This window comes from Chelon labrosus (assembly GCF_963514085.1).
Source record: "Chelon labrosus genome assembly, chromosome: 8".
Classification (NCBI taxonomy): Eukaryota; Metazoa; Chordata; class Actinopteri; order Mugiliformes; family Mugilidae; genus Chelon; species Chelon labrosus.
This window is the reverse complement of record NC_140358.1, coordinates 12168147-12273935: the sequence shown is the minus strand read 5'-3', so window position 1 is coordinate 12273935 and position 105789 is coordinate 12168147. Positions and strand designations below refer to the sequence as shown.

Genomic DNA, 105789 nt, shown 5'->3' with positions numbered 1-105789 from the left:
CCTCGGCATCATCCGCCGCTCTAGCAGCCCATGGGCTTCACCCCTCCACATGGTTCCCAAGCCCGCCGGTGGGTGGCGACCCTGCGGCGATTATCGCCGTCTCAACGACGCTACAACGCCAGATCGCTATCCAGTGCCTCACATCCAGGATTTTTCAGCGCACCTGGCGGGTAAGGTTGTCTTTTCTAAGATAGACCTCGTCCGTGGATACCACCAAGTTCCTGTCCACCCGCAGGATGTCCCGAAAACGGCGGTGATCACCCCTTTTGGCCTGTTCGAGTTCCTGAGGATGCCTTTCGGCCTTAAGAACGCCGCCCAATCCTTCCAGCGCCTCATGGACTCTACGCTGCGTGACCTGCCTTTCCTGTTTGTGTACCTGGACGACATCCTCGTGGCCAGTGCCTCCAAAGCCGAACACCTATCCCACCTGCGGCTCCTTTTCGGGCGTCTCAGCCTGCATGGCCTGATCATCAATCCAGCTAAGTGCCAGTTTGGATTGACCACCATAGACTTCCTGGGACATCGAGTCACCAAGGACGGGGCCATGCCACTCCCGTCTAAGGTTGAGGCTGTCTTGGATTTCCCACGGCCGGTCACAGTAAGGTCCCTGCAGGAGTTCCTGGGAATGGTGAACTTCTACCACCGATTCATTCCCACAGCTGCTGCTCTCATGCGCCCCCTGCACGGGGCCTTGAAGGGGAAAGCGGCTAAACACATAGTGGATTGGTCCTCGGAGAGAGAAGCGGCATTCACAGACGCTAAGTCTGCTTTGGCCAAAGCCACGATGCTGGCACACCCATCACCTGACTCGCCAATTGCCATCACCACAGACGCTTCGGACTTTGCGGTTGGCGCTGTGCACGAGCAGTGGGTGGACGGTGCCTGGCAACCGCTTGCTTTCTTTAGCCGCCAGCTACGCCCCAGTGAATGTAAATACAGCACCTTTGACCGTGAGTTGCTGGCACTTTACCTTGCCATTCGACACTTCCGTTCGCTGCTGGAGGGCCGACAGTTCACAGCTTTCGTCGATCACAAGCCTCTAACGTTTGCCATGGCTAAGGTGTCTGAGCCATGGTCTGCCCGCCAACAGCGACATCTCTCTTACATCTCTGAGTTTACCACGGACATACAGCACGTCGCAGGGAAAGCCAACCTCGTCGCGGACTGCCTCTCTCGCGCCATCGTGGGGGCCGCCCACCTTGGGCTTGACTACACCCACATGGCAGCTGATCAGTCCACTGACCCGGAGGTACAGTCACTCAGGACTGCTGCCACTGGACTGCAGTTAAGGGAGGTTGCTTTTGGTGACGGTGGCGCCATGCTGCTTTGCGACGTCTCCACCGGACAGCCGCGGCCCATCGTTCCCACGGCATGGAAACGACGGGTTTTTGAGGCTGTTCATGGTCTTTCTCACCCAGGTCGGAAGCCATCTCAAAGGTTGGTGGCAGCTAAGTTTGTCTGGCATGGGCTCAAGAAAGATGTGCGGGACTGGGCAGACTCTTGTGTGGAGTGTCAGCGTTCCAAAATTCATCGCCACACCAAAGCACCCCTGGCACATTTCCCTGTGCCAGAGCGGAGATTCGATCATGTCAACGTGGACCTGGTGGGCCCCCTTCCCTCTTCTCTCGGTTTCACTTACCTCCTCACCATGGTGGATAGGACCACTCGATGGCCGGAGGCGGTCCCACTGACAGCAACGACTACTGCTGAGGTGGCTCGGGCGTTCGTCGGGTCCTGGGTCGCCCGGTTTGGCACCCCATCTGACCTTTCTTCTGACCGAGGCTCACAGTTCACCTCGGAGCTCTGGAACGCCGTTGCGAACAACTTGGGTGTAAAGCTCCACCGCACCACCGCATATCACCCCCAGGCTAATGGACTGTGTGAGCGCTTTCATCGTGCTATGAAGGCCTCCCTTCGGGCCAGCCTCAAGGACAGTGGCTGGGTGGACAGGCTCCCTTGGGTGATGCTGGGCCTTAGGACTGCCCCTAAGGAGGACCTCCAGTCCTCATCAGCAGAGCTAGTGTACGGCCAGCCACTGCGGGTTCCAGGGGATTTCATTGCCGACACCACAGTTCCCTGGTCCGCTGCCCATCAGCGAACTGTGCTCCATGATACGGCTAGACTTTTTGCGCCTGTACCCACTTCGCGCCACGGCCTCCCGCAATCCTACACTCCCTCCCGTCTGCAGTCAGCGGACTACGTTTTCATCCGTCAGGACGCACACCGGGGACCGCTGCAGCCTCCCTACGACGGGCCGTTCCGCGTTTTGGAGACGGGGGAAAAACATTTTGCGGTGGACATGGGTGGTAAGGCGGAGCACATTTCTGTGGACCGCCTCAAGCCGGCTCATCTGGATTTGGACAGGCCGGTGAGGCTCGCCCAGCCTCCACTACGGGGGCGCCCTCCGGCTCGGCCCAAGTCCCGACCCCACCTCCCTCCCTCCAATCACAAGGCCTCCGGAACACCACGCCTGGGTGCCTCAACCCACATTCCGGTGCGAAGGAGCCGTAGCGGGCGGATCATTCGCCCACCTACTCATTGACCTTTGTTGTTTCTCTGTTCTGGTGAATTCTGGGGGGACGTATGTAGTGGACACTATGGACACAATTCACCTCGTTCCGTGTTTTAGGGACGCTGTCTCTTTAAGAACACGCTGCTGGTTTGTTGTTGTTATGGGCAACGCTTTGTTGGTTTGGAATTAATATAGTTAGGATGAATAAAACGACACGCCGTTGCGTTGTCAACGTGAGACTCTTTCTCCACCTCATTTATCACATCCTACAAGCTCCTCTTTAAAGAACTTTAGTGCCTAAAGTCTAGCCCCTTCTCAGAGAGAGAGGAACTGAATCAAACACGTCTTTTTTATGTTAGGTATGTTGTTTACCACTCACAGGTTAATTTCACTTTTTTTCTTAAAGTTGATAGAGTTTGTTACTGTAATGTGTCTTTATAAGTGAATGGAGCTTTTATTTATTAAAACAGAAACGAGGTTCTGTTGTCATCCAGAAACATGTCACATGATCAGAATGACAGATTTAAATGATCGGCTGACTGATTTGCTCTCTTCTTCTATACACTAGAGATTTTTTTTTTTTTTGCAAAACCGCTGTGTAGCTGGGTGTTTTCATGTATGCTAGCTGACCCTGAAAAACGTTATACAAACCCCAGTCAGCATGGCTGTGATGCTGTTGATTTGCTTTACTTACAACATCAATATTCTCACAAAATATCTATGAACACACCTAGTAACACACTGCTGCACAATATATCCTGAAAGCTTAAAGTCAAGCATGACATGATATGTGCAAAAGACAGCCGCGATTTAATCAAGTCACATTTTTTCAACCTCTTTTGTTATTTTATTTGTCTGTTTCGTTGATGAACATTTTGATTCAGGTGGTATTTTCGTAATAAGTAACAGAGACAGCATCTTTGAAATCAAGATTTTCCTTTTTATTGAAAACTTGGCCAGTATTCTGTACAGCAGAGAGGGTGTGCAATGCACAGGGGCAAGAGACAGGGGCAAGGGGCTCTAGGAACTCAGTTTCCCATGGTGCATCATACCCGGAGCCGAGAATCGTGTGTGTAAAACAGCAAGAGGCATGGTGGTTCCTCTTTGGTGTCAGGGGGATGTGGAGGGGAGTGAAGTGAGAGACTTAAAAAAAAGGGAGAAAAGGGGGAAAGCAAAGCTCAGCCCATAGGGGAGAAAGAGAAAAGTAAAGACAGAGAGGAATGGAGGGTGGTATTTGTGGTCCAGTTGGTACTTCCACTGAGGTGTTGTCTCCGATTAGGGGGCTGATATACATCCTCACCCTTCCTCTCACTGCATCAGATCATAGACCTTTTTTTAAGGTACTGAGGTAAAGGCCTCAGACATCTCTCCCCCTCTCCCTCTTCCTCCGCCCCTCTCCCTCACTTCCACTCTTTCTCTTTCTCTCCTTCCCTGAGCCTCACTTGCTGGCCATGGTGTAGCAGCCCATTTGGTGCCACTGCATGTCACGGATACGCCTCACAGACTGGAACTGAGGATGGCGGGCACCATACTCGTTGAAGTGCCTGTATTCACCCTTCTCCAGCAGGTACTGGCTGCCACGGTATCCAGGGAACTGGTATCCCACCCAGCTGGAAAACAAGAAAGAAGAAACTTTTGAATCTCCTCCTTGGCTTCTTCCTCAGGGTAAGAGCTGCTCTAATGTTTGGCACTCACGTTCCACAGCTGACCATGATGCTGCCCACTCTGTCGGTGAAGCCGTAGGAGAACATGCTGGGAACGTCGTCGTCCATGATCTCCATCTTGCGTCCCTTGAACTCTCCCACCTCATACAGGCAGATCTTGTGCTTCTCAGGGTCCTGGAAGAGAGAAAAAGGTGAGAAACACTTGTCGTACAAGAGCTTCAAGCAAAATAGGAGAGAAAACTACAGAGAGAGAGAGGAGTGAAATAAATGGTTTCAGGTGTTTTTACCATTCTGACGGGCCTGAAGGACAGCAGGTAGTCGTTCCTCTGGCAGTTGCTCCAGGAGTCCCAGCGAGGGTACTCTCCCTTCTCCAGGATGTACATCTCACCACAGAAGTTCATCTGCTCAAAGCCCACGAAGCTGCAGATGAGACGGTCTAATGAAGCATCCATGCCAAGAGTTTACATGTGAAAATGCACAGATATTTCTGCTGAGACTTACGGTCCACACTCAACGCGCAGGGAACGCACGCGGTCCATGCCCATCTCACACACATTCATGCACTCGTTGCTGATCTCGATCATGCGACCCTGGAAGTTCTCCTGGTCGAACACGTACATCTGGTGGGAGCAAATGCACACGGAAGAGTCAGTACAGCAACAGGATCATATGATGTGAATCTGAGTCCTAAGGGAGAGCCACCCACCTTGTAGGACATCATTCCCATCTCAGACTTCTTGCCCTGAGCAGCCTTCCCATCAGTCTGGGAAGAAGTCTTGGACTTATCTCCACTGGACATGATTACTGAGCAGAAAGAGAGGGGCAAACAGCGAATGAGGATATGTTCATGTGACAAATTAACTTGTCATTGAGGACATTAAACAATCAGAGACAGAGGGAAGGTTCAATAATGTGAAGTATTCAGAACAACTTGTAGATTTTACTCTGCTCTATGCTTCTTCCTGCAGTGCTGTACCCCCACATGTATACAGTATGTGTGTGCACCTTACCTGTCTGTGTGTGCGATGCCTGCGCCGAGCCTCACTCAGAGTGTGTGCGGCTCGGAGTGCGCCCCTCGCTTTTATACGCTGGCGCCCACAGGAGAGGGATTACGGGGAGAGAAACAAACCTGCTGAGGTCAGAGACGAGAGACAAAAGAAGCCCCTCATCATCAGAGAGGGACGGACGGAGGGGATGGGCGGAAGATAGAGGGCAACCGGCAGAAGCTGGGGAACAGAATGTAAAGTAGTGATTTAGGTTTTAAATTTCATATTTTTTTACTCTCTTGTCTCTGTTTCCATTCAGTTGGTTCAATGCCAACCTGGACACATCATCAGTGATGTAACTGTTATCAGTGATGTTAACTGTTCAGTTATTCTGAATATAAACACTTTATTAAATTCACACAGAACAGTGTGTTTTATAACTATGTAGCCCATGCAAGTGCTGTGACTGTAAAGCATCATCTGGCAGTCAGATGTATAGTTGATAAGTATAATTTTTACACTGATCCTTGTCAGCAAGCTTCATTCATGCCTGATAGATTAATGCATGTAAGGATCTCCAAACTTTTACATGTCACAGTTGTCCAGATATGAAGCCACAGACAGAAGAGCCTTGATTTAAAAGACGTGTTTGTTTAATCTGACGTTTTTTCTGGTAGATTGAGAAATGTGATGTGACTGCATTGTGTTTCTGTGCATCAATGTTTAATGATCATAAGGACTCCATCATTATTGATTTAGCTAAATATCACACCTGCACGGGTGCACCTGCAGCCTTGAAGGTGCGCGCGCAACAGCGTCTTATAACAATGAGATGTGAACAGGAGCTAAATAAAACGTCTGTCCCTGTCCCTATGACATTTCTATACATTCGTTCTTCCAGTGGTCTCCTTCTGTGCGCCTCTCTGCTGCGCCCTTAATCCCTACATTCTCCACCCCGATCCGGGCCTTTGTGCCGGGGCACGCGCCGTACTGCTGACCGGGGTCCGAACATACCGGAGCGCCTTTGTTTCCGAGCCTCGGCAGCTCTATGGGATCTGCTGAGCTAGCTAGCCGCTGGAGCTGGACAACAGCATCCAGCGACCACGCTGCGAGGCTGAGAGCGCGCCTCGCTTCTGCTCTTGCTGCTGCGCCAAACGGACAGGTTGCACGGCGCGAGCCGGAGCCGAGGACGCGCAACAGTAGGCGCGCCCCTAGACCGTCGGTATAAAACTGAAGCGCCAGATTCTCTCAAAGCTCTACGCGAGGCAGGCGGTAGGCGCGTACCACTCCCGAGCTCTTCCAAAAAGTGCCAATCTAGGTAAGGCTGCATCTCTGCTTTCAACTCAGCTCAGGGTCACACAGACAGGCGCACTCCAGGTGCTTTCACACAGAAACAGAAATCCAAAAGCACTTTCTGACACCTTTACAACACGTTGTTAAGTTAATGAACTGTTTTGGGGCCCCTCTAGATGTTTAAGAGTCTTATGAGAAGAACTGTAGCTGGATAGCAGAAGGGATTCACAAAGATGTGTGTTGCTCCTGTTAATAGAGATCAAACACAGGTCGAGTTTTAAATTGTTTAAATCTGAATTATTGAAAAGGACATTTTCTCTGCCACATCTTCTTGCCCTTTATGTCCTCTCCTCTGCCAATATTTGTTCAGGAGTAAAGATGTACAGAACTACAAGGTCTCCAATGATGCAGCCGCTGGTCAACTCAGGAATGGGCATGGCTCCTTTCTTCAAGGTAAACACACGCTCATATTCATTGGACTCAAAAGGTTCATTTGGTAGATATAAGGTACTTCTGCTTGACATGAACAAGGGTAAACAGTCTTACCGCCTGTAAACTCCTTTCTTCTTTGTTGGTGACTCCTCTCCTCTCAATCTCTTGTTCCACCACCTCCTCAGGTGACTGTCTTCGAGCAGGAGCATTTCCAGGGAAAGTGCCTGGAGTTCACCTCTGAGTGCTGCAACATCCAGGAGTGCGGCCTGGACAACATTCGCTCCATCAGGGTGGAGAGTGGAGCGTGAGTGTCTCAGACTTTATCTCTAGTAATAGCAAGAGAAAAATAAGACCCGTCATCAGTTGATGTTATGAAAAGTCCCGGAGGATTTTGTAAAGTGATGTCTTAAGATTTACCAAATGGAGCACTGGAAGTTAGAAAGTCACAGCTATAACCTCCAGAGTAAAGGTAGCATTGTGCAAACAGGTCTCTCTCTCTGTGTCTCTCTGTGAAGCTGGGTGGGTTTCGAGCACCATGACTTCCAGGGCCAGCAGTTCATCCTGGAGAGAGGAGAGTACCCCCACTGGGACGCTTACAGTGGTAACATCTCCTACCACGTGGAGCGCCTCATGTCCCTGCGCCCCATCTACTGCGCCGTGAGTACCTCGTGCTCTGCTCCAGCTCAGGAGCGAAGCGCCAGCTCAGACGTCAAAAACAAGCAGTAAACGTGTTTCTCTCCGTCCCCCGCTCAGTCCCACCAGAGCAGTCGCATGATCATTTTTGAGAGGGAGAACTTCATGGGCCGCAGCGTGGAGCTCTGTGACGACTACCCCTCTCTTCAGGGCATGGGATGGATGATGCCTGAGGTTGGCTCCATGCATGTGCAGTGTGGCGCGTAAGTTGCTATGAATTTCTCTAAGTAGCTCAGTGGGATGCTTATTGCTCCTTTAAATCTGTCAGCTGTCTCCAGATCTTCTTATTCTGTCCTATCTACTTGTTGGGACCATTAAACATCACCTATGTCTGTCTACACAGCTTGTCTGCAACACTGTGAATCACTGTGATCCCTCGTCAACATGCATTAATAGACATACCAGCTGGAAGCTCTAAGCTCTTACTAAATTCCAAACTTGCTAAAGCAGCTCATGCAGCGCCCAAAATAGTCCCGCTAACTGTTCCCGCCCTCTCTGTCCGTCCCACAGCTTCGTGTGCTACCAGTACCCTGGCTACAGGGGCCAGCAGTACATCATGGAGTGTGAGAGACACAGTGGAGACTACCAGCACTGGAGGAACTGGGGCTCCCACTGTCAGACCCCCCAGATCCAGTCCATCAGGCGCATCCAGCACTGAGAGGAGGAGGACAGGCTGAGACTGAGGCCACGGCCCACGGACAGCAGCTCCCTCTCTCGACCCCCGCTCCCTTTACCCACAACCCCCTCCTCCCTTTCTTTCTTGCTCTCTTCAATCCTTTCCTTCCTCCTGACTTTAGCCGCAACAGCCGCCCCGACCTGACAACACCACTACTGATTAACAGCCGCTGCCAGAGTGTGATAAGAGACAATATCGCACTGTTAAAGCACAGGGAAACTCACCCTACACACACACACACACACACACACACACACACACACACACACACACACACACACACACATTGACATAACTGACACTCGCACGTGTCTTTTAATTTGGTCAAGAGGTCCCTGCGCACTCACACACAAACACGCATCTACACTGTGCTCTCACCTGAGCAGAGGGAGTCAAACAGAGGGGAGGTGAAGCTCCAACATGGCGCCATGTTCAGGAAAACCTCTGTGTGGTGCAGCTCAGATGTGTTTTGTTGTTGTGTGTAGGAGGCTGGTCCACAGGTTGATATCGAATAAACTCATTTTCACTTCATGTATTGCTTTTTATTTTTAAGTTTGTATGTATGTTCATTGTGAGCGTGGATGGAGTTTGAAAAGCACAAATACATGAATATATAGCTGTCCCTCCCCTCCTTTCACTTTCCACTGAAACACATACTGCGTTCAGGCTTAAAAGCCATCCCTAAAGTCTGGTCTCCCGTCCGACAGTCTCTACACTGATTGTTTACATTTAGTAAAGTGGACATGTGTTAAAAATAGTTTTCAAACATAAAAAGTTCACTGCAGGACTGGGTTTGAAGCGGTCCTGCATTTAAATGTCTACCTGCCAAACTAATCTAATGGGCTGTATTTGACAGCATTAAGGAACATGATGACTAATGAGGAGAAGACAGGACAGTCAGCTATTCACAAAGACTTATAGTTTTGTAGCAGTAACTAGTGCTGCGAATAATGAAGCATCTTCACCAGTCTGGAAAAATGCAGCATGTAAAATAAATGCAAGCAAATTAAGAAGCCGTTAATGAATGTGCTGCAAATACACAATAATACAAAATGATAGTGAGACTAGCTGCATCCTTTGTACTGACTGCTACAGAGTTGCTAAGAATATTAGTGTGATAGTCCTAATGTTTTTTTTTTTTTTTTTTTGCTGCACAGCACAAGTAAATATAGGATAATTCAGAAAATATAACAACAACACGATCATAATAACTAGATGACAGATTTTGGAGATTTAAAAAAATGAAATCAGTATATTAGCAGTTGCTAACACAGCAGATATAATTGTGTTATAATTATATTGAAATTGTTTATTATTATTTAACTTTCCAGCACTGTATTTGACAAACTTATTATCTACTATGAGGCAAGGTGCTTCCTCCACTGAGCTGTGAGGAATGATCTACATGTGCTGAGTATTGTAAACAATGGGTTCACAGTGCCCTCTGCTGGGCAGACTAAGTAATGACATTATTACTAAATTAACCCAAACCCCTTTTCTTCATCATGTTCTGTATGTCAATAGTGATGACTGATATATCATTTTGACTGCTTTCAGTTACACAGTATTAGTAAGTATTAGTAAGACTGGCAGTATAAAATATAACAGTATGTAGATATAGATCTGAAGACTGCGCCGTAAAAAAGTTAATCACTGGGTTGAAAATTCTTAAAATTCCATCTACGCCTACTCCCTCAGTTAAAAATACAAAAAGCAGTCCAAGTTACCTCACAGACCAGTCATTCTTCCGGTGTATAATTCAGATTTAGGATTTAGGTGAGTTCAGAGACACTTTAAGCTATAGAGTTTGAAAGCAGTCTTCTTGTGTCAAACTGGACACAACTCTGCAAAGTGAAGCTCAAACATCCAAGAAGATAAAGAGCGACCAAACACAATTTGGGTGGAAGAGGTCTTTAAAAGATTAAGAGTATGAATTAGCATTTACTCAGCTTATACCAGTTATACTGTATGTAGCTGTAACTGACCAATGATACTGACCATGTCACTGCATATGAGTCTGAGGACATTTGTGTCTTTTGTCTCAGTTCCAGAAATATAATTTGCAAATTTTCAGTGATGTGCACGTGAAGAGGAGTCGGCATAAAACTGACACAGAACGGAGATAAGAGAGAAATCTTTATTGTAGAAATCAGATCTTATATCCAAGCGAACCACACGGAACATAACCTGAGAATAAACTGAAGATGATAAACGTTCCTGAAACATTCCGGCAGAACAGCGGCTGACAGTACCAGTCGTGTTTACAACTAGTGTAGTTGTAGTCTCCTGTAAAACAAATAAAACCAAGCTGAATGCATTTAAAACTTTAAACTGTTGTTTTTAGCAGTTAAAACCAACTGCCAAACATATCTGCATAATAAATGAGCAGTAACTCGGCATAAAAACTTTAAAGTCTGTATTCTCAGCTCAAAGAGGCGAAACTAAATATCTGCACAGTCCTGCTGATTTGTTGCTCGTTACAGTGTCTTTATGCATTATGGTGCATGTCTTGTTCTTCCTGTGCAAAGCAAAAAGTTCCCCTTTTTGTTAAACATATGTGGCCGAGTAAAACAAAAGTCCCTCACATGATTGTCAAGATGGGAACACAATAAAACCAAAAGACACTACTTGTAAACATTTCTGGTGAAACAACGTTTGCACCTAAATGCCCCCCAGGCTGGCATTATCTGTTGGCAAGCTCACCTTCACGTCACAGCAATGCAGGTCTCAAACGAAGTCAACTCGTCCTCCTCAACAATGTCCACGTTCTGGTCTTCCTCGGAAGACTCCGTCCAACTGATACTCACGGGATCAGGGATGGGACTGGAGCTTTCAGTCACATCTATGTCCTCGTCTTCTTCAGGGTTTCCTGATGATGCAACAATCAGCGCTTTTGCAGGATGTGAAGGTGTTCGATTCTTCGAGCTTTCGCGGTCCTCTTCTATGTCGGTTACATCATCAGTGCTGCTCTCCGTCAGACGTCTCTCAGTTTCCCTGAGTTTGATTTCACTCCACACTGTTTTCTGATTTAGTTTTTCTCCTCGGAGATCTTCTTCATTGGTCAGAGGGAGGCTCCCTGCATCAAATACTTCTTTTAGCTCTACGGTTGCTTGTTTAAACTCAGATTCAGAGCGTGGAAAGCACGGTTCACACGTTAGCATTTGATCAAAACAAAATGTCTTGGCAACAGCGTCGTCATCGTATGCATACTCGTTTGATTCGGCTCTCCTCTTTTTTCCCCTCCTTGCCAGAGCCTCTTCCTCCTCCTCCTCCTCCTGTCGACGAACACCTGATTCTTCTTCATGTCTCTCTTGATCTTTCTCTCTTTGTTCAAGTGTACCGCAGGGATCCACAGGTTGCAGCTGAACTGGTGGCTCTGAACTCACACTTTTAGATGAACTCAGCTGTTGTCCATTCTTTTTGGGGCTGTCTGGTGTGTGTGCTGAGGGTGGCTCTGTGTCTAGAAGTGGTGCCCCAATAACGGGCATGTTGTCCTGTACCGCAAAAAAACAAAACAACAATTAGGTGCTAATGCCAGCACAAGGTCGTATTTAACCAGTGATGCCTTGAGCCGAATCCTAGCATCACCCGGCAGCATGCTAACATTTGCTAAACACAAATTACAACTGAGGCCGATGGGAGAGCCTTTCATTTTGCAGGTTATTTGGTCATAATGGACAACGTCAATTAAAATATATCACATGAAAGGTTAAATAATTGCAAAAAATAATAACGATTCATCATCTGGTAACCTTGAATGTCCGTGTAAAGTTTTGTACCGTTATCTATTAAACATTCTTCTTTGAACAAATGTCTTTATTTAGCTGGGGCTGCACAAGGGACAAGGGATTGTCAGTGTATATCTAAAGTCAATACTGCTATCCCATCCCCAACAAAGTAAAATCTGAGGACACACATGGTCTTTCAAAAGGGTTAATGCTCACCGTGACTCGATGTGATTCGTTCAGCCTGCTCCTGATTGGGTACGTCTTTGTGCTCTGCCATGCTGGCTTGTTTCTTTTGCGGTATTTCTTTGACAATGGACCCGTCTTTGTTTTTGCAGGGCGCTGAAAAAATACACACACAGACAAACCATTTGAGAACGTCCCCCTCAGAGTAACATCTGTTCAGTCAGTGAGCTGAGTGTTTCCCTGTGGGGAGCGACACGACTGAGGCCGGAGGCTGTTAAGCAGTATGGGCAGCAGGAATGCAGCCACGCTATGAGCAAACCACAGACGGCTTAAATACTCAGTCAGGACTAGAAGGGCGTGTGAGTATGTATAGTGTAAAAGCTGACTCAAACTGGTTTGGAGGACTTGCTCCATTTTGTGTGATGTTTGTGCTCGACCGGTGACAGCAGACGAGACAGGAAATATTAGTGAAGAGTAATTAGAAAGGTCTGTCACCTTATCTTCTACACTCTGACAGCCGTTTCCCTCCAGTGTCACTGTGGCTGGCAGCAGGCCCCTCCTCTGCAGCTTCACCACAGGCATCTGCTGTAGCTGCTGGGCTTCTCGGTCGTGCATGATTTTGGCCTTTGCGTCAGCCGCTGGCTTCCTCGTCTTCGCCCTCTTCTCTAACGAGAACAGATAATGTTTCGCTCTTCTCTTTTTCCTTCGTTTATCTACAGCTTTTCCTCGTGTTTCCGCAGCATGTTCAACTGAAGCGTCACGGCGAGCAGAGTCCTTGCTTGACTGTGCGCGTCTCTTCTCTGTTTCATCGTTCTGCAGCTCAGTTGTTTCAGAGCCTCTGGCTTGATGTTGTGTATTGTGTAGGTGAGGGGCGTGAGGGGCTGTGATCTTGGTTTTTTCGTATTGGCTCAGGACAGCGTGAGGCTGGCTGGTCTTCGTGGAGGTCTCACCATCCATCTCTTTCTCTTCTCTGGCACCGGAGCTTTCAAAATGTTGATCAAACAGCTGAAGGAAGTGGTCCAGAATGTCGGCCAGCTCTCCCTCGCACTGCTGCTGCAGAACAGGCACCTCAGCATTTGTGGAACTGGCAGAAGCAGCTCTCTGTGCTACAAGGTCGACCTCTGTGGATGTCTGGTCACCGACATTGTACTGTTGTTTGTTTTGGGCCAGTGTGTTGCCATTAGAGGCAACTGTGCAGCTGCTGCTACTTCCCGGAGGGGGACGCTGAGACTGGGGTTCAGTGTTTGGAATAATGTCGAGCCCCATCATGACTTCCTCCAGAAGTCGATCGATGTGCTCGGGCTGGTCCTGCTGGGGTGGAGGATCCAGAGGAGGGAGGCAGGTGGTGTGGAGGAGGGACGGTGCTGGAGACACGTGGGAGGATGCAGGTGACTGGAGGTTAGGAGACGGACAAGGATGGAGGGACCGGCTTGAGCCAGATGACGGTTGAACATTGCGTATTTGTGCAGGTGTGAGAGATAAGGGAGCTGATAAAGTAGCTGATGTAGGTCTCGTCTTTTGAGCAGAACAAACAGGGGCAGAGACCTGTAATCAAGGAAAGAAGAATATTAATATGAATATATTTATATTTAATTATTAATATTAATACAAAATACAGCAGGAATTTAAATGGGTATTAGTCTATCCATTGTCCTTTTAGAATTAAATGAATTAACCAACTAAAGAGACTTTCAATAGGGTAAAGCCACAAATACACAACAACTCATATCATCATATGTCAAATTATCTTGTGTAATACTACTCTACCATTCAGTATTTCTGTATGGTTTGTACCATGGGTTGTAAAATTGCAGTAAATTTTGTATCAATATTGTATGGAGAAGTTTTAAGTTTTAAGACATTGGTTTACCATGGAGACTGATGCAGCATTACTGTGGAAAAGTAGTTTGAAATCCGTTCATTAGCTTCTAACCTAAAATAAAAGACCCTAAAATCCTTTCGGTTTCTCAGATGATGACATACACTCACCAGCCAGTTTATTAGGTATACCTGTTCAACTGCCCATTAGAGCAAATATCTATGAGCCAGTCAGTCACGGTCAAGACAATCTGCTGAAGTTCAAACGGGGCATGAGAATGGGGAAGAAAGGTGATTCAAGCGACTTTGAACGTGACATTTGTTGTTGATGCCAGATGGACTGATCTGAGTATTTAAGAAACTGCTGATCTACTGGGGTTTTCACACACAACCGTCTCTAGGGCTGACAGAGAATAGGTCCGAAATAGAGAAAACATCCAGTGAGCAGCAGTTCTCTGGGTAAAAATGTCTTATTGATGTCAGAGATCAGAAGAGAATGGCCAGGCTGGGTTGAGGTGACAGAAGACACCAGGTACAACTTCCTGCCAACAGTTCACAAGGGTTCTCCAACATTGGACAAATGAAGATTGGAAAAAAACGTTGCCTGGCTTGATGAGTTTCAATTTCTACTGCAACATCCGGATGGTAGGTTCAGGCTAGTGGTGGCGGTGGTGCACACTTTGGGCCCCTTAGTATCAGACTGAGTATCATTTAAATGCCACAGCCTATCGTTGCTGACCATGTCCATCCCTGTATGATCACAGTGGCCCCATCATCTGGTGGCCACTTCCAGCAGGGTAACGCACCATGCCACAAATCTAAAATCAACTCAAACTGGTTTCTTAAACATGAGTTCACCGTACTCAAATGGTCTCCACAATGACCAGATCTCAAACCAACAGAGCACCTTAGGGATGTGGTGGAAGAGGAAATTCGCATCATGGATGTGCAGCCGACAAATCTGCAGCGACTGTGTAAAGCTAAAATATCCTTATAGACCAAACTCTCTAGGGAATGTTTCCAGCACATTGCTGAATGTATGCCACAATGAATTAAGGCAGATCTGAAAACAAAGGGGGGTGGGGTCTAATCTGCTACTAGTAAGGTGTACCTAATGAACTGGCCACTGAGAGTACTTCTAATCTTAAAATGTTTGGTGAAGTTTGTGTCGTGAATCTGCCAAACGACTTCATTCTTTTTTGTGATGCTTTGTTGATGCCTGATAGATAACTCCTCCTCCTCACCTGTTTAAGCTGCTGTGTTGATCTTTTCCGTCCCCGCTGTGAGCTTCCTCCTCTTCCTTCGCTGTACAGCTGCTTATCTGCACTTTGGCTCAACTCCCACACTTTGCCGCGCCCTCTTCTCTGACGGCTCTTTTCTGTTTTCAGAAGCTCTCTGCTCTTCAGGTCCAGCCTCCTGCCGACAGCCCCTCCGCCCTGACCCGTCACGTGTGCCGTCCTCCCCCACCTGTGCAGGAACAGCTTTTGCTTCTTTCCCAGCTTCACCTCCTGCACCACCTGAGCACTCCCTCTTCGCTCCCTCCCTCTTGCTCTTTCTTGTGGTCTGCTGGCTCTCTTCTCACCTGTGCTGGCTTTCCTGGCTCTTTGCCTCCTCCCTGCTCTCCCACGGTGGTAGCCCTCCTCTTGGTCTGGGTTCAGGAAGCAGCTGATGAATCCTGGGATGTCGCCTTGAAACCGCTCAATCCGCTCGTCCTCCCAGTCTTCATCGGCTGCGACTTCTTTTTCTGCACCTTGAGGACCAGCCCACTGCCCCTGAGGGTCAACTGCACACTGGGTCATTTCGTTGGAAAAACAAGGGACGGATGTGTATGGGACAGATGTGTATGGCACTGTCACAACAGAAACACTGCTCCCTGCTGCTGTGCAATCCTGTATAGAGGCTGGAGGAGCGATGGAAGGATGTGGGGTTCGGTTTTCAACTGGAGGGTAGACGAGGGGGACAATCTGAGGGAAAATTAAATGGGAATCCATCTGTCCTAAACTCTGGAAAGAAGCCATATCAGTGATCTCCAAAGAGGTATCAAGGGGAGGAGGGTAAGCTGTGAGCTCATCAGTCAGAGTCTGAACGTCCTTTCTACTTTCATGTCTCTCTTCATTTTCCTCAGCCTCCGTTTGCACACCCACCTCTGCGTACTGGCGGACTCCCTCCCTGTTTCTGTTACTACAACTCCCCTTTGTTACCTCCACCTCCACCAGCCCGTAGATGCCCAGCTTGGCTGCAGCAGAAATAGCCTCCTGCTTTTCTCTCTCCGTCTCCCCTGCCATCTCTCCAGAGTACAGAAGTCTGACCAAGTGGAGCAGGGTGGAGGCGCGCAGAGAATGAAACTCCAAGAGGTGGCGCTGTCCTGCACGAGGCGCCGGAGTGGAGGAGAGAGCCGAGGAGATGTCGGGGCTCATGGCTGAAAGAACACAACTGTGTGCTGGCACTGAAACACCTGGGGGACAGAGGGGATGTCAGTAATGATTGTTTTCATGCATACATGCTTCCTACACAGCGTGCTAAGCCATAGAACACAGTCTGCAACAAAAGCAACAATTAATAAGTGTGTAACTTATCTTTTTTGTGTGTTATACCTTCTGCGTTGAGTACAGTGTCACAGAACTGGCTGCACTGTTGCTGTCTCTGCAGCTCGGTGAGGAGGAGGTCCTCAAACCCTGGCATCTGGTAGCACCACATTTCCCCTATTTACTATAAAACAAAGGCTTGGTATTTATTACGTATTTACATTACTAATTTGTAATGTTTAAAATTGATTTGGCTTAAGAAAAACAAATACAGTCGATCTGCACCCAGTATAGGAAATTGTGATACTTGGTCTCAGGGGTATTTTGTGCACAAAGCTAAACTCATAAAGGAAACCTGTGTGCACTGTGTTTTGATGGACAGATTAACATTATTATTACTTACATACTTAAGAACAAATATGAGAATTTTACTACAGCGTTTCAGTTTTTGCAACTTTGCACCTCTTCACCACAACTCAGAGAGAAATATTGTACCTTTTATTCCACTACATTTGTCTGACAGCATAAGTTACTAGCTACTTTTCAGATTACAGTCTACCACACCCTCCCAGTTTACCCTGATTGGTGTATAAAGTAATCAAAACTTACACAGGAGTAAAATGCATCATTCAAATGAATTTCACACTAATATCAGTACAACAACATTTAACTTTACTTAAGTACTTTTACGTAAGTAAAACAGATGATTTTTCCCCCACCACTGCTTTCAGTCAATTCTGAATTACCAGGAAACCAAAAAAATCACATGTACTCTGCCCTCATATTCATATGGGTTTGCACATCTCAGCAATGAATAATCTACTTATTATTGCCATACAGCATCCCCATATTCTAATTAATATTAATAAATGTATATTAATATTTATCTCTATCATGTCACCAGATCCTGACAACTAGTTATATTTCTGTCGAAGCTGTGTCCGTGTGTGTTTTAACAAAATAACTTTTTCTAGATAAAATAATTCATCTCTGAGCGGATTTAAACTGACTGGGGTCGTTCCTCAAACTCAGGTCGCTGAGGTGGATGCACACCTGCAGGTTAGCATCACTGCTCAAAGCTAGCTAACTATAGTTAACTAACAGTCGGTCCGACAAAGCCTCAAGTACAGAGGAGTAAACTAGTCATGACACCTGTTATTTAACTTGTCTGGAACAGTATAACATATCTAGTCTAACAGACTTTGCAGCACACGTGGTGTTGTTACAAAGAAACTCTCCATGTTGGCTAATTAAGAGTTGGAGTTCACTCACCCTCTGCCACTGTCAAATCTCCTCATGTATCCGCTCCCTCGTCCAAGAAATAAAACAGTACTTCTTAAAAATGCATTTATTTTGCTTTACAAAGTAAAATTAACTGACAGTATTTAGCTTTTTTCTTTTTTCAGTTTTCTGCCTGACTTAATGAGGTCAACCACTGGTCAGCGTGGTCATCAGCGGGAAGGGTACTCTGTAGTTTCGTCGTTTGGCCACCAGGGGCATAGCACTGAGAGGGGCATAGCACTGGACAGAGAGCCAAAGATGACAGAAACAACGTTAAAATCAAGATTGTACACTTGTAACGCTTCCTATTTCGTCTAAATCTACAGGAAGCGAACTCGACATTGACAAGTACCCACTGAGATTAGCGAAGAGGCCGACATCTGTTTACACAGAGCCACTTTAATGGGCACACCTAGCTAAAACTGATGCAGTCAAATACAGGCATTTGAGGGTGTTGCTAGACAGCATTAAATCTACTGTCTACTTTTACTGTTGAGGGCAAAATACTAAAAACATAAAAATACTGAACAGCATCATAACCTACAGACTGAGACTTTTCAAAATGTCAGAATATTAGTGTCTATCAAACTTGGAAATAATAATTTGAAAAAGAAAAAAATCTCAGAAGATTTACTTACCTGTACTTACTTTACTAACTTACCTTCCTTCACTTTTAGCTAAATGTCATTACATTACCCTCATGGATTGGTTGAGGTGCTTATATCACACGGTGCATATAGGGACTTTAAGTTTATATATATATAATAATTGTCCTGTGAAGGGTCGCGGCAGGGTGGGGGCGGGTTCCTATCCCAGGCTGTCATCGGGCGAGAAGCAGGGTACATCCTGGACAGGTTCGCCCGGCTATTGCAGGACTAACACAGAGAGACAGACAACCATTCACATTCACATGCACACCTACGGCCAATTTAGAATCACCAATGAACCTAACGAGCATGTGTTTGGACGGTAGGAGGAAGCCGGAGTACCTGGAGAGAACCCACGCAGACACAGGGACAACATGCAATCTCCACACGGAAAGGCCCAGTCAGCTAATGGATAGGTGTCTCCATTCATTTTATATCTATATACAGTACATTGACACTATAAATGGCACATTGCCATGGCTGAAGAGACTCTCCTTACAGGAACACAATAAAACATAATACGGTGTTAATAGTAACCTCCCAGCCCTGTCACGGTGTGATTTGGGGTAAACAGTTTTAATGACTGACCTTGGATAACATGTCATTGAGGAAGCTGAATAAACAATTTAACAAGATGTTTATCCACTCATAGCCTCTACCTCCCTGTTTGAGCATTAGTGAAGGAATGCGTTGGTAAAGGTGCCAATACAGTAATGTAACAAAAATATTAATGCAGAAGCACCGGTGCTTTTGAACATCTTGACAAAGACTTTCATATACACAGACAGCAGATAAATTTGAGGGGTCGCAAGATGGATAATGAGAAAAGAAAGAAGAAAACGGTCTGATCCACAATTCAGTTTTCCCCTTTTGGACTCTTCCTCCAACAGTTTTTTTTAATTTTGTTTTATTTAGATTTTTGCTGATATATTGAATCATTTGAACATTTACTGCAATAAAGTCACATGAATGTAACACAGACTATACAGTGCTATTTTTAAGATGGTGTCACCCAAAAAGGTTGAAAATCACAAGTATAATCTTTAACATGTTGCATTTTAAATGCATGTAACATTTTAAATGTTATCCACTGTGTATACTAAATATAAGAGTGGATCATAAGGTGGAAATACTCAATTAAAGTACAGGTTATGCAAATTGTACAAGCTCCAAAGAGATGCCTTTGTAAATCCTTTTCAGCTCAAGTGATGGGGACAAAATTGAACGACCTCTACAGTTAAGCTGGAGGTAATATGAGCCCTCAAGTCATGTTGTTTGTCATACAAAATTCCCTCTTTGTGATTCCCTGAACAGCATTTCATTACTGTGCCATGATGGAGGTGGAACAGTAACACGAAGCAGGACTGTAACTTTGTCCAACTCTGTTAAAAGCTCATATTAGCTTCAGGAAAAGAGTGTTTGTCCAAGCCCTAACATCAGCCGTCACTGACAGAACTGAAGTAATGACATTTCATATCATTGATGCTTTACTTTACGTAAACAGACACTTAATTTAATTAAAACATTTTGCTTAAAATTAATACTGATGTTTCTGACAAACTTTAAGGCCCTTGTAAACACACCGACTTAAAAAATACCAGGAACACACATTACCATTACAACGAAGTTTCTTGATTTGAGAAGCACCTGGAAAATCCATTTCCCCCAGTCGTACGTGTCATTTTATAACTGGGTTTGGAGTAGAGGACAGCTGGACATATGCAACAAATGTCTCCCTGTCAAATGCTAGATCAGTTGTGATCCCTGGCGGGTTCTTGTTGTGATATCCAGAGAGAAAGTAATCGTTTCTTCAGTTCACATTGTCTCATTGTCTCCTTTCATGTCAATGAGGACTTGCTCAAATGACGAGGAGGTGACAGTACTGAAACCCTCGGTAGGGGACGGAGAGTCCTCTCTTCCTGGAGTCGGTCGGGGCCAGCGCTCATTGAACTTGACAAAGAAGAGAGGGTCTTTGAATGGTCCCCCATAGATGATGGCCTGCATCAGGTAGACGAGGGCGACAACCATGAAGCTGATGAGGAAGAAGGGGATGAAGGGCCTCAGGTGTTGCCAGGCCTCCCCGAGCCCATAGCCCAGGCCGCTGAGCCCGTCCTGCTTGCCGGTGTGGGTGGTGCGGCGGGAGGAATCCGGGGCCGGGGTGCGATCAGAGGACTCGTTGTCCGAGTTCGAAGAAGACGGACTAGGGACGCCGAGTGAATCCATGAGTTACCATTCAAACCAAAGTCTTTAGTTTGCTAAACTGCTCACTTTCCTCCACAGAATAGCTTGAGGGATCATTGGGAAGGAAGCACTGAGCCACAGTGGGGTGGCTCCCCTAGCGTATCACAAACTGGTGTCTCTAATGTGGACTCACTGTGATAAATCCAGCGCTAAATTCCTCAAAGCAACAGTCATTCCTGTCCAATCACGTGCTGTATTCCTCTGGTGTTCCCAGCAGTTTTCCCCTCACATGCAGCGTGTTGCTGAACTTACACGTCGATGCTTCTATTAGAGCTTTAGAGAAAGATTGAGAGGAAATTAAGAACAGCAGAGGAGCCTTAAATAGATATGACACCAAATGACAGGACGCAGGAGGGAGGGGGGGTAGAATCTGCTGCGCTCGATGGTCTCAGGTTTAAGGAGAGCTGTATGTGTGTGTGTGTGTGTGTGTGTGTGTGCCAGCTGCACAGGTTACAAGTGTTAGACACTCAGTGACTAACACAGACATGCACACACACTTGTGAGTCAGATAGAGGAGAAAACCATAGATCTTTATTTTACAGTGTAACAGCTGCATCTAAATCATTTTCATTACCTACTTTACATCTTACATCTTAGTGCTGTAGCATGTTTGTAGATGTACTGAAGTCATGTTTGTCTAATGCACCCCTCCACACACAAGTCTTACATTGAGTCATATTTTATTTACGCAGAGAAACTTTATGCTGACCAGTTCTGCGTAGAAGTACATCCAGCTAACCATGTAATGAGACGTCATCTGTCCGAGTTATATTAAATGAATATTTTCCAAAGGGAAAGTCTTTAAAGTCTCTTTATGATCCGTAAAGCCAAGAGGGAATCTAATAGAGGTCAGCGAGGCAAGCAAATGGGTAAACTTTGTACTAAAACAGCCATTAACCATTTTTTTATTTTTTATTTTTTTATTCAGCACCAGCAAAAAATGTCCACTGCATCCGGTTTTTAATTGTGTGAAATAATGGAAGTTAATATTAAAATGCTTGATCAGATCTTAGATTTGAACAGACATTTGAACATTTAAGCCAAATAATGGTCGACATTTTGAAATCAAATTGTTCCTAAAAGAAGGCAATAAATTGTTCTGTTTGGAGTTTATCTTCCCCACATTACAGAAAAATAATAAAAGAATAAAATGTGAAAATTCCTTGTGAAAAATACCTGACTCATTATTTACCACTTTGAGAGTGAAATCTTCAGAGAAAAGATAGCAGCAGAAAACAATCCTGAAGTTAACATTTTTTGGCAAGTAATATTAACGTTGAGCCTGCCACTGCATATAAAAGTTATTAAATGAAGAATATACTCTCTGACCAGTTCATTAGATACACTAGTGAAATGAAAGCATCATAATTTAACAGTCCTGCATTAAACCTTAGCCTCACGAAGGTTATGGTATTCAGCATTTGTTTAAAATAACAGAGAGCTCTTGATTCAACTGTGTTTTCATTTTGGAGGCTGTGGTTTCCATTAATACTGAATTGTGTTGCGTTGTACCAACACATGTCTCTATTATTAACGGCATGTTAATCAGTGAGCTAGGCTAAATAACAGAAACACTTCTGTTTAATTCAATCTAGTTTAACAACACACAAACTACATCCTCCACAATGATCATATAGTCGAATTAACACCTTTCAGACACCGTTTCAATAGAAACTGAACATTTAGTGGATTTAGTGCAGGACTGTTATATTACAATACATTTATTTTCACTAATGTTCCCAATGAACTGGAAAGTTTGTGTAAATTCCCCATGTTGCTAAAACACCATGTATATGACCCTATGAGGCACAGCCTTGCATCTTATATGTTACATTTAAAGGCTCATTTTGTGTCAAAGGCTGACACATTATAGCCTGACTAATATCACACTTTCTCACTCAGTCACACACACGTAGAGACCTCGTGATCTTTCAGCTGCTTTGCAGTCCGTCTCAGATGCACTTCAGATGTGTTGCATACTGGACACGCCAAGATACCTTCATGTCCTCACACAACCCTCGTGTGTTCCTTAGACATGTCTCAAGCCTGACGGGCAAACACATACACAATACCATTCCCTGTCAGTCTGTGGCTCCGGGTGTAAGTGGACACGAGAGCAAAGCTGGACCTGACAACACATAACGGTCTTTAGTTGCGCTGCACGTTGTGTTTAAACGTTAATCAACATGAAACAAGACAGCAGCATAGTTTGCGGTCTTATCAGGAGATTAAAGTGTTCTCATTTCAAATGGGTCTGGTGACACATGACTTCATTGACAGAAAGCCTTGAAAATTAGCACATAAGAAAGAAAAAAGCTCAAGGAAGCACGCTGATGTTTAAGAGTGAATATTAAACATAGTGTCAAATGAGAGTGTTTGCCATTTGCCTTGACAAGAGCGAGGGGATGAAATTACACAGATAGGCTGCCTCTCTTTAATTAGACGTGTTTATCTACATGACACCAAAGTCCTTCCTCGCCTCAACACGCAGCCATATCAATCACAAATTGCCAAATCTCATCTAAGAAAAGACCTTTATTTATAAAAACAACAGTATTACCAGTTACATACGTCACTGAAAAAGCAACTTCTCAGAGCCAAGGCAGGTATGAATGGTACAGCATAATTTTACATGGATAGGCAACAGTACAAATATACTATGTGTGTGAAGAGTAAAAAAAAAAAAAAAAAAAACAGAAATAACGATGATTGGTCTCTTTTGCCTTTAAAAACAACTCAACTGTAAAAGTGGGATTAAAAATAAGAACAAATTGCATAATGCTCTCAACCACCTCTCCCTCACATTCAAATCCCCAAAATAAAGTACAAACAGACACAAAGGGAAGAAAGTACAACAACAAAAAATAAAAATGGTAAAAACAATTGGATCATAGACCAAAATGTGCTTTCTGTCCAGCTCCCAATTTAAACATCAGTCTATCAATACGCCGGTTTAAACTCGAGTCTCCTCTGAGTGAAGAAGCCTCTCAAATGTAAGTGTTATAATGTACAAAATGAACTTAGATGTGCATGTATGAACGCTACAAAGCTATTTTCTTTTGGAATATCTAGCCTTAAAAAGCACATAATTATTCCAAAGAGTCCCTTGCTGCAAAAGTTGTGTCTCTAGTGCGTTTCTGAAGCCCTACGTCGACACATTTTAGTGGTATAGTAGTGTTTGTTCAAAGCTTCACATCTATGTACCAGGTTTGTCGTGTAGTCCTGGTCAGAGTCGGCTAAATCCAAATGAGAAAAGTCAAAACAAAGCAGCTGAAATTGTCAGGTTAAAGTATCAAACACAAAAAGAGGCAGTCGGTACATAAAAACTAAGAAAAAAAAATGCTTTGTCACAGGAAAAGGGGCACACAATAAAAACAGGACAGGATGTCCGATGGAATAATCAACATGTGGTTTCTTATGGGTACAAACACACAAAAACACACTCACTCCATAAGGTCCATATTCGTTTTTCCGCACTCACACACACACATGTGGCCACAGGTTTACTGTTTGACAAATATACACACACCTGCCCTTTCTTGTCTACACCTGTGCTCATCCCAACCGAGAGAAAATAACTCTAGACAGGTAAATAACTCCTATATAAACAACATTCTCAATCTACAGGGCAATCTGTCGGTGTGTCTCAAACCTCCCAACGATCCCAGTTAATTTAAATTAATGAGCCAAAACTAATGCAGCCGTCCCATTTTCTTTTTATATACAGTATATACCCTACACAGAAGTCTAAATACAAATTAGGATGCGGGTGTTGGCAGCAACATGTCGACCATAACAAAATTGACCAAAACTGTTGACAAAAGCAAGAAGAACAAAAAAAAAAAAGAATATAAAACAAGCAGGATGACAACACCAGAATTAAATGATTGTCAACAAAGGTGATTGCCTTTACAGAATAATTATAATTTATAAACGGAATACAGTTCTGCTGCTACAGTTGAATGAATTTATAAAAAAGTAGGGGTGTGTGTGTGTGTGTCTGTACGTGCGTGTGCTGCATGAAACCTTCGCCTGCAACACGGCCACTTTCTTTGGATGCCAGCCCTCATCTTTTGATCCCATTAGTGTGGTGGTAGAGAGAGAGAGAGAGGGGAGAGAGGGGAGAGAGTCTGGGTCTTCTCTCTTCAGTAGCAGTGGTAGGGCAGAGACGGCCCAGTCTGGGTGATGCATACTATCAGTTTTTCTGGAGGGACAACAGCAAAACACAGATTTAAAAAAATGAATCAAAATACAAGCACAAAAATAAAATGTGGCTAATTTATACGTCAATTAAAAAGGAAACACAAAGAGTTAATATGTGGTATAAGTATGGCACTCTGTGCACTAGTGCTGTCACAATAACTAATCTGGTTATTGTTGATAAAATGAAGCGTCAACGTTCAAGAAGAAAGATTTCTTCACACACACGTCTCTATCCCTGTATGTGCAATTCGGCCCGTTTATTGTGCTCCATTCACTTCGACTTTTACACGCAGCTACAGTCACTACATGTTTTACTACTCTTATCCAACGGTCTATTTGCCTGTGTCCAATCAAAAGTTGTAAGTGCTCGTTAAAGAGAGTTGAGATAATGTCTCAACAGCGGCCAATGTGCCAACACAAATCTTTTGCCTGATAAGCTGAGACAACATGGGGAGAAATAAAGTGACGTTATTTCATGATGCGTTGAGTACAGGAAGTGAACCTCGCATCTTTAATGTGCGACTTGTCATGCGTCTGCCTATACTCTGTGCTGCTGACACCTGCGCTGGTTGTGTTGAAATTAAAGAGACGGTAGAATTACAAGAGAGATAACAAATTTATGCTTCTGTGTATGGCTTTCTAGGGGTTTAATATCATGCCAATATTTGAAACTGCAAAAAAAGTTTAATGCTGAAAATGTAACTGTTTTTTAATCAGTTTACATTCAAGTTTTCCTAAAGCGTTTGAGATTCAAAAATTGAGTTTCAACATTAGTTCTGAATAACAGCCTCATATTGGTTCCATACCTTTCTTAACATAGCTACAACCTCAATAATTTTTGTTACACATGTATTTTCTCCCCGTCTAAATCCTAATTCTTAACTGGACATAAACAAACAATAAACGCCCGTTGCCTGTTTCTCATCCGTGAATCAAATCAGTTAAATCTGAGAACAACCACAAGAGGCTGCTCTTAAACACAAATCTCACCACATTATAACGACAGAATTAAATAATCTAGTCTGGACTGCCAGTAGCTGTTCTACTTATCTACTACTTATTATATATTGGGTAACAAAGTACTGTGACAACACTAGTGCACAAATAACAGCTAGATTAAGGATTTACATCTTTATTAACAGCATGGGGTTCAAATCTACACTAACAGATTAAATGGACCACAATGTACAAGTAGCATACTTGCAGCATACTATACCAGCATGTACACAGCACAACTCGTAAGTTTAAGCGTCAGAACAATAGACGTCTGCCTGGGTTTTAGTACAACATCCACCACAGACCAGGTTTTACTGAGGGTTTAAAGTTATAAGAGACAAAGGAACACAGCTAGTAAGAGTCCATGCAGGATTAGTGGTCAGTTGGACATACCATGCTGTTACATGCAGAGGGGGGTAGAGGAGAGGGGGGAGGGCTAACCATCGTAGGAGTCCAACAGAGGCAGGGAGCCCTTTCTGCCCCCATATACCCCTCGCTGAGAGACAATCGGAGAGAAAGAAAGAAAAAGAAAGAAGGAAGGTGGACAGGAAGAGAGCGTGAGAAAAGAAACGTGTCAGTACTGGTGAGGTTTTGAAGGTTAAAGTCAGGACATATTCACAGCTGTGCAGGGCGTTAGGGATTAGTGTCAGCAATGCTACAAGTGAGTGTGCTGGACAGAAATCTAAAGTACCGGTAAAGTGTCTGTGGTCTCATCCAGAGTGTGTCTCCTCTCTCTCTGGTCCAGTGTTGAGTAGCCTTCTGAGAGAGCATAGGAATAAATTAAAATAAAGTCACATAATCTTAATCTCGAAATAACATTTTGTACACATTATTCTTGATTAAAAAACAAACAAACAGCAAAGATAAGTGTACTAACCAGGGCCAAGGTCATTTAGTGGAATCATGTCCCTCTTCTCCCCTAAAATGAAGCACAAGAAAAATAAATGTCAAATGTAAACTCTTTCAAACCTTTAGCAAGCAATTCCTCCAAGACTCACCTCTGTCCAGTAAGGGTGTGGTGCTGTCTTCGTAGGTGCCGTTAGCTCGGGTGCTCGGGCCGTTGGTGGTGCCGGTGTTGGAGCTGAGGTTGACCATGAAGTCTGTCTTCTTCCAGCCGTCTTTCTCCAGGGTTCGACGCAGTTCCTTGTGAGCCCAGATGAGCTGCAGCACCTGGCCAGCCCCTCGCACCTCACGGTCTGAACGTTTGCTGCAGGAAAACAAAAGATATGTTCTTATATTTAATAATAATAATTTCTTGAAATGTTTCTGAATGAATCTGAAGGTCCTTTACATCAGGCCAGTTTGTTCTGATTGAGGTGATTATTTTGAGTATTAGTGGAATACTGGTGTCAGTGTAAACACAGCAACACCAAAGTTGCTTCATCCGTCATATCACAACACACACTCTTGCGCGGCTTTTTTGTAGATACAAAGTGTGAGCACCTGATGGTCAGAGAACACGCTGAAAGTTTCATTTCTAAATTCAAGACACGTACCCGTCCTTGGTGATGAGCACCAGTCTCTCAATGCCTTGTGAGACTCTGAGGGCCTTTGCTGCCTCCAAATTGTTGCCAAGCACCTCAGCGAGCGTGCTCAGTACAGACACCACCGTCTCCTCTGATAGAGTGCGCCCAGACTGACTCTGGCCTCCAGGCAGGTTGGACACGAGATGAGGCACTGCATGCACACCTGCAGTACAAACAGTGAGTCAGAATATGCTGGCGTAAAGTTTAGCCCTCAATAAAGCTCATAGACATTTGCCAAGTGCATTAATCATATCAAGATAAATTAGGTATTAGTGGCATGTCGTTAAATAATGTCAAATAATGTAAGATATAATATCAAATAATGTAAAGACAACAATCTCACCAAGCAGTTCACAGTTACGGTTGTCAATAGCGAGGTTCCTCAACGCTCCAGACATTGCCTTAACCACACGGTCATTGCCATGACCAAGGAGTTCTGCTACCATAGGAAGACCGTTCTCCCGACGCACAGTGGCCCTGATGTACCGACCATACTGGGAAAAAAAAAAAAACAGCACAGACACAGTAAGACACAGACATCGGTTTGTGCACTCAAAAAGATGAAAAATGCAGATGATTCAGATTCATATCAAATCTAAGACATGACACTTACAGTCCATCGGCCAGCACACAGGTTCTGAATGGCGCCGGCAGCAGCCTCAAGAACTGAAGGGTTCTTGGTCTCTTTGAGCAATGATGTGTAAATACGGACCACCTCTGGCTGGAACAACAGCTCATAACCTGACGTCAAACAGAAAGACACAGGTGTTAGATTGGATTTGCAGAGTTTCCCACCCGTCAACATTTCTGCCTAATGCAAATAAAACCTGTATGAAACTCATTTTTCAACTCGTATTCTGGGAATTTTAAGGCTCAATATAAAACATCTTAAATAAGCATGACTAAAGAAGACAAGTGCTAGACTAGCAGTCCTAACAGTTGATTAAAGGGCAACGGAATGTGATGTGATGTATAAGGTACCTTCGAGAAATATAGTTTAGATCACATTATGAGTTTGAAACACAAAAATACTGATACAAAACATGTACAAATATTATTCCTTAAAAAGCCTGCCTTTTGGACTAGATACCTTCATTTTACAGGAAGTGATTATGTTAACATTTACAAATAAAATGACTGCCCAGTGGTGGATAATTTGAAGAGAAAAGACAAGCAAACCTTTGGCAGGTGTTGTCCTCTTTGGAATATCAATCTGATCTCCACTTCCATAATCCCCATCTTTCTTTCCTGGAGGAAAGATAATAAGAGAAAACATTGAGGAGATAAAACAAAAGATTATCAGTGAATGATGATGGCGATGAGGGTGAGATGAGCATCCAGATATCCTCAGCCGTCTGCTTTGAAATGTCAACATGCAACCACTGGAACAAGCGTGCAATGCCATACGTGTGACATCAAGTGAACATGCCTGTTACTGCAGGTGAATTCTTCTTTTTTTTTGGATGAAGTTTAATTTTGTGTTAGTTAAAAAAAAAAAAAAAAGCAGATAATAGTTTTAAAGGGAGAACACCAAGAAGAGAATCTTACCTTTGGAAAACCACTCATCTAAACACAGCAGAGACACAGGAAGAAGTGAAGGAGGGTGGGAAGAAAGGAGGAGGAGGGAGAAGAGGAAAAAGGGGGAAACAGTGGTAGAGTGTGAAAAACAGCGACAGGTGCTTCTGCCACCAACAAGCCAACACACCAGCAACTGCCCGTTTTTCAACAGCAAATCTCACAGTGCACCCCGAAGATGTAATAGCTGTCCGACACTGACCTTTGCCCTTTCGGGAGCCAAAGCAGCCACCTTTGTTAGCTGGGGCCGGGCCCTGGTTGACGGGTAGGGCCTCTGCATAGCGTTCACAGCCAGGGACTTCACGGTGAACTTGATAGGACAGATTCCTCAGGAGGCAGACACAGTTCTCCACCAACTACAGGAAGAAGGGATCAAAAGATAAAAAAAAATTAAAACCACAGAAAACACTTGCTTAAACTACTTACAAAAAAAGAAAAGTACAGAGTACACAAATATGTAGCCGTCTTACCTTATTGTCCACATCTTTACGGTTGATCTGTGACTGGACAACGTACATGAGTGAATCCACCAGTCCTGTGCATTCTCTCAGCTTTCGCCTGGCCTCGCTGCGTTCCGAACTCACATTCCTGTTGGAGAGAGGGAGAAGTTAAACACATAATTGTATGTTTTCTTCTCAAAATAAGCCTCTCTTTCTCCTTCTTTAACATTCTCTGCTTTCCAACCATTGATCCCTTCCTTACCTAAGGCAGCCAGCAGTGTTGGTCAAGGCGGTCTCCCACTCCAGATGGCGTGGTTTGCAGCTTTCTTCTCCTCCGCTGCTCCCTCGCTCCCAGCCCGAGTGTGGAACGATCACCTCGTCAGCCAGGGCATGCAGGGCGTGGTCCACAATTTCCATCTTTACCGAATCATGGGATGAGAGGTTCCACAAGGTGCCTGGGACAATATAGTAAATACAATTACTATTACGGCAATAAGAGAAACAGTTTAGCCATCAAAGGATATGATATTATATATCATGCATTACCAAACTAAAATAATCCTTTTTGAGTGTCTGAAAATAACAAATGAACAATTAAAACAGGCATCATATGAGGCTTGATACCTGTGATGGTGTCAGTGAGGTCCTGGTCACGGGTTTTCCTCAGTAACCTGACCAGAGCAGGCACTCCGTCGCAGTTCTTGATGGCGATCTTGTTGTCTTGGTCTCGTCCGTATGAAATGTTCTTCAGCGCTCCGCAGGCCGAGTGGTGCACCTCCTTGCTGGGGTGGTCCAGCAGTGACACCAAGGATGGGATGCCCTTCAGGCGACGCACTTCTGACTTAACCTAAAAACAAAATTAACACATGAAAAACTTGTAATACAAAAAAAAATATCCCAATAAAATGCTTATATTCTGTGACTGTGAGGATTGTCACACCTTATCATTTTTGAATGTGAGATGTTGGAGGAAAGCAGCGGCGTTGGTCTTGACAGGATCCAGACGGTAGCTCAACATGGCGATCACCTCCGGTAGCTCTGGTTGTCTCCATGAAGCCGGAGGAGCTTTTCTTAATGTGCTCTCCAGTGAAGCCATGCTGCCCCTCTCCATCGTCATGGGAACACCCCAAGCATAAGGGTCAACTCCACCCATGTCCCCATCCAAAGTATCCTCACAGCTCCTGCAAGTTGCAGAAGAAGATATCGTGAGTGTGCCCCAAGTAAGAGATAAGTTGTTACGAATTAACTATAGAGCAGTGCATTTGTGTTTTACCTGAGTCTTCGTCTGTCCATGCCCCCGGGGCCTGGCCCCAAGCGTGGCATGGTGCCATAACCTCCAGGGTGCATGGGTGGGGGCCCCATGCCATAGTCATCATATCCCACACTGCGCTGGTCATCCTCCAAACCGAAGTGACCGTGGCCATAACGCATCTCCAGCGCTGAGCCCAAGGCCCTCATTCCACGGCTCACCTGGGGCTGCGCCGCATACGGGTCGAGCTGCTGACGGCTGGGAGCCCGGTAGCCAGAGTCCAGAGTTCGGTAGCCATCGACTGGCCTGAGTAAAGATGGGATAGATGAAAAGATGGAAAGTGATTAGAGTCCAGTAAACATGGTGTCATCTTCTTAACTATGAATTCTGCTGAAGTCCGTCTTAGATGTACCTGATCATCTATTTTGAATCTGAAGCATAAAAGCTGGGTATAAAAGGTGGAAGATAATCTTCTTTCAGCACAATGACTGAATCTTTTTAGTGTTAAATGTGGACAGAATATCTGTATATTTTCCTTGTCAAGCAGAGTGTTTGTGTGTAATAATGGGATAAATCTGATACACTGATCATTTTAATAAAGAAAAATGGGAAATTATTTGTTTGTACACACTGATTATAATATACTTTGTGTCAATGTATTCCTTCACCATAAAGATGTTGCCCAGAACGGTCTATGCTCCTGTACCTGTAACGATCATCCATGTGCGAGCCCCTGCTCAGACTAGTGTATGCCTCTGATGGCGGACCTCCTCGGTAGTCATCGTATCCCCCTATAGGGCCGTAGTGGTAGTTTCTGGGTACTGTAGCAGTGGGGTAGTCTCCTCCTCCGACCTGCCTATAAGGACGATCCAGGGTGGCGCTGTACACGGCCATACTGGGCACCGTCATGCCCCCATCAATGGACATCGGGTCCGTAGGCAGGACTGTGCGTGAGATTGGTTTCTTCATCTGAGGGACAGTGAGATCAGGATTTTAGACTTAAGCCATGACTGATGACGATGAAAATGAAACAAGTCTCATATCAGCCTACCCCATTATCCATCCGCCGTGTTGTTCCCTCCTCAGAAAAGACTGAGTGTACTTCCTGGGAATCGTCCTCTGGTGTGTAGCTCTCATCTAGAGCACCATGTGCTGGGTCCACCATCCTGTACTGTAGCAGAAACACCACACAGTTAAATATTTAATCACCGACGTTCACTGCAAAAACACAAGAAAAGTAATTTTTTTCATATAGACCAACACACACACACCTGTGTGCCGTTTATGTATGAGTCAGTTAGTTTCAGTCGTTCTATGTCTGCATCACCTAAACGCCCGTTCTGAGAAGAAAGAGAAAAAGTGATCAATGAAACTCATTGTGAAGATTTACAAAATATAATGTTTTTATCATGTACTTTTGGTGAAACAACATATATATAAAACTGAAGTCTGAGGCAAGGTTCCCAATAGCCAGAGCTATCTAGTTTCTAACAGTCACACAGATATTACTGCTCCTGAAGCACATTCAGTGCTGACCAAACCGTCCCTGCATGTTTATCGTGTGTGAATCACTGCCAGCCGTGTAGGAGGATATTTGGAATGCAGCCACCCAGCCACACGCCCTGCTTCCTTCTGCATAAACTCTTACATAATCAATTACTGTCACACTGTATGACATGGACGTTAAGTAGCCATGTCACTGCCGATTTGGAATTTTTTTTGCAGCAACTGTTCCACCACCCAGAACTACTATCGGTTTCAACGTTACTGAGAAAAACAAGAAGAGAGCAGTCTGTGCACTTATCACACACCGACTCCCACCTCATTAGCAAATATCATACTGCATTCAGAGTTATGTCCACAAGGAGGCAGGGCTGCTATTAAAAAGCAGTGGGAAGTGGAGTCTGTACATTTTTGACAAAAAAGAGCACACTTCTCCGAAGCCAGTTCTTCTTTTAATAATACCGCCTCGTTTACGAGCAACTCTGGCATCTATTTGGAGCAGCACTTGCAGAGAGTGTGTGTTATTAGCATTGTTAATATTGACAGTTTACACAAGGTCGTAAAAATAAATTAATGTTTTCATAGCCTTCTTCGTTCCAAGGATACAAATAGACAAAACATCAGATGTAATGTCAGCAAGCCCTCAAAGGAAGCAAAACATTTAGGAGGATTTTTCTATCGCTGTGTATGTGCATAAAATCTGAATCTTTGTGTAGAGTAAAATGACAATGGATCTTGCAAGTTTACATGTATAAATGTAAAGTTTACTGATTTGTGTGTCTTTTTTGTTAGAGACAGTAAGACAACATCGTGACTTTGTTCAACCAAATAATTTGGGAGATTTAGGAAAGGGATACCTTAATACAACTCAACCCTTCAATTACTCTACTGACACAACATTATCCAGCAAACATTTCGATATTTGATTATTATTTTATAACTGCCAACATACTGCATACTGTTAGCTCAAATATGAATGTTTTCTGGTCTTCCCAGCCCTCTGTGAGAGTCATTTGAATATCTTGGGGTTTGGATTTTTGTTGGTCGGACAAAACAATATATTTGAATGAATCAGCATGGGTTGCAGGAAATTTTGACGGGGATTTCCTGGTGTTTTACCAAGCGATCAAGAAAAGGAATGGGGAAATAGTTGCAGCTCTGAAGGGCGTTTAAAAATCTGTTATGGTTGACACATTTTGCACAAACTGTCTCAACGGAAAAAGCAAATACAAGTTCTTTTCAACTACATAACTGGATACATGCATATCCAATATACAACAGAAGAAAAAAAATACAGTGCTTAATAAACGTGCCAAATGAAAATCAAAACATAAAATCCTTCCATTAAAAAAAAAAAACTTGCTCAAGATGCAGGACTATGTGACACATGTACGACAGACACAACCATATCCCATGACATGACATGCTGGAACAGAGAAGGAAATGACTGAAATTCCACGGCAGGGGCCGACAAGGTGTACATGTCAGAGTGTATCCGGTGAGTGACAAAGAAGGCATGCCGAATGAGTGTGACCATCATCTCAGGCACGTAAACAGTAGTAGCATCGAGTGCACGCTTGAAAGTGATGCATCTGCAGATGAAAGCTGAAGAATAGATGGACTTTAAAGATACAGAGTCCGTGAAGAAAGATGTGTAATCGCGAAGCACGCAGGCATGCAGAGACACAAACTTGCCGAGCGCTGGTGGAGAGGGAGCGAGGAGAGATTGGGATGAGTGATCGATGGATGAATGTCAAAGGGAGAAAATGATGGATGGGTTCACTAGATGGATTGGATGGAGGGAATAATGATCCATGGACTGGATGTGGAAGTGGAAGATGGGGGCTGAGACACGGACATGTTCGGTTTCTCCGGGGAGTGTTACCTGTGTGTGAGGGAGGGGGCGACCCAGGGCCGAGGGGCTGGTGGCGGGAAGGCCCACTCTCCTCCTCTCCTCCTCCAGCGCCCGGGTCAGCTGTTCAAACTGCACCTCCTGCTCCCTGACCGACTCCAGCAGAGCTGCTGCGCTCTCACACTGCTCCATACACACTACATGGCCCCATGGGGAGAGAGGGGGGCGTTACAGACATCCATACAGCCTCAAAACTCTCCTGCAAGCGGAGGAGGTGTCTGACAAAAACAGACACTCTGAATAAAGTTTAGCAAGATCCAGAGAATGCCAGATTTTTGTGGCTGATTGTAAGCAGGAAGAGTTACTTCACCGGATATAATTTATCTTTTGAAAGATCTTATTTGGTAACTGAAGCCGAGATGCCTTCTTGGGAACAACCGGCACTGTAAGGATTGCACAAGAGTGGATATCTTGTTTTGGCTTCAATGAAAGCACATTAGTCACGGCTGCCACCGTCATGAAATTCAAGTTGAACATTAACTGTATACAAAAAAACAGCAACTAACGATTTAATCGTTTTTGCCAAAAGATTACTTTCTGAGCGTGTCGAAGGGCTGCACTTCATACATACATCATTACACTGTTCGTTAACGTGCACCATCTGGTACTGGTACGGGAGACACTTGACAAAACGCTTCTGCAATAACTAATTACTGTGATGGAACTGCTGCTGCAGCTGTTTTCATGATTTAGGGGGAACTGGGTGGAGTAGTGAATCAGTGAAAGATTATTTTATTTATTTATTTTTGGATTAGTGGTATTAACTCCTTTGACATCCACCTTTTGGCCGCAAAATTGGACAAACCACAAGCTACTGGGCTCTCCTTTTTCACTTGGCGTAGCAGCATAATGTGCACACAGTGGTAATGTAATGTTTGGCCTCACAACTAAATCCATGACATTAATGTTAATTAACGCTCGTTGAAATGCAGTCAGTTGAAGATAAGTAGAAGTTGAGCTCCCGAAGTTTAACGGTTGTTGGTGACCAGTCTCCTCTAAAGTGCCCTTAAACCAAAAGCAGATGAAGAAGAAGCAGCAACATGACATCCCTAAGGGAGCACCAGTCAAACCCAAACTATGTAAAATAATTTGGAAGCAGCGTTGCAGATGTGACATTTATTTAGTCTATAGTTTCTTTCGGCTTCTATTATGGACATAAACGGAAACGACCACAGTAAGGATGTATTTCCAGTTAAAACTCGCAACACACCTCCACTACACTAGATTTTTGTGCGTCTGTTCCTTGGAAGGCCTCTAATTGTTGATTCACTCATTCAAGTTTTGGCACGCGTTGCTTTCAAATGAAAGTTTAACAGTCAAAACACTCCTGGGCTGTACTCAGTGAATCGAAAACGCAGCAGAACAAACAACCCAAATGGTTCCATTAAAAGTCAGATGACACAATGTTGTACAACTGAGGCGTAACAGCAGACAGACTGTGCAGGAGTTGACCGACAGAAACGCATTGATTAGCCACAATAATGTGGAGGTACTTATTGTAATATTGTATTTGTCAACATCATATTTTCCGATGCATGCAGATCAATAAACTACAATTTCATAATGCATGCATGCGTAGAGGTGTCCTCTGGACTTTTGGTGGCCTCAAGACGGCACACTAGAAAATAATGCCACAAGCAAATACATTTATATTTCATGTATCTACAATTTTGAATAAGAAAAAAAAAAAATCTCAATGCTATCATTGGCTGTTGTAGGTTTATTTAATTCAGAAACACTCAGTTCAGAGAAAATACACACCTTCACCTGTGGGCGTGGTTTGGTAGAAGAGGTGAGAGATCACGCCAAGGTCAGAGATGGCGCTCTAGATGTTCATGTGTAGAAGGTCAACGAACCACCAAGCCCCAGAAACAAGAAGGAACGGACTGCAGGGAAAGCCAGAGGAGGGGGTGGAAAGGAGGGAATAACAAGAGAGAAGTGTTTTAGAGAAGGCACCTCCATTTGAAAAACAGCAACATAGTGAGAATACCGCACAAGTGTGTCAACAGAGTTGTGTTTGCTCTGTGAGCAGAAAAGCACAGCGAGAGACAGAGGCATACAGTAGCCCCAGCCTTCAGACACACCCTGTATTTACTCAGCACTGTGTACGGCAGCTAGCTGTGGGCAGTTCACAAACCTGCAGCAGCTCTTCCTGAGCCAGAGAACACCGAGCGTCAGCATAAAAAGAAAGGAGGATTGTAGAGATACTAACAGCTTTCAAGAACCACATGTTCCCTTATCAACTTTTGTTTTTCAACTGCAGCCTTAACGGTGTCCGTTCCTCCCAGCCCCTTTTCTCTCTCTAATCAGCCTTCATCTACCACTGGCCCAACTCCATCAGTGATCTACTCTTGTTCTTTCAACTTAGCTGCCCTTTCTCCCTCCCCCTACACCTCTTTGTTATCTGGGCACAGAAAAGAAAAGACATTGTTATATCAGAGACAAACAAGTAGAAACTCAGACCCTCTTATCTGTTGATGCAGCCTGTGTTAAAGCAACCTGCCTTCTCACCAGCTCTGGCTTGAAAGGTGAATAAAGCCATGCATTGCCACACTCAGAAACACCTGCAGAACCGGTTGGACAAGGTAGAGGAGGGGCAACCAAATGTCAGTTACTGTGTGTGTGTGTGTGTCTCTCTCTTTGTCTGTCGGGCCAACATGCACAAACACACTTTTCATAGAGTCAGGAGTCCAGGGGTTTGGGCAACAAACAGGGACCTGCATTTACTCTTCAGGCAGCAGGTGTCTGTTTGTGCAAACACAGTGCAACCAGAGAGATAAGCATGCACGTATCGAGTTAAATGAACCGATGAATGACTCATAGTTTCATCTGTATCTGGTTGTGCAAAGCCAAAAAAGAAAGACAGACAGACATAATGACGTCACCACAGACGGAATATTACGACACGGTAACTGTTATTTCAACACCTTCATTTTAGCTTTTAAACTGAAGCCTACGTCTGTTCCTGTACGCCTTTAACGCCGATGACTAACGCACACACACATATATGACTTTACTTATTTAAAAAACTTCCCAGCTTGGGAAAAAAAAAGGGGGGGGTGACATGGCTTGATGAGAAAACGAGGAGTGGCCCAAGTACATTTCCCAGGACAAAGGAATCTGTAAGAACCACAACCAGGATTTGCATGCGGGACAGGGCTGACAGGAAGACATGATGTCACATACACACACACACACACACTCACCCGGAGTCATAATCTCCTACCTGAGCAAATCACAAACTGCTGCCCTGTACCATGCATGTCTATATATGGTCAAAGACAAGACAGGCCTGATATTATCCACCAGAGACAGAGACAGACAGAGCATAAGAACTACAAACACATAAAACAAATGGACGGGCAGGCAAAAAAAAGAGGCGACTAGAGGGTAAGCATGAGGAAGAGATGAGAGGGGGTGGAGATAAGGTAAAGAGTGCTGAATACAAGATAAAAAGCTAATCTTGCATTCCTTGCATTGTCTCCTGCCAATTCAGCACAGCAGCCCACCCACTCGTCCGCTGCAAAGCGACCTTAGCATGACACTGGCTAATTATCATTCATTGTTTAATTTGCCGTTGTAGCATTTCAAGGGAAGTTCACCAGTCACCGTGACCCAAACGCAGACAAACCAACTATTTATGTAAAGCTCTCCCCGGCCAGCATCCTTCCATAATTATATGTCACATGTTAACACAGTCTCATTCCCGGCTTATCTCACGCACAGTAAATTACCGTCATTCACAAGCTATCTTATTTCACTAATGAGCACAACTGTCAATTAAATGAGATGGATTATAAACTGTGATTGATATTTCTTGGCAAGTGTAATTTTGGGAAAGTGACCGTGTACTTTGTGTGTGTGTGTGTGTGTGTGTACGGTTAAACCGCAACCAGGAGGGAATTCGCAGCTGTCGGTGCGGGAGGTTGGTGAAACAATGAGAAGTTTGTGCAACAGAGAGCAAATGTGAAAGGAGCCGGACACCAAGGAGAACATCATTGGACACATTCGAGTGAGCATGGATGTGTGTCAGGGTGTGTCGGGAGGAGGGGTACATTTAGACAGCGTTGCACTTTACATACTCATGACTCCCGTCCTCCACCCATGTCCCTCTCTCACAGCTGTTAGTTTTGGCCTTGAAAGTCAGCGGTGAGTTTTGTTGAACAATGAAAACAATCAATGCCGTCCCGTCGCTGCTCCCCTCCCCTTTCCCCTCTTTTCCACTTCCTGAGAAACAGGATGTTATGGATTCGACATCAGAGATGAGTAAAAGGTTGCAATGGCTTCTTTGGCTCACCATACCAAATTTTCCTCAACAGAGCTACTTGCACACAAACCACTAACAGCCTGTGGGACGTACACTTTGATAAACCACCAACTGATGGTTGGCTTCCTCCATTAACAGCGTTTCTCTTTTGTGCTAAAAAATCCCCCACGGTCAATATGTTGATCATACGATCACAATCCACTTCCCATTTGTGCTAATCTTGTTCTTTATCTACAGTTTTCTGTTCTGCTTTCATGACCTTTGAGAGGTAGTTCTGTGAACCTGCACAGCTGAATCACATTTTTATTTCATAAGTTACTTCTTTTAGGTTTGCTCGGTTTGTTTACTTTGATTACTACACTTTGACCACTGAATCTATTTGCTCTTGTGGGGTTTTTTTTTTCTATACGTGACAAGATTAGTTGGTCAACACGAAACTAAATGGCTACAGTCCAACCATTAAGTCACTTCATCCAAAAGGCCACAAAGTCACAGATTTGTATTTCTAAAGCGTGATTTTTATTATTATCCCTACTCCTAAATGATAATGTAAATCTTTAAACATCATGTGTACATTACATTGTGTTCCATGACAGAACATTTAAGATGCCAAGATGCCAAAAAATGTCTGTAATGACAAGAAAGGTAGTAAAAGAAAAGTCTTCATTCACTATACCGCATGGACTTTGAATGTCCAAAACCTTTCGCACAAAAACCTTATCAGCACAGCTCGTTTTTTTTTTTTTTTTTTTTTAATCGTTAGAGGCAGAGGGAACAAGAGTGAACAGAGGAAGGGTCATGTTCTGCTGTCCAAAGCATGACGGGAACAAAAGTTCAAAATGTTAAGCAGCGTGCCTCGAGGTCAGCAACATCTGATCAAACCCTGACAAATCACGAGTCACACATTTTCATCTGATAGAGCAGCCGTCAGTCAGCGTGACTCACTCGACCCCGTCAGAAGACATCTGTGACCGTATGCACATGCAGCCGACAGCACAGCCTTTGTGGACTTAATGAAACCCCGCCATCACCTTTTACACCTGCCATCAGCGGCGAGAACTCCCACTGAAACAACACACTCACTGTCAAAATTCACATCTGTTCTTGCATCTCGAGGCAACCGACGCTGTAATTTAGAGACAAAGTCGGTGTGATGCCACCGGGGCTGGTTTAAGCCGAGCATGGCTTGTAATGAGATTGAAGCTTTAGCCAAGTAATCCACTTACCTTCTAACACATACACATGTGATGCTAATATGAACGCACATACGCTGACACACAAACACACACACACACACACACGTAAGGCCCTTTGTGGATTAACCTACACACCTCAGGAGAGCAGACACAACTGCGGTCAGTGCTGGGAGCATAGATCAACAATCAAACACCGACTCAGTCAGGAAAGACTGACATATGGTGTTATTAGTAGTGGCACCTGCAGCACATCAAACACACACACACCCTGATTCCTAAAGTGCACACATATATAAACTATAAGCCAGGATAAACCTAAAGCCCACCTGGGAAGGTATAAAAAAAACACACCAGGTGATATGTGCCTGTATGAAACAACTGTTTATGAGAGTAAAGCTGGTGTACTTGTCCACACTGAGGCTGACAGTTATCCCCACCCAGACATTTTCCTAACAAAACAAGTTCACACATGACCCACCCAACTGGTTCACAGGCTTACAAACTAATAGTCTCCACCTTTGGGACAGGCGACAACAGGAGACTGCAACATACTGTATATATATATATATATATATATATATATGCACATGTCTAGTCAAACAAGAGGTTTTCAATTACCTTCAGGTGCCCGGAGGTTTCCTATTATCGATAACCGTCGAGGCGATAATATAAAATCTGCTTATCTGCACCCAGCTGATAAAACTGTCTGCTACCGACAGGATGACGCTAACTTCAGCTGCAGCACGAACTAGGTCAAACCGCAGTAAATGTTTGGGAAGCAGACTGCTTCAGTGCCGTGAACCCGCCTGACCGTCACGTTGTCATGTCAATTTAAACTCCCATCCATCGCTTCTTCTTCCTCTCTCTATCTCTCCCTCTCACACAGAGACCTTGCTGTGAACCATCTGGAGCAGCTAGCTGTTAGCATACCCCCTTAAATCAAGCGACACCCCACGTACAGTAGCGGATTCATTTGCTAGCTTTAAGATAGCAATGAGCGACGCGCATAGCTAGCACACGAAAGCACACAGGGGCTGAAAGAAAGAAGAAGGAAAAAAAAAAAAAAAACACCATCGGTATAAATTGACTCTCGCGAACAAAAGACGCATTAGAGTCAGTGAGTGTCGAGGCTGTGCTAACGCTTCTACCCTGATAAATGCCAATGTTGTAGCTCAAATAAGCCCCACTTGGCTTGAATTCACTCGCCCAGCAGCCGTATGACCTGGTTTGGCTGTCTTGCTACGTTAGCATCACAATAACCCACATAGCCGAGCGAGATCGCTGCCAACAGCCGGCTAGCGCTAGCATAGCAAACACAAGATTAGCCACAAGAGCTGGAGTTAGCGTTCAGCTTAGCGGCCTTAAAAAAGCCTATTTGGACACCGCGTTGGATTTTATCAGCTGGCATCAAATGTTTGATTCCGACTGTGTAATTAGTGCACACGTTGCAGGAAACAACAAAGCGGGACACGGCTTTAACTTTCCCGTTAGCATCGCTAGCTAGCGTTAGCCGAGGGGAGTCGTGTTGCCGTTCTGTCGATGATGTGACCACTCCTTGCCAACGCTGCAGTGCACCCACTATCTGTTGAGGGGGAAAAAAAAAATCGCAACCCATGTACATATCAAACATCTGGCAGCTTTTCCGAATTTACTCACCTGCTGTTGAAAAAGCGTGCCCCGGCTACTCCCAGACTATTCCGTGTTTTTAGTGTTTTCTGCCCTCTTTTCCCCTCCTTCCCCGGGTTCTGGGTCAAGCTCGTTAAAGACGAAGCGACATCACCGAGTTTTCTATCAAAGAGAGGGCGGGCTCAGCCAGCGAGCTTTTACCGTAATCACGGCGCGCAGAGAATTCCTCTTGTCACACAGGTGTCTGCCACAGGTTTAAAGACGCTCGGTAGTCTTCCAGCGTTTAAGAAGCCGTCCCACTCAGATGAAGCAATGGCTAACATGAGTCTATAATTACAAAAAAAGGAAGTATGGGATTTAAATTCTGTTGCAGAGGTGGAATAAATACGCTACCTCCCACCGACTCCTATCTCCTCCCACTTGTTTCCGTCTCCCTCACGTATACACACACACTGATGTCATTTCATTGATTGCCCAAGAACAATAGTCTGAGAGGAAGCAGCGTTTCGTCGGGAGGCACAACAAAATTCAACACTAACTCGACAGTATACTACTGAAAGATAAAGCCACCACCATGTGCCTGATCAGATCTGGTAAACAGAGCCACTCTGTATGGATCATGCCTGGCCACAAATATTTAGGGATCAGCCTACTGCATGACTGTATATTTTATTTAAAGCACAATTTAGGCTTCAAAATCAGTGTCTTATTCTAATTCATAATTCTGATTTGACAGTGTTACTTCGGCCACTTTGTGTGGTTTAAAATATGTATGACTTTCTAGATGTCTGGGTGAAATCGGAGCTAAACAAGCACAAAGTTGATGAACAGTACTCCAGCGTGGGCAGGATGGAAAAAGGAACAATGCAAGGAATTTCCCCCCAATTTCCTTGAGAGTCCCCCCCCCTCCCCTGCAGTGACTCAAGTACACAAGATACACTGGGAACAAAACAACACTGCACTCTAGAGGAGCAAAATAAGACGTGTCAGGCATCGACGTGTGTTTTTAAAAAAATCTATATTTATTCATAACTGCATATCCAGATTACAAATCCACAGACAGAATCCACACTATTGATTATTGCCCTGTCTGAAGCTATCTGGGACGTACGAAAAAAACAAAACAGGAGAGCTGCAACAGAGACAACAGTAGAGGTAGTTGGTTTTTAAATCAAATGTACACCAAAAAAGTTAAAATTAAGGAGGCAGAAATGGCCATTGTTCACACGTTATGCAGTATACGGATAACAATCTGCACTCATTGTAATGTTCAGACTAATAAAAACTCACGTCTGAAACTGTTTAAGTAAAACTGGTCAATGGAAATGTTAAAAACACATTTATGTCTGCACAGGAGTTGGGTAATATGAAAATATATACTCAAATAAAACAGAAGTTGAATAAATAGCGATATATATATTAAGAAGTCTTGGGCCACTGAGGGCAAATAAATGACTTAGACTGCTTCATGATATTTCACTGACATCAATGAAATACAGTTTAAAACTGTAGGTGTTAAATTCATTGTAAAAGCCAAGAAAGAAATGTACAAAATCACAACATGTAATGACATCCCGTAATGTTACACTCCACAAGATTTAATCCATATCTCCCTCCAAGTGCGTTATGTTTCTTTTTCATTTCCATGCCACTCTTATTTTAATATCTGACTCCCATCCAGATGGGATCATGACACAGGTCTCCTCCTGTAACAAATAACACTTTGGGTGCTGCAACACAGTTGGAAAATGCAGAGTTGTTCATTGTCAAAATAATAAGCAAGTTCTATGAGTCTTAAAACGATGCACTCAAGTTTATGTGAGGCATCCAGCTTTTTCAGTTTTGCACATCAGCTGAAGAGTAAATATAAAAAAAGGCCTTGTATATATGAAGGTGGTTTTCCTATTGCTGGTTGTCCTAGAATTAAAACGGAAGCAAGTCCCTTCATCATGTTGCGCTTTCTTGTCTTCAGTCATTTTACTGGGAAGTTGTCAAGATATACACTTGTCAAGTAACATGCTGGAAAACCTGTGAAATCTTTCGGTCAGTCATGGTCAGAGTGTCCCGTTAGTGTGTGTGATCATGTGCCGGCGCAGGTTGCTGGGGTTGTTGAAGCTGGCGGTGCACTGATTGCAGGTGTACGGCTTCTCTCCGGAGTGAGTCCTCAGGTGGATCTTCAGGCTGCCGTTCTGCGTGAAGCGCTTTCCACACTGCGGACAAGCGTACGGCTTCTCCCCCGTGTGAATGCGCATGTGGATGCTCAGCGTGGTCTTGTTGACGAAGGATTTGCAGCACAAGGAGCAAGTGACCGGCGACTCCCCGGTGTGACTTGCGCGGTGTACGATCAGGTCTTCGCGGTTCAGGAAGCGCTTGCCACAGAAGCTGCAGTCCAGGGACTTGTTGACACTGTGGGGGAAGACGTTCTGCTGCTGGGGGAACTGGCTGACGTGGCTGGGGTGTCCCATCTGACCGTCACCTCCTACTATTGGTGATTTTAACACAGGATTTAATGCTGTTGAAGCCATTTGAGTGGGATGATTTCTTTCAAGTGAGTTGTTTCTCGCCAGTCCAACACCATTATCCTGCATCGCTCTCATCTGTGCTCTGTCATTCGCACCAGTGGTGAAGTTCAGGAGACTGTCATGCGTCACGTTGTGATCCGACAGAGAGCTAAAAGCCTGGAGTTCAGAAGCAGAGAAGAGGGTGTCGCTCTCCTCCTGCAGAGGCCCTTCTCCTCGGCCGTGAACGCTCACGATTCTTAGCTCCTCATTATTACCTGTCGAGCAGGAGGAAGCAGCTGGCTCTAAACTCTGGGTCCCTGTGGCAACACCACCCTGCATACTGTGGTTTCCAAAGTTATCCTTATCTGAAAAGACAAACATACACGTATACAACAACAGCTTCTGAAGTAATAAGCATTTTGGAATCAAAAAATGTACTGGCTATCAAAAAGCCTTCTCACCAACATCCGGCCCACATCCTCCAATATCGTCTTCATCTTTGATCAGAATGACATCTGGACTCTCCACATCTGCACACTAACAGAAGAACAGATAAGTATGAGCAGAGAAACAAACATTTTAGTAGATATCGTTATGTACTCTATGTATGTATGTATGTATGTATTTATTTACCTGCCCTTGAGTGGCAGAGGAGGAGTTGTTTTCTGACTGCAGAGTGATAGATGAAGTTTCCACAACGGCCTTTTGAGCCACTGGTGGCTTAGACAGGACTGAAGGAGACATGTAAAAGACATAGTTTTAGTAGTCAGACCCACGATTGGTGTAGAGATGGATGAGCAGCAGGGGTGTATGTGTGAAGAGGATTGTTGTATTACTGATCTAAAATACAGAACTGTGATTAAATGAACATAAATGTGATGGCAGAGAGCTCAACAAGCTGCAACTGAAGAAAACACGTACAAATAAACAAAAAACAAGCAAATTAAGAAAACGTCGTCCTCAATTTTCCTCAACACCTGCGCTCCAAATACTCAGCACAACCGAAAGTGAATACTCACAACACCAGCAAATACAAAGAAAGAAACGCAAATGTTTCCAAGGGAGCCTAAAAGAGTTGAACCTGGATGAGACACGCTTGTTGTTCAAAGCTTGATGTTTGCTAATCATCACTGGTGTTGTAAATAAGCTGAAATGTAACTAAAATGTCATTTCTATTACTATTATAACATCCGAAATCACATATTTTTACTTATTAATAACTTGCCAATTCAAATAACCTGACAACATATACAATTAATTTGCAGACTGACTATTTAACAATATAATCTTTTTAATCACTGGAAGCATTTCCTTTGTCATTTGCGCTGGACTACTTGCTGCTAGTGTTGCATTTGTATTGTGCTTCTGTATCTGGCGGTGAGTATTTGCAGCGCATGTGTCGTGAATCTGACATGACATTTTCTTTATTTGCTTGCCTTTGGCCTATTTGCATGCATTTTCCTAAGTTGCATTGTGCTGAGCTCGCTCAGCCACCATACGTAAAGACCTTCTGTTCAGACAATGGAGGAAGTTTTTTTAGCATTGCATTTGCATTGATGGTTTTGGTTGGACCAATAGCAGTAGCCATGTTATGAATGAAGAATACATTTGCTGTACCTGGCAAGTGAGTGTAAAAGGGAAAATTATTATATTAAATTATATTAATATGTGATACTCTATGACATAAGCATGTGTGGAGGAAAAACAATGATTTGAAGTGTCAATTGAATTAACAACATATCAATGAGGTTTAATCACGTAACCAAACTGTAGTTGGATAAAGGGAAAAAAAGGGCACCGCCGTATGAGCGATAGATGACTCACATGAAGCTGCACGCACAGAAAGCACCTAGTACAGGTACAGGCAGCACACAGAAGACAGGACTGAGTCTTATCAAACCATATATATGAGTAACGCTAACTCAGCGGATGGAAATATGAATAATGCTAACTCAGCAGATAAGGGAAAGAAAGGACTCTGGTCAGATCATGCATGGATGTATGGTACTGCTAGGTGTTTTTTTTTTTTTTTTTGTTTTGTTTTTTAAAAAAGCCACCAGGAAGATGAGGCCTTATATGGTATGAAAAGACACAGGTATTTCCAAGAAAGAACAATGATACGTTTTTTGGAAATGTTAATGAAGCACAAAGGTATGAAAACAGGTGTAGATTCCTGCCTGACTCATCTCACTGTAGGGAACGAAAGATATATTTAACAAAAGTATTTTTAGTCGAAACTAAAACAGAGACTTTTAAGTTCAAAGCTGAAATGTTATAATTCAATTTCATAAAAAAAATTGACTTTAAGTGATTTTATTTATATTACGGATTAACATGTAACAGCATAAAATAAAGTTATGTTGAGTTTGATTTCTTTTTACACTGGTCACAGTTAAATTAAAGATGTCCTGAGGCGAGTGACGTCATACTTGATAAACTTATCGATCACCTGGAGTGAATCTGTGACGTTGCGCCACGTGACAGCAGCTGTAATTGATGAGCAGATGTTCAGCTCGTACGGAACTCATTAAAACCGCGGTTGCAGAAAAATTTGAAATAATAATTTAAAAAAAAGCAACTGGTTTGGATTAGATCAAAGTACTTAACTTAATTTAACTGACCTGCAGGAGGGAAGAATTGTTTTTAAAGTGTCGTTACCTTGTGCTCTGGGTCGTGGTTTGGTAATATTTGCTCTGATGGGGGAAAAGCGGCTGGCCGGTCGGTTTGTCCTGGTCTGGAGCCGGAGGGAGAACAGCTCGCTCCTCATCACCTTCATCCTCATCCTCAGGGCTTCGTTTTCCTTCAGGCTCTGGGTTAGATGCAGGCGGATAGACGCCGAGCTCTCTGAGAACAGCTGAGTGATTTCCGACACCGCCGCTTTCACCAGCACGTCCATGATGGACAAAAGCTGTGACTCCAGATTCAGGCTGCTCGGAGGCATGTTTGTGGACATGCTTCACTTTGCTGAGGCCGAGATTTGTGTTGGCGAAAAAGAGCAACACAGTCGGTGTGTTAGCTTACAAAAGAGACAACACAATGGCCTTCCTGGTAGCATGACGCCGATTACCGTAATTCGTCGAAAGCGGAGGAAGTCTGGTTTTGGGTGATGTCTTCCTGGTTCACGGCTTCTCTGTCAGGAGGTCAGTGTTGATGTTTGATCAACAGTTTCTCATGTGAATCTTTATGTATTTTTTTATTTTTTATTTTTTTCTGAATCTGTTGCAAATGTTTGGTATTTAATTAATCAACTACTTTTTTGTTTGTTCATGTGTTATTCTCCGTGGTGCAGGATGTATCAGAAAAAACGGATATTAAAAATAATACCCCTGCATCAACACTCATGTTTCTTAAGTTTTAAACCAACATAAATGTTATATTATTGTATTATTGTATATTATAGGACTATCTCTCAGAAGTCATCACATTTTATAAGCTTGTCATGTTTTTTATATGAAAACTAAAGGGTAAGTAAAACTGTAAAATAAATGTTGTGCTGTAGCAAATATTTTCCTCTAAATCATAATGTAGTGGAAGTAAAGTATTCAAGTACCTAAATGTTGTATGTAAGTACAGGACATTAGATATTATTAATTCATACTTCATGGAGAATTTCATTCTCCCTGTCCATTCATACACACAATAGGGAAAACACTCGGAGCAGAGGCCGTGCATGCATGTAGCCCCTGGTGATCGGTTTTGTGGTTTAGGTGCTTGCTCAACAGTGGACATAGAGCACATTCGAACCAGTGACCTCAAGGTCCCAAGTTTGCTTCTCTTTACCACTGGGCCTCAGCTCCCCCATCAGTTATTCCTTGTATTTAGAGACCTGTCAGTTGTAGCTAATTAACCATTGCTGTTATTATTAAGATTGGGAGAGCCTTTTGTTTCTGTGCCCCCGAGGTCACTCCTTCAAAAGCATGCCACAACAAGAGCTTTATTATTAAAGGCTATACAAAAAAGGAAAAAGCGGAAAAATAGAGCAATAGATCAATATACCATACAACTATCTCCTTGTTGAGCAAACAAATTTAAAATTCACAGGTTCATAATTTATTAATGTTTCCATAAACACACAGCAAATAGAGGAACCTTCTGTTTTATGTGCTCAAGACAAACATGAAAAAACAACACAGCAGTAAATGAAGAAGAAAAAAAAACACAGTCCAAACATATAATCACATTAACAGCGTTTGAGTTGAGAGTCATCCTGGTGTACCTCTTTACTGTGACAGCCAACACCAAACTAAGACTTACTCATTGTAGTACCATCAACAATCTCTTTGGTCTGTTCAGTCTTCTTGTTCGCCGTCAGTATTTTTCTAGGACTCTGCCTCAACTAACGCTTTTCCACCTTCCTCCATCTCACAACTCTTTGGTGCATCTTCCTCCTCTCCAGTTTCCTTCGTCTCGGTACCATCTCCTTGTTTCTCCTCTTGGCCGTCCATCATCTCATTCTCAGCAGACTCTTTCTCATCCTTCTCCGGTGATCCCTCTTCGGCTGCCTCGTCTCCCTTTTCTTCTCCGTCGTTACCGGCCTTGTCTTTCTCCTCCTTTTCTTTGTCCTTCCTCTCTTTCTCTATTTTGGAGAGGCTGTGGCAGAGGGACTGGACATACGTGAACACGCACTTGGAGTCTGGCCTGTTACCCATCATGAGCATGTCTTCCACTTCCAGCAGAGGGTAGCAGTCAGCCATGGTCCTGGCAGAGGGAGGCAGTGACAGAGGAAAAGAAAGGAAAGAAGTGAGGTGTGACAGTTGCAGTTACTCCTCTTATTACTAATTTTTCTATAAATGTGCGAAACATCACAATCAACAGTGCAACCAGCCACTGTTGAGGCTGACATCAAATGTCTTGGTGAGAAGGAGCCCTCTTTGACGGATGCTTTTAATAATCAAGAACAAATTCAGGTCATCTTCTCGTTAAGACATCCTTCCATGAATCAGATTCAGGTTTGGAAAAAAACTGGGTGCATTAAGCTTATCCAGCATGCAATGCTCAAAAGTGACAGGATTCTTTTTGAAAGTTTAACAAACATCATATACAAAATGCTGCACCAGCTTGTCACTAACTGTGTTCTGTCTGCTGACTAGAGCAGCAGATGTGTTTATCACTGTCACATTGTTATTTGATGCAACATCACCGTGAATATATCCAGTTTTATTTCACATCTTAGACTTTATCTTATATATGTGTCTCTATACTTTTCCTTTTTATTTATTGGTCTTATAATGTTTTAATTGTGTTTGATATCTTTACATTGTCTGACCACATAAAAATATCTCCATGTGGGGCATTAAAGAACCGAACTGCTGGTAGAAATGAAAGGAAGAGAATTAAAAAGTTCATACTCTGCAGTTTGGAAGGCCAGGGTGAAGTTTTTCTCCCTCTCCGCTGGATTCAATGAGCTGTAGTCAAAAGCGTCTGGAAAGAAACGGTGGATCAGAGCACAGAACGCCATCCCGTCACACCAGGACGATGAGAAGTTTTCTATGTTGATGCCCTACAAAGAACAAGGGACAGAAAGTCAGCAAATCCAGAGAGATGTCATCTTTTATTAGGTCCTAAATCTAGTGAACGTATGTGGATGTTTCGTGGATCTGACACGTTAAGATTTAGTGCTGAACTCACCACATAGTTGCGGGTCTTGTTGCGACACCACTGAAGAATCTTCTCTTTGATAGACGCTCCCGTAGCCGCAGCAGAAGATGATCTCTGAATTTTGAAGTTGCGAGGTGCCCTACAAATGTCACAGTATTACACAGTTTGTCATTAAACCTGTATCGGAGCATATTTTAACGTCACTCTCTGAACTTATTTGAGGTGTCATGACAAGACTCACTCTGGTGCACCTTTCTGGAACTTGGCAATAATGTCATTTTTAGCAGCTGCTCTAATCGAGCGTGCAGAAGGTCTTGGTCTGGAGAGAGAGGCGGGAGGAGGGCCACTCTTTCTTTTGGGCTTCCCTTGTTTTTCCGCCTCTTTAGTTTTCCCGATGTCTTTCGTCTCAGCGTTAACCTCTTTGACTTGTTTTTTCTTCTCTGTCTCTTTTGCCTCTTTTTCAGTCACATCTTTCTCTTCTGCCTTTTCCCCTTCCTCACATGTACTCGTCTCTTTGTCTTTGTCCTTCACCTCCTCTCCAGTCTCGCAACTCTGGCTCTCTTCCAGCTGCCCTCCTTTCTTTTCTTCTTCTGCCTCTCCCTCCTCATTGTTTCCTCCACTTGTTGTTTCGGGATCTTTCACATCAACAACAGCAGATGATTCGTCTTTATCTTGTCCGGCCTCTTCAGTGTCGCCTTCTGCAGGCTTTGACAGGGTGGGGGACTCGTTACTATCTCCAGCACCGGCCTCCTCTTCTCCTGTCTGCTCTGTTGCTGTATCTGCCTCACCCTTCTCCCCCTCCTCCATTAACCCCTGACCTTCTGCTGTCTCATCAGGGGCTTTATTCTCCACCAGCTCCGGGCCGCCTTCCTGGACAACAAGAAAACAAGGTGTATTTTATAGCTGAGGGATTTCACAGTGCACGTCTTTGTTTAACCCTTAGATCTGCTGACAGTACTTTACACTATATACTTATAACTGGTATCTGTCACATTAACATCAATTCTTTCATGTTCTATAGTTGTATATTTTCTCCCAGATGTTGACATTAGTAACCCAGCTCACTTCTGCCTTTAAATATGTTCGCAATATTTGTGATCAGTCACATGTTTTATCATCACCGTGACTCAGAGCAGCATCTTCCTCATTTCATTCAGTCATTAATTTTGCTCATAAGTCTGGCTTGTAGAGGTTTTCAGTTTGTTTATTTCCACCAACAATCCTTGCATTTAATTGGCAACGTTGACTCGATAATAAAACAGAAACATGAGTGGTGGCCTTCTCCACTATAGAGATAATGTAAGTTTAATCTTAACTGGTTTTCAAACACAAAGAAGGTTCAATTAATTCGGTGACAATTCATTTGAATAATTATGATGAACACGGCCTCTGTTTGAACAGTAGTATTATGTAAGATGCAGGCCCTACTAATATTAGCATCCACACTTTGCTCTTAGGATATCATGGTCGTTGTAATGTGAGACCTGAAGCCCCAGTCTGGGATTTATCGAGTATCTCACACCAGGTCAGACCTTGCAGCGGTGACTCATCAGCGGCAATAGGAAACTTCACTGTGTGTGCTCTGTGTGCATTACTTTGCATAACTCGTGTGTGTGTGTGTGTGTCTGCCAGGGGTAAGAACAGGTGTTGCACAGTAAATGCATCCAAAATCACTTCTACTGTCCTGCCGTCCCAACGTAACACCTCCCTTGGCCAGAAGTATTCATAATATTTATTCCTGGTATGAAACACAATGCCAGTCACTGTGGATTTTTACAGATAGGAAAATGTCCTGTCCGTATTTTAGTATGAACATGCAAATAACACGGACCTGGCAGTTGTTGTTGTTGTTGTCGTCAGTCTGACTTGTCTCCTGGCTGGCCGGTTCTCCATCCATGTTGTGCGTTCAGGAGTTTCAAACAATCCCTTGTGCCTTTCCTAAAAAGTTTTCATTCAGTCAAAGGTGAATCCTCTTCATGGGACTACTGCTCAGTGTCTCTCTGTCTCTGCTTTTCACTACTATACTTTGCCTCCCCGTCTCCTTTCTCCCCCTCTCTGTCAGCGCTGCCCCGTGTTTGTGATGTGTATGTTGGTTTGTGGATGTCCGCCTTCGCCCCCTTCGCCCGACACCCCCACCTTTGGCTTTGTGAGGATTCCTGCGCTTCTTTATCTGACCTTTTAAACAACACAGGCTCCCAAAATAGACACAGTGACATAGGCCCGGTCCTGCGGGCCGGACAGCTGCGTCTGCTGTGGAAACCGTGCTAGTATACACACACATACCCACGTGGGTACCGGCATGGAGTCCATTATCCATGCTTGTTCTTTTACATGAAATACAGACACAATACAGATGTTTCCTTTGCTGTAAAGCGGTAATATGGATGCAGTATCATAGAGCTGGGATGTTTGGTTGAGTGCAATTACAAGGAGTAGTTCAACAGTTGTTTTTCACAAATACATTTGTTTAAATGAAAGGATCCTTAGCAGCTTTGACGTCTTTGCACTAAACATGAACATTGAGCAGTGAGTTGATTATCTTGAGTTAGCAAAAATACTGGAACAATGTGAAACAACTAGCCTGGCTTGGTTTTAAGTAACAAAATCCACCAATCAGCGCCTCTAAAATAATGATATATACCACATTTGCTACCACATTATTTCATACAATTTAGTGCCATAGTATTTCTTTATAGTGACTTCCTGGAGTCAGAAAAGTTACCGCGCCCACTAAGACATATTGTATGTTGGGTTTTTTCAATAATAAAATATTTTTATTCAAAAGAAAATGTATGTCAGACGATGCACCATCAAGTTTACTGTCTGAAGTAGTCAAATAGCATATAGCATACATACAAAATAAAGTAGAAACATGGTTAAACCGTAGTATATCACTTGTATAGCTTCTCAACTCAGCCAGTAAAACGCCAGATCAAGGTCTGCTCATTCAACACAAAACAGATGGTTTTAAAAATAAAGGTCTAACTCTGTCTGTCATTATCCCCTCCTGCCTTCTCTGCCCTTCTGTCTACGTCTTGGGGGCTATAAATATGTCAACGCGTTCTTGTGCATGTCTCTGCCTCCTTCCTTCCTGTGGCCCAATCACTAAACCACAACTTGGCATCTGTTGCACCTCGGATGTGACCAGCTTGATGCTGAAAAAAAAAAAGAAAAAAAAGAGGCAGTTATTTACATTTAGATATACATTTAGACTATAACAAAGACTGCAATAGATGACAGTCTGTCTGTGCTTACATGTGCGATTTGTGGGCGCCAAAAAAAAAAGAAAAGAAAAAGAGTGTGTGTCCGTGGGTGGGGTTAAATTGTAGCACGTGAAAGCTGCATCCCAAATCATTGTTTTTGCCTCCTGTCATTTATAATTTCATCACTTACCTAAAGATGTGTCTGTCTTTACTTGTCATATTCTGAACTTCCTTTCAGGACAAAAATGTTATACAGTATATACAATAAATGTCAAAGTTAGTGGTTATCATTGGGGTCATAGAGGTCTCTAGGAATTGAATGTATGCCAATCTATGAGTATGTAAGTGGTTTGAGAGCACATTGGGGGAAACGTTTGTAGACAAGTCAACAAGATGAAAAGAATGAAAAGCATTGTTCTTTGTGAATCATTAGTAATTATATTCTCACAGTGCATATATATTGATCACAGGGCTACAGGGTGTTTGGCATCAACATAATGTCAGGAAAAAAAAGTCAGAGGGTCTGTCACTGAGCCACAAGATCTGCAGATCTGGGCGGCAATGGTATTATAGAGGACTGATCTTGATTCAAGATCCTCATGTGAACTGGATATGTGTAGTGTTTTTTCTGTGTGAGAACCTGAAGCAGCTGCCAGTTATTTTTTATGACTTACACAGCCCTCCGTGGGAAACCATACGAGTTTGAACATAACCTTCTGATCTGAGCGAGGCATGGATTAACGCAAAAATGACTAAGCAGCACTACCTGGTTATGCAGAGCTGGTACGAAGCCCCGGACAAGTTTATAAGAACAAGACCCAACAGATTCGGCCTCCACTCTCTGAACAACAGGGTGACAGAGACTGGATTCTGTTTTAGGTTTGCAGATATATTCAACATGTTTGCACACAGCATTGTTAAGCTTAAGGCCAGGTGAGAACCATCTGGATGGTGGAGTCTGGAGACAGAAATAGCAACAGCATTTGTATAACTGCAAGGCCTACTGTATGTCAGCATTACAGACAGATAGTCACCTGAACCAGGCCTAACTAAACTTTATAAAAGATAAGTTTAAAGCCTAATCTTAAAGGTACAGTGGGTGTCTCTACTCACTACTTAAACTCGTCAGTTGTCTTAATCTGCAGCCTCGATGATGAATCATCTTCTGATTGGCTGCTGTGACGGAATAAACACAGATAGATGGGTAGATAGATGCAGAGTTTTCCAGACTGATTTCTTGTAGCTGGAAAGATTTGATGTAGCGTTCCTTTAGACAATGAAGTTGCCTGAGCCTTTTATGGAAAATTCTCCGTTGTCTGACCAGTATGTGGCGCAGACGAGGGTAAGGGTTATCCATGATTGATAACAGTTTGTCCTCCTCTCTACCACCACTTTGAAGTCTCCTGTCTGCAGCCAGTGACAGAGCCAGCCTTCCTCATCTGTTTGTTCGGTCTGTTGGTGTCACCGGCTGCAATGCTGCCCCCCTCAGAGGACCACAGTGGAGAAAGGAGAGCAGGTAACGGAAGACTATTAAAGCATTTCCAGCATCTTGGTGCACACATTGAAGGATCTCAGCTTCAGATTTAATCTTTGCTATGTGTAGTCAGTCTGAGGTAAAGAAAAAATAAGTGAGCAGTTTCTTTACTTAAGGGGAAGAACAGTAACTTTTCAGATAGAGGTCCTGTTTCAGAATACCAGCTATAAAGGTGAAAACTGAAAGAAAATAATTCTGATTATTTTAATTTTCTTGTTCTTACATTTATTTTACTACTAGTGCAATGTGTTATACAGAGATGGCATCTATATAGATGCTTCACGGTTTTTACATTAAATATTATTTAGAATATATTATTATCTTATTCTTATGTAACATACGTTTCACTAGTTTCACCGCAGGGACCTATACTGTATTTATTCATGAAAGAAATGCAATTTTATGTGTGCTCACAGGGGGGCGCCAAAAGACCAAGTGTGGTTTTATTCTCACAGCGGCTTCCTAGTGAATTAACGTTGCAATACGAATACGGTTTAAAATGAAGGTGCTTTACATTTACTTTTACATTTACAATTAATCATGCGACTCTTGGTGGTCAACTGGTTAGATGTAGTGTGTAAGGCTAATTGGTTTAGATATGTTAAATTATGAGTCCACCCCAACAGGTGCAGAGTTTTTCTTTTGTTTTGTTTGTTTGTTTTCAAATTTATTGTCCAGCCTTAAAGCACGTGTAATATTTTATTTTAATTTATTTTAGGACATTTGGACCTAGGGGAGGCACAGAGAGATCAGAGATACAGTCTATGGATGTGAGCAGCAGAGCAGCTTTGTTTTTTTTCCTTCTTCCTCTCACGTTGACGTCATCCGGACCCTCCCCTCATCCCTGGAGCTCCATACATCTGACATAAACTCAGGACGAACAATGTGTGGATTTTTATGGACAATGGGATCGCGGTAGGAGATCACAGCGCCACGTAAGTGTGTATATCCTCCCATGCAGAGACATCAAAAAGCTATAGGCTCAAATAGATCTGAAGCGTTTCTAACGTGACGCTCGGCGGCTGTGAATGTGGGACACCGTTCAGCGCACCGGCTATGACACAGGACATCAAGACTGTCAAGGCTGGCCTGTGTCTTGATGATGCTGCACCAAGCAGCAATGAATTGTCTGTAACACCAAGTCTAATCATTATCTAGCACAGTGGTTTTCAAAGTGGGGGCCGCGACCCCCTGGGGGCCGCCAGGGGGCGCTAGTGGGGCCCCAGACAATTGGAGGGAACATAAGAAAAAAAAATTGCAAAAATAAAAAAATATAATCTAATTATTTTTTAAATCATTGTCTTCATTCATTCATCTTCTGTAACCGCTTCCTGTGAAGGGTCGCGGGGTCTGCTCCTCAAGCTAGCGTGTAGCTAGCGCAAAACGGACAGGTTGTTGTTGACAAGAAAGAGACCGAAGGAACAGACCAACAGCCCTGCTGTGGAGGACACTGCTGCAAAAAAACTAAGAACTCCTGGCCAACTAAAATCAGAACATATGAGGCAGCACTTATGCTAAACAAATGTAATAGTTATTTAATAGTGAATAAAAGTAAGAAAAAAACATTCTAAAAGTTGATGTTTCTTTACATATTTTGTAGCATTGTCTGTGGGTTTGCAAATTGGGTCCTCGGCCAAGAAGCAAATGCTGTTTGGGGGGCTTTGGCATGGAAAATTTTGGCAACCCCTGATCTAGCATACAGAAATGAAAATCCTGCTCCTCGTTTACATTAACTGAAACCAGGATAATGTCTTTTACATGCAGGTTGAAATCACCTGCAACAGCTAACTAAGTCAGATGTTTGGATAGATGGATTTATTTAAATGCAAACTAAATCCCATAATCGAGAGGCCATAATTATTTTATGATGTTATTTATGTTTGCTTAAAGGATTTGGCTTTCAAAACAGTAGCAAAGAACTCATGGGAATACTGCCTCATGCTTTGCTTGCTACAATCATCCTCACTTCTCATGGCCTTGATGAGATCGGGGCTTCAGCTCTCGGTTGCAGACAAAACAAGACGATATCTTATTTAGTTTCAGCCTTATTGTTCTTCTAATGAAGATTAGCAAGTGGAAACATTTTACTATAAAAGATCATAACATGCTGAAGTCTCATGATCTTACCATCAAGGTTGATTTATAAGAAGTGTCACTGCACTCTTATGAAATCTACATTTTGAAAATGTAAAAATAATGCTAATAATGGATGAAAATAGTGACTAAAGTAAAGTGATCAACTATTCATTTGTTATATTTATGTCTTTGTTGTATTCTTTATGTTCAGGATCATTAAGGCGTTGTACACCAGATAAAGATGTGCACTCACAAACTACTATGCACCGTATGTAAGACTTGTCAATAAACCAACTCCCATTGACCCAGGTGTGGTAGTTTTCTGAGCCTCTGTGCTCCTGAACTTTCTAAACATTAACCAGTTGTGTGTTTAACCCTTGAAGGGCAGGCACACATTGATTACTTAATACCTTGAACCTCACATTCGGTTCATTTCAATGAGTCTTGTTTAGTTCACATGTTTCATCAGTTCAGTTAAAATGTTTTTGTTTTTTTTGTCTTTGAGGGATTTCAAATATCATAGCATTATTTGGGATGTTCTCACCAAATGATCCCGTAAGTCAAATGTGGCATTTCATCTTTAGCTTTCTCTTTCCCCTTAGCGTTTTCAGAAAGAAGAAGTGCTATGGAGAAAGAGAATCCCGTGGTTCGTCTCTATTTTGGCTTCATCTTTTATGAAACATGGAGATGAGGACATCTGATCATTCACTGCCCAAGAAGTTGCTGATGTTGGCACTTTCCCTGATGGTAGGAATGGTGAGTGTTTGACTGCTTGTTACGCAAATACAGAAACACATGCACATGTTTCCATCACTTCAGAGAACGTAGAGTTGATTTACATACATTTTCTGGAAACCTACTTAAACGCTCACGTTGACCTAAACCTAACCGTCTGAATCACCAAACCTTTAAGCTCCTGCATAATATTAATGCTAATTGGCGAATGTGGCGTCAAATAAAAAAAAAAAAAAAGTCTAGCACAGTCAGATGAGACAATTTCTGTACTTGAAATATTAAGCGATAGCTAGCTGGTGATTAGCTTAGTTTAGTTTAACTTAGCTTATCACAGCAAACTGGAAAGAGCCAGTCTGACTTTGCTTAAAGTTAACAACAATGAAAGATAATTGAAAGGCAACCAACAGAGAGCCATCAAGGAATAACCGGCCGCACAACCCCTGTGAAACAACCTTATTGTACATGTTCGTTTTGCACGAATTAAATTTTATTTTACATGTCAATTAATGAGCCGATTAATTAATTTTTAGCATGTCTATAGAACTAATGTTGTTGTGTCCAGTTTTCATGCTAAGGTACGCTAACTAACCGCTGGTTCTAGCTCCATACTTACTATGGTACAACCTTCTCATTTTCAGAAATCTAACAGAACCAAATTGGTGGATATGAGGGGAGGGGAATGAAATATACAAGTCTTCTCCAGGTCTACCAACATCAAGCAATATCGTACTAACGTTACCTATGAAAGTGATATTTCAGGAATACCTTGGAAGAATTTCCTCAAATTTGGCGAAAGTCCTCTTAGACTCAAGAAAGAAGTGACTATATTTTCTCAAAGGTTAAAGGTCACTAACTCCACAACAGATGTTTGGATAAAGATAGGGCAACATGATATCTCCAAAAGGTCAGCTTCACAGTGACACTATAATATTCTGTAAAAATTCTTCCAGTCTCCACACATACAGTACAATGCAGTATATTATAAGTCTGGACAGATATGGAGCAAAATTGAATAGTTGGTGGAGGAAGAAAACTTCAAGGCACTAGTTTTAATGCTTGACTTGAATCTCAAAGTAAGGCAGTTAGTGATATCAGTAAATTAGATAGCCGTCTGCTCTCCGTAGGTATCATGGCACTGATGTTTAAATCTGTCTGAGCGCGTTTAGGTCTTCTTGTCCATGTTGGTTTGAAAGCTGACATTCCCATGCTGGTCATATATCCATGTAGCCCTGTTCAACAATATGGCTGTTATACAGTATGTGTGATGTTTCCACACTGTGGCTTCAAACACATGTCAAAATGACTCAATCAATGCTGTTTTTATGAAAAGCTCAAATAACGCCATCATTGTCCTTTAACCTAGAGTTACTTATGATTAGAGAGAAGTCATGTGTTTCAAGACATATGCTGATCTTTGGGGTTGGTATCCCGGGGCTCTTGCTACACCCACATGTAAGGGAGTGATGCCTGTTAGCTGTTGATCTCTGGTTTTAGGAAGTGCGTAAAGCCTGGTTGCGTGCCACAGTGTGTATGTGTGTGTAAATAGATCTGTGTCTTGTGATGAGATGACGATATTAGTCAACTATACATCCTGAGGTTGTATAGCAGTGGTTTACAACTGCACTCAACTCCCTATTCACCCTAAGCCAGCTGCTGGATCCTCCTGGCACAAAAAGTGAACATCAAAGTGAATGAGGGCTGAACATTATGAGGAGTATCTGGGCCTACTAATGAACATTATGCAGAGTATCCAGGCCTACTAATGAACATTATGTAAGCGTATGTGCTCTGACTGCTCATCTGCCATAGCAACAGTGACACAACGTCAACCCACTAAATGCAAATGGATGCAGTATTAGTTACTGAAACAACTACAAGATTGATTCCTTTTATCGTAATGTCACTGTGGCCGTTTTACATTAAAGTCTAGAAAATTAAATCAGTGAAATCAATTTAATCAGTGAAATCAACCAATATCGCCCAACAAAGTGATAATAGTCTCCAGAGTCTAAGTGTTGTCTGCTTTAGTGGTCGTCCCTGAGGTCGTGGATAATGGCAGACTGATGCAATGATTTCAAGAATACTCAGACACTTAAAACCTATTAAAACCTAGTGCTGGAAGATACAGAGGATAAAATAAGATAAGACTAAAAAAAAAAAATGATTCACAGGCAGATGTTGGTACCTGCACGGCATTTCTGCTTGATGCACCTCCGCCAGTGCCTAAGTACCGGCTGCAGGTTCTTCAGCTGGGAGCCATCCCTCACTGATGTTTCGCCCCTTTAATCTCCAGAACATCTCAGGATGGTGACTAACTGTTTACCAAAGGGAAATTTAGTTGTTGCAGCAGCGGCTAGAGCAGCAGCAGCAGCTACAAGACAGTAAAAATACAAATTAGATACACAATAAAATAAGGTAAGAGACAAAGAAGCTATATAAGAGTAAATATATTAACAAAACCTATTTACATTCACTGTATTAAGCCTAAGTAACTAACTAACTAAACCAATCAAGGTTAAATGGGTAGAGTTAAATGGAAAAGGTGGTGGAGGCTGAATGCACATATGAACAGTAATGACACACTTCAGTAGAAATATTGGTCAAAAATGACAGTATGAAAATTACATTAGATATATGCATTGCACCAAACACCGGAACAAAATGATAAAATCATAAATAAATACATTGTGTTAAATATTAGGTGCAGTTGTTTGTTGCTGTTTTAAAGGAGAACTACTGTTTTTTACAACCTGGACCTTATTTCTAGCATAAAATACGATTGTTTACTCACCCATATAACTTTTGTGTCATTTGCACTCGTTCAGGAGATTAGATCAGCGTATATCCATATAGCGGGAGTGACAGCGCACCGAGACGCAGCCTCTGAATAACACATTACCAATACCAATATTTTGTTATGATACGCTAATGCTATTCCCCATTGAGTCCGGAGTAACATGTTATCATCATCCGGGGTCTGTAGGTCTATCTACAGACCCCGGATGATGTCTTCTGACCTGGATGATGTCATCTCTGAACTACTGCTACTGCTAGTTTTTTTCAGCATGGCTGAATATTTTTCCGATTCTGAGGTTGTGGACGAACCATATGCAAATGACACAAAAGTTACATGGGTGAGTAAACGATCTTTGCAGAAATAAGGTCCAGGTTGTAAAAAACAGTAGTTCCCCTTTAAGGGGAAACTGTTCGACACTGCAATATTTTGCCATGTAATTGTAATAACATTTGAATCTACACTTAAATAGTTTTAATGCTTGCTCACAGTTATGTTAAAAGTCTTCCTGATGTGAAGGGTAATTAGTGTTGGACTCCACTGTAGTTCATTGACCAACCTCCCCTCAGGATCTGCAATACAGTGATGTCACTCACATATGTACCATTTTTGTGAATGTCATATATCAGGAACATCTTTTGGCAGTGACAACATGTAGGCAGCCAGCGGTCAATGACCTCACATAACTCAACAAATCATATTCAAATGAGGACAAAATTTCACACAAATGTCAAATGACTAATTGATGATCAAGCTGGTCATTAAACTGAAGACTTTTACGGTAAATAGCTAAAGTTAACATGTAATTCCTGGCAGCCCTCTCATATAAATTTTTCAGTTTCAGTATTTAAAGCTTCTGTCTTGATACTGTTATGTGTCACAGTCAACCTTAACACTTAGGGTTCATGTGGGGGAAAAAAAAGTCACACTTAGAGAGAAGCCTGTTTTGACAGACAAAAGCGTTTCCTCATTTATTTTTTTTTACTTCAGCTCTCGCAATAAAATGGCTGCTCTACAGAAGTGGCTGTAACTGTCAGGTACGTTCATACTTCCAGGTTGAGTCTCGGACTTAAGCGACCTGAAACAACCAAGAGATCTCGATTTTTAAACCATCTCTTTTTCTTATTTTTATGTCACAGTGTTAAAAGTATGGATTACTCTGCAGGAGCTTACCACTAATTGCTGTTTTTTCCTCCGGGGAAGCCAGAAGCATTTGTGGAAGTCATGTGTTACTGCCGCATCCTTCTACAGGCCTGTCAACGGAGCGATAAGGCCTATCAGCGATGCTTTCTTTATACGGACCCAGTTATTACACTCAGGGCCAGTTTACACACGGTACTTGCAGAGTTTTTTTCTTTTCCTTGGGCGAGTCACATGACTTTTTGGCTAAGCGCTCCCAGCATCCACATCTGGAGTTTGTCTCATAGCTTCTGTGGCTTAGTTTTCTGGCTTGCTGGGAATGCAGGAGTGTTTATTTTCTGCAGCCAGCCGTACCCCGGGGAGAGGGATTTTCTGTGCTGCATGGCAGAGGGTGATTGAGACAGAGAAAAACATTTGGGGGAGGGAGCAGTGAGAAAGAGGAAGGAAAAGCTGCATTTAAAGCAAGAGAGTGAGGCTGGTGGAGAGCTGTGGTTTGTCAGAGCGCGTGGGGACACCCTCGGAGGCCGAACTGTGAGTGCTAGATAGCAGAACGCATGGTGTTGCAACATCGTGTTTTGCTTGCTTCAGTCTCATTCTGTTTTTCAACCTGGGGTTTTGCGGCATCGGCTTCTGAATTTGTGCTTGTCTGTTTTTGAAAGAGGAGTAACCAAATGGTCTGTATTCAGGCAGGATGTTTCGTGCCCGTTCGTTTCCATTTGTAGCTCACGTCTTGCTTGTTTAACTTTTACATTTTCCATTTAATCTGATGGCCTCTAGGACTGGTTCTTTTGGATGTAAATGAGTAGTTACTCTTACCAACTGATGTCATGACCTAATGCTCAAAGAACCCAAAACATTTCTCATGTTTATTTTCTTCTTTGATAGGCGCAGTGACCAGAGCCACTTTTGTGTATGAGTGTTGGTCTGTTCAGGTGTACGTATACTGTTGAGCGCTGGTGTGTCTGTGTGTGAGTGTGTTGGACCATGTCGGGATTTGACAAGAGCTTGCTGGTGCGACGCTACCTCACCTTTGCTACGGGTCTGGTGGAGTGTCTGTGTTTTGCCGGAGCCGTGTTTGGATGGGCTTCTCTTGTTTTTGTCCTGAAGAACGAGGGCTACTTCAGCTCTCTGTGCGTCAACGCCACTGGAGTCAATTCAACCCACACCCTAGGTAAGTCTGATGTCCTCATCTTCGTTACTTTAAATTCTAAATGTAATTTCACACTGTCCTTTTAAGCACCTGGATTTGAATAGATTTGGAATTAAATATGTATACCAATCAGGCATAACATTATGACCTTAATAAGATCTTAATATTGTGTAGGTCTCCCTTGTGCCTTCAAAACAGTTGTGACTCATCAGAGAATGGACATGGGTCTTCTGAGGGTGTCCTGTGGTGTCTGACAGCATGATGTTGTTAGTGGGGGTCTTTGGGTCCTAAGGTTTGAGGGGAGGGGCCTCTGTGGATCATCCCACAGACACAGTTTGGGATCTAGTGAATTTGGAGGCCAGGTCAACACCTTGTGCTGTTCTTCATGTTTTTTGAGTTGTTCCTAAACTGTTTTTGTGTGTGTGTCTGTGTCAGTCTGCATCCTGCTGGGGATGGCTGCTGCCATCAAGGAGTGTCATTGCTATGGGGTGGGGCTGCCTGGTCCGGTCTAGGTGGGTGGTACGTGTCTAAGTAGCATCCACATGAATGCCAGGTTCAAAGGTTTCCCAGCAGAACATTGTATTGTCACAAAGTGGTCAATGTTATTTACTTCTCCTGGTCATAATGTTATGCCTGATCTGTGTGTATATCTGTATATGTATTACATCAGACCTTTCTCATGTTTAACTTCATATTTCACTGATTCCGTCATTCTCTGATTTTATTTACCTACAGATTGCAGTGGACAAGATGAACAGTTCTCACTCATTTTCACCGTTGCCTCCTTTATGAATAACTTCATGACGCTGCCCAACGGTTTCCTCTTTGACCGCTTTGGTACTACTGTGTCTCGGCTCTTTGCAATGTGAGTCCAATGTCTTAATGAATTTGGAGCAATTAGTTAAAGGAATCATTATGTAAATGCTCAATAGAGGACTTAAAGCCCACCAGGAAATGAAATGACAAACATTGACTAGTAAACACCAGTAATGGTTGTTCATTAGTGTGATTACTGAGCAAGGTGTAACTAGTAGCTTTTCAGTTCATTTTCAGTCTGGAATTGAGGGCGTTCTGTTTTACATGCCTGCCGCTGACGTGTGGCTCAGATTAAATGACGTATCGATAAAACAGAGATGAACTTAAAATGCAATGCAGTTTTGATACCAAAAAGTAGAGCAACTCCTTCATGTGAATTTGAGTTTGTAACAGATTACTTTTGCTATAAGATTCGGTCTTTTGATTCTGCAGTGATGGGACTATCAAAGAGCCGTTTACTCCAGAAGTCTTCTGTTTTTCCAAAACCAAACACATTTTCCTCTCCTCCTTTTCCTGCACGACTGTGACTCTGTCTGCATGTTCGGGCAATTGGCTCTGGTTGTGATTCTCTGGTGTTTTCCTCTAAAGGTTTCAAAGCTATTTGATTTCAGTAACAGCTGTAGTCTCATGAGGAGGAGGAGGTGGCGAGGAAATTGTATTGTTTAAGTTTCCATTCTTGTAAAATGTTGGCGCGCATTTGGATAAATATACAGTTTGGGCTCCTGTAAAGTAAAAGGTACAGATTGAGGAAACAAAAGTCTCTTGGGGGATGTTAAGTGAAGCATCTAAGGTATCTAGTTAGGAGTTCAAAGCAAGCAGTGAAGTTCAATCGAATGTCAGATGCTTAAATATGTGGAACTGGAAAGAGGAAAAGTGCAAGAAAATGATTAAGAAATAGAAAAGTCACTTAATACATGCCTATTTTGTTGACCCAGATATGTCTAAATCCACAATAACAAACAGTCACAGAGGACATCCATATTTTTCCAATAAAAGAGGGTGGAGTGAAAATACAGAGCCAAGGAATGCAAATAGTTGGACTAGTGGATGTAGAGACGAGAGCGGATCTTTGCTTAGGACGGGCGAAGAGAAGGAAATTAAAGTCGGCCAAAGGTTCTCTAAACAGAACCTGAGGCAGACCAACCTACAAGAAGTGAACAAGTTTTAATCCTCTTTAATGTTTTAATTTTACCTGTTTAACTGTAAAAAAAAAATGTCTCTCTCTCACTAGATGTCTCTACACCATTGGTACCTTGATGGTGGCCTTCTCAACTACAGGTGAAAAACACTAGTCTGTTTGTTTCTCACGCGCCTGTCAGTAAATATCATCAAGAACAGAAAGGGTTACAAATCACTCTTCTTATTTTTCCATCAGCTCTGCCCAACCTGCTGTTCCCAGCTCTCTCCTTCCTGGCTGTGGGCGGCATCCTGTTCCTGATCACCAACATGCAGGTACTGAAACATTTACTAAGATTAAATATTGTCACTTTGAATGGATCTTCTCATGATTATCTTTACTGTTCAGTTGATTATGCTCCTATTAAACTGTGATAAACTGCCCATCACAATTTTCCAGACTTCAAGTTGACTAAAACGCCCAAATATAAAATTATATATAAAAGAGAAAAACCCTCAAACTGAAAACGTTTAATCAAATCGTTCAACATGAAAGTGGATCTCTGTTATTAATTGTGAACAGTTGGACTAAATCTCTAGGCTTCTGTCACATCCTTTCAAATCTGATGATAAAGCTTTTGAGCTCTTTCTTGAGCCTGCATGCTAAATATTCTTAAGCTCTGTCTGGATCGAGAACCACTTGTCTACAGCACTTTTGTTTTTTTCCGGAAAACTCTCATGGTTGAATTAGCTTTCTTTTCTTTTAATAAATCTGAGGTTTAATAACAAAAGGCATCAGACTGAGCCTGCCCTCAGTGCTCTTTGTGTTGAATGCACTGTCCTCTGATCTCGCTCACGATGCTGTGGGAAGAAAAAACTTTTTTGTTTTCTTTTTTTGTTTTTTAAAGGAAATTAAACCACAGCCTCAAAATCATCTCTTGCAGAAGACAGAAAGTTGGATGTAAATAGGACAGCGTCCAGTCAGAATTTCAAAGAAAGTCCCTCACAGTCAATCATTTATAACGAATTCATATTTCTCTCCTAAAGGTGGGAAACCTGTTCGGCTCACGTCGCTCCACCATCATCACTCTTTATAACGGGGCCTTTGATTCATCCTCAGCGCTCTTCCTCGTCATCAAGGTAAGGCGACAACTCTCACATTAAAAAATATATCGATGCAGCCTAAATGTACTAACAGTCGTCTCCACCATGTCTTCCTCCGTAGCTGTTACACGAGTCTGGCATCTCCCTTCGCGCCTCCTTCCTCTTTCTCTCCACCTGCAGCATCATTCACCTGCTCAGGACTTTCGTCTTGCTGCCCAAAAACTTCATCCCCTACCCGCTGCCTGATCGCTACACGTACGGGTAAGAATCCAGATCACACAGGCATCATCACATGGGCACGACACCAACTGTATATTCTGTATGTTACAGCCGAGCATGATCAAGATGTAAAAACACCATCACGTATTCTTTGTGTCGAGCGGGAAATTGAAACTTATTAAGAAGTTCAATAAAACGCAATGCTGCTACTTATTGTTGGCTTATTTTGACTTTGTTTAAAATATGGGCCACAACATCCATTTAAAAAGTAATCCACTCATTTTATAAGTTTTGGGATTATTTAAAAAAAAAAGTGAACAACTGAAAAAGAGAGAATTTAAGTCTAAGTCACTTCCTCGCCCAGTTCAGTTTCAAATATAGAAGACAACATTAATTTTTTTATGATCCCACCACTTATTGAACGTTATCCTTCATTTCCTGTTGTGTGATTATAGAATTTATAACTGTAAATCTAACTTATAAAGTAAATAAGACGTCAATGCCTTCAGTTTGTGACTGACCACTCTGTGACCTTTGACCTCTGGCAGAATGAGCTGTGGAAAACCAGAGAGTCAGAGCTCAGAGGTGGCAGCAAATGGGAATGCGGAGAGGGCGAACGAGGAAATGCCACTCAGCAAGGGCGTCCCTGCAAAGCAAGGTCTGTGCACAGAAATATGAAAGAATATTTATCTTATTCCTTTGATATAATTTATATATTCTTTACGTAATGTGTCCTCTTTGTTCCCTTCGTCTCTGTGACCTGTCCTGTCCTCCTCCAGAGAAGAGTTTCCGTGAGTGTTTGATGTCCAGGTTCTTCTTTTGGCACCTGGTCTGGTTGTCGGTGATGCAGCTCAGGCATTACCTGTTCATCGGCACCCTCAACCCCATGCTGCAGAGGCTGACGGCCGGAGAGTCCACGCTGGGTAAACACATGCAGCACCTCACTACCTCACTGCCAGAACTAAAATGAACGTTGTGTACAATTAGCTGATGAAGTTCAGTAAATACTTTCTAGTTAGCCTCTAATTCTACACATAACTGGTCTTGGATGGACACTAATGTGCCTCACTGATACCTGGTGAAAAATGTAGCTAAGTAATTATGATTTGTGTCAGTGTACAGAATATATTTATATAAACATTTACACAACTACAGTTTCTCTTTTACTTATTTCATGGAAAGCACTAAAAAGCATCAAGCACTTTATCTTATGCTAACACATTCTGTTTAATCGAGTAACTGACTGTGTATACAAATCACTTTACAGCAGTGTTACCAGCTAAACTTTAAATCTTTGTGGTAAAAACAGCCGTGACCTTAACTTTAAAAAATCTTTCCTTGCTTTGTGAAGCTTTTCTTTGGCCGTTAATCTCACTTTTGTGCAGACTTGGCAGACTGCGAGCTGCAAATCATCGTCTGTTTTTCTCTGCAGTGAGCCAGTACACGAATGCCTTTGCCATCTCGCAGTTGTGTGGCGTGCTGTGTGCTCCCTGGAACGGCCTCATCATGGACAGACTCAAGAAGAAACCTCGTGCTGCAGGTAACACACTAACACTGACTAATATGAATATATAAAATGGACAATATCCGTGGCAGACCTGCTATGGGTGAGTCGTGGGTGAGCCAGCATGCAAAGCAGACTCTAAACAGCAGTCTGGCAACACAAAGAATCAACCTTGTGTTCATTTTGAATATGAGTTGCATAATGGTTTCTGCTGGTCCCGCCGGTTTTCACATTTTTCAATTTTCAGACAGAGAAAGCATAAACCCAAGCACAAAAGAGATTTTTATTAGGTAATAACCTAAAATAAAAACATTTAATGGCTTTAAAATATTAAGAATCCTTAATGAGAAGACTGACAAAACGTCAAACGTCGTTTGCACATACATATTTACTCAGGGCTGGCACATTGAAATATTATAAGAACAATGTGGACCTGTTTTTAATAGCCAAAAAGCCCAGAAAAAAAAAGAACCTCTACCGTCTTTAGTCCTCTGCCTCATCTGAGGTTGTCGTCTCAGGATTACCAAATGAGTGCAGGTTTTTACAAGGAGAGTCTCTTTGACATGTACTCTAAGTGAAGTGCTTTTAGCGAGATGAATAGGATCTTAAAATCAATTCTTAAAACCCTTGGCAGCAAGTGTAGGAGCTTTTAAATGAATTTCGTTCCTGCGTCAGTATTAAAAGTCCAGTTGGAGGTTTAGTAATTAAATTTGGATTCATGCCACTCAAGAGGCTGCTTAATGTTTCAATGTAAACTGAACAAATTCTGGTAGTAATTCTTAGATGTTAGTAACAGGACTTGGCATGATTCATTGGACAATGTCTTGGCCAAATTTAAATACGTTACAACACTGATGTCCTGGCTGAGCCATCGCTACTTATTTCCAAGACTAAATTAGGTGCAATGTTTAGTTGGAATAAACCTGTTCTCTATGTGTCGCCACTTTATTGATTTTCCCTTTTCACTTTGTGCATTTTTTTTTGTTTACAGGAGAGACCGAGCAGGACGTGGACTTGCGGGCCTCCGTCCTTTCCCTCTTCCTGACAGCGCTGCAGTGCTTGCTGTTTTCTGTTTGTGCCTCAACCCCCTTCCTGCCGCTTCAGTACCTCACCTTCGTCCTGCAGGTCCTCAACCGCTCCTTCCTCTACGGCGGCAACGCAGCCTTCATCAGTGTGGCGTGAGTATCGACTAGCCCACTCGAACAAGTACACACAGGCCCGTTTGTGGCCGACATGTTTCTGAGGTGGGCAGTGTCACTCAATAATTTATCTGCTCCATGTTTTTTTTATGTCTATCTGCTTGTCACGAAGATGCATCAAGGCACTTTACGATATTCAGAATACAGATTTATTTGTTGTAATATACATTGCATACAAACATATTTGTATATCATGAATGTATTTCGTAATTTGTCACTGATTTTCTTGGCCAGGAGATTTTTAATCTTAATGATGTTTTACTGATTTAGTAAGAAGAAACATTAGATTTGAAATAAGGTGTTAATTGAAGTATAGCTTATATTTTCTTAAGGTGTGTTTTAATGCTAATCCTTTTCCTCTTCACCCTATTTGTTTGCATGTAGTTTCCCGTCATGCCACTTTGGGAAGCTGTATGGTCTGGTCATGGCTCTGTCTGCGGTGTTTTCACTGCTGCAGTATCCCTGCTTCGCTCTGGTGAAAGGAGCTCTGAACGGAGATCCTTTATATGTGAGTACATTTCATGCATCATAAGAACTAAGTTCTTAGTATCTTATCTGTGAGCCCTCCTCACGCTGCTTCCTCCCTCTCCCTTCATGCTTCGGCAGGTGAACATCGGTCTGACGCTGCTCAGCCTGCTGGCCTTCATTCATCCCCTCTCTGTCTACCTGCACTGTCGAAAAGTTTCCTCCCAGCGGACCAAGAACAAACCTGACAGCGCCTCCTCTTAAAGTCTGTAAAATCACTTCAATGTCTAACGCTTAAACACCACCAGTGAGTGACACTGTTACCTCTTCGTTTATTTCTGCTCACATGACTGAGCAGAGATTTGAACAGACGAGATCTTTTTTTTTTTTTTTTCTCCAGGCTCCGTTGGAAATAAAATAATAGATACTACCAAGAAGTGCCAAGTGAAAAGATTCACATAAAAAGAAAAAACAAATATCCCTGCTCTCCCTGGTCTTCACTGCAGCTGCCCTCAACTTTTGCTTGGGGGGGTGGGGGGTCTCTCTGCCGGTTGTTCTGTTTTTTTTACTGGTTTTCAAGAGGAATGTTGCTTCTCAACCTGAAAAGCTTATTTGTTTGTACATTTGGTTGAACCGGTGCACAGAGATGTGTCCATCTCTGCGTTCGCCTTGTTGCTTCTGTCAGCTGTGTGAAACATGTCTCTACACTGTTGCCTTTCTATAATTTTACTGGAGACAGATTTTTGTAATCTGCCAACTGCCAGAGGGCCTTTCCATTTCTCAGTATTTCACTGAGTTTGTATCTTGTTGTAAATCCTCCTACATTGTGGTGGTAAACTCTTGGTCGACGAAAAGGATCGCCTACGTCCTTGACTTACTGCACAGTCATACACGTTTTTTTCTCCACCATGCACATGATTTTCTGAAGACTTGTGTCTTCCAGGCCATTTTTTTTCTCTTTCATTTGCACATGCTTTTATTATAAAAACAAATGTCTGGAGCCTATCCCAGCTGTCAGTGGGCGAGAGGTGGGGTACACCCTGGACAGGTCGCCAGTCTATCGCAGGGCTAACATAGAGAGACAGAGACAGCCACACTCGCACCTACGGGCAATTTAGAATTACAAGCATGTCTTTGGACGGTAGGAAGAAGTTGGAGTACCAGGAGAGAACCTACATGCAAATATTTTTGAATATTTGCAATTGTAATTCTGTGCATTACAAGCACATACTTCTCACACAGTTCTTTCAGTTTTGTGGTTTGTCTGCTCATATGCAGTCAAAGAAACACTGTAATATGGCACTTTATCGTAGTATCTATTTTTAATTCAAGTAGTGAAGGACAGACCCCTAAGGACCAAATATTTATTGGGTTGTATCCAATTTTAGTCTCCAATTGAGTGCTTGCAGATGCATTTAAGATTGTAGTACAGGGTTATGTGAGGTTTCAGGTACGGTCACTCGGCACCCTTCGTGCATGTTCACTGTTAAACTGAATGCAGCTTTAATATTTACAGAAGATATTCTGGTATATCTAACCTTTTACCTCCCAGACATAATTTTATTCAGTCACCATTCTTATTTGCACTCAGCAATCTGATGGAGATATTGAATAGCTGAATATTTTTCTTTTACAAGTTTAAAGTTTCACCCTGCCGCTCGCCCGATGACAGCTGGGATAGGCTCCAGCAGACCCCGCGACCCTTAACAGGAATAAGCGGTTACAGAAGATGAATGAATGAATGAATTTTAAAGTTTCAGCCGATGCTTGGTTGTTTCCTGAAGCATATAACACACGGTGCTAATGTGCTTTTTGAAAACCCATCTTATTTCCTCGTCCTGGCTTCCATAATCCTATATTTCAGTAACTGTGAGAAGACTTATGTTGCCTTTGTTATGCTTATTATTTGAAATATCCATTGCATTTTTTTATGTTATTTGTAATACTAACTGCCTGTGGTTCTGGATGAAGGGCGCCAAATAACAACACATATAAGTGTAAAAACCTATAGATTTTACAGACAGATATAGATAGAGATATATTTTAGCCTTAAAAGCGAGTAATGGACCAACACTGTTAAGTGCAGTGACATCTTAAGGGATGTTTGGAATCAGTCTGTGATAAATATTAAGTGTAAAACAGTGAAGCCTCTCTGTTAGGATAGAGATCCTGACAGCAGCTCAGTCCAGGTCACGGCTCTGCCATCTGCTGGCTTCACAGTGGACCTGTTCTGTTAGACGCTACGACTGAAACCAGCAGTAAGATAATGCAGCTTTGTTTGCTTCCAGCATATAAAGTCTCAGGTGTTAAATTGGGGACTTTCGAGCCATGAAGGATTTTGTTTATGAATGTACTGTATCGTAGCTAATGTTGACATGTGAAAGATTATAAAGGGAAACACTATATTTCTGTTCCAGGTTGACAGTATTATTCAACTAGTGCCAAAACATACATGGTTGTAATGCTTGTAAAATGGAATTATAAATATGCAAACTGCAGTGTCAATGAAATATGTGTTTTGATACTACCTTTAGTGATGTAATAAAGGGATTCTTGTTCTTGAAATGTACATTAGTCTCCCCAAAAAAATATATTGTTTCCTTTCATGTGAGACACTTGCATACTGGCCAGTAACCACGTGTAAAGTTGGAATAAAAAGCAAAAGTGTCATCTGTCAAGCAGATCAACTATAAATTAAACAGGCGTTGTGAATGTAGGTTTTACATGCAAACATCCGACAGTATTTTGAATTAACGCCGGAGCGCTAATTAAAGGGTGATTCCACAAATCCAGTGTCTGTCCATGTGTTTCTGTTGCACTTTTGATTAATGGTTAATGTAGTGAATTCATTGGGATCCACAGGGTCTACTCCTCAAAATGCTTAATGAAGATTAAAGCGTCAGTGCAACCACTTACAGTATGCAAAATGACAATTAAAGATACAATGACTCCACCAACTTCACACATCAAGATAAGTTCACATAAAAGAAATAGCTGTGGTGGCGTGATCAGGTTTATCTCCTAAGACAAAAGATAAAAAATAAATGCATGACAAACGAGGTGTGAAGTATAAATGATTTAAGATGAGATTTACAGGGTAATGACACTCTAAGGGAAGATACAACTGAGTTGCATTTTGGGATTATAAATTTGGATATCTTGGCCTCTGCTGCACAGATTCCTGTTATTTTCCTTTGATTTAATCTCTCTCATACTATTTTGCAAGTCCTGCATCTTTACGCCACTGCAATAGGCGTAGTAACTTGGTGCAAAACACCTTTAAGAAATATCAGGACTTTATTTTAGCTATGTGACAAGATGCAGTTAAAAGAAGAAAAACATAGGGAACTTCATTTCAGAACAAAGTTGACGTCATCTCTGGATAAAGGAATAAAGCCTGTCCTCTGCTTCTTCCTCCTCTCCCTCCTTGCATGCAGCCACTCTCCCTCTCTGTCTTTGTGTGTCTGGTTATGTGTGTTTTATTGCTGGAGTGAAATCAAGTGCATTGAAGTCAAAGCACAGCCTCGCCAGCCTCACACCATCACAGCCATTGTTCTCCTGTTTCCTTAGTTCCCTAAATGCTTCAGCTTTTTCACTTAAGCCGCATGCCTCATTAATGGGCCTCATCACCTCGTCTCCCTGGTTCCCCTTCTGCCTGGTTTTCTTCAGCCTCTCCTTCCTGCCTTGCTCAATTCAACTACTAACCCAATCCTCAGCCTTACTCCTATGTTCTAGGCTACCACTGATTCCCTCAGACCCAGACCTACTTGTGTTGAATAATTAAACTGTGTGTAGTTACTCTGCCGCCACCCTCTGTGTCTGCATTTCGGTTCAAATAGCATTAGTCCAAACTGAATGTAGTAGAGCTAATTCTTTAAATCTGAACTGGACTTATTCTGAAGAAATCAGTCACTAGGCCTTAGAGAGTATGTGTGGAGAAAAAGTCACACAGAGCCTTTTGAACTCCAGAGAGAGAACTGTGCTTAACCTGATTAACTGCCTCAAGTGGTGTTGGTTGTGACTGAAGATGACAAGTTTAAAAATGCCTGAAAGAGGCCAATGCAATACAACCACACAACCTGGCAAGGAAAAAGGAGCCAGCTCATATGGGCCTGAAGCAGATGGGTCATTTAATGTATACTTTGTTAATGTACAGACAAACATATATAACAGTTTATATTATAGTTTTGTTTTGAGTGAAAAGCATGAGCCTCTAAGAAAGCCAGTACATGCAAAGATATGGCATATAATGGTTCAGTTGATAAAAATACTTCAGTGGATCTTTTGAATTGTATTTGGTTGTGTTGCGTCTTTGCTTTATTTATTGTTTTATTAGGTTTATACAATACTATACCTCACTATATAGACTCAGCTGCTGCACAGCCTGTTATAATACACAACATTTACACCTGTTTTAGAGGAAGCACTGTGATGTTTTACTAAAATGTAGTGGGGCTGTTAAAATCAGATTTCTTTAATTACTTTTTCATTTAGTAATTTTCTCAACAACTTCCACATCGTATGACCCACTTAATCCAAATTTATGGACAAATAGGACACACCTATTTATAGTGGATTCATTCAGCTGCTTCTTCTGTTTTAAATTAATATTATAGGAAAAATCATAATTATTATTATACATAATTATTACTGTTTCATTGGAAACTCATTCGTTTTCTCAGTGGCTTCCACGTCATGTGACCCACTGACTCCAAACTTATGCCGAATTGTACTACTACACTGGTCAAATAAGACACACTTCTAAATATTTAAATCATAATTTTTACTACTTTTTTCATGGAAAATTCAGTAGATCTCTCAGTAGCTTCTGCGTCATGTGACCCACTGATTCCAAACTTATGGACAAATAGGAGACACCTATTTATATTGGATTCAACTGCTTATTAATTTTTATATTAATATTTTTGGGACGAAAATCATAATTCTTCCAATGGTCATGTGACCCACTGACACCAAACTTATGCCCGAATTCTACCGCTACACTGGAAAAATAGGACACACCTCTTTATATTGGTTTCAAGGGCTTCTTCTGTTTTAAATTAGTATTATAGGAAAAATTATAATTATTACTGTTTCATTGGAAACTCATTAGTTTTCTCAATGGGTTCCACATCATGTGACCCACTGACTCCAAACTTATGCCGAATTGTTCTACTACACTAGACAAATAAGACACACCTGTTTATATTGAGTTCAAGGGCTTATTCATTTTCCTATTAACATTTTTATGGAAAAAAAAAATCATAATTATTCCTATAGCTTCCATGTCATGTCTCATGTTTTTAATTTTTTTTACGATGTGTGCGTTGCAAAATTATTGTTACCCTTAATTTTTATTCATTTGTTACCATTCTTTAAAGAAAACACTCAGTGAGGCAGGATTGGATAGATGAGAGAAATCCTGTTCAGGCTGCTCATTAACAGAACTTTATCCCAACTATTGTGGAACTGGTTTTAAAAACATGAACCCTTATCATCAGTGTGCTTGGTAGGTTTCCAGTCACTGCACTGGTGTCCTCAAAGACATCCTATTGAATGGACAGAAACGACAACCTTACTTAAACAATATCAAACCTGTAGCCACTGACTAATTCTACAATAAAACGTATTAATATTAACCTGTCATTGTAAAAACTGCTATAATGTGTTGCAGTTGTATTTTCTTGTTCATAAATAGAGACACATAGACACACAAAATGTATTTTTTTTTTTATGTTTATTTTTTTTATTATTATTTTTTATGTTTTTTAGGTTTGTGTTAGGGGGTGGGGGCAGGGGGTGTAGTGGGGCCGTTAGGGGCGGGGCGGGGGCGGTGTAGTGGGGCTGTTAGGGGCGGGGCGGGGGGCGGTGTAGTGGGGCTGGGCGGGGCGGGGGGCGATGTAGTGGGGCTGTTGGGGCGGGGGCGGGGCGGTGTAGTGGGGCTGTGGGCTGGGTGGCTTTAGGCTGTTAGGGGCAGGGGTGTTGGTGGGTCGTGGGGCGTGGGGCATTGATAGGGCGGTGGTGTGGGTGGCGGGGGCTTGGGGAGGTTCTCGAGGGGGCTGGGGGGCTCTGGGTGGGTAGGGGGGTTCTGGGGGGAGTAGGGGAGTAGAGTAATGGAAGGATGGTGAAGAGAAGAGGGGTGAGGGTGTGGGAGACGGGAATGGTGGAGTAATGGAGGCGGGGTCAAGGTGGATGGATCATGGAGGGAGGGTAGAGAGCTGAGGTGGATGGGTCATGGAGGGAGGATGGGAAAAAATGAGGAGTGAGGGTGGTGGAGATCTGGTAGCAGAGGTAATGTGGACAGGATGGAGCGGTTAGGGTGGCTGTGATGGAGGAAGGGTGAAAGAAGGGGGTTTTGGCAAACCTGAACAATTAAGCTCTGCCACTCTCACATTCTTTCACTCTTCTTTCTCTCTCCAGAGAGCTAAGGTGGATGAGTCATGGAGGGAAGGTGGTGGAGATCTGGTAGCTGAGGTGATGGGGAGGATGAGGTTAGGATGGCTGAGATGGAGGAAGGGTGAAAGACGATGGTTTTGGCCAACCAGAACAACTAGGATCTGCCACTCTCACATTCTTTCACTCTTCTTTCTCTCTCCAGAGAGCTAAGGTGGATGGGTCATGGAGGGAGGGTGGAGAGCTGAGGTGGATGGGTCATGGAGGGAGGGTGGAGAGCTGAGGTGGATAGGTCATGGAGGGAGGGTGGAGAGCTGAGGTGGATGGGTCATGGGGTGAGGGTGGTGGAGATCTGGTAGCAGAGGTAGTGTGGAGAGGATGGGGAGGATGAGGTTAGGATGGCTAAGATGGAGGAAGGGTGAAAGAAGGTGGTTTTGGCCAACCTGAACAACCAGGATCTTCCAATCTCACATTCTTTCACTCTTCTTTCTCTCTCCAGAGAGCTGAGGTGGATGGGTCATGGAGGGAGGGTGGAGAGTTGAGGTGGATGGGTCATGGAGGGAGGGTGGAGAGTTGAGGTGGATGGGTCATGGGGTGAGGGTGGTGGAGATCTGGTAGCAGAGGTAGTGTGGAGAGGATGGGGAGGATGAGGTTAGGATGGCTGAGATGGAGGAAGGGTGAAAGACGATGGTTTTGGCCAACCTGAACAACTAGGATCTGCCAATCTCACATTCTTTCACTCTGCGTTCCGCACAGCCATCTCCAGAAACCCTTCTTCTTCTTCTTCTTTTCTTTCTTCTTTGACTCTGTGGAGTCTTTCTCCTCGGTCTCTGTTTCTTTCTTTACCTCAACCTCTTCCAGAGTAGCATTTCTCTTCTCCATTTCTTTCTTAACCTCTTCTGCTTCTCTGATCTTCTCCTTCATTTCCATGTATTTTTCCTCTATTTCTCTCTTCTTCTCCCTCAGTTCTTTATTTTTCTCCATTGTTTCTGTCTTGTTCTGCCTCAGTTCTTTATTTCTCAGCAGTAATTCATTATTCCTCTTCCGCAGGTCTTGAATTTTCTCCTCCATTTCTTGATTCCTCTCCTCCAATTTAGTTTTCTCTTGCTCTAAATCTCCATTCTTCTTCCTCAGCTCTTTGTTCTTCTCTTGAATTTCTTTCAAATTCTCCTCCAGATGTGTGTTTTTCTCCACCAGGTCTTTTTTCTCCTGATCCAAATCGTTGTTTTTCTCTTTCAGGATTTTACATGTTTCCTGCATGTCGTTCTTGGTCTCCTCCAGTTGTTTCATTTGCTCCTCCAGTCCTTTATTCTTCTCCTCCGTTTCTCTCTTCTGCCCCTCCAGTTCTTTATTTTTCTCCGTCAGCTCTATCTTCCCTCTAATTAAGTCTTTAAACTTATTTTTCAGTTCTTCAGTTTTCTCCACCATTGCTTTACTCTTCGTCTCCAGATCGTTCTTCTCCCGCTCCAGCGCTGTGTTCTTCTCTGTCAGCTTTTCACTCCTTTTCTCCATGTCTTTCATGGTCTCCTCCAGATGTTTAACATTTTGTCCCAGTACGATGTTTTCTTTCTTCACATCTTCACTCTGGGTTTTCAGATCTTTAGTTTTCTTCGCCATTTCTCTCTTAGTCTCCTCCAGATGTTTGTTTTTCTTCTGGAGGTCTGTCATCTGTTTTTCCATTTCAGTGTTCTTCGTGCTCAGTTCTCGTCTGCTTTTCAGCATGTCTTTCTTGGTCTCCTCCAGTTGTTTAATTTTCTCTTCCATTTCTCTCTTCTGCTCCTCCAGTTCTTTATTTTTCTCCGTCAGCTCTATCTGTAATCTCATTAAGTCCGTAAACTTATTTTTCTGTTCTTCACTTTTCTCCACCATTCCTTGACGCTTTGTCTCCAGATCGTTCTTCTCCCGCTCCAGCTCTGCGTTCTTCTCCGTCAGCGTTTCACTCCTTTTCTCCATGTCTTTCATGGTCTCCTCCAGATGTTTAACATTTTGTCCCAGTACGATGTTTTCTTGCTTCACATCTTCACTCTGGGTTTTCAGATCTTCAGTTGTCTTCACCATTTCTCTCTGAGTCTCCTCCAGATGTTGGTTTTTCTTCTGGAGGTCTGTCATCTGTTTTTCCATTGCAGTGTTCTTCTCACTCAGTTCTTGTCTGCTTTTTGACATTTCTGTCTTCTGCTCCTTCAGTTGTTTAATTTTTTCCTCCATTTCTCTCTTCTGCTTCTCCAGTCCTTTATTCTCCTCCTTCAGTTCTTTCTTCCCTCTAATTAAGTCTTTAAACTTATTTTTCAGTTCTTCACGTTTCTCCATCATTGCTTTACTCTTCATCTCCAGATCGTTCTTCTCCCGCTCCAGCTCTGCATTCTTCTCCTTCAGCGTTTCACTCCTTTTCTCCATTTCTTTCATGGTCTCCTCCAGATGTTTAACATTTTGTCCCAGTACGTTGTTTTCTTGCTCCACCTCTTCATGCTGGGTTTTCAGATCTTTAGTTTTCTTCGCCATTTCCCTCTTAGTCTCCTCCAGATGTTTGTTTTTCTTCTGGAGGTCTTTCATCTGTTTTTCCATTTCAGTGTTCTTCTTCCTCAGTTCTCGCTCACTTTTCGACATGTCTTTCTTGGTCTCCTCCAGCTGTTTAATCTTCTCCTCCATTTCTTTATTCTTGTCTTCCAGCTTTTTCTTTTCCATCATTTGTGTGTTTCTCTCCTCTGTGTTTTCTTGCTTCACACCTTCACTCTGGGTTTTCAGATCTTTAGTTTTCTTCACCATTTCTCTCTTCGTCTCCTCCAGATGTTTGTTTTTCTTCTGGAGGTCTGTCATCTGTTTTTCCATTTCAGTGTTCTTCTCACTCAGTGCTTGTCTGCTTTTTGACATTTCTGTCTTCTGCTCCTCCAGTTGTTTAATTTTCTCCTCCGTTTCTCTCTTCTGCTCCTCCAGTTCTTTATTTTTCTCCGTCAGCTCTATCTTCCCTCTAATTAAGTCTTTAAACTTATTTTGCTGTTCTTCACTTTTCTCCATCATTGCTTTACTCTTCGTCTCCAGATCGTTCTTCTCCCGCTCCAGCTCTGCGTTCTTCTCTGTCAGCTTTTCACTCCTTTTCTCCATTTCTTTGATGGTCTCCTCCAGATGTTTAACATTTTGTCCCAGTATGATGTTTTCTTGCTTCACATCTTCACTCTGGTCTTTCAGATCTGCAGTTGTCTTCACCATTTCTCTCGGAGCCTCTTCCAGATGTTTGTTTTTCTTCTGCAGCTCTATCATCTGTTTTTCCATTTCAGTGTTCTTCTCACTGAGTTCTTGTCTGCTTTTTGACATTTCTGTCTTCTGCTCCTCCAGTTGTTTATTCTTCTCCTCTGTTTCTCTCTTCTGCCCCTCCAGTTCTTTATTTTTCTCCTTCAGCTCTTTCTTCCCTCTAATTAAGTCTTTAAACTTATTTTTCAGTTCTTCGCGTTTCTCCATCATTGCTTTACTCTTCGTCTCCAGATCGTTCTTCTCCCGCTCCAGATCTGCGTTCTTCTCTGTCAGCATTTCACTTCTTTTCTCCATGTCTTTCATGGTCTCCTCCAGATGTTTAACATTTTGTCCCAGTACGAGGTTTTCTTGCTCCACATCTTCATGCTGGGTTTTCAGTTCTTTAGTTTTCTTGACCATTTCTCTCTTAGTCTCATCCAGATATTTGTTTTTCTTCTGGAGTTCTGTCATCTGTTTTTCCATTTCAATGTTCTTCTCCCTCAGTTCTCGTCTGCTTTTCAGCATGTCTTTCTTGGTCTCCTCCAGCTGTTTAATCTTCTCCTCCATTTCTTTATTCTTGTCTTCCAGCTTTTTCTTTTTCATCATTTGTTTGTTTCTCTCGTCTGTGTTTTCTTGCTCCACAACTTCACTCTGGTCTTTCAGAGCTTCAGTTTTGTTCACCATTTCTTTCTGAGTCTCCTCCAGATGTTTGTTTGTCTTCTGCAGTTCTATCATCTGTTTTTCCATTTCAGTGTTCTTGTCACTCAGTTCTTGTCTGCTTTTTGACATTTCTGTCTTAGTCTCCTCCAGCTGTTGGAGGAGCTGTTTATTTTTCTCCTTCTGTTCTTCCAGCTGGTTCTTCAGGTGCTCCAGAGCCTTCTTCTCTTCCTCCGTATTTTTTCTCTCAGCCAGCAGCTCTTTGTTGTCACTGAGGCTTGCAGAGAAATTCTCTGATTTTGGCTGACGTCGCAGATTGCGGACTTCCTCAACACACAAGTCGAGGTCCGTTTCGTCCCCGGTGAATCCTAACAACTTCGGGGCGGCAGTATTCTGAGGAGTCATTGCAGACTCCTGTCTGTAGGTTGGGTCGCTTCTTTGGGCCATTGATCCGAGTAGCAAGGACAATGTAGAATCCAATGTACGCTGTATTTCTGTAGTCTGTTGTAGACTGTGTCAAGGTTTGTCGTGAACTGTGTCAAAGTCTCTCGAAAGTCGATATGTCTCACCAAGTCGATAATGTCGATAGTCGATAATGTGACTGCTAATTTGCAGATGGTCCTTTAAAGAAAATGACATGATCATGTGACCTCACGTATTTGCCTTTGATGTCATGTCTTTGATCTTTCAGTCACATGACCACAATTCCTTGCTTTTGAAGATGTTGCCTAGCAGCAGCATCATGTGACCACATTTGTTTACTCTTGAATTTGTTGCCCAGCAACAGGGGTTCCATGGGCAGTCCACCTTTTCTCTGCACTACAGAGTGTTCTTAAACATGGACGTCATGATTGTTCTCCAAAAGTGGAGTGGCTGACTGCACTATAGGTCACAAACTCTGCTTCTTCCATGTTAGTCCATGTCCTTCTATGGACACAGATTTGAGTAATAAAAGTGGCTATTAGGTCAAAGTATCTGGTGTAATATCTGTCATTTTAGTTAGTTCTTACCACTAATGGGAGTTTGTTCAGGTGTTCATTTTTCTGGTAACGTCTGTGGGTTCATTTCTTTTTTCTTTTTACAGAAATGCAACATTAATTTGAACTTTCCACAACTGAGATACTCTGTTTTAAAGTGACAGAAAGCTGTGGCAGTTAAATTTGTGTTTTGTGTGTGTATCAGTAATGTTACTAATGTTATTAGCTTATGAACATTAAGCAGTCATAGGCAGCTTGGAAAAAGCAAATAATCAGTTGCTGGCATTTTTATTATTAATAATAATAAGGAAAATCTAAATAACGTATTCTTCTATGAATTTGTGAAGTGTGACTAATCCCTGATTTTTCAACAAAATGAGGCTCTAAACTACACCTTAGTCTTGGTACATTGATAGAAAGCTGTGTTAATTTTTTATTTAGTCTTAGTCATTGGACTTAAATTACTACTACACAGGACAAATCAGAAACTTCTCTTTATATTGGTTTCGTCGTTTTTAAAGTAATATTTTATTCATGGTCAAAAGGTTTTCTGAATAGCTTCCATGTCACATGACCCACTGTTAGGGCATTGATGCTGATAGATGTCACAGTGATTGAAAGATGACTTTAGGACACGTGTGAGGAAGCTGTCTGTGAATTCAAGGCTTTTCTCTCTCCTCTGTTCTAATGGTTTGTATGTCTGTTTCAGGATACATCAGGATTGGCCTTATCGTTGCTGCCTGGGCTGCCTATGAGACACCAACTGTGTTTGTCCCTCTGTACTCGGTCTTCGTAGCTCTTGATGGTAAAGTGGTGTCTGTTTACAGTGTCTGAACTGTAAGGATGACTTAATATTTATAATAATGATCTTTATTTCTACCTCACCTTTCAAATCAGCAGAAAGCTCTTGGCACAGACAGACAAATACATACAAATACAAATGTGCCCTAACCTTGACCCTGCTGGAAGTTCACATCTCCCAGTTTCACTTGGAAACATTAATACTATCTGCATTTCATTTAGGTGCTGTCAACATGAGTGTTGTGTGTGCTATACCTGTTGTGACAACTTAACTGGTTCAAATGACATGGTTTTTGACACGTGTCAGTAGACACAAATAAAAAATCTGTTGGATTTAACTGACGCTTTATTCTTCTGAGTTCGAATCCATGGGTCATTTCTGCGTGGGTTCTCTCCAGGTACTCCAGCTTCCTCCGTCCAAAGACATGCTCATTAGGTTAATTGGTGATTCTAAATTGTGCGTGTTTTAAATTAGACGTATTATTATTTTTTTTTTTCTCTCATTTAAATTTTTATTGAATTTTTCTGAGTAAAGGGTTGGTCATACATCTCAGACTCTTGGCATAAACATATTCTGACATTTCAAAGAGGAAAAATAAAATTAGAAAAATAAAATAAGAGAACCAAGTAAAAAAAAGTAAATAAATGTGGGGGAAATCCAGTCCACAGAATAAAGAAAAGGAGCTGTGCCATATTAAGTTTGCATTAGTCCTCGTGTAGGTCCAAAAAAGATCCCAAGAGGTCATCCCATCCTCCTTGTTAGTTTACAGTTTGTGAAGCATAGATTCATAAGATGCAGTCTCCACCATTGCATTAGACCAGTCTTTCATATTAGGAGATACAGGGGTTTTCCAGTGTCTTAAGATAACTCTGGAAGCTGTGACCAAGCCCACCATAATCACAGAAAAGGTTCTTTTTGATATATTCGGTATTTGCGATCTGTCCCCTAATAAACATACAGCAGGAGTCAGGGGAATCACTGAGCCTGACCAGTTACTCAAGAAGTCCACGACTTTAACCCAAAATGGACTCACTAATGCACATTCCCATATACAGTGAAGAAAAGTTCCTACCACTGTTTTACACTTCATTTACAAGTAGTAAACATATAGCACTAGGCCACTGGTTCACACATAACCTCAGTCTCTGAAAAATCTCTGACTGTTACGTTAATTAAGTTTTCATTCAAGGAAAAGAACATGAATGAAGTTTAAATCTGCAGAATTCACTGCAGCTTCAGGGCTGGTTTCTCTGTTGGCAGTCAGAGTGCCAGTTTCCATGTCTTTGCTGAAAGGTTGTGTGGAAATCTCACATGGGGCAAAACGGACTGGGGAAAATGTACAGAAATACCAGGGACACTCCCCCACAACACCTGCTGTGCCCCAACACGACAAGCTGAAAACAACTTGATGCAACTCCACAAAGTCTGTCACATCAAGAATGTGTGCGAGTGCGAGCGTGCATGTGCAGGGAACATGTGCATGGTGACAGGTTCTTCCCTTGAACCTGCGTCATCGATGATCACAGCTTCGGTTATTCCTTGCCAGTTTAAAAATATACAGCAGACTTGCATAAACGCATGACACAAATAGAAGGGATGGCGGGAGCAGTGGCAGATAAAAATAAGCTGCTCTATTAATGAGGTGATTTCTTTCTTTTTCTTTTTTTTTTTTTCTAACTGAACTGAATCTGCTGCGGAGACAGTCTTTATGACACAGATTTAACAGGCTTCCTCAAACTGTGCCAGCTGAATTGTCTGTTGTCTTTGACAGTTGCAATGAGAGAGAAAAAAACATAAAGGCCTCACATGTCAGCTTTTATGCGCTATTTTCCATCTGCCATGGACAGCTAATAGCAAACAAATCATCTCTAAATGAATGAATGACTGAGTGGGCCACAGCTCATATAGTGAGCTTGTTGATGCTCATTTTGAGTTGCAACACTAAACTAGGGCTGGCAAGCCGCACAAGTCTGATGAGTGACGTTCATGAGACTCTTAACTGTGATGCCTAATAAGGCAAAAACTTTTGTGCTACACGGACAAAAGCAGTCCCGGTTGTACATATTCAAATCTTTCTCCCAGTTTTTGTTGGGTCAAGTACTTCTACCCAGATGCAGATGTTAAAATACTTAAGCTGACAAGCATACATTTTATGCTTTGCACATTTCATGGATAAATAAATATTATGAAGCTGTAATTATTTTTCACATCACAATTTACAGACAAAACAAGTTAATATAAGTACCACCTGCACCAGCTACAATAGTAAATGGAAATCAGTAATAATGATCCAAAAATATAAAGTACAATAATCTAACAAAGCACTTTTTCCTTGGTGTACTTCCTAAATTATTACTGTCAGACTTTTGTAGTGAGGTATTTTCACAGTGTGCCACTGTTTGGTTCAAATTAAAGGAATTCTTTACATGATATTATGATAATGACGATATTTTGACTCCAACTATTGGTGATTCAGCAGCAGTTTAGCTGGATGAAATGGTGATACAGAAGTCGCCTTATAGCAAAAGGTTCTGGGCAGTGGCGGTTCTACATTGGATTACGCCCCGGGCGAGACCACCTCCGAGCGAGGTGTGGGGAAGTCAAGACTAAACCAATTCACCTTGGTGACCACATAATCGTTTTGTATTACCTATTTTTATTTGGCCATTTCACACAATTCATAAATACAAAAACGTGCAGAACTTATAGGCCTGTATTTATTATATTATGAATGAAATGTGCGTTACATGGAAGAAAGTCAAGGTTTTTCCAAGTGCTCGTGCCGCCCCCTTGTGTCATGAAAAAATGCCGCCCCAGGCGGCTGCCTGGTTCGCCCGTGCCTAAAACCGCTACTGGTTCTGGGTTTGAACCTGCTGGTCTGTTGGAGCCTTTCTATGCCGGGTGTCTCCAGGTGATCCATCTTCCTCCCCCAGTCCAAAGACATGCAGGTTAACTGGTGTTTCAAAATTGGCCATGGGTGTGGTTTAGAGTGAATGTCTGTCTCTTTGCGTTAGTCCTGTGACGGACTGGCGAACCTCCACAGGAGACGCAGTGATAGATAATGAATGGATGATTTAGCTGCTCCAGTTCCAGGGTCGTATTGTTCATACTGTCTGGCTGTGATGTGTCATTGCTAATGATATTAGTAACACCTGGTCTTGTCCTGCTATGATAAGCCAGAATGTCTGCTGTGGAAGAATCCCATTGTGTGTCAAAGTGTGTGCTTGCCTTATTTTAAAACGAAGATTTCATCATGCACAAAACCAAGGTCCAAAAAATAAATTATTTATCCAGTCTGACGAGTGAAGTGACTGGCCTGCACAGAGCAGTGAAGAACTCAGGCCTGTTCAGCACCTTCGGGATAAATGGAATGGATGGAATGTCTTGTGGAGACTTTTTACAGAAATGAATGCTGAGCACAGTGACTAGTGCTGTCCAGAGATATAAGATGTCGTGCAAAACCTCTTGAGATACACTTGAGATTTTGTAAAAAAAACAAACTTGACTTCAATGAACAAAGATGTAATGTCCACATACTTTTAGTCATATAGCTTGTATTTTTGCACCCTTTGTACCCTTGGCTTCAGCAAACAAGCTGCACCTCTACAGTTTATCAATTTATTTATTTTTAAAAGAAGGCAAATGGAGGTTCAGCTGCGTGATTCCAACTTTTTCGTAACCCATAACTGCACATTTTAGACCTTTTAAGGTCCTGAGCAGGCGTACATATAAATTGGCTGCAAAGATGAACTTTACACACAGAAACCTTTCTTCTGGCACTACAACTAAATACCAGATGATTCATTATCTCGTTAACAAAGTCTTGTCAGACCTCTACTGTCCCAAAAGACACCCACATTTTGTCTGATTCATACGTTTCAACTTCTCACTGCATTTAATAGCTCGCATTTGAAAAGATTCTGGTACTCGACGACCTGGCTTGGATTGCCCTTAAAAGAATTAACTGCACGATAAAACTCTCAAAAAAAATATTGAAATTCATAAAATAATTTAAATGCTTTGAGAGAGTGGATTTGAGAAAGAGATCAGTGAGACAAAAACATTTTCGACTCCGTACCCAGTGGACAGAGACACACTCTGTCTGCACACAAGGTCTTGCATGCGTATTTGTGTTTTTGAGTGGGGGTTATGGACGGAGTCAGCAACACATTTTTTTTTAGGATCGGGACAAATCTTTTGAACATGCTGTGTTTACACCAGTTCAAATGCCAGTGTATCCATGATTCACTTGGACACAGCCGGTAAGTGAGAGGATGTATGGGAGGAGATCTGGGAGTGGAGATGTGTATGTGTGTGTGTGTGTTTGTGTGTGTGTTGTTGTTGTTGTTGTTGTTGTTATATACATTCATAGATTTAATTTGTTTCTGTTTAACAGATGCACTCTAATTGTGGCATCACACGTAAAGTACAGATGAAGGACCTAATGTAATCACAAACACAGGTACAAACAGGAGGAACAGTGCCATTCCATGTGCTTGATTAATAGTCTTGTGGAAACACACACACGCATATGACCTGCTTGAAGATGAAGACTAGATAGTGAGCTGGCTGCTGCCTCCCACGGTTACCCTCGAGGCCAAGAATAATGTGAATACATTACACACATACGCGCGAACACAAACACGCACACGTGCTTGTATGGCTACCTTAGTGAGGATATTCTTTGACATAATGCATTCCCTTACTCTAACCCTAACAATCTTAACTAAGTGCCTATCCCTAATCCTATCCATGACCTAATTTAACCTCTTCCCTAAAACATCCTCATAAAAAAGAGAGGACCGATCAAAGTGTCCTCACTTTGCACAAATGTCCTCACTCCGACGGTGTAAAAACTCAAACTGGTCCTCAGAAAGATAGCTGTACAAGAGCACACGCGCACACACATGCCCGATCTTATCTGTTCCACAGCCCCCCCACGGAGGCTACTGATGCCTGCTTGGTGAGCTGTCTGCCTCCCCCAGTCACTTCACCGCAGCCAAGAAATAGTGTGATACCAGACCCACAACTTTTTTTTTCCCTGCGCCGCGCTCACAGCTTGGAGTTACAGATGACCCGGAGCAGGTTTTGGTGAGTGTGTGTGTTCTCTTGGGAACAGATGATGTGCATCATGTTGGACCTGGCTTTGACCCGTGTCCTGAAGGCAGGACTCACTAGTGAGTAAACGCGACCCACCCCTGCCCCGACAGAGTTTATTTCATATGCATAAGACCGCCGTGTCCCGTCTCATCCCACGCCCCGCCAACATGCTGCACCACCTTCTCCTGCAAATAATTTGGATAGCAGCCAAATTGGCTTATTTAGCCAGATCGGCACTCGATGTCCTTGAAGATACAGTGAGATGACACCAACTTCATTCATGTCCACATCACAAAGGAAAGGCCGTGCTCATCCTGTCCAACAGAGCATGAATAACTTGGCTGCTGCTTTAATCAGTGTGACATTAAAAGGAGGGGTTGTTTTGTGACAAATGTAACTTGATGTGCAGAATGCGTTGTGCTACTAATATTTGTCAGTGTTATGTCATCTCTCCTCCTCGCACCAATCTAGCCGGTCCATATGCTGTGTTAAATCATTTCGCTCCACCGCTGGGTTTCCCTTTCAACTTCATCTGTTGTTCTGCACTGTGGGCGGCTCTCGGCTTCTTTCCAAATTGTCCCACACTGATGTACAGAAATGATATTTTGGCTTTAATGCCAAATGAGTTTTCCCACCTCCTGTCCTGTCCTCCTCCAAACCCCCCATGAGCACATGTGCCATGGTGCCCTTGTACCACACAAACAAAAACACTTCTAATTAGCAGGAGTCATAGTGAAATATTCATACTTTCACCCCAGGAACTAATTTGTTTGTTGACACCAAAAAACCTTCATCCTACCTTCATCTTTAATCAGCTGTATTCCTCCCAAATGTACTTTGTCTTAAATGATGAACAGTATAATGGCATAAGATGAACCATATATTAAAAGACTGACAAGATTTTGGTCACTTTACACAAGTTCAAATTATTTACACAAATTAAATGTCATATGAACATCACATCTCATTCACTATAAATATTAAAATGAAATGTGAAGTTACTTTTGTGTCTTTAATTAATTACCTCACTAAGATATGGAATAATCCAAAATAAATCTTTCTTTTGACAGACCGTGGTGCGTAACCACCAAGAAGACAATGACAAAGCCCGCCCTGCCTTTCTTGTCGCTTCCTCCGGTGACTCTCACCCCTCCTCTCGGGCTGACGTGGAGAAGATCCTCCGCAGCCCACGGTGTGGGTGAAGACCGGCCGTGGGTATAAAGAGCTTCCCGGGAATCCAGAACGTCACTGCCTGAAGCAGCAGCGACTCGGTCACCAGAGCTGAACCTCAGCAGAGATAGCAGCAAGCAGGCACTTCTACGCCGCGCAGGCTAACTCGCTTTCGGCTTTGGTTCGAGATGCAGACTCGTTGCACCGTGAGGGGCTCCGGCGCCCGCAACTTCAAGAGTAAGTTATCATCGCCATCGTGCACCTGCTGCTCGAATGCATGTTTGTGATTTTAGTTGGCTTGTGTCAGTTTGTAACTCGCTAACTTACAATTTTCTCACATTTAAAGAAGTGATTTTAGGCTCTGTCACATTCAGAAACTGAAATTATGTTGTTCTGAGTTTTAGCTGCCTTTTGAGAAAACCTAGAATGTATTTTATTCCGCTTTTACGCAAAGATGGCTTGACTATATTTTACTGAGACCGATGCCTGGACACTGTTCCACGTGCATTTAAGTGTATGATGTGTTTATCTGTTATGATGTTAAAAGTTAAGAAGTATGCCATGTATCAAGTAGAAGGTGATAGAAATGCGCACTTTTTTGGATAGTGTAAATTTCACTGTGAACGTAAAAAAAAAATAATAATAATTTAAAGGTGAATTTACGAGATAGTATCAGGTATAAAAAGTAATTTACAACACGTGATCAAATGGGTGTATATGTTTTGCCACGGATCTAAAGTTTAACAAAACTTGCTCATTTAATCTCTCCGTAAAGTCTCCTTTACGCATGGAGAGACATAGACATGACTTATGTACACACGGACTTTCTGAACTTTATTATTTTATCCTGCATCGCCTTAATTGACTCAAAAGTCGTAACTGCGACTGTTCCCCAGCGTCCAGCGCAGCTAATAGACAAACTTGTCAAAAGGTCAGGGGGTGAGAAGCTGGAAAATCTTACGCACAAGTGATGAATGGGAACTTCATGATTATTTAATGCATGTACTTTTCCCGCGGTGGCCACTTTTGTGCAGCGTTATCCGAGCTGTGCCAAGAAGACCCGAAATTATTGATGAGAACTGAAACTGATCCGGGTCAGGTCACTGGTTTTACGGGTCCCCTCTGCCTTTAAAACCCCTCAGCTGAAACATCCTTGTGTTGTAAAGAACTAGGAAAAGGGGTTAATGTGATGCAATTAGCCACGTGTGGTTCATGTTTTTGTCTCTTGTAGGTTTGTATTTTTGATCTGTGGGGATTGTTCTATTCTAAATTGATGAAATCCAGAGTTATATAAGCATGTCACAAGAGCCACTGATACCTAGGTAAGGTGATCTGGTGGAAATGAATGGGCCAATGATTTTTTTTAATGTAAGCTGGTGAATCATATATGAGGCCCAATTTCTGGGGGCCATCAACAAGTCACGGGTGAGAGCACAGCAGTGCTAAAAAGAATCACAGACAATAGCAACAGGTTTGACAGACAGAAAAGAAGAGCAGGTGCCTAGAGCTGAACTCAGCCTCTCTTTCTTTGTCTATCCCTCATACACAATGCGCTCAGTTCCCAAACCAGGAATAATTGCTGCTAATCTGACCTTAAAGAGTCAGTGGTCTATTTCTTTTCAGGAAAAATAATCAACCTTTTCTTTCCCTCTCTCTCTCTGCAGGCGGATTAACTTTGTGGCTGATTCTGTGGCTGGTGGTGGTGAAGCCGGGTGGGGTGACAGCATGTCCCAGACTGTGTGTGTGTTACCCTACGCCCATGACGGTCAGCTGCCAGTCCCAGAACCTGACCATAGTGCCGGCCGGTGTGCCCTATGACTCACAACGTGTTTTCCTTCAGAACAACCGTATCACAGAGCTTCGCGCAGACTCTTTTGGCTTTGAAACTCAGGTGAGAATGACAGCATCTGCGTGTGTGTCTCACTTCAGTTGCCTAACAGTATTTGAAGATATGCATTACACTCCTTTATTTCTCTTTATAATTTTTTTTCTTCATTCCTGTCCCTTTGGATGCCTTTGTAGGTGCTGTGGCTGTATGGCAACAATATCACATGGATTGAAGCCGGAGCCTTCAGTAACCTCAGGATACTGGAGGAGCTGGACCTGGGCGACAATCCCTCGCTGCGGCACCTGGAAGGTGGAGCCTTCAGGGGCTTGGAGAAACTGCAGAGCCTGCACATGCATCGTTGCAAGCTGGCCACTCTCCCCCATGACCTCTTCCACAAGCTGTACAGCCTGCAATTTCTCTACCTGCAGGTACATCCACGCACACAGCTTAAAGATTTACAGTAGTTGACCAGTCATGCATGGGAATTTACACGTGATGCTTGCACTGACACCCACTTGTGCTGCAGAATTGATTTATGGACACATCCATGATTTAACTGTTGCCCACATGCGGGCTGGACACCCACACACACACTGAGGCTTTTGTGCTGCTCACGTGGAAGAATTACTTATAAGGAGGTTCACTGAGTCACAAACTGAGGGAAAAAAAAACACAAGAACAAAAAGCAACACCTCTGCACAATGCCAAGCAATGTTCAGCAGTTGTATCGTCATATTATTATGCAAAAACAAGGGAAATAGCTACACGGAATGGTAAGTGTCAGCAATGTGAGTGGTTGCAAAATCCTCTATGCACATATAAGTGACTGTGTAATATGTGTGCCCACACAGCTCCTGACAGCTATTCTGGCTAGAAACTAAATGAATCAAACTAAAACCAAGGAACAAGCAACAAGCATACTACAAACTATAAAAGAAGACCAAGACCTTCAGCCACATGACAAAGATTATTACCAAGCCCTGTAGAACAAAATAACTCAGTGCAGAGTAATATAATGCTGTGTAGTTTTACAGTATTGCCACACATTAGTGCGCTGTGAAAACTAGGTACTGTCAGCTGCCAAAATCAGTCAGGCGACGAGCCTCTGCCAAGACGCCTTTTCAGGGAACGGAAGAAAACACATCCCACAGTTACTGCAGCTCTGAGCAATACAGGTCACTTCTGAGCACTGTTGCTTCCTCGTAGCACTAAATCTTCTTGTATTTTGACTGTTGCAGGAAAATCAACTCCACTCCCTGCAGGATGACCTGTTCTCAGATCTGGTCAACCTCACCCATCTGTTCCTGCATGGAAATCGTATCCGTGTCCTATCTGAGAATGTGTTCAGAGGCCTGGTCAACCTGGACCGCCTTCTACTCCATGACAACCGCATCAGGCAGGTCAACCGTCGGGCTTTTCGTGATCTGGGCCGCCTGACCATCCTTTACCTGTTCAACAACTCCCTGGCCGAGCTGCCTGGCCAGGCCATGAAAGATACACAAGGCATCCAGTTCCTCCGTCTCAACGGTAACCCCTGGTCCTGTGGCTGTGAGGCTCTTCCCCTCTGGGAGTGGTTCCGCAAAGCCCGCATCTCCTCTTCAGAGCTCGTGTGCACATCCCCATCCCAGCGTCGCGGCCAGGACCTCCGATTCCTCCGGGAGATGGATTTCGCTCTCTGCCCTCTGCCTGACCCCGGCTCCTTGGCTGGAAGCACCACAACCACCTTCAGCACCAAGACCCGCTGGTGGTTCTCCAAGCACAAGCCCGCATCTTCATCCAAGGCCTCATACCAGAAGAGCACAGAGGGAGTGAAGGCCTTCCCCTTCACTGCTGTCAAGCCTCAGTACCTCCCCAAAACCCCCGCTGAAGTCTTGCCCTCCAAGTATGAACTATCTGAGGCTGAGGCTGCACTCCCTAAGCTGGAGCCAGAAGAATACTGGGCCAACTACGGCAATGAAGATTCCTCCATCCGCTGCTTTGAGCTGGATTGTCCTCCAAACTATGACAGCTCAGCCTTCCCCTCATCCTCCTTAACCATCACCCCATCCTCTCTCCTCCCCCTCTTCCTCTCCATAGTCACATTCTCCCTCCACTTCCTTTTTAGCTGAACTCCTTTCTCCTCCCCACCCTGACTTTCCACATCTGATTTCTCCTCCTGCTCTTTCCAATCTTAACAAAAACCTGGATCTCTTTCGGGCACCTCCTCGACATGCAGGGGGTGCTACACTGATGCAGGAAACAGGTGAGGCAGCAGGGAGCTGTCATTTGAGTTGACGTGGGGCAGAACAAGATTTTAATGTCAGAGTTGCTACTGCTTAGTCGTTCAGGCTTTTTAAAAAGCAGTGAACACATCAAGAGAGCTCTGATAGTGACAGTACAAAGGCAGAAACCTACCAATTTAGCTGGTGGGGTCTCCAGATGTTTTTTAAAATATCACAGCTGTAACCAACGCAGGCGTGGGTTTCATCTACAGCTATTTTCTATACTAACTAGTGCTCACCATCCAATCATTACTGACATTATCCCACAATAATTTACAAGTTTCATCACTGATAAAACTCGTGATTAATGGCTATTTGATACTAGCAGAAGTAGGAGAATAAGTGGATCAATACGCATGAAGAGAGATGAGGGAGGAACAATAACAATATATTTTTAGATGTTAGTCTAAAGGCATAAAGGAAGAAGACCATCTCATGTGATCCTAGAAATGCCAGCAACACCACCACCACGATCATGTACATACCACACACCTGTATATAGACCTAATGCACACTGTATTTTAGACTAGTTGGATTTGTATTTTTCCTTTTAGTACGATTTAGTAAACGACTGCTTGTGGTGATAGAAGAGGTATTTAGATTGTAAATGGAAGGCAAACTAATTAAATGTGGAAACTCATTTTTGCTTCTTCCACTCTAGTCCCTTCCCCCCTGCCCCAAAACTTTTTTCCACATGTTTGAAAGAAAAATCTGAACAAATTGATGAGATCCAACATATCAAAGCTCTCTTTCATAATCAACAGGTAGATTAATGCTCGCTACAAAAAGGGGAAATTACTCCAGATACAGATATTTTGTTTGTTTTCCCGATTTTCCTGTGAGCAAAAGTTAACTGTCGCAGATCCCAGTCCAGAAGAGATGACCTGTTTTAACATATCTGACTAAACTGAGTGCCTGTGCACACGTGTGTGCCTCTTAAACAGTTAGTCTGGCTGTCCAAATGGATACAGAACAGGGTATAAAATAACATCGGGCTTGAGTCCTACACAGCTCTTTGTGTTGTTTAAAGCCTCCTGTTGGTTCATGTTTCATTACACTTTGACCTGCTGTTGTCGCCAGATCTTAGTGTGTGTGTGTGAATGTCTGTGCACTATAACGTGTTGTTTTTTTCTAAACTAGAGTGAAAGTTGAAAAAGTCCTTTGTGCACGAATAAAGTTGCATGTCTCAATGACCCAATACTGTGTCTAAGCTCTATTAGTTATACATATGTGCTTTGGATTTATTTTATCTGGTTTCACTGATCTCTGTATTTTATGGTCATAAACTGTCTCGCCTATTGAAGCTGTAACTCATACATGTGCAAAATGTTATGATGTTACTTAGCAACCTGATTAACACAATGTCAATCCAACCTAAATAACATTCGTTAAGGCCGTATGTCCCATGACAGTCCCATGTGTTAAATCTGAACCCAACACAAATCATGACTGTGAGTTTCTGAACAGAACACGAATCATACTGTGATGTTGTTAGACTCTGTATTTTTCAATGAAAAACAAATGTTAGAAAAGTGTTTTGAATTTATTAAATTAATAAAAGAAAATATCAAACAGAAGTGACTGAGGATGTCTTGTTTTGCTGTTGAATTTGTACTTTAATTATGACACTAAGGAAAATGTGAAAATCTCAAAAGCTAATGAGTTGTCACATAGCCCATAAGCACAAACACGATGAATGCACACAAACATACACAGTAGTCGAAACTTTGTGGTAGCAGAGCACAAATCTCACAGCAGCCTAATCTTGAATCAATAAGACTTTCATTCATATTTTTCATTGTCACACTAAAATCCCAGTAAATTAATGAACTCATATGAACACAACTAATAGCAGGATTGTCAGGACAAACACACACTGACTGGAGAGTTGATTTTTGTTGCCTGTGTGTGTACGCGTGTGTCCATATGTGTGTGGTTGAACTAATACTGTGAGTATGTGTGTGCTGATGACCATTCACCTCAACTATTCACTCCTCACCCCAATCACTTTTCTCGGCATGTGCAGAAGGCAGCTATATTGGGCCATATTATGCACTGAGACGCATGCACAGGCTGTGGAGATGTGTGTGTTAGTGTGTATGCGTGGGTTCAAAGGGTCTGAAGGGGAGGGGGTGCTGGGGTGTGATTCAGGGAAGAGGCAGAATGGGGAGCACACCAGGACGAAAATGTGACGATGTGTCCCGGAATCAGCACACACCCCCTCAACAGATTAATTCTCACCATGTTAATGATAATGTCGACGATGATGCACACACTCGTGCTTCTGTTTGCAAGCGCAAGGGACACATGCACATGCTAACACATACACACTCAAACTGTAAATCTTGGGGAAGTTTGGTTAGGTGGCCTGCAGGCCCTCAATGTGTTCAAGATGAAATGTCTTTATATTACTCTGCCCTCAGTTGTCTTTCCTCTACTATATAGATTTTCCAAAAAAAGATTAACACTACTCTCATATGATCTCAGTATGGAGCTAGCAATTTAGCTTAGTTTGGCTCAGGGACGAAAAAGGGTGGCAAAGTTGGCCTAGCTCAGTTCAGAAGAAACAAGAAACAGCCCATTTTATGCTCACTAATGAACACTTTTTATCAGTTTGTTCAACAAAAATAAACACAGACGTATGAAAAGTACGAAAAATGACTTTACAAAGGGTTATATGACTGCTTTGGACAGGCCCAGTCTTTTCCTGGAGCTGGTTGCCTGGCAACAGCTCAGGGCCAAGAAAAAGCTTGGAGCACATCTCAATAAAACTGAAAAATTCAGCTTTTATACATTTTATATGTTGATTAAACACACAGCATGTTAATTGGTGATGTTTAATTACTTAATTTAAATTTAGAGAAACAGATATATGTACAGTATCTTCTTTCTGTTTGACAGCTTGTTCCCAGTCTTTGTGCTAGGGTAGGCGACTGTGTATTTACCACAGATGCATGACTCTGAAATCAGTCTGAAATTTACCTACAATCCTGCTATTACTTATATTCATTCATTCATTCATTCATCTTCTGTAACCGCTTGTTCCTGTTAAGGGTCGCGGGGTCTGCTGGAGCCTATCCCAGCTGTCATCGGGCGAGAGGCGGGGTACACCCTGGACAGGTCGCCAGTCTATCGCAGGGCTAACACAGAGAGACAGACAGACATTCACACTCACAGTCACATACGGCCAATTTAGAATCACCAAATAACTTAATGAGCATGTCTTTGGACGGTGGGAGGAAGCCGGAGTACCCGGAGAGAACCCACGCAGACACAGGGAGAACATGCAAACTCCACACAGAAAGGCCCAGTCAGCCCAGGGATTTGAACCCGGGACCTTCTCGCTGTGAGGGTCTTACTGATTCAAGATCAGGCTGCTGTGAGATTTATGCTTTGCTACCACAAAGTTTCTACTGTCCATGTTTAAGTGTATTCATTGTGCTTATGTGTTGTGAAACAACTCATCAGCTTTTGAGTATTGCATATTTTCACTAGTGTCATAATTAAAGAACAAATTCAACAGTCAGAAATTTACCTACGGCATATTACAGTATATGTGTTTTTCACATTTCAAATATATTTTACATTCACAGTGACTCATACTTTTGTGGTGATTATAGCTTTCGACATCCCCTGTCCCCAGACATAACCACCTGCAGAAATGCACATCAAAAACTTTTATCGTGACCAATTTTGATTACCCCTTCCCACATTTCTGAGTTCCTTTGCCTTCCGTGAAAGCAGCTGCCTGGGCGGTCATGGGACATATTCAGTGCTTTTCCGGTGCAGGAACACGACCAAGCCATGAGCAGAAAGTATTTCTCTGAACTCGTCACACTTTGATAATGTGCAACCCACTCATTCTCCCGCAACTCTCCGTCTTGTTTTACTTCCCCCTGCTCTTTCTTCTCTTTTATGTGTTTGCTCGCCTTTTATTTGCTGTCACCAAGTCTTTGTCTGATCCCCTATCGCTGCAGCACTTCTCTCTCCCTGTCACAGTCTCCCCCACATGCTTATGCTTGTCTTGGCCGAGCCTGCGTGTTAGCTATGAGTTGGCGTGCTTCGCTGTCTGCGTGCCGTTGGCGTGTTTGCTGACGTTCACCAAACACGTGTTGTTTGAAAAGGATGAACTGAGACTCACACCCTTACGTCAGAGAGCCCAGAAAGGAAATAAAAAGACGGAGAGATTTTAAAAAGGATGAAATGGATATATTCCCAGCCAGAGTATGATGAATAGAGGAAGAACACAATAGAGTAATTGACAGTTCAGTGGTGCAGTAAAGGCGACAACTGACCTATCACATTCATAATTGATCAACATCATTTGCAGCACCGTTGCACTGGCCGACTTCCATTGTCCAGCATGAGAAAACCTGAGCCGCAGGGGCAGCGAACCTCTGCTTTTGATAATTCACCAAACGGAAGGGAAAGACCAAACAGAGAGTTGAGGAAATCCTTGCACCATTTGAATGCATCATTCAGCGTGGAAACACTGACTGTCCAAGAAACAGTGAGACTTTGAGATGAGAAGCAGTGGCCCTATTGCTTGCATGAGTGTCAGTGGTTGAAGTGCTGCCAAAAGGGTGAGAAAAGCAACAGAGGGAAATCTCCCAAATAATTACTAAATGTCAAAAAGGGGGGCTTTAGGAGATGAAAATTAGACTTTTTAATCATGCAGTTTTTCATACAACTGGCTTTGAAATCAATTATACAAGCCCAGAAACTGGAGAAATTATAGAGGCTCTGGAGGATCTAGAGGTGCGGAGGTCATACTTCAAGTGCGCCAGTGCAAGTTATACACAAATAACTCCTTAAACATTCAACTTTACAACTTTCAAATACCCTTAAAAACAACAATTAAGCACAACTAATATTTAATCATAAATCACCATAAACTTAAAATGTATAGTTTCTGAAATGTCTTGTCCCTTTCAGAGCTTATGATCAGGAGTCAGACTTGATCATTTGAACATTACACTGAAGAGTTCTCATGAAAGTCATCAAATTTACGAGTATAGGAGACTTAGTTTTAGATTTAAACCTCTCCAGTTACTCTTCTACCGTCTTTGACGGCAGACAGCGTGGACACTTGTTGTCTGTGTCTTAATAAGTATAATACGTGAAGAGTCTCTTGATCCTAATCCTGGTACATAAGTGGCAGGAGCAGCAGTGAGCAGAGTAAGAAAAGACACAGTTGAATCGGTGGAAGAGCACATCCTTTAGAGAGATCACACTGATTGACTGTTTACAGCAAATCAGTGCACGAGAGGAGAAATGTTGGGACAAAAGTAGGCTAATGACAAAGAAGGAAAACTCAGAGCTTTCTTCTTGTTTTGGACTGGGTGGATAGCACATGTGCGTCTTTACTTGGGGCCACAGACGTCCTAGGATGGCCACTGCATGGTGGTTGGTCACTGTGTCCAAGTGCAACTTTTTAGTCCAGACAGAGGTGACAATAGGTCTTTGGTGCCGGTAGTTGTTTAATGTCAGTTTGGTCTGTTAAGTTTTAAGTTAACACACATTTTTGGGGCAAATACAGCAGCTTGCTATGTCAGTGTTTCACAGTGTAAAGTGACAAACTGCCCATCGTAACCTGAGCAGGATTATCAAACAAAGAAAGATCACAAGTATACCTTCATTAGCTGACAGCCAAGAGACAAGATGCTGTAATCTTTGGATAAGATGCTGTAAGCAGCAAGCATACAAAAAAAAAGTTGGATTTATGAATGAAGGATCTGTATTGTGGTGATCCTCCTCTTCTCTGCATATGTATGAATGCACAGAAATATCCGTGTGCATGCATGAATATTTGTGATGTGCGGAGGCAGTCGTTCTGTGCTTCCGGTCTTGAGTCACAAAGAAGCAAAAGAGGAGAGTGGGGTGAAAACAGGGCACATCTGTCCGGTGGTCCATCTGCTCATTGGAAGGTTTACGCACACAGCTAAAAATACTCTGCAACAGACTGCAAAGACAGAATGGGAGCCAAAGAAACACTAGAGATTTGATGTATCTTTGTGTTTGGTCTGATTCAGAAAGGGTAAAAGATGTAATCATGCGACAAAGACGCCAAGAATAAAAGTGACGACAAAGTTTGTTGTTAACATGAGAACAAAAGCACAGTGATTAGATGGGCGATTGTGAGTCAGTCACTCACACACACGCCTCGCTCTGGGAGGCTGTGTCGCCTGTCTTTTTTGGCACATACGCAACTTGTGATGTTCTCTCGACAATTAGCCTACTTTGAGTGCCCAAAAATATGAGTTCCACATAAACATTGACAGACAGGATTGTTGTTGCTATTTCGGTAACACCATATTTGCTCTTGACTTTGGATTACTCAAGCACATCCGTCTGTCACTCTACAGGGTTTTCTGTCACTTTCTCCTTGTTTGGTTGTGGATGCTATCTTTCAGCCGTTCCCCACAAGTCCACATTTGGGGATTATGCAAACCAGTAGAGAATACGGGAACTGCAATCATCTGCCCTACTGTTTGCTGGGGTAAATAGACAGGTCTTTATTTGGAACTGCCAGAAGGAAGGATTAGTCTATAAGTGGGATGACGCACATATGAGACCAAAAAGTCTGTCAGATGTCAGTATGCATGTCTTAGTTGTGTTCAATACACACAGCATTTTGAAGGTTGTGAAGCCATTCACTCAAAAAAAAAATAAAAAATCGGAAACAAATCTGTTGGTTGGCTCAATCTCCTTTGTCACATTCATTCAACACCTCAACCTGTGGGTGTTGCATCCGTTGTCTTCAGCTTCATGTTGGAACAGCAGCTGGCCCGACTTTCCATGAAAGACGCTTTGGTGAAAAGCCAACTCAGAATGAAGTAAGATTTATTATTAATCTGTCCCAGCTGTCCATGTGCTGTAGACGGAAATTTCCATACAATTCTCACTAAATGTTGTAGCCATGGAACTGGCCAATCAATAATAATATATTATAGAATAATAATTTTTGATTCAATAAAGAGGTGTGCCCCAGGGTTCACAACTGGGATCACTTCTCTTCTCTGTGCGCAAACAATGACTCACTGGTTTTCAATAACTGTTCAGCTGTGCTAGTAACACCGTCATAAGCCTGATCTATCAACAAGTGTCTCTTCAGTCTAATTTCAACATTGTACAATACTTGCCTTCAACAAAACACATTTGGATATTGTTATTTTTGGTACAAGGCAGAAACTCAAATCAAAACAAAAGCAACTTCAACTTCTATTTAAATCAGACAAACATCAAATGTTGAGCTGGTTTAGATTCAGATTCAATGATTCAAAGTATTTATTGTTGCGTGCACAGTATGAAACCATGTTTTCCTGTACAATTAATGTCTTCGTTTGCTGTCCACAATGAATACCAGACAATATAAAGTATAAAATAGATAAATAATAATACAAAATAAAGGCATTTAAAAAAAAAAAAAACACGACATAAATAAGGGAAAGATAAGATTTGTCACATGCACAGTTATACATAGTACAATGCACAGTTAAATGTATTTTTTGTATCTGCGGCCAGTAGTAAAGAAGTAATACAGTAAAAACAGTGATAATTACACATAGCACACAAGGTAGAAAATATAGGTATAAATGCATAACAATAAAATAAAATAAAATATAAACTGTAAACTTGAAATGTAAACTTAAAAGGGGTAGCTTATACAGGCATTTACAATATTTTAAAACAGCTGTGTGAATAAAGTACAGTAATACAGTGGTACTTAAGTCCAGTTAAGGCTCAGAGTTGAGCAGACGGATGGCATGGGGATAGAAACTCTGTTTTCTTCAGACTCTCAGTCTTTGTTCTCAGACAGCGGAAACGCCGGCCTGATGGCGGTAAGAGGAAGAGCGAGTGTCCGGGATGGCTGTTCCAGGATCTTCTTGGCCCTCAACCTGCAATGTTTTGTATAAATGTCCTGCAGGTAGGGGAGGGTTGCATATCTTGTACAAATATATGATTGACAAAATTAAATTTACACTTTACTGTGACAAATTATCTAATCTGTGATTATGATAGAGCGACCTCTTAAGTGTTTGTCCTAATGAATAAACATGAAAGTAGATAAATGCATTAAAAATAACCACCTTCTAATCATGCATGTAATGTTTTCCATTTAGCAGAAATGTAAATTAATCAAATAAAATAATAATCTTGACACCATGAAACAAATCATTATCGCAAATAAATCATATATAAGACAAAAATGATCAACAAAACTATGTGCGCATATAAGGCAAAATGTAGCTTGTACATGTATGTTAAATGTCTGTCTATATACTGTGTGTCCATGCAATGTCTGTGGCATTTGTGTACAAAATAAATACAAAAACTGAATGTTTGAAAATCACAGTCAGTGGAGGTTGGAAGCACTGGGTGCTATAGTGGAGTGTGATGTCTGGAGGTAAAAAAAGGGGCTATCCATGATGGCTTTCAGCTTCCCTCTCATCCTCTTCTCTGTCCCTGCCTCCATACTCTATAGTTCTATCCACACTACAGAGCTTGCCTTCCTCACCAGTGTGCTGTTTGTTACCACCACACTTTTTAATGCCACCAGCATGACAAAGAAGAGATTATGCTGTGGTGTAGCGAGTGAACACTAATGATGACAGTACTGTTCCTAGTGCTGATCGTCGCCCCGTCTGATGTCCCATTGTTGAGGTAGTCTGTAGTCCAGGCCACGAGGTCCTCACCCACCAGCATTGCAGCGGGTTTCTGAGCCAGTCTCAGCAGCTGGATGGAGTTGATAGCACTTTGGAGACACTGAAGAATACATTTCTCACTGCGGCTTTTGTCTTCTCCAGATGTGTATAAGCTCTGTGGAGCAGATATGATGGTTTCCTCCACAAACTGGCAAGCCCGGCAAACTGCAGGTGGTCCATGCAGTCTCTAAGGTATTTAAAACATGTGATGTTAGTTTGAAATCATTGAAAGAACTGGGACTTCTATTCCGGATGTAGATCCTGCATCAAACCTGTTAAATAAGATGAAAAAACTGCTGTTGTCTAAAAAGAATCATCTTTGTAAAATGATTGCACCTTTTGCATCTATACAAACACAAAATTATTTGAATACATTGTTTAAAAACAAAACAAAACAGTAATTAGAGTTCTATTCTAGTGACTACCCCTTTATTTATCTTCATACTGAAACTAAATTTATCATATTAATCTTACTTGGCGAAATATACATGAATCCTTTCTTTAAAGTACAATATGTAATTCACAATGACATGCTGCAACACACCAAAATGAAAACACAACGAAAAACGTTGCTCAGAGATTATTAATATATAACATTAGATTCATATAAACACATCTAGTGTCACAGTTCTGTTTTGCTAACAAGTCTGTTTGTTGGTGGCATGGTGAAAATAAAGCAACTGATTTATGATGTGAATTTATTAAAATAATGCATTTACGTTTTACGCCTAGTATATAAAAATGTTAATGTCCAACAAAGATTTTTATGTCAGGTGAGTCTTTCTTAGTAATGGTTTCGTCCGTCCAAGTGAAACCCCCCTTGGCAAACATAATGGTACGGTCGACGTAAGCGCGAAAGTTTTGTAACTGCAATGGCGTCCAAGGCAGGTGGGTGTGTTGTGGAGACATAATATACACACAACCGTATTTAATAGACGGATTGTAGAGATGCACTTCGTTTTGTCTATTGCTGATAAACAAATAAAGTCCGACATAGCACTTGTTGCACGGTTGTCATGTTGCTGTGTTAGAGTTAGACTGCGTAAATTTAACGTTAGCAAGCAACATGGCTAACAGTGGAGCAAAGCATCCAAAACTGAAGGAATGTAGTGACTACTAGATTTATATCATTCACTTTGTCATTACATTCACCGAACTAAAGGGTAGCACTGGTTGGCTATAGTCGACTGAAAGACTTCATATTTTACACACCAGCGAGTATCTACTGAGTGATGTCAGTTGTTATGAAACAACACAACATCACGTGTGTCCTTCAGGTCGTCGAGGGACGAAGCGCAAAGCTGCAGAGGAGGAGCAACCACCCGTAGAGGAGAAGAAGGACCTTGGAGGAGAGGAGGAGAACGGACAGGAAGGTCCAAGGGTGGTCATTGAACACTGGTGAGCACTGTTATCACATCATAACAACGGAGGAAGCATTCAGAGGCTTTTAGCTGAGTAAATGATGTGGTGTAATTAAAACATAATCAGTCACAAGTCATCAAAACCTTATTATGTTTGGGTTATGTATTAAAAGTAATTATTGTAATTACGAAGATAGGCCACATACATTATTACTATATCAAGTATAACTCATATTTTTGAACATAAAAATAAATTAGATGCAGATTGTAGAGTTGATTTAACCACTTTGTGTTGTGCATATTCTGTGATAGTCTTAACATTTTATAACCAGATCATGTTTTTATGCAGCTACATTTAACAGTTGTTTTCATTATTGATCTCCTGTTGATCAGATAAACTCCCATTAGAATGAAGTATGTCCTCACATCCACTGCAACCAGACAATGAGCAGGGTTTTTAATCAAAAAAAGACATAACTGATAATGCTAACCAATCATTAAAGTATTATCTGACTTTGATAACATTTGCTTTGTTCGCTGTTTACCTTACCTGTTCAAATATTTAAACATTTGGTAGCAAATATATAAAATAAAAGCAGGAAGCAGCAGTTATTACAAATGACAGATGTACAATGTGGCAACTAGAGTAAATAATAAGAATAATAAGAATAAGAAAACCTTTATTTGTCCCACAATGGGGAAATTGCAGTTTGCAACAGCATGCAGAAATGGCAGCGATAGAATAGATCTTAATCACCAGTCTTGATGACTTTGATGATTTTGGACAATTTCTTCAATCAATTTTCCATTGCAGTAAAAGCTGACGAGTGTATGGGCGTAATGCCGAGGAGGTCAAGTCTGCCCTCCTGGCAGCCCGCCCTGGACTGACTGTGGTCCTTAACCCTGAGAAACCCCGCAGGAACAGCTTCGAGGTTACTCTGCTGGGTGGAGGCAAAGGTGAGGAGGAGGAAATGGCAAATCCATGAATAACTCGACCATTTGGTGTTTCTGGGGAAACTCCGTCATACTTGAAAAGTATAGCTATCTCACTTTTTGGAATTTTACCGTGGCTTTTACAAGTGGCTACTTAAATGATTTGGCATCAAACTTTGTATGTGTAAAACCACCGCCTGTTGGGCAGATAACATTTGTAGAGGTCATGAGATATTCACCTCTAAGAGGATGTTAGTGTAAGAAAACAATGCCCCACTTACGCCATTGTTTGTGATTGTCTTCAGAATTTCTCAGAAGTGAATTAAACACATTTCTTCTTTCTGTTCAGAAAAACCATGCCTCAACATTATAGTCTATTTTCAAGTTTAAAAGATTTCACAAAATCTCACCACAGTTTGATTGAATCCTGCTTGCACAGTCAACAGAGAGCTGTGTTTGCCAGGAATGCAAAGCTAACATGAGAACGCCACCCCCACACCCTATACATTCCTATGAATGACACAGTTTTTTTATATCTAATCCCTTAAGAAACGTCCTTGTGGACTGGAATAAAGAAGGGTCCACCTCGTAAGCTGAAGTTTCCTCAGCCGGATGTTGTAGTTGCGGCTCTACAAGATGCTATGGAGGAGAAGACCCAGTGAAGGTTTGTCAAAGCTGTTAGAGAAAAAAAATAAAGTAAGGGTTTTACACCTCTAACTGCTGGTGAGAAAATAACATGCAGTTTAAAGTGGGCTTACATAAGTGAATGTTATGTGATGCATATTGAAATCAGGTTTTAAGTACACCGTTGGTAATCATCTTTATTCAGCAGCTTCTAAACTGCTTTACGAGTTGTATGCAGAAGATGTAATATAGCAGACAGTGGGCCGTGAATAGGTCTAAGCATGCTATGAACCGTGTAATTGAACAGAACTTTTCTTTCTGTCTTGCATGCAGCTGAGCTTTCAGGAGATGTGGCCAGTAGAAGCAGAATGATGAGGAGAGACCAAGGAGAGGAGTTCTCAGTTCCTCCTCTGATGACCCAAGCTCCAACTGCTGACATCTTCTGGATACACGGCGCCACCTGGTGGAGCATCAATGAGATAATACGTTTCTCAGATGCACAGTCTTGCCTCTTTATTTTTCCCCCTCTGTTTCTCTTTTTTTTTGTGATTTTATATCTGATTTTGTTAAATAAAGACATTTCAAGTTATTGTGTGGATGTTGTGTTCTTGCTTTTTTCTTCTGTAGTTTAAGGAATTATGTTGAAGTACAACCAAAACATTTTGTTTTGAGTGCATGACTTTATACAGCCATAACTGTATTCTGATAGCATGTCTCAATTTGCTCAAGCACTTCTTGCATTTTGTCTCATGATTATTAAACAAATCCATCTTTCTGTTCGACCACAGACTACATGTGTTTGACCCTCTTGCCTTTTTCCTCACGGAGGCGCACGTTTCTTAAGGAAGTGACATCATTTTCTCGCGACGTGCCGCGGCAACTGTTCCTGAGCGCAGTGAATTTATTCTACAAAAAATGCTAGAAATAGTCATGTAAGTATTAAACATTCGTAAACATTTCTCTAACGTAATGATAAGCGTCCACTGGACTGACTTTATAAAACGATTGTTCCGTTTGTGTCTTCAAAAACAAAGTTATTTGAAAACATTGTTTTTTTTTTATTGTAGTGACTATCCCCTTTATTTGTATCAGATTAGCCATAAAACGAGGACGCGAAATATACATGAATCCTTTATTTAAAGCACAACAACTTGTTCCGAGATTATTAATATATTACATGATAATATAAACGCATCTAGTGTCACAATTTTGTATTGCTAACAAGGGTGTTTGTTTTCTATAATGGTGGCATGGTAAAATAGAGAATCTGATTTATGTTATGAATTTATTAAAATAATACATTTACGTTGTTGGAAAAAGAAGTATAGAAATGTTAATATGCCAGAAAGTCGTTTTATGTCAGGTGGCAGTATTTCAGAAGTCTTTTTCTTATTAATGGTTCCGTCCATCCTACAGCAAACCCCCCTTGGGAAACATAATGGTACGGTACGCGCGAAAGTTTTGTAACTACAATGGCGTCCAAAGCAGGTGGGTGTGTTGTGGAGACATAATATACACACAACTGTATTTAGTAGGTGAATTTTAAGGATGTACTTAGTTTTTTCCAGTTGATAAATAAATAAAGGCCGACATAGCACTTGTTGCACGGCTGTCATGTTGCTGTGTTTGAGTTAGACTGCGTAAAGTTAACGTTAGTAAGCAACATGGCTAACAGTGGAGCAAAGCATCCAAAACTGAGGATGTAGTGACTAGTAGATGGTTGGCAATAGTCGACTGAATGACTGCATACTTTACACACCAACGTTATTAAACAACACAACGTCACGTGTGTCGTTCAGGTGGTCGAGGGACGAAGCGCAAAGCTGCAGAGGAGGAGCAACCACCCGTAGAGGAGAAGAAGGACCTTGGAGGAGAGGAGGAGAACGGACAGGAAGGTCCAAGGGTGGTCATTGAACACTGGTGAGCACTGTTATCACATCATAACAACGGAGGAAGCATTCAGAGGCTTTTAGCTGAGTTAATGATGTGGTGTAATTAAAACAATCAATCACAAGTCAGTAAAACTTTGTGACTGGCTTATGTATTAAAAGTAATTATTTTAATTACAAAGATAGGATTTTGGACTTTGATCAAATTTCCATTGCAGTAAAAGCTGCCGAGTGTATAGGTGTCATGCTGAGGAGGTGAAGTCTGCCCTCCAGGCAGCCCGCCCTGGACTGACTGTGGTCCTTAACCCTGAGAAACCCCGCAAGAAGAGCTTTGAGGTTACTCTGCTGGATGGAGGCAAAGGTGAGGAGGAGGAAATGGCAAATCCAAGAATAACTTGACCATTTGGTGTTTCTAGGGAAACACCGTCATAATTACCGAAGTATTGCTATCTCAGGAATGCACAGCTAACACGTGAACGCCACCCCCACACCCTATACATTCCTATGAATGACATTCTCCTATATCTAATCCCTAAAGAAACATCCCTGTGGACTGGAATAAAGAAGGGTCCGCCTGCTAAGCTGAAGTTTCCTCAACCAGCTGTTGTAGTTGTTGCTCTACAAGAGACTATGGAGGTGAAGACCCAGTGAAGGTTTGTCAAAGCTGTTGGACCGAATAGTACAAAAAAGAAATGAAACCAAGGGTTGTACAGTCTCAAAATAAGTGATCCTTGTAATAAAAATTTGAATTAAACTGTAAAAACATATCTGCTTTTTTTCGTACACTTTACATGAAATAAACACATGAAAAACAGTTTATGCTGATCTTGTGTTCATAGGTTGTTATTAACAGAATCCCTAAATATGCAATGTAAACTGCTAATGCTGTTAAATATTTGCCTGAAATTATCTTCCATGTACTGTATGTGTCAGTGCTGAGCTTATTACACAGTGTCAATCTTAAGACTTTCGAAATCACCTCCAAACCCCTTTAATATATTAGAAAAACTAATAAAATGCATAAGTGAATGTTATGTGATGCCTATTGGAATCAGGTTTTAAGTAAACCATTTGTAATCGTCTTTATTCAACAGTGTCTAACTGCTTTACGAGTTGAATGCAGAATTCCCAATTAACTCTAATGAGCATGTCTTTGGACTGTTAACCCAGAACCTTGCTGGGTTCTACTCATTGACTGTATATACTATGGATTCTGAATAGAGAGCCGAAGTCCCGCCCCCTCTACTTCCGGGTTATGGGACCTATCTTTCGAAAAAATATGAACGGCAGTCTATGGCGAAAGATAAATTATTTTCTGGTCCCGATCGACTTGTGCCTTGGATTATACATATGTTGTTTTTCAGAATAAAAAATGATTTTACATGTCAAGAATGTCACAGTTTGTCGCAAGATAGTTAAGTAAAACGCTATGGAAAATACGTAATTAAACGAACTACAAGTCCCGCATGCTGGCACGTACAGAACCGACCAAAACTCCCTTCGTATAACTACAGCTCTCGACATGACCCGATTTATAA

General features: G+C 42.4%; 11 protein-coding genes across 23 annotated transcripts; 5 read left to right on the top strand and 6 right to left on the bottom strand.

Annotated features, from left to right (window-relative positions):
• Positions 1 to 3247: 3247 nt before the first annotated feature.
• Positions 3248 to 5331, bottom strand: crybb1l1 (crystallin, beta B1, like 1). The gene is made up of 5 exons (XM_084549439.1): positions 4883 to 5331; positions 4678 to 4796; positions 4464 to 4596; positions 4208 to 4350; positions 3248 to 4122 (listed from the first exon to the last, which is right to left on the bottom strand). Exons 1-5 carry the CDS (start codon positions 4973 to 4975, stop codon positions 3951 to 3953), a joined length of 660 nt encoding a protein of 219 aa, XP_084405565.1. The 5' UTR covers positions 4976 to 5331; the 3' UTR covers positions 3248 to 3950.
• Positions 5332 to 6509: 1178 nt separating this feature from the next.
• On the top strand, positions 6510 to 8238 carry cryba1l1 (crystallin, beta A1, like 1; the record flags this gene model as incomplete). Its single annotated transcript, XM_084550583.1, has 5 exons — positions 6510 to 6908; positions 7073 to 7191; positions 7403 to 7544; positions 7641 to 7783; positions 8091 to 8238. Exons 1-5 carry the CDS (start codon positions 6834 to 6836, stop codon positions 8236 to 8238), a joined length of 627 nt encoding a protein of 208 aa, XP_084406709.1. The 5' UTR covers positions 6510 to 6833.
• A 2136-nt stretch (positions 8239 to 10374) lies between these two features.
• On the bottom strand, positions 10375 to 17811 carry LOC311491694 (uncharacterized protein). Its single transcript, XM_084549693.1, has 7 exons — positions 17783 to 17811; positions 16580 to 16694; positions 15230 to 16440; positions 12663 to 13712; positions 12201 to 12323; positions 10960 to 11750; positions 10375 to 10542 (listed from the first exon to the last, which is right to left on the bottom strand). Exons 2-6 carry the CDS (start codon positions 16680 to 16682, stop codon positions 10962 to 10964), a joined length of 3276 nt encoding a protein of 1091 aa, XP_084405819.1. The 5' UTR covers positions 16683 to 16694; positions 17783 to 17811; the 3' UTR covers positions 10375 to 10542; positions 10960 to 10961.
• A 5383-nt stretch (positions 17812 to 23194) lies between these two features.
• LOC311492083 (catenin delta-1-like) lies at positions 23195 to 41823 on the bottom strand. Of its 9 annotated transcripts, none has more exons than XM_084550227.1 (22): positions 41203 to 41823; positions 35845 to 35969; positions 34057 to 34220; positions 31940 to 32008; positions 31720 to 31839; positions 31375 to 31637; positions 30693 to 30974; positions 30360 to 30600; positions 30044 to 30266; positions 29682 to 29874; positions 29450 to 29567; positions 29182 to 29335; positions 28953 to 28970; positions 28584 to 28652; positions 28018 to 28145; positions 27748 to 27898; positions 27375 to 27567; positions 26877 to 27085; positions 26756 to 26797; positions 26570 to 26637; positions 26272 to 26374; positions 23195 to 24883 (listed from the first exon to the last, which is right to left on the bottom strand). In XM_084550227.1, the coding sequence occupies exons 3-21, from the start codon at positions 34213 to 34215 to the stop codon at positions 26315 to 26317; spliced, it is 2760 nt and encodes a 919-aa protein (XP_084406353.1). In that variant the 5' UTR covers positions 34216 to 34220; positions 35845 to 35969; positions 41203 to 41823; the 3' UTR covers positions 23195 to 24883; positions 26272 to 26314. The 9 variants fall into 9 exon arrangements, with proteins under 9 accessions (XP_084406353.1, XP_084406354.1, XP_084406357.1 ...); XM_084550228.1 differs by lacking the exon at positions 41203 to 41823 and adding an exon at positions 36221 to 40116; XM_084550231.1 differs by lacking the exon at positions 26272 to 26374.
• A 348-nt stretch (positions 41824 to 42171) lies between these two features.
• LOC311491503 (uncharacterized protein) lies at positions 42172 to 46820 on the bottom strand. The gene is made up of 4 exons (XM_084549438.1): positions 46332 to 46820; positions 44307 to 44404; positions 44135 to 44210; positions 42172 to 44038 (listed from the first exon to the last, which is right to left on the bottom strand). Exons 1-4 carry the CDS (start codon positions 46624 to 46626, stop codon positions 43227 to 43229), a joined length of 1281 nt encoding a protein of 426 aa, XP_084405564.1. The 5' UTR covers positions 46627 to 46820; the 3' UTR covers positions 42172 to 43226.
• A 767-nt stretch (positions 46821 to 47587) lies between these two features.
• smtnl1 (smoothelin-like 1) lies at positions 47588 to 51186 on the bottom strand. The gene is made up of 5 exons (XM_084550527.1): positions 51103 to 51186; positions 49513 to 50141; positions 49302 to 49410; positions 49022 to 49173; positions 47588 to 48371 (listed from the first exon to the last, which is right to left on the bottom strand). Exons 1-5 carry the CDS (start codon positions 51166 to 51168, stop codon positions 47993 to 47995), a joined length of 1335 nt encoding a protein of 444 aa, XP_084406653.1. The 5' UTR covers positions 51169 to 51186; the 3' UTR covers positions 47588 to 47992.
• Positions 51187 to 54097: 2911 nt separating this feature from the next.
• Positions 54098 to 71236, top strand: LOC311492309 (equilibrative nucleobase transporter 1-like). Of its 5 annotated transcripts, none has more exons than XM_084550555.1 (15): positions 54098 to 54943; positions 56687 to 56840; positions 61639 to 61924; positions 62639 to 62768; positions 63951 to 63997; positions 64095 to 64171; positions 64883 to 64975; positions 65061 to 65200; positions 65707 to 65816; positions 65938 to 66081; positions 66591 to 66698; positions 67654 to 67840; positions 68246 to 68369; positions 68468 to 68591; positions 68727 to 71236. In XM_084550555.1, exons 3-14 carry the CDS (start codon positions 61738 to 61740, stop codon positions 68588 to 68590), a joined length of 1470 nt encoding a protein of 489 aa, XP_084406681.1. In that variant the 5' UTR covers positions 54098 to 54943; positions 56687 to 56840; positions 61639 to 61737; the 3' UTR covers position 68591; positions 68727 to 71236. The 5 variants fall into 5 exon arrangements, with proteins under 5 accessions (XP_084406681.1, XP_084406677.1, XP_084406680.1 ...); XM_084550551.1 differs by having other exon boundaries at positions 68468 to 68633; XM_084550554.1 differs by lacking the exons at positions 54098 to 54943; positions 56687 to 56840 and adding an exon at positions 60820 to 60948 and having other exon boundaries at positions 68468 to 68633.
• A 2903-nt stretch (positions 71237 to 74139) lies between these two features.
• On the bottom strand, positions 74140 to 80812 carry LOC311491357 (uncharacterized protein; the record flags this gene model as incomplete). The annotated part of the gene is made up of 4 exons (XM_084549262.1): positions 77038 to 80812; positions 76576 to 76821; positions 75460 to 76476; positions 74140 to 74414 (listed from the first exon to the last, which is right to left on the bottom strand). Exons 1-4 carry the CDS (start codon positions 79046 to 79048, stop codon positions 74140 to 74142), a joined length of 3549 nt encoding a protein of 1182 aa, XP_084405388.1. The 5' UTR covers positions 79049 to 80812.
• Positions 80813 to 86771: 5959 nt separating this feature from the next.
• On the top strand, positions 86772 to 92230 carry rtn4rl2b (reticulon 4 receptor-like 2b). The gene is made up of 4 exons (XM_084549574.1): positions 86772 to 86887; positions 88315 to 88541; positions 88673 to 88906; positions 89717 to 92230. The coding sequence occupies exons 1-4, from the start codon at positions 86839 to 86841 to the stop codon at positions 90584 to 90586; spliced, it is 1380 nt and encodes a 459-aa protein (XP_084405700.1). The 5' UTR covers positions 86772 to 86838; the 3' UTR covers positions 90587 to 92230.
• An 8071-nt stretch (positions 92231 to 100301) lies between these two features.
• Positions 100302 to 102945, top strand: LOC311492223 (selenoprotein H-like). Its single transcript, XM_084550440.1, has 5 exons — positions 100302 to 100332; positions 100722 to 100842; positions 101620 to 101762; positions 102288 to 102402; positions 102696 to 102945. Exons 1-4 carry the CDS (start codon positions 100317 to 100319, stop codon positions 102398 to 102400), a joined length of 393 nt encoding a protein of 130 aa, XP_084406566.1. The 5' UTR covers positions 100302 to 100316; the 3' UTR covers positions 102401 to 102402; positions 102696 to 102945.
• Positions 102946 to 103654: 709 nt separating this feature from the next.
• LOC311492167 (selenoprotein H-like) lies at positions 103655 to 105444 on the top strand. The gene is made up of 4 exons (XM_084550365.1): positions 103655 to 103850; positions 104162 to 104282; positions 104470 to 104612; positions 104790 to 105444. The coding sequence occupies exons 1-4, from the start codon at positions 103835 to 103837 to the stop codon at positions 104900 to 104902; spliced, it is 393 nt and encodes a 130-aa protein (XP_084406491.1). The 5' UTR covers positions 103655 to 103834; the 3' UTR covers positions 104903 to 105444.
• The last annotated feature ends 345 nt before the right edge of the window (positions 105445 to 105789 follow it).

Bases quoted from the DNA above. Each gene is read 5' to 3' on its own strand.
- crybb1l1 (XM_084549439.1), bottom strand. From the start codon at position 4,975: ATGTCCAGTGGAGATAAGTCCAAGACTTCTTCCCAGACTGATGGGAAG. The intron at 4,797-4,882 runs GTGGGTGGCTCT...TGCTCCCACCAG, and splicing joins TGGGAATGATGTCCTACAAG to ATGTACGTGTTCGACCAGGA. The intron at 4,351-4,463 runs GTAAAAACACCT...TCTCTCTTCCAG, and splicing joins CCTTCAGGCCCGTCAGAATG to GACCCTGAGAAGCACAAGAT.
- LOC311491694 (XM_084549693.1), bottom strand. From the start codon at position 16,682: ATGTGGTGCTACCAGATGCCAGGGTTTGAGGACCTCCTCCTCACCGAG. The intron at 12,324-12,662 runs GTGACAGACCTT...GTATTTTTTCAG, and splicing joins GTCAGAGTGTAGAAGATAAG to CGCCCTGCAAAAACAAAGAC. The intron at 11,751-12,200 runs GTGAGCATTAAC...TTTGCGGTACAG, and splicing joins ACGAATCACATCGAGTCACG to GACAACATGCCCGTTATTGG.
- LOC311492083 (XM_084550227.1), bottom strand. From the start codon at position 34,215: ATGGAGCAGTGTGAGAGCGCAGCAGCTCTGCTGGAGTCGGTCAGGGAG. The intron at 32,009-34,056 runs GTAACACTCCCC...CTTTCTTCTCAG, and splicing joins GCCCCCTCCCTCACACACAG to AACGGGCGTTTAGGTGATGC. The intron at 31,840-31,939 runs GTGTGTGTGTGT...TTTCTGCTACAG, and splicing joins CATACATAAACGGCACACAG to TACAGGATGGTGGACCCAGC.
- LOC311491503 (XM_084549438.1), bottom strand. From the start codon at position 46,626: ATGTCCACAAACATGCCTCCGAGCAGCCTGAATCTGGAGTCACAGCTT. The intron at 44,211-44,306 runs GTAAATAAATAC...TTCTTCTGTTAG, and splicing joins CCTCTGCCACTCAAGGGCAG to TGTGCAGATGTGGAGAGTCC. The intron at 44,039-44,134 runs GTGAGAAGGCTT...TTGTCTTTTCAG, and splicing joins AGGATGTGGGCCGGATGTTG to ATAAGGATAACTTTGGAAAC.
- smtnl1 (XM_084550527.1), bottom strand. From the start codon at position 51,168: ATGGATGGAGAACCGGCCAGCCAGGAGACAAGTCAGACTGACGACAAC. The intron at 49,411-49,512 runs GTGAGTCTTGTC...TGACATTTGTAG, and splicing joins TTCCAGAAAGGTGCACCAGA to GGCACCTCGCAACTTCAAAA. The intron at 49,174-49,301 runs GTGAGTTCAGCA...TGTTCTTTGTAG, and splicing joins ACAAGACCCGCAACTATGTG to GGCATCAACATAGAAAACTT.
- LOC311492309 (XM_084550555.1), top strand. From the start codon at position 61,738: ATGTCGGGATTTGACAAGAGCTTGCTGGTGCGACGCTACCTCACCTTT. The intron at 65,201-65,706 runs GTAAGAATCCAG...GACCTCTGGCAG, and splicing joins CCTGATCGCTACACGTACGG to AATGAGCTGTGGAAAACCAG. The intron at 66,082-66,590 runs GTAAACACATGC...TTTTCTCTGCAG, and splicing joins GGCCGGAGAGTCCACGCTGG to TGAGCCAGTACACGAATGCC.
- rtn4rl2b (XM_084549574.1), top strand. From the start codon at position 86,839: ATGCAGACTCGTTGCACCGTGAGGGGCTCCGGCGCCCGCAACTTCAAG. The intron at 86,888-88,314 runs GTAAGTTATCAT...CTCTCTCTGCAG, and splicing joins CGGCGCCCGCAACTTCAAGA to GCGGATTAACTTTGTGGCTG. The intron at 88,542-88,672 runs GTGAGAATGACA...ATGCCTTTGTAG, and splicing joins CTTTTGGCTTTGAAACTCAG to GTGCTGTGGCTGTATGGCAA.
- LOC311492167 (XM_084550365.1), top strand. The intron at 104,283-104,469 runs GTGAGCACTGTT...TTTCCATTGCAG, and splicing joins AGGGTGGTCATTGAACACTG to TAAAAGCTGCCGAGTGTATA. The intron at 104,613-104,789 runs GTGAGGAGGAGG...TAATCCCTAAAG, and splicing joins TCTGCTGGATGGAGGCAAAG to AAACATCCCTGTGGACTGGA.